Below are 144179 nucleotides of genomic sequence, written 5' to 3'. Positions count from 1 at the left end.
AGCATCAGACTTTCCTAAGTTGTTCCTGTGATGTAATTGCTGAACAGTGACATCATTGTTCTGTGACAGTTCCATCTATACTTTTCAGGTCATGTAGCCTCATTTCACTGGAATATTAATCTGACATGATGTGCCACTGCATGCTCTATACACATGTGGAACGAATTTATGGATTCCACCGTCCCAAAAAAATTCATTGACTCTCATTCTGGCTGAGGTAGAACAGAAATGCCAGGATGACTTTGTTTGAATATTACAAATGAGAGAATCCAAAAGATGCTTAGGTTATATGTATTCCTTTATTTTCCCCAAACATTAAAATGTAAAAAATAAATTGAGGATCTCCTACCATCTTTATTAACATTATAAAAAAATATATAGGACATTTATTTAATCAAAATTTTTATAAACTATGGTTGATTAAGGGCCTATACTTTTTTGTTCTGGACATATGAATGGTACTCTCTTACTCATCAGTCAGCATTCTTCTCATTCTTTTATCACTGATGTACATATACTGTACAGTAGATGTGTGCTCACACACAGAGAGAGATAAAGAGGTGATTTCCATTTTTGTCAGACTTTTCCCCTGACTTTGCTTTTCAATGAGATAGGGTATGTATGGAATGTTTGAGAGAGAGTTATCTTCACTGCCTAGTGGGGGGAAGTTGCAAAAAAAATTATGTGTCACAATGACTCAACATATCTCATTAGTAGTTTTTCTTTCTTTCTTTTTGCTATCCTCCGCTGTTCTATAAAAAGAGTGATAGATGGTGAAATGGCTCATGGTCTGAAAATGCCAAGGAATGCACAAGGTAATGCACACCGCAATACCAGGAACCCCCTTAAAGGGGGCCTCTCTAGCATGTGGGACTTGTAAAAGTTGATTTTGAATAAGTGTGCTTTTCAGAAAGAAAATAACTGTCTGGAAGCCAAAAAAGAAAGAGAAAACAATTTACAGTATAAATGCCAACACTTTACCAAATATGTTCTGTTGTACCCTACATAATGTAACAATGATGTTGTTTATCTAATTGGGAAGCTTGATCTTGGACTACATATAGTAACACTTTCAGACTGTTAGATTTTCTAATTTGTTGCTATACTGCAAAACTATGATGATAAATGTTTATATTCTAAAATGCTTGTCAATGTATTTCTCATTCCTTATGATGATATCATGGTAACCTAAGGACAATAAAGAGGGAAAAAATGCCAGAAGGCCCACTTGCATTGCCTCTGTATGTGGATGTCTCCCTTGCTAAACCCTCTAGCAGATTTCCCACTGGAAAAATCATGCAACAACATTTTAAGTAATGCATTCCTGTCGATACACACAGCATATTAATCCAACATTCCTGTCAATACACATAGCATATTAAAGCAACACTAATCCACTAATCCACCATACCCCCCTTGTGTATATTTTATATTTTATTTATCTTATATTTTTATAATTTTCTTTTTCTATTTCTATGTAAGTAAGTTCTGTTTTTATCAAAAAATCTGTTTTATGTCACTGGACAGTCATAAAAAGTCTACATATCAGTACTACGCATCGTATTGTGTATGGTTGTGTATGTGACCAATAAAATTTTATTTGATGGCCAAAATGAAGGCTGTGATGGCACTGGCTTTTCCGCATTTTGTAATTTATGTTGAGTGAGCTGGGACACTCAAACAGGTAATCACTGACCCAGTAATTGGTCCCAAAAAGCCACATGGAAATGTTGTTCCACACGCCTTAATATAACCCCATGCCTTGGCACCTCGGGGTAGACCAAACACTACACTGGAAATAGCCTGTCTATTATGTTTCGTTATGTTTCTATTAAGTTATGACATGGTAGCTCAGTGGTTAAGATTTTGGACTACTGATTGGAAAATTGTGAGCTCAAATCCCAGCACTGCCAAGCTGCCACTACTGGGCCCTTAATCCTCAACTGCTCAGTTCTATAAATGAATTAAATGTAGGTTGCATAGTTGGGGGTGGCAGTATGAAGCAGGTTGGGGCATGGTTTAGCAGGAGTCTGCAGAAGGAAGGTTCTTTTTCAAGCATTCCTTTTTGTATCTTACTGTGGGATATGTCTCTCTGCGTAGTCCTCAGAAGCCCTTATTGTAATGTGTCAACTCTCATTGACTGACAGCCATGACACTTAAGAGTCCAAGCTCGATCAGCATCATTCAAATACCACTTCTCAATTTACTCAGAATGTTCTACCTTGACATGGCCACAGTGGGGGCCTGGCTAAACAATTCGGTCGAGCTTACAAATTAATTGCCGGGTGCTAAGCTAACTCGGCCATGAAGAACCTTACCTTCACCACAGAATTTTTTTTAAAGAAATACAGAGTTTATCTGCAGCCAAAATGTGGACTCACTCAACATTGAACAATCTCAAGTTAGGGAGCAAGCTAGTGGCCCTTAGCCTCAGTTTCTCATCTCCAAACTAGATACAGAGCAAAGGATTTGCAAACAACCTTTTCGATAAGGATACTTCCCACACCAAGGATACAGAAAAGCCTCCTCCTTCAAGTATGCCCATGCAGCAACAAAAGTTTAGGTGCAGACACTCACACCAGATGCGCTTTGTGTCTCAGGTTGCAATCTGCCCCGTCTGCATTAGCCTTGCCAAACCTTTGTTAGCATTGTGCATGCATCTCCCTGAAGAGCCTCTGATGCAAACTAGCATGCCAAATGATCCATTGCTGGAGACTATGCTAGGTCATTCAGCAATCAGTGCAGAGATTCTGGAGACTACAACCAGATCAGTTTGACGATCAGCTCAACAATTCTGGAGACTACAACCAGATCAGCTTGACAAAGCCAACATGCTAGTGGAAATGTTCAGCAAGGCCCTAGTGGCCATGGCACAAATTCCAGAAGAGGAGGAAGATAAGGCTGCCTTGCTCTGTGAATGGCAGGCAGTATTTTCGGATGAAGATGACTTTGATGAGGCTACTTTTAACATATCTCATCAGGCTGCCCATGCTCCAGCTTTGATAATGACGTCACCCAGCCTCTTAGCATGGATCTGCAGATCTTGCTATGACGGGAAGCACAGTAAGGCAACTTATCTTTTATCTTCCCAGAGTGCAAAGAGGAGATCTCCAGCTCATGTAATAAACTGTTCTCTGCCAAAAACCCGCGAGCCAGTAGTGCCATTTCAACTCCACCCAGGTCTGAAGTCTGTGACTGTGCCTGACCCTTCATTTTCCCCCAAGTTGGATAAATTCCAGTCTTCCATGACAGAAAATGTTACTTTCAGTCGCCATGGCAACAAGACCCCTTAATGTCTTCTACATGCGTAATGCATACCAGGCTGAGCTAAAGGAGGACATGACCTCCATAACCAGACTGCAGTCAGAGGGACGAGATCTGCACTGTGATTACCTTTTCTCTACATCTGCATCATTGTGTCATCCAAGCATTTGGAAGGGCCATGGGCATCACAATGACACAGAATAGAGCACAGTGGCTTAACCTCTCCAGCCTTTCTCAAAAGCAGAAACTTAATCTATTGGATATTCCAGTAGACCCTAAGGGCTTGTTTGGCCTTGCCATATCCTCCATGTAACAGTGCTGTGAGGAAAAGAAACAAGAATGCAAAGGTCTGCAGATATGCCTCCTTAAGAAGGCAATCTGCCCTGCCCATTGGCCCTTACCAGACCTTTGCACAGGCAGCTGTCCTTCAGAATTCAAATGCCCCATGGCAACACAAGCAGGACCCCTGGCACAGCCTAAACCCCTGGAAGCCAGGGTAGCATGGTTGACTCCAATTTTCTGTCACTCCACCTCAGGTCAGGGGAATACTGATTTCAAAGGCTCAGGGCGAATCGCTTTGAGTCTTTGGTGAAGATATATCCTTGCTGTCAGACAAAGGAGTGATAAAAGTAATACCTCCCAAGGAGACTTAGTGTGATTTCTATTTGAAGTATTTTCTAGCTTTAAAACAAACAGCTTATGACTATATACCCTCCCCACAGAACGTTTCTGAGATTTACATTTCAAGACAAAAAAAATGGTTCTCACTTTCGGGCTCTTACTGAGTCCTTGAGTGCCCTGAGGCGGCCAAGGTGCTGCTCAGAAGGAAGGGCATTTGTCTGGCTACTTACATTGACAACTGGTTTTTGGCAGGTCAGTTAGAACAGGAAGCCTTGGAATACACCAGTATGCTCACACAGCATCAGAGTGCTCTAGGCTTTCTGTATAAACATGTCCAAAAGTGTTCTGACTCCCACTCAGGAGATTTCATATATTGTATAGGACTCAGCCTGAATTCATTATTGTTCAAGGAGAGCGAGTCAGTGGAATGTACAGATGTGTTCTGGTTGTGTCTGGACTGTTTTCAATGAGAGAGCAGTATTCCACACTCAAGATAAGCCTCAGACTACAGAGATTAATGGACTCAGTTCTGGTTGTGATTTGGTTCTTGTTTCTGCACATTAAGGTGTTGGCCACCCTTGGATTAAATGGAATAAAGCATCCTCCAGGAAATTCGTTTATGCAGTTAACTAACTTTCAACAGAAATGCCAGATTGAACTATATAATACTAAGGTCACAAAATCGCCCTATGTAGTGCTTACACTTATGATAATAATCTGAGATCAACAAGAAACTACTGAAGTTGCTGGCAGTGTCACACCACGACCTGTCCAGAAGAGGGAGGCAGAGTGCACAAGACCAACCTCCCCCTGACTTCCTGTTCATAGTTCCATTATTAGTTTAGTGAGATCACCTGTGGCAGGTTCACTGAGTTGTCACCTAGGTTCCACAATATCGAGACAGTGTCTGTTCCCTGAGCTAAACAAAAATGTAGAAATTTTCAGAAAGTTTGTTTTAGTAACCTGATTAACATAAAATTAGGTCATACCGAATACACAGCCAACACCTTTGATCTGAAGCTAGGACTGTTAAATATTAGATCTCTTACATCTAAAGCACTTATTGTTAATGAAATTTCTGATCAGGAGTTTAATATAATGTTTGACAGAAATATGCATTAAACCAGATCAGTACATACAGTAGCATTAAATAAAGTCAGTCGTGCTGGATACGTGCTGGATCTAGGTGCCACACCAAAACCCAGTCATAAATTCAACTCTTTTGAAGTTCTTCATGCTAGTATAACACATGTAGCCACAAAAATAAGTCTAGAGTTGATTCAACTAATTATTATTTACAGACCCACAGAGCCATATTTTGAATTCCTTGGTGAATTTGCCTTTTTGATCTCTAACCTGTTTGTTTCTTTAGACAAAACATAAATTTTTAGCGACTTTAATATTCGTTTTGATAACCCGGAAGACCCTGTGAGAACAGTGGTTGTGTCTATTCTAGATTCAGTAGAGGTCAATCAGAATGTAATAGAACCCACTCATAATGGTGGTCACACTCTTGACCTGATACTAACATACAGATTTAATATAGAAAATAGTAAACAATTCCGCAGTCTGAAGCTATCTCAGATCATCTCATCTCATTTAAATTGCGTATTGACCATAATATATACACCTTGCCATGATACCGTGTCAAATGTACATTCATATCAGATACTGCAGAGTTTTATCAATAACCTCATATTGAGATATTGTCATGGGAGGTAATCTTTCCAGCCTAACAAAAAACTTTAGAGACAGGAGGTTTGTAGATGTCAAAAAGTAATTAAACTTTATTGAAACAATAAAGTGAGACAGTCTGCAGAAAGTCTAAATTATGCAAACACAGCCCTTTTTATACCTTTCTCCACAGCGTACTCATCTTAGGCTGGGTTTTGCCTTTTTGTTAAAAACAGATCAATCTTCTTCACCACAATTAATTAGTCATGTCTATATGTTATCTTAAATTTGTGGAGCATGCACAGTTAGTTGTTCTTCTTGAAAAGGTTTTATGAGGACAAGGTTTCTTTATAAAAAAAGGTTTCACTTAGACAGAGTCTTTGTTTTTTGTTTCTCTCTGACCAGCACTACCTTCTTATGTCTCAATGGGCTTCTGTCCATTTCTCTCTGCTGTCCTAGCTGATATCTACCTCCCTAGCTATTGTTCCACGCTCTAGTAATAATAATAATAATAATAATAATAATAATAATAATGATAATCACATTGAAAGTAATTTATTTTTCAGTTGTCCATTTTTTTACAGTTAGCTCTGCGGATTAGGGCAAGACGCTTGGCTGATGTGTGGGCATATCTTCAAGCCACTGTTGGATTACCATCATTCCTGTGTTTAATACGATGCAGTTTATCCAGAATTATTGCAGTATTTCAGCAGGCAGGATGAAGAACATTCTTAATATACTAATTGGTATTCATAATAGTCATTTTGGAGGGGACAGATTTATTCAACAAATAAATGGTCTTAAGGTTAATTTGTAGTAGCTAGCTTTGGATATAATATGAAGAAACAACAAGACAATGTGTTAAAAGTCAGATTTATTAAATTAATTGTCAGTATTTACAATGGAAAAAGGTGATTAAAAAGTGAATACCAATGTTTAAGTGTCTTCCTTTGTATAAAAACTGTTTGTTGCTTGTTTGCAGCATGAGACGTTCATCCGCAGCTTGAAAATATGCCAATACCTGCTCTTCTTCTATGTGATGAGGCCGATGAACAGAGTCTATGACATCAAAATTAATAATTTTGCTCCGTCCACTCCAGCTTCTGTTCATCTAACTTTTTGATCCTTGTATTCCTTTTAATTATTATTATTTTATTTTTTTTACAAATTTGTTTACCACTTGATTGGCATAGGCTAAATCCTAAGGTGGCCATTTCTCCTGCTATCTTCTCATACATGTGCTTTTTTTTTCTAATGCTACTTTTCAATTTGTCTTGAATTTCTCTCGTTGACCAGATGGCAAGGAAAGCATTGGTCTCTTCTGCCGACCATTGTTGATCCAACATGTTTAATCTTGGTTGCTAATGTTCATCAGGGCAGGTTCAGCTCCAGAAATTGGGCACTGGCCCAGGGTTTTGTTTTTTTTTTGTGGAAAAGCAAAGCCTGGTTTGAGATTGTGCTCCGGCTCTAGTCCCGGTGGAAAAGTGCTAATAGTGCTGCTATATCAGTCTATCCACCCTAATTGAAGATAGCAAACATAATCCTAGATTCTTATTCAATACTGTAGCCAAATTAACTAGGACTATAACCATCACAGAAACTTGCACACAATCATTATATAGCAGCAAGGATTTCATGAATTTTTTCATTGGCAAAATTGCCACAAATTCAGACTATTAATTTAAAACCAGATAGTCTTATAACTAACCCTGTAGGTAATAATATAGCAATATCAGATCAATGATTCAAATGGTTACCTCTCTTAGAGAGCCCAAACAAAATGAATTAATATCTTGATCAAAATCATCAACTTGTATACTAGATCCTTTACCTACATGTTTATTTACACAGATTATTCCAGAAGTAAGCAAACCCCTTCTAAAAAAAATAATAAATTTATTCATTTAACAGATGCGTTTATCCAAAGCAGCTTAGCATTGGCTATGTAACCTAAATCATTTAAACTAGCAGTTATCTAACCCTGGTTTACAACTGCACTATTTGACCATGTAGTATTAGCACATTTATAGAAGGGATTTACTTATTTATAATTGCACTATCCGTTGTTAACCAGATGAGGATGGGTTCCCTTTTGAGTCTGGTTCCTCTCAAGGTTTCTTCCTCATATCGTCTCAGGGAGTTTTTCCTTCACCACCATTACCTCTGTCTTGTTCATTGAATTGAAGTAACTGAATGCCCTCTGTCATACACAGTGAATACACCTGTCAGGGCATGTGTGTGTGTGATAGCATAATGGTCCAGTGATGGAATTCTATGTTCTGAGCACAAATGAAATATGTGATTTATATTTGTGCCACATGCAATAACCACAATCCCAGAATCAAATAGGAAGTGTGAACAATGTATAATTTATGTATAATACATGTACAATGAATTCTTCAAATGTAAATATTTTCCTCTCGTCGCACTAGAGGGCAGCAGTAAGTGACTCACATACATGTGCACCAGATTGTAGTACAGTTGAATCATGGACATTCAGACATTATTTTCCAATTATGAATCAGACAGTGGAAAAGTAGTGTGGCATGCCAGTTTCCTGCCAGCTGTAAAAGCGATGCAATGAGGGACTCCAATAGCTACATCAGATAACTAAATAAGTTATTGAAAATTTAGGACAGCAGAGCAGAGAGACATATGAAAAATTATTAGGTATCAGGTCAGGGTATAAGGTTGAAGTCAGCTTGTGACTATGGAGCTAGAGGTATCTTATTCTCCAAAGGGGACAGAGTCTGGAGTAGAGCCTCCAATCATCCTCTCTGTGAGGTGGGTTAGTTTCAAGTTGGCTTTTAATCATCATTAATAGCTTTTAGTCTCTGCTTGGTGAGATGTATTTCCCTTCCATCTCTGCCAGAAAAGGTTGGTTTCTCCTTTGACATTGTCCATTGTTCAACACACCCCTCCATTGATGACTGGTGGTTTTTAAATAGGGGATGCACTGTTAATGAAATATATATCTGATGTGTTCTGTTTAATCTGTTGGTCTGTCCTCATAAGTAAGGGCATGAAACCCCTTTTCCATAATCAGGTTCCATATCATGCTAGAAAGCAAATTAGCTGCTAACAAGCTAACTCAATTTCACTGAAGAAGTTAGTGACAGCTAGCAAGCTTGACCTATAAATAAACAAAAAACTGAATGTAAAAAATCAAGCAAAACTTTATACTTACAATTTATTTACAAGTTTGCATTAAATGAATGAACAGCACAATACTGCAGTGAAATATCTGATTGAATCTGAATGCAAAATATTGAATTTCACCAAGAGTGATTAATAATATAGACAAATTTATACATTTAATATGCGGTATTTCCTTGGTGCATTTTAATGAAATTTTAGTGGAGGCTGTGATCAATGAGGCAGCAGATGTAAATAAGAAAAAAATACATATAATTGCAACATGATGTGTGATGTGGCCCTCTTGCCCTCATACCTGCTATTATGCTTGGTTAAACACTCTACTTATTATTATTAATATTGTTGTTGTTGTTGCTGTTATATTTGAAAATACTGATGAAAATGAGCATGCTCCTCAACGCATAACAGTTTCACAAAAGTTGCTAGGTTCTAAAAAGTGACGGAGTATTGAATGTTGAATATACACTAGTATGTAAGTGTAAGAGGATGTAAGAAAAAGTGTTAGCAAGGTATAGACCCGAATATTCAATTTTGAGTGTCTTAGGCAGGTCATAAATCCAGATACATCCTTGACAAAAATACAGCTATAACACGCATGAACCATTCATCAAACTTTGTAATGTTGGTTTTTATTTAGATACTGAAAAAACGACGACGGGCGCACAGTGTCTTAGAGGTTAGAACATTCACCTCACACCTCCAGGGTTGTGGGTTTGATTTCCACTGTGGCCCTGTGTGTGTGGAGTTTGCATGTTCTCCCTGTGCTGCGGTGGTTCCTCTGGGTAATCTAGTTTTCTCCCCCGGTCCAAAGACATGCATCGTAGGCTGATTGGCATGCCCAAAGTGTCTGTAATGTATGTGATTGTGCCCTGCGATGGATTGGCACCCTGTCCAAGGTGTCCCCCTTGACCTTTTAGGATAAGCAGTACAGAAAATGGATGGATGGATGTAAAAAGTGACTTAAAAACACACCAACAAAACTTACAGGTAAGAACCTAATATCAATATCTGCTTGGATATTATAATATTCTAATCAATATTTGTGAATGCATCTATAAATCACAGTTTGCATCCCTACGTTTTTTTTTTTTTAAAACATAACTGGATATGCATATATGTAATAAATTAAATGCAATCAAAATAAACATGTAGTATAAATGTAGAGCTAGAACAATTTCAGTGCAGAAAAAATGCTATAAGAGTAACATTTCAGACATCAGACTCTCATCAACTGTGCAAACATAATATTTCTGTTGCAAGAGATGAAAGCATTGCCTTCTAACGTTCCAAGAGCACTCACTTCATTTCTACAACACTACTAAAACTACCAGTAAATAGAATTATTCCTATAAATGTGAGAAAGGTTTTTGATCACTTTGAATTTGCTGGAAGTTTGAGCCACCCTGTTGTACATACTGTATTTGTCATGATATGAGTTTTATTTGTGTGATCTAGCAAAACCATGCAAAACGTCCAAGTTCAGCAAAGCTATAGATCTATTGAGAACTATAGATTCCCTAAATATCTTTAAGCTCATTATGGATTAGATGATATCAGAATATTCCTAAGACATTAATTCATGCCAAAATCCATGTAATACCAAATTCACAAAAGCATGTTCCCTTGAGCTCTACAGATAAACTCACACTGGAGATATATAGCAATTATGAATGTGAAGAGTGTTATCAGGTTGGAATATGCATCATGCTGCTATTTGTTTCCAGTTCTGTATTTTGTAAGGGGTGAAAGGGGTGGATGCTTTAAAAAAAAAAAAAATAAAAAAAAATAAAAATCCTTTTCCACCTCAAACATTTTCTTGGAAACAGACACTGAGTAAGGGACTGTCAGTCTCCGGGGAAGTGGAAATTGTATCACGTGAAAGGGAAGAAAACCATGATATGTGAGGGGGAAAAAGATATAATCATTCTTATGCCAGATAATGATAATGAGTCTTTATTGGTCACATATACATTACAGCACAGTGAAATTCTTTTCTTTGCATACCCCAGCATGTTAGGTAGCTGTGGTCAGAGCGCAGGGTCAGCCATGATACGGCGCCCCTGGAGAAGAGAGATTTAAGGGCCTTGCTCAAGGTCCCAACAGTGGCAGCTTGACTTTGCAAGTGTGGCAACTTGAATCCCAACCTTCTGATCAGTAACACAGAGCCTTAACCACTAAGCCACCACTGCCCCTAAGAAAAAGAAAAAAAAAATTAACAAAGCCCCATAACAGGTTTAGATAAGCTGTTTTGAACTGGTTTAATTGCTTGTATAGATATGATCTACCAGTTTTATTCTCACGGTATTGCCATGATGTTTATTGTTATGTTTAGCTATCATTATCTGTACTTGATCAATTGCCCTTCATAAGCTAATTAAAGCAATAAAAATGAGTTGTTCCTGTGGTGTAGGTTTTATGCCAACCTGGAAGTTGGGGAGGTTTGGGGCTCACACTTCACATGGCACCTGACCCATTGTATAAGTTTTACACTGTATATTAACCCTCTAGTGCACACATTTTGATACTGTAAGAACGGGTTCTCAGGTAGATTATAGGGCGCCAATTGCAAGAGGTTTATTAAGGCAGTAATTGGGGTCAGAATGTTCTGAGTCAAAAAACAAATGAGCACAAACAGAGAACATTCCAGAACATTATCCAAAATTGTGGTCAAATGGCTGGGCAGGGTGAATAGTCTAGAAGTCAAATATAGTATAAAATCTAAAAGGGTCAAGCAAAGGTAGAGACAGGACGAGACAAAAGAGGGTGTTAAACTTTCCAGAACATGCGTGAAAGAATGAAAGACAGGGTAAACTGTAAGGCTTCATGAGGAAGTTATGTTCATCTATGAGCAAAGAGGAACAATATTGCAAGCAATGTTAAGATTGGGCCAACAAGATTTGAAAGTAAACAAATACACATCTTGTGTCTTACAAGCTGCTACTGAACAGATGTACTGATCTACTGAACAGATGTAGTCAGATAGCAGAAGCCCTGTCTCACCGCAGTCTTCTGCTAGGGGATGGACCACTTTGCAGTCATACAGAACACTTACAGAAGTGTGGACGTTGATTTGTTTTGCATTCTGTATTCTCAGTTGCATGTATTCAAGCATGTCACACTGTGGCTAAATTGAGCATTCCTGTAAAAATATTGAAGCTGCAATATATTAATAAATCTATCAACCTTTCTGAAGATGACAATGTTCAAAGGCCAGCCCTGTGTACATTGAGCTGTCTCAAATGCTATATGGAAGAGACAGCTACCTGGTGGATTACTGAGCTTGCTTTGGGTAACACTATAAAGAGGCTCCAAGTACATGTTAGCCCATTGGGTAAAGGAAGTGATGAAGGTCAAGAATAACCTTTGTCCATTAAATGGTGTAAAGGTGTGTAATAAGATGGATGCCCTGTGTTTTTCTATTGTTGTAAAACCTTTATAATCAATTAAATATCTCTTAAAATTTGTAAGCCATTAAAAAAATAGGTTTATCAATCTTATGCTACAATCATTGACATATATGTGAGAACATGCAAACTCTGTGCACACAGGGCAGAGGCAGGATTTTTTCCACTTCTACTCTAGGACGCAATTTGAATCTCAATTATTTCATTCATAAAAACATGCAGAATTCAGTGCTAATATGAATAGATTTTCACAAGTTCTGAATTAATCTACATACTGAAATGAAAATAATTTAGTCATTCACTCATTCATATATCTTCAGTAACCACTTTATCCTACACAGGGTCTCTGTGGATCCAATAATAATAATAATAATAATAATAATAATAATAATAATAATAATAATAATAATTAAAGTGCAAGCAGCATTTTAGGGGGCCAAGCACCCAGGCTCAGTGAGCCGCACATTCACAGAGTAGCACTGCCGCTGCAGCTGCCACTATTTCTGTGATCTGTAGTGTTGTCTGTTGCTACTTTGGGTTGTGGTCATGATTGCTACTGCACTGACCTGAATTTTTTTTGTCTTGCAATTGAAAAACATCTAAGGAATAAATTTTTTTATCATCAGTCTGGGCCTTTTTCTACCCACTTTGTGAATGTTTATACAGGACTCAAGATGATGTGAGCCAAATTTGGTGAAGACTGGACAAAATTTGTAGGAGGAGTAGCAAAAATGGCAGTTCACTGTAAGCATTTTGAGCATGTTATTGTAACTTGTGACCAGTAGGTGGCACTGTCACAAAATTTATTGCATAGCTTCAGGTCATGGTCCTGAGATGGCCTACCAATATTTGTGTTAGTGCGCAAAGATACAGCCTCACTTCCAGTTTGGCAGCTTGACTTTCAGATTCATTGGCCCATTACGGGCAAACTGTTTGGAATACTCAAAATTATTTTGATAACTTTTGTGAGGCTTACTCTGAAGATGATGTTTGTGAAATTTGGTTATGATTGGAAAAAAATTGTAGGAGGAATAGCAAAAAAAATCATTAGGGAAAATTTGGAGGAACCTTCTAACAGCAAAAATTAAATTCAGTACATTCTTGACCACAGAGCAAAACTCCACACATTAAGTCACTTAACACGGGAGAATTTGCATCAGGTGCAAGAACAACAATCCTGACTGCATAAAATGGGTACTCAGCTATGGGACTTTTCACAGGGAGATAAGGTGCTTGTATTATTGCCCACATTGAGCTCCAAATTGCCTACCAAGTGGTAAGGGCCCTTCGAGGTAACACGGCAAGTCAGGGATGTCGATTATGAAGTAACGCAAAGGAACAGAGGTGGGGCACTGAAATTCTATCACCTCAATCTCCTTAAACCAAGGCGAGAGGTGGTCATTCCGGAGATGAGGAGCTAGGACCAGAGGTGATTCTAAAAACGGCGCCTCAATCCACCCCTGTCATTTGTGGACCACACCTCTCACCATCCCAAATCACAGAGATTGCAAAGTTGCAGGTGAAATTTTCTGACATTCTCACCCCTACCCAGTCACAATGATCTCATAGAACATGGGTGAAATTGAGGCGTCGCACAGTGACTGGTCTATTCTGGTGGTCTTGGTTACCAAGGCCGACAGGTCAGTCCAGTTCAGTGTGGACTGTGTGTCAATGCAGTGTCTAAATTTGACACTTACAAAATGCATTGACAAACTTTTGATCGGTTAGGTGCGGAGCACTTATATGCAACACTGGATTTGACAAAGGAATATTGGCAGATCCTCTTAACTCCAGTATCCTGTGAGAAAACAGCCTTTTCCACTTCCTTTGGGTTACACCAATTTGTGACCCTTCCTTTTGTGTTGTTTGGAGTCCCAGTGACATCCCAGCGACTCATGGACATAATCCTCTGTCTGCACACTGCGTACTTCCCTGCCTAATTAGATGACTATTATTTATAGTACCGATTGGCAGCAGCATATGCAGCACCTGAGGACTGTCCTGAGATCACTGTTGGGCTGCAAGCTTTGCTTCCACACACAGGAGCAGCAGTAAGTGGGTCAGACCCACGCTTCTATAGTCCACTCAAAAAAACTTGAGGAATGCTTCTGGGTCATCCTGCAGTCCCATCTTTGTGAGGATGATGTGGGCTGGGTCCGCGCTGGCCACTGGGGCTGTTGCTGGAGTTCTCACCTGCCGGTCCTCCACCTGAGCTTCGAGCAGGGCCTGGATGCACTGTTACTGGTCTTGTCGATGCTGGGTGTTGTGGAGGCTGGTGAGGGACCTGATGATCTTGGTCAGTGGTGAGGACTCCATGATGGTGTTCTTACCTCAATCCTAGATTTCGACACTAGTGTAACACTTCCTATGATCAGTTAGGGAATGAGAAAGCTGGAGGCAGGCTTGGAACAACTCAAAAGGTACTTTATTCTTTATCTTCTACTATCAGCGGTTTAGTTCATAAAGACACACACATGCACGCACACACACGACTCTGTGCTGTTTGGCTCTCTCTCTCACTCTCATTGTGGCTTCTCTGGGAGGCAACTAAAAGCACAAAGGGACACAAACAAAACAATAATACTTAATCCTTAATTATATGCAGTTTATAATCATTACACGTTACCTGCCAGTTCGACCTGCCTCCTCTCCATCCACAGTCAATGCTCAGCCATGAACCCCACTGCCACACTATGCAACAAATTTTGTGACAGCGCCACCAACTGGTTAAAGTTACAATAACATGCCAAAAATGCTTCCATCTAACTGTCATTTTTGCTAATCCTCCTCCAATGTTTATCTCAACCAAGTTTGGCTCAGAAATCATGAGACCTGTCTAAACAAAAGTTATCAAAGGAACTCTGATATTCAAAACAGTTCTCCCATAATGGACTGGTAAATGTGTAAAATTACAAGTAATTCTTGAATCTCTTTGCCTTTAGTTATGGTGTTTCCTGTGATTCCATGCTACAAGTGTAGCATGTCTGTGAAGTAGCATGTCTATTATTATTAGTAGTAGTAGTAGCAGTAGTAGTCATAATAGTAGTAGCAGCAGTACATTAATCTTAATGAGAGAAAATACAGATGAAAATGAGTATGATCCTTGACTGCATAACAGTTTCACAAAAGTTAGCTTCTAAGAAAGTAATGAGGTGTTGAATACTGAATACGTACTAGTATGCAATTGGATACTGTGTAGGAGGGAGGAGCTGAAAAGCACATCACTACCCATTTTCCTGTCTTATTTCAGTGAATAGACTGATTGAGGAAAGACAGAAAAGAGAAGAGCATGTAAGAAAAAGTGTAAGAAAGGATTCAACAATGGTATACATTTTTGAGTCTTGAGAAAAAAGGCAGGGTTGTTTTTTTTTTGTTTTTTTTAAAGCTATAACATTCATCATTAAACTTTGTAATGTTAGTTTATGTCTAGATACAGAAACAACACTGACTTAAAAACACACCTACAAAAATTCCAGGTAAGAACCATTTGTCAGATATAATATTCGAATCAGTATTAGTTAATGCATCTATAAATCAAGCTTGTGCCCCTACTTTTGGCATGTGTATATATAAAACAGACCTGGGTGCATATGTATATGTTTAATTTAAAATAATATTATACTTATTATTGTGAGAAACATTTCTGATAACTTTGGAAATAGATAGAACTTTAAGCACCCTGTTGTGGTTGCTGTTGTGGATATTTGTCATGATGCATGTGTTTTAGATAATTGGCTGATAATTTGTATCAGCCCATTGCTGATACAAAATATTAGCCAGTGACAGTAGGCGTCCTTTCCTTTACATAACACTTGGGACGTGGAGTTAAAGTAAAATTAATTGCATTAACAATTTGTGTCAACTAGCAAGAACATTGAACCAATGAGGCTGTGAAACATACAGGTTAGATTCAGCAAACCTGAAATGTACAGCAAGTGCAACCATAGATGCTCTGTCACAATATAGGTCTTAGTCATATATATTAAGATTACAGGTCAAGCTAATTAGAGGTTTAAATATTTGAACTTTATTGTTTATTGTTCTATATTTTGTTTATGTTTTTTTACCTTTACTATGGCTTAGACGGTTTCAGAGCATTCCATGAGATATGAACTTTTATGCAGAAATCCATATAATTCCAAGTATATTGCTACAGATAAACTCTTAGTGGAGATTATTAACTATCATCCACATGATGAAATTTATCAGGTTGGAATACAGTTTTTAGCTGAGGTACAACATAGCTATTTGCATCATGATGCCAAAAGGCCTATTTTTCAAGTTCTGTATTTTGTGATGGTGAAAGGGTTAGGTGCTAAAAAAAATAATAAATGAATGAAAACCTCAAACATTTTCTTAGAAACAGACACTGCGTAAGAGACTGGCAGTCTTTGGGGAAGTGGAAATTGTGTCATGTGAAAGGGGAAAAACATGAAAAGTGTATGTGTGGAGGAGCTTATAATCATTCGTATACTGGATAGGAATGCTTATTATATGGAACTTTAATTACATTAATTTATGTTAAAATTACATACAGTACCTGAGTAGCACTACTTGAATATTTGCTGCCAGGAATTAAACTGAGATGATTTTTAAGGAAATGGGCACAATGAATTTAAGGAACAACAGTTTTTATTGCAGATAATTATAACAGTGATATAGCACACAATGTTCTTTTTTGCAGCAGCAGCAGAATGGCCTTTAACAACACTTTTATCCGCCTTATTGATGCTGAAGTCTCCATCAGAAATGGCAAAACCACAGTGGACATTGATGCTATTATGGAAAACATCACTATTGTCTTTTACACAATCACTATCCTTTTGGGCACCACTGGAAATGCTGTGGTCATCTGGATGTCTGGATTCCATCTAAAAGCCAACGTCACCAATGTGTGGCTGGTCAACTTGGCTGTGGCAGACCTGATTTTTTGCCTCACTCGTGTTACTTCATTGATTAAGAAACTCTTCTATGATTACTGGCCCTTTGGCATCTTCCTCTGCAAGTTCAATGGATTCTTCAAGTACACCAACATGTTCTGCAGTGTATTCATCCTGGCTGTCATTAGTCTGGATCGGGCACTTTGTGTTTGGCGACCAGTGTTCACCAGGCAGCGGCGAACTCTTGGTGTAGCCAGACTCATTAGCGTTGGGGTTTGGACTATGGCAGTGATCTTCAGTGTACCATATTATGTGTACCGGCAGGTATATATAGGAAAGAACAACTTGACCAAGTGCTCCTTGGAGGTAAAAAATAAAAATAAAAAATTTACTGACAAGCAGACAGTATAATCATACGGAAATGCTTGTTTTCAACTATATTTTTTTTTCACTGTTGTACTGTGGGGTATAACAGTTCAATATTAGTCATTAAATTGTCCTCCCATTTGTTGGTTTAAATAAATATGATCTGTTCTTCCTGACCTACCCATTTTACTTAATTCCACAGGTGCCGCAATCAACTGCAGGTGATAATAGAGCTACACTGGCCTTGTACAGCCTTCGATTCTTATGTGGATTTTTGTTACCCTTCCTCATCATCCTAACCTGCTATGTACTAGCTGGTTTAGGGATACGGCGAACACGTATCCTGCACAAATCACGACCCCTTCGAATTCTTGTTTGTTTGATCTGTGCCTTCTTCTTGTGCTGGGGGCCTTACCACTGCCTACTTCTGGCCAAGATGGTGGACAAGAAGAGCCAGGCAGTAAAAGTGGGCCTGCCCATTGCTAAGGGCATAGCCTACTTCAACAGCTGTGTTAACCCACTTTTGTACTTCTGTATGGGTCTGGACACAAGGCTGCGCTTTAACCAAAGCCTATCTCGGGTTTACGCTAAAGCTTTAGCTGAAGACTGGGAGGGGCAGACCTCGCAGTCTAAGGCATGCACAGGTTCAGGAACAGTGGATGACAGTGGACTTGTATATCAAGAGTCAAAGTGACCGGAAATACATGTCTGAGGAAATGGCTAATGTTTGAGAAAAGCTGAAAATGTTGCAACATAATCACGTGATCTCCACTTAAGACCGTAGTGAGCTACTGTTGAGATTAGTCTGTCTTCAGTAATTTAACAGGTTCATTTAAAATACATTTGTAAAGGTTAGGTTGTTAGGAACTAACATTACTGCATTAATTAATATTAACAAATGTTAAACTAATAAACCGTAAGTACTGTTGACAAAGTACACACATTTTGTAAACACATTGGTGTCTTCTAGCAAGAACATTGAACCCATTCGGCTGTGAAACATACAGGTTATGTTCAGCACACCTGAAATAGAGAACAAGTGCAACTGTAGACCTCTAACTGTCACACTATAGCTCTTAGTCATATACACGCAACATCTGTTTTAGGAACACGTGTATACCTGCACATTTATGCAGTTATCCAAACAGCCAATCATGTGGCAGCAGCACAATGCATAAAATCATGCAGATACAGGTCAAGAGCTTCAGTTAATGTTCACATCAAGCACCAGGATTAAGATAAAATGTGATTTCTGTGACTATAACCGTGGCATGGTTGTTGGTAACAGAAGGGTTGGTTTGGCCTGGTCTGAGTAAACTGATGATCTCCTGAGAATTTCACACACAACAGTCTCCAGAGTTTTCACAGTATGGTGCGAAAAGAAAAGAAAAAAACATTGTATGAGTGACAGTTCTGTGGGTAGAAACGCCTTGTTGATGAGAGTTCATAAGAGAACTCTGTAAATTATAAATTATGGAGGCTAAAAAAAGTTCTATTGATTAATATTGAGGTTTAGATAAGCTGTTTTGAAACTGTTTTGAAATGGTGTAATTGCTTGTATAGATATGATCCAAAGATGTGTTGTTGTTGTTGTTGTATAGCTATGACATTCATTAATAAGTTTGTTCATTATCTAACATGATCCATGTCTTCACTAGCACAATAAAGCAGATACAAATGAGTTGTTCCTGTGGTTTTATGTCATCCTGAACGTTGGGGAGATTTGGGCATCACACTGCACATGGCACTTTAGCCATTGGCAATACTGTACAATGGCAGCAGAGGTACACATTGCATTCGGTTTATTTAACCAGGGTTTTTGTTTGTTTGTTTGTTTGCACTGATATGTGCCTACTTTCTTTTAGAATCAATCCTTCCCTTTTAATGAGATATGAAGTGCTGTGAAAAAGTATTCTGATTTCTTCTGTTTTTGTGTATATCTCATGTTAAATAGTTTTAGATCTTCAAACAACATAAAACTTTTTACTGAAGCCAATTCTTTGCAGAACTGCTTTAGTTCAGCCACACTGCGGGGTTTTCAAGCATGAATTGTCACAGCATCTCAACTGGTTCAAGTCAGGTCTTTGACTAGGCCACTCCAAAACTTAAATTTGGCTTTTATTGAGCCATTCAGAGGTGGACTTACTCTTATGCTTTGGATCATTGTCTTGCTGCCTAATCCAGTTGCGCTTGAGTTTCAACTTACAGACTGAAGACCGGAGATTCTCCTTTAGGATTTTCTGGTAGAGAGCAGAATTCATGTTTCCATCAATTATTGCAAGTTGCCCAGGCCCTGAAGCAGTAAAACATCCCCAAACCATCACACTTCCACCACCATGCTTGACCATAGGTATGATGTTCTTTTTGTGGAATTCAGTGTTTGGTTTCCTCGAGATGTAACGGGACACCTGTCAGTTCCACTTTCGTCAACAGAACCCTCTCCCAAAAGGTTTGAGGACCATCAAGATGTGTTTTGGCAAAATTCAGACAAGCCTTAATGGTCTTCTGGGTTAGCAGTGGTTTTCACCTCACCACTCTTCCATGGATGCCATTTTTTGCCCAGTGTCTTTCTAATAGTAGCGTCATGAACAGTGACCTTTATTGATGTAAAAGAGGCCTGTAGTTCCTTTAATGTTGTCCTTGGCTCTTTTGTGATTAACTGGATGAGTAGTTGCTCTTGGAGGAATTTTGGAAGGTCTTCCACTTCTGAGAAGGTTCACTACTGTGCCGAGTTTTTCCATTTTGGAGATAATGGCTCTCACTGTGGTCCTTTGGAGTGCCAGATCCTTTGAAATAGCTTTGTAACCCTTCCCAGACTGATGTATTTCAGTCACCTTCTTCCTCATCATTTCTGGAATTTCTTTCAACTTTGGCATAGTGTGTTACTGGGTAAGACCTTTTAACCAACTTCATGCTGTTGAAAAAGTTCTATTTAAGTGTTGATTTGATTGAACAGGGTTTGCACTAATCAGGTTAAGTTAGTTGCGTCTAGTACAGCTGAACCCCATTATGAATGCAGCTTCATAGATTTAGGAATTAGTAACTACAGGGCAAATACATTTTCACACAGGCCTAGCTGGTATTGGATAACTTTTTTGCTTCAATAAAATAAATAAATAAATTAAAGCTGTATTGTGTGTTTACTCAGGTTGCCTTTGTGTTATGTTGTATTTCGTTTAATGATCTAAAACTATTCAGTATGAGATATACACAAAAACAGAAGAAATCAGGATGGGGACAAATACATATTCACAGCACTGTATTTGAATTACAGGTAGGAATTTACATGCCAGAAACAAGTTCTCTCTCCCATTAGTATGTAATTTATTGTAATTTATTGTTTATCTTCTTATAGCTTTGCAGGTCCTGTACCATTCCAGATAATTACACCAGTTGAATGGGGAGTTGTCCACACCTTAAATATATTTTTTCTTTGTTTGGCATCCCTCGGGAGTTTGTAATAATATAACACCTTCACCTTTGAGTCACCTTTTTAATGACACAAAAAATAAATGCACACACAATACAGCAATCTCTTTCAGTTATGGCACTGTTTGTGTTTGTAGCATGTAGCGGGGGCAAACACTAATCCCACCTAAATTGTGGGATTTTAAGTCTTTGGGGAAGGAATAAGAGGGCTGTTTCCAATTATGATTGATACTGTAAGTGTCAACCAACCAAGATGGAGGAGACTTAACTTGTTAAATTAATAGGTGTGTTTGGCATCAAACAGCCTTGGGCATCATGATTGTCACCTGCCTGGTTAAATTTTTATGGGCAACGTATGCCTGCATCACCAGCACTCCATAATGAAATGCAATGTGATAATCTTCCATGAGTAAGGTGCTGGGTGCTTCAGTTGCTCTCCATCAACTGCACAAGCTTGACCTCAATTTGATGATGACAGAGCTTTGTCTTGATTGGCTAATGAAGGGGCAAAACCTCAAGGCTTCCTCAAGTTGACAGCTTACACTAGCTGTTAAGATTCTGATGCAATCTCATGTACATGCATCAATGTTGAATTCATCAGTAGAATTGCCAAAGACAATATCAACCACTTCCATATGAGTTCCCTTCACACACAATTCTGCAGATTCAATCGCAAGATAAGACCCTTGAAGTGGAAGTCCACAAGTGTGCTGGAATCCACACTCTCCTGCAGAAAACCTAGGCAAGCTGGGCCTGAGCAAGGGTATGTAGTGTGGTTGCCTGACAGCAGCCTGCCAAAACAGCTGCAGTACAGTGAAGTACACCAGAGCAAGCTCACATCTGGAAGGCAGAAGAAGTGGTTCAAAGACTGCCTGAAGGCCACCCTGAAAGACTTTGGCACTGGCACTATCATTTGGGAGGCACTTGCAAAGCAAGGCACAGCAAATTTGCTTTTAGTAACTGGAATATTTGATTTAATAATTTGAATAAAATGAAAACATGTGATTATGGAAATTAGATAGCTTAAAGGGTAGTTTTGATGTAACTACATAGTAAAAAGATGGGAGACCACACACATTTTGAATTAAATCTTTGAAAATATTCCATATTAAGTAAGGGCTAGCCAAAAATTCTCTTAATCAGTTAATCACTTGCTGAGGATCCATTGCTGCTGCTAAGGATGGCCACACATGGACAGCTTAAAGATCACTGTGAAATTACTATGGATGGTACCACATAGAAACCATAAAGATGGCTATGGATGTTCTTCCTTGGATAGCCATAGGACTGCAATTGCAAAGAGCAATTTACACTCAAGTCTCAATCACTGAACAATCAATAACTTCAGTTCGATACAATAGACTTCAAGGTAAAACTATTATGAATTCAAAAATGACTGATACTTATATTCATAAGTTGTTCACAAGCTCATAAGTAAAATGATATATGTAAAAATGTTAAATAACAAAAGTCAGCATTTATTCCAAAACAGAAGAGAAGTTCACAGCAAACATTGCACAGCGCATTTCTTCAGAAAAGTTATAGAGAAGTAGTTGAAAAAGAGAAGGGAAATAAGAGAGACGAAGAGAGGGGGGCACCCTTTACAGTGGAAGTAGAGTAGAGTAGTTGCTTACTGATTATATGTTATTATATAGAACTAAACTGAGTGAAATAAGTGGCTAAGATACATGAACATATTATTAATCAATGAATAATTTTTTATCACATCATTATGAATATTCATAAAATCATCATCGGTCAATTACATGTGAGCAAGATGATGCACAGGATGATGAAGAGCAAATCCATTGGTATCTTTACTTTAAGACAGTAATACTTTACAATACCGTTAAACAATGCATGGGTATGTTTCATATCTCATCTGTATGCTGGCAAAACCTGACTATATGTGTTTCTTCCACAAACTGTTGCCACAAAGTTTGAAGCAATTGTATAGAATGTCTTTGTATGCTGTAGCTTTACAATTTCCTTTCACTAGGAACTAAGAGACCCCAAATCTGTTCCAGCATGACACAAAAGTGCACAAAGTGAGGACTTGGTGTGTTAAGGTTAGAAGAAGGTGGAGGAACTCGAGTGTCCTGCACAGAGCCCTGACCTCAACCCCACTGAACACCTTTGGGATGAACTAGAACTTCTTCGACATTCCAAAATCAGCACCTGACCTCAACCTCACGAATGCGCTTATAGCTGAATTATCACAAATCCCTACAGCCATGCCCCAAAATCTAGTAGAAACTCTTCCCAGAAGAGTGGAGCTTATTATAACAGCAAAGGTGGAACAAATTTGGAAAATTTAAAAAGCACATGTGGGTTGTGATGGTCAGGGGTGCACAAACTTTTGGTTCTCAGTGGGTTTCAAGATTAAACGCACCTAAATCATGCACATACTTAGCTCTCGCTGTGCAGTTCAAACAGATAGCACCGTTTCGTCTCATTTTCACTTGAGTGTTTGGTGTTCGATGTTTACCATACGTGACAGAAAGCACATAATTAAAGAGAATTAGCCAACTTAGTAATCAACCATTCATCAACCAAAATGCGAACGACAACTAAGTGAATTACAGTCTGGAGCGTGTCATCATGCAACCGCATCTTTTAACGACGGGAACATTTGCTCAAAACATTAATATGTTACGGTTTAACTTAGTTACTTTTAAAATAATAATAATAATAATAATAATAATAATAATAATGATAATAATAATAATAATAATAATAATAATAATAATAATAATGTTCAGCTGTTGTTATACAGGAACAGTTACTTTCCAAACAGTTCAGCCATTCTGCATTTGCAACACACATGCTCGCCTCGCTTGCCTGTGCACATTGCGCATGCGTGGATTGTCACTATTACCAGAAAGTTTCTCATTATGGGATATTAGGTCATTATTGCCAGAAAGTTTCTCATGATTACGGCGTACAGAATCATATATTTTTTACTCAGCTGTGGCGGAAGCGGGTTTCCACTTAAACCCAAACAAGTTGACAGCGTGGATTTGTTTTGAACTACTGAGATACATGAACCACGTGACTGCGTCGCGGCGGGATCAAAGCGTGTCGTAACTCTCTTTGTCCACGGCGCTGAATGTCATGTGGTTTGCTTGAAAACCCGGATTGGATCATTGTGGTCACCTGAGAAGAAAAATGGCTCATCAGTGGGGAAAAAAAACCTCCAACATTTATTCACTCTGGTAGAGGTACACCCGCGGATTAGTTCTAATTTACAGTTCACAACAGTACATTTGTGGAGTCTTCCGTATTTACCTCAGGCAGATTTTAATACAATTTTATAACCGTAAAAAGCATTTATCGTCAATTTATCAACCATCCGTTTCAGAATACAACAGCAAAACGAACAGGACACGGGGGGGGAACCAACTTGTCACTCACACATCATTCTCCAGTACATTTTATTATTAATTTTCTCTGAAGTGTAACATTTTGTTCATAAAACAGGACAAAAAACGACACCAAAGCACTCCTCTCCATATCTTATTAACCGCATCGACTCAATATACTTGTTTCACGCTTGCGGATGGATACGTCAACGATTCACGCCACGGAGCTGAACAAGGCGACGTAAAGAATTGTAGAAAGAAACAAAGGCAGGAAAAGCCAAGCTTGCTTCGACAGATAAGAACGTTTTCCAGTAGAAATCAACCCGAGAGAGGAAATTTAAACAACATTTAAAAATCAAGAAGACGGTAGATTTAATAGTCCGTGGTCCTAACAGAGAGGTGTAATTCGGCCGCGGACGAAGAAGACAGGGAAGAAAAAAAACAAGCGCGAGAGAGCTTCGTATCTTTTTCAAGCGGCCTCCATTTTGTCTCCTCGCCCAGGCTGCGCCTCACGTGTCCCGGACTTGTCTCTCTCACATGACCCTCGTGTTTGTCCCCGTGATCAGCGCCGCCGTCTCCGCGTTTCAAGTGTTGCCGAATATCGCGTTTAAAAAAAAAGAGAGAGAATCGCTCACCTTCATGGATATGCTCGAACAGAGCCTGGAAGCTCAGACGAGGTGAGCGCGCGTCATTGCTCCGCGCGCACCGTCCCTGCTCTTAAATGGCTCCCGGGCCCAAGGCAACCATTTTCTAACGTTAGCGTTGTCATTCAACATACAAACTTATTATTTTTTTTATTCTTTCCCCCCACTTTGACTGTGTTGCATGCTTCGGTTACATTAAAATGAAATAATTTTAATCTATCCTAGTGAAATTATGCCTCATTATTATTTTTTATATGATTAAAGTGAGTGTATTTATTTACATTTTTAGCTAGCTGGCTAATTGTATCTATTAGCGTTGGCTAAGCATGAAGTCTCTTAGCTTGTTTGCGTTGGTATTTTAGTAAATTATTTTCGTCAGTGATTAAATTGGCAGTTCTTGCTACTCTGTAGATCATTGATATTTAAACTGATTTGCAAGTACATTTGTTTTAATTTTGTACCAGTTGTATGGTTGCTCTTAATGTTTAGCAGTTTTATGGAAATTAATGCGTTCCTTTAAAGCTCGTAGTTTTATGTGTAGCTAAAATAACGTTTGGATTAATTTAAAACATTTATTATTATTATTATTATTATTATTATTGTTGTTATTATTCCCCTCGACGGGATGCCAGTTTTGTCTAAGGGAGGGGGCGTTCACAATTGATAGTATAAAGTCGGTGCTAAGAAATAAGTTCCGTGATCATTATAAACAATAAAATGGTGCTATGTTAAAATTAAATGTACTTTGTACCTCGGAAGCTGAAGGTGCAAGAACCAGCACATCACACCAAAATTAGAATGTGAAATTCAGTAAAAAAATAAATAAATAATAAGTATAGTGCTGAACACATCATTTCACTTCCATCATGGAGGTCTTCTGTGAAGTCTCCTTCTCTGGCATTGCAGGGGGTGAGATGTGCTGGGAATTTATTTTTATATATAAAATAATAATAATATAATTTATATATATAATATATCATTTATAATTTTTTAGATATATATGTGTGTGTTGAAATTCATTCATAATGGTGCGAATAATTAAGTTCAAAGGGTTCAGCTGATGAACAAGTTAGGAAGCCCCTACCTTGCCTTACTTTATTTATATATTTATTTATTTTCCATTTTCATTTCTAAGTCTTGCCATATCAACGAAAATACTGTCAGGGTGCAAAACTTTGTTTTGAAAAAGGTTTGCGTTATAGTTCATTAAGTTAATATGGCAATATAATACCCATTATAGATATTACTGCATCTAGCCAGACGTAAATCCTAAATATGTCATTATTAACCAATCTAAATGGCTTTATATGTTATTAAATATACCGGATTATCGTTTCGCCATAGTTCTTGGAAGATGTTGAGTTCTCACAACTGCTTTAACTTTTAATACTTTTTGTATATTCGGTATACTTTATATTGTAACAGATATTGTGAGTGTTATGATGTGTAGTAATCCTCCTTACATTCAGCCTTTTTCTAATATTGTTTTATGTGTCTGGCTTGTTTGGTTTCAGTCACGAGAAACAGGAAACTGAGGAGGTTGTTCAGTTGCAGGAAGGTAAGCCTTCTTTAGTCCTGAAGCTGACATGTTGCTCATCACCTCTCTGCACTCATAAAACAGTTTGTACACACTGAACATATTAACAGTCTTCAGGCATGATTAGAGCATAAACTAATGAGCTGTAGAATGCAGTATTCAAATAAACTATTCAATTCCAATGAAAACGTCAGTGTGATGAATATTAATTTATATTTAATTGTCTCTGTTTGCGGTCTCGAAATGTGATTTATTTGTTTGTATATTCATTAAGAGTTTCAGAAATCTCATGCGCTCTTGGAAAGATGAAATAACGTGTGTGTGTGTTTGTCAGGAGAGGGAGTGGGGGCAGAGGAACCAGCGGCGGTTACCATAGCAAGCGCCCAGCAGGCCGCAGTATTTGCTGACAATGTCCAGTACCAGTTCCGCACAGAAAACAGCAGTGGGCAGGTCAGCATGATTTTTCCACTTCTATGGTGGGGGGGGCGTGTTTTACAGGGGTCAGGAAGGGATCGAGGCAAACCATGGACTCCAAATGTATCTATTTTATGTCCCCTGGGTCGATCTTTAATCTTTTGTGAACATTTTCTGGACTATTCTTTTTTTCCCCCTCTTTTGATCTGCTTTGCTTCAAATTAGCTTTAATTGTCCATGTAGGCTGAAATCTTTACAGATTATCAGTTAGAATTTAACTTCCTTGACAGCGCTCTTATCTAATGTTTTTAAGCTTTCCTCATAATACAACTGAAATAGTGACTTTCAAACATCTTAAAATGATTTTTAGAAAATTACATGGTGCCTAAGTAATGATATTATGTGCTAATGGCCCTGTTTGATTTGTTATTACAGAGCACAACACATGACTAAAGCCATTCAATAGAAAAACATAAAAGACAATCTTATGAAGCATAGATTAAAGACACGGTCTTTATCTTTTTTTACTGCATGTTTACACCACAAGGAACCATCATTTACTTTTGTGGGAGTTATTAAATACAGGAGTAAAAAAATACAACAACTTTGATTTGCAGGTTATTTAATCACTTTTTTTTTAGCTTGCCTGTTTGTTTGAGGATCCTAGATCACTTAAGCCTTACTGTGCATGTGATAAGAGTCATTAGCAGGTTGTTAATGAACTTTGAACGGTTTATGGTGTGTCTTATTGACTTGGCTGTTTTTATTTATTTGTATGTGGTCTGCAGGTGACATATCGTGTCGTCCAGGTAACAGAAGACCAGTTGGAATCAGCTGGAGATGGAGGAGCTGCGGTCAGTGTCGTGTCCACTGCCGCCTTTGCTGGAGCCCAGCAGGCAGTTGCACAGGTAGCACGAGGCTTGGGTGGGGTTGGTAGTGGATTTAACCGATAACCGAGTTGGGCAGGACCTGCCGATAATCAACCGATAGTTTTTCAAATGAATACTGAATGAAAACATAGCATTCAAAGTAAAATAATGCTGAACTTTATTATAAAAATAAACAGTACTGACTGTACCATGAAATTGTACTGTACTTTTAAAAAAATGAAATAAATATGTAATATAATAATATATTGATGTATTAACTTTATAAATATTAAAGTAAATAAAACATATACATCCAAACTGAACCAAAAAGTAACACTCCAAATAACAAATAAAAATAAAGACCAATTAATTCCAAAATGAATAAAAAAACACTTCAAATAACACAACAAAATTTGTCACTGATAGTTTTTATTTCACCTCTAGAGGCTGCTCTCATAATTTATAATATCAGCGGACCAGGAAACAGGACCAGGAAATCGGTGTGGATTTTTGCATATAACCCAATAGTTCCAGCAATCAGTTATCAGTACCAAGTATTCGGCAAAACCAATCAATCGGTCGACCTCTAATGGGGCGAAGGAGTCATCCGATTCTTTTATTCTAATTATTCTATCATAAAACACTACTAGCATTTTTTTTGTTTGTGTGTGTATATGTGCACTTTACAGCTTTACACTCCCAGTAACGTTGTCTCTTTTTTTTTCTTTCCCCTTCTGCTTTATGTTTTCAATAAGGCTGTCATCCAGAACCCTTTCAGTAATGGAGGCAGTCCGGCAGGTGAGACAGTTGGGAGTGAGACACGTTTCGCTTACTTCCCGGCTGTCAGCGATGGTACGGCAACCGCGGTTTCAGTGCAGGCAGCCACAGATGCGACTCTTGCACCAGCAGCAGGTTTGTTCACACATCAAAATCCTTTGCTGAGGTTCTCAGGTATGCCAGGACTGAATTCAACTCCCTAATGATAGAATGAAACAGGATTGTAATTACTGGCCAAGCAAAGCTGTCTCCAGTCATTTTGGAAGGTCTTTTGTTTTATTAAACAGCAGTGAGTAATGTTTCTTGACCAAAAAGTGTCAAAGACATTTTTTCGCTCCTCTCTAGTATAATTATTACTGGCTTTTTAATTAATAAATACACAGTTTTATTTTACCTTTGTATATTCTTATACCTTTACCTTACCTTTTATATATTTTTATACTTTATATATAGATCGTACTATGTGGTATAATGCAATCTCTGATGATTTAATATCTATATATCTAAATATATTTGATAATGGTGATCGTTATCCCATGATGTTGTGATAGCTAATATTCTGAACATTCTTCATTCCAAGCATGTTATCTTGATGAACAATATAACAAGCAGTATATGTGATCCCATTGTGGCATGTTTTTCCTTAGAAACACTTTTTTTTTCTTCTTCATATAATAGTTAAATGCAGTCCGTTTGCTGAAGTTTTTTTTCTTGTAATAGTATATTGTATGCAGAATGAGCAAAAAATATATTTCCAAAAATTACTCACTCTCTCTTGTCAGTATTGTAAATTTTAAATGACTCTTTACTGTAACATTAAAGGTTTGAATAAGAATGGCTTCAAATTTTTCCCTTTTTGTCTGCACCCAGGTCAGTTTTACGTGATGATGAGTCCTCCAGATGTGTTACAGGCAGGCACGCCACGGACCATTGCCCCTCGCACACACACTTATTCCACGTGAGTATGAACCATGGCTTAATATCCCCACCCTCTGTCTCACAGGCTGGACAGTTCAGTCTGCTCTTTTTTTATCTTTGAAAGCATATATACTGCAGTTTACACCATTTCATTCACGAAGATGATTTGCTTTCAGCATCCATATATGAAGAAAAGTTTTTGAAAATGTTAAACACTGCACTAATTTATATATATATATATATATATATATATATATATATATATATATATATATATATATATATATATATATATGTATATGTATAATATCTGTGTCATACCACAGCAATTTGCCAAAAATTATAATTTATTAATGAACAACAAATTGTGCCCTTTAACTGTTTAATCTTATCATCCATAAGTCCACAAGACTTGTATCTTCAGGACCAAGGGGTTTTTACTTTTCTGGTTTGTCTGTAACATGAAAAACTGTGTTTGTTTTGTCCTCTTCAAAAGAATGGCAGGAAAAAGATCCTGGCTAGATACTTAGGACTATAACATAACGAATACACGGAACTAACCCTCATAAATGTTAAATAAATGTCTCCTAAGCAACATGTCTTTTAATCCATTTATTATTAGGCTTGGATTATGTGGCGTGTCATCCATACAACTCCCTGTAAATGAGCTGTTACTATAGGAACAGTAGCTTTCAGAACAAGCGCCCTAATCTATCATATAATCATATATTAATCTTTAATATCATTTATGTTGCAGCTGTAAATACTGTTCATATCCACGCTGCTGCAGAAAATTAATCTATACAGACTGATTCGAGAATTCAACCTCACTGTGATATATATATTGTTGTAATGAACACACATTTTTTCTTAAAACAATAATTTCTAGCCTACTGCAAAGGTGGGATTAGAGCTGCAGGTATTGAAGAGGTAATGGAAGGTCGTAAGAGCTTTTTTTTAAATATAAGTATTATTATTCAGAATATAAATATAATATAAATATTGGCACTTCTGAATGCAGTGCAGAATGACATCATATCTAGTCTCTCTTTTGTCTGTAAACATTAGCAACCGAGTTTTTGAATTTTACGTGTGGAGATTTAGTGTTACATCCAACTGCTTCACCTGCTGTAAATTTTCTTCTCTCTCAAAAACAGGAAGATGGATGGCCCGAGAGCACCACGAGACGAGAGGAGGAGAGCGCAGCACAATGAAGGTACGTGTAAAGAAAAAAAGATAAACAACAAATCCATGCTTTAATTCATTTTTTGTGCCTATAACATATACTTCAATTAGGACAGCATAAATATATTTCACCAAAATGAACTAGAAATGTTTTTAGTTATTTCTAATCTTGGCCAAAGCTATGTTACTGCAACTATTTTGATGAAACAAATGTAGTGTTAAAATGTGGTGTTCACTGGTTTAATCAGTGATTATGTCCCCATGATTTAAGAGTAAACAGTGATCTTTGCCATGAAGAGATGGTGACGAGGCTACCGTTTCAATTTCACAACTGACATTTACTTAAGGTGATAAGACTAGAGGCTGATATGGATGATGCTGATGGTTAAACTGATTATACATTTACCATCATAAACTAATGTCAATTTTCCATAAGTAGATTAGGTGGTGAATGCAGATGAGGCCAGGGCTTTTGCTTTCTGTAGCCTGTCGGCTAAGGTCAAATTGAATCAGGTTGAAATAATTCCTAACAAGATGATATAGAGAAACTAGTGTGTGTGTGTGTGTGTGTATTACAGATGCACCGATGTATCCGCCGATAAACAGTATCGGCCGACAAAGGCTATTTTTCCCCCTATCGGCCGATAGTTTAAAAACATCCGATGATCAGGGCCGATTATATCCTGTCAATCAAAAGAGGGCGGGAAAACGCATTGATTTTGTAAAGAAGATGTCTTGTGTGGAATGATGACATAACTGCACTTTGTAAACTCTGTCATTTCTGCACTGTAAAAATTTTACACCGGCAATGAGCCGCAGTGAAGCGGGAATTTCAGCATTGAAATAGAGAGAATAAAGTTTTTATTTGTATTTATTTCAGAATTGTGGAATTAATTATTATGAATGTAAAAGAAGGCATAAAAGGCAGAACTATCGGTATCGGTTATCGGTATCGGCCAATATCACTCTGAATTATCGTATCACTCTATCGTATTGGATGAGAAATTTAGTATCGGTGCATCTCAAATACATACATACATGTATGTATATATGTGTGTATGTATGTATGTATGTATGTATGTGTGTATATATATATATATATATATATATATATATATATATATATATATATATATATATATATATCATTTAATTTTATTAAGTAAACAACCACTAAATGTTATTAGGGACTCTTGAAAGAGTTTGTGATGTAAATATAAGTATTTCTAATAACCTGTAAATGATGTTTGCCCTTTTTATATAAAATAAATTATATTATTAAACATAGATTGGCTACCGGATGGGCTGGACTTCTGAATAACCAGTCAGTCTGTAGGCTCTGAAGAAAGCCTGGTATAAAGAAGGCCATTATTATAAATTGTATGTATTCATTATTACATATTAAATTAAATGCAATCAGTAAATGTAGTATTGGTGTGGTTCAGAATGGATTCTTTACACTTTTCATGTTTGACGTCGTTAATGTTGAATTGTGTATAAAAGGGAAACATATGCTTTTTTCAGAGCTTTACCATGTGAAGGGTTTTCCCAGGCCTTCACATAAATGAGCTCCAAACCCTGGATCTCCATTTATTTACATATAGTTGCAATGTACATTCACTTTCATAAGTCTGTATTGTAGGTGCATGAAGGCAGGTTTTTGTTTTTTTCACGCCATTATTAGATTAATATTTTGAATATAATATCATCCACATGGCATGTATGACAGAGAAAATTAGGCCTTTATACATTGCAGTGTGTGGATATATAATGTAAACTCGCTCCAGCCAGTGGATGCTATTATATACATTTAAGCACAAGACAATAAGTTAACTTATGGCAATGTTTAACTAGCTAAGTTACCTGACTCCATACCATAGTGAAACACAATTCTTCAATGGAAATATAGTGATTTCCCACTTCAGCTTTCATACATTGAAGTAGCTGTAATTAAAGTTTAAATTTTATCCAACCACAGAGACAGACAGCTGTATTAGATACGGTAAGATGTGCTCAGTGAGTGCATCTTGATGGTGCAGCATCAACCATACAGGCAGCTACCCACCTCCTGATAGACAACTAACTCTTGTGATTACTATTAAATAATAGTCAAACACGTAATTTACTATTCCATTACTACTCTTGTGAAAATGAAACATTTGGAAAATATGGACTCATCACTAGTATGTATTTGATTTGAATAGTTTGACTTTGATTTTAACCACTAGTTACCTATTTGCAGTGGAAAGAAGAAGAAGAGACAAAATCAACAACTGGATAGTCACACTGTCAAAAATCATCCCAGACTGCAACATGGACAACACCAAAACTGGCGCAGTATGTACACACATGCAAAGAAGTGTCCTTCTTACAGTCTATGTATGTCTGTGGGCTAAAATTCTCTCTCTCTCTCTCTCTCTCTCTCTCTCTCTCTCTCTCTCTCTCTCTTGCTCTCTCTCTCTCCCCCTCTCTCTCTCCCCCTCTCTCTCTCAGAGCAAAGGAGGGATCCTGTCTAAAGCATGTGATTACATTAGAGAGCTCAGGCAGAGCAACCAGAGGCTGCAAGAGAGTTTCAAAGAGGTGGAGAGAATACAGGTGGATAATGAGCTCTTAAGACAACAGGTAAACTAATCCCTCTTTCAAAGAAGTTAGCAAAGAAGAAAAACCCTACATAAGCTTATAATTAGAACTGTGGTAAAATGTGGTACTAAAATATTATTTCCATTTCACTCTGCTATAGATTGAAGACCTGAAGAATGACAATGCACTGCTCAGAGCCCAACTCCAACAGCATGGCCTTGAAATCAGTGGAGAAACCATTTCGCAATGACGGACAGTCACACGCACGGAATACACACACCTCCACAAAACCACCTCACAGACTTGAGATGTTTGTTAACCTGATAGAATAATAATGGCTATCTGATATTAACAGAAGTGATCAGAGAAACTTTTGAACAATAGTTAAAAAGCACATCTACTGTTCCACCTGTGAGAGCTTGACCTACACGGACGCAGCAACAAACTGAAACGCATCCCAATATGTGACGTAAACGGGCTTGCATTGGACTAACTTGTCATTTTAATTTTTTTTTATTTTTTATTTTTTTTTGAGTTTTTGAATTGTGATGAATTTAAATTCTCAACAATGCTTCATGATCATATTGTTTAAAGCTGGGTTGGTTTTCCTGTTTTGTTTTGTTATGTTTTTCCCTCCCCAATGGAATTTCTTCTGTAATTATTACTACTGTCTCCATTATGTTATGTTTTGCATTATTTATTAGCTCACAGAGAAGAACACAACAGGGATGTGAAACCTTTGTTTTGAAGCTTGAATACCATGAAGCCAGTTGTCTTTCACATTTAAAATGCTTTGCCATTAATTTAGAGCAAATTTTCTTTGGTCCTGGGTCCAGGTAAGGCCTAGTTCTTTAAGCAATTTCTAAGATTATGTTCATCAGATATATCAAAGTTGTGGCTGGGGTATAGATGTATTTGGCAGATATAATTGTAGTATTGGGTTACAATTTAAACAAATGATGTATAAACAGCTCAGGGTTGACGAAGGAATTACTATGGCACAGGATCGATATACAGCAACTGGCTGTGCCATACTCTGAATCCATTTGGCCTATATGTCCACACTAAAATATATTAAAACATCACAGCCAATGTGGCTTGAGCAGATTTGAGAATTCAGACCCCCAGGATAAATGTACTGAACAGAACATAACTGATGGTCGCAAGTAGGAGGAAATGCTAACCTACTTAGAAACGCTTCCCAATAACCACTTGTACCTGCCTTAAAATTTCCAAATTGCTTTGCTGTGGTAACATAGAAATGAATAAATTTAGTGTAAAGTGTAGTTTATATTGCGATGTAACTAATTCATCGTTTTTATTTTGTGGAAATTTTCAAAACTCCAAGCAGTCTGGATGTTTTTGTTTGTTTGTTTTGTTTTGTTTTTTTATTGGGTGTTCAGCACTCTGTTCTGTATTTGTCCCAAGTATCTATTGACTTACATGCCCCATTACGTCACATAAGGTAATGCACTGCTAGGACTTAACCTTTACTCTTTTCAGGTGTAAAATCTGAAGATGTTCTGCTGATGCACTTCCTGTTTTTTTGTTTGTTTGTTTGTTTGTTTTGTTTTGTTTTGTTTTATCTGTTTTATTTGTTTTATGTATGCCCAGAGATTGTCGCTGCTTCTATGTGTTTTTTTTTCTTTTTCTTTTTTTCTTTTTTTTTTTTTTACCTGCCCCCACAATTTTTCAAAGAGCATTTTTTGTTTACAGACAGCAAATAAAGAGAATATTCTCATCGGATCTGCCCAAAATCCCCCATTTGGAAATTGCTATAAAATGTTTATCTATCCTTCTTAGCCATTAGTAATAGTATAGACAAGTAACCATTCGGACTGGAAAAGATTATAGTATTTTGCATGTCTAATAAGTTTGTCCCATTTATTTAGGCACCTACTGAGAAGACTCTTGAGATAGCTCTGGATATAGGAGGCTACAATCTACAACATGTTAAAAAAATTTTATCTAGGCCTTAAAGAGCTGTATACTGAGAGCCTCAGTGTTGGATGTTGCAGGTAATTTTAGCGTATTAGGTGAGTGCATGCAGATGCTAATAATGTAAGGCTTTTGTCAGTCAGGTAAATGTGCAAATTATTGAATGTGTTCTGGTGCCATACAAATGTGGCATGGCAATGTAACCTGCAGCAGATTATGGTTGCTGGTATGCTGGATGTCCAATGTGGAAAACGATATGAGCTTTATAGATAATTGTACTACTTTTGAGGTCATGTCTGGACTTTAAGATCCATCTACTCACAAAGTTGCTGCACTCAAGACTAGTTAATCTGTGACAATACAGAGTCAGGGCCAGGTAACAGACAAAAAGCCAACTCCTAGCTGCCTTCCATATTAAGACTGTGTCTGTTTCCTGAGCTAAACAAAAATTTATAAAATATCCAAGTTTGTCCTAGTAATGTAGCACAAGATTAGATGATATCAAACGCACAGTGATCTGAAGTAAGGACTGCTAAATATTTGATGCCTCACATCTACCCAGATGAATCAAGACATTGTGATCACTCACAGATGAAGCGTATAATGTTGATTATTTCATAACAATGGTGCACAACAAGATGGTATGCAAACAGATGTTTCTTGTAGTCGATGTGTTGGATACGGGAGAAATAAGCAGGTGCAAAGACCTGAGTGACTTTGACAAGGCAGATATCATTGTGGACAGATGACTGGATTGGAGTTGGACTGGATTGATCTCAGAAGCTTCAAGGCTTATGGAGTGATCCTAGTCAGTGTTCCTTGGTTGGCAACAGGTTGCTGGCAACGAAGGCTGTTCTAGCTGGTCCGAACCGACAATACGGGTACTGTGTTACAAGTCACCGAAAATCATAATGATTGTTAAGTACTCGGGGAGTAACGGGATTGTTACGTACTTGGGGAGTAACGGGATACATGTAACAGCGTTATGTAATCAGGATACAAAAAACTGGTAAGTGTAATCCGTTACGGTTACGTTAAAAAACAAAGTAATCAGATTATAGGTAAATTTTTGTAAAAAAAAAAAAAAAAAAAAGGAATACTATCAGCATTACAATTATTTTCATTTAAAACCAAAGACATTAATCTTTTAACATAACATAATATAGACAGCTGCTTAATTATAGTTGTGGTTCTCTCTTGCCAGTCGTGACTCACACAAACTCCTTGTGCATGCATAAATAAATTTTGCACAAGGTGATTTGGTAGAAATTAACAGAAATTGTTCCCTGAAATATTTTGGTAGGGTGACCATGCATCCACTTTTTCCATGGCATGTCCTCTTTTTCATACCTTTAAAAAAGCGTCCGGTCGGGATTTCTCAGTTTGAGAAAATGTCTGGAATTCGGCTTTAGTTTCATTATGATGTGCTTATGGTCTAAGACTATGGTCTGAACTTCAGGGCACTGGAAGAAGGTTGTGTGTTCTGATGAGTCCTGCTTTATTTCATGTGGGTGGCCAGTTCTGTGTGCTCCATTTACCTGGGGAAGTGATTGCAATGTGGGAAGAAGACAAGCCGGTGGTGGGGGTATGATGCTCTGGGCAATGTTCTGCTAGGAAACTACCGGAACATTGTTGAGGACTAGGTACACCCCTCCATGACAATGGCATTCCTCAATGGCAGTGGAATATTTCAGCAGGATAGTGTGACCTGCCACACTGCACACAGTGTTTGGGAATGGTTTGAGGAATATGATAAAAAAAAAATAATAATAACTGCTTCATTCATCTACTATTTTATCATTCTGTAAAGAGAGTAATGCAAATGAATTAAAATGGTAAACTATAGCATATATATATATATATATATATATATATATATATATATATATATATATATATATATATATATATATATATGCATGACCAACTTCATATACAGTGGTGTCAAAAATTCCTTCAGTTTTTGTGTGTATCTCATACAAAATTGTTTCAGAAATTAAAACAAAGACAACCTGAGTAAAGACAAAATACAGTTTTTAAATGATGTTATTTATTGAAGCAAAAATGTTATCCAATACCAGCTGGGCCTGTGTGAAAATGTATTTGCCCCCGTAGTTACTAATTCCCCAAATCTATGAAACTGCATTCACAATGGGGTTCAGCTGGACTAAACACAACCAGACCTGATTACTGCAAACCCTGTTCAATCAAATCAACACTTAAATAGAACTTTTTCAACAGCATGAAGCTGGTTAAAAGGTCTTACCCAGTAACATACTGCTTCCAAAGCTATTTCAAAGGCTCTGGGATTCCAAAGGACCACAGCGAGAGCCATTATCTCCAAATGGAAAAACTCGGCACAGTAGTGAACCTTCCCAGAAGTGGCTGACCTTCCAAAATTCCTCCAAGTGCACAGCAACGACTCATCCAGGAAGTCACAAAAAAGCCAAGGACAACATCAAAGGACCTACAGGCCACTCTTACATCAATAAAGGTCACTGTTCATGACTCCGCTATCAGAAAGACACTGGGCAAAAATGGCCTCCATGGGAGAGTGGTGTGGTGAAAACCACTGCTAACCCAGAAGAACATTAAGTCTCGTCTGAATTTTGCCAAAACACACCTTGATGATCCTCAAACCTTTTGGGAGGATGTTCTGTGGACTGATGAGTCTAAAGTGGAATTGTTTGGAAGACAGGGGTCCCGTTACATCTGTCATAAACCAAACACAGAATTCCACAAAAATAACATCATACCTACAGTCAAGCATGGTGGTGGAAGTGTGATGGTGTGGGGATGTTTTACCGCTTCAGGGCCTGGGCAACTTGCAGTAATCGATGGAAACATGAATTCTGCTCTCTACCAGAAAATATAGCTGCTAAAGGGACAATCAAATTTTAAGTTTAATGGGGCAATTAGTTTTTCACATGGGTGATAGGTGTTGGATCATGTTGGGGGTTTTTTGCTTCAAAAATATACATAATAAAAAATAAAAACTGTATTGTGTTTACTCAGGTTAACTTTGTTTTATATTGTATTTTGTTTGAAGGTCTAAAACTATTTAGTATGAGATATACACAAAAACATAAGAATCAGATACCTTTTTCACAGCACTGTAACGGCAAAGCTAGTGCTCATTTAATGTCATGCTAATGTAAGCTTGACTATTTTACCTGATAGTTGTGAAGAAAGTCTACCACAAAGAATTTATATTATTTATTCATTTTGGAGCCATGTTTTCTGAGGATTCTTACATATTCCTGACACTTGGTGTCAACAACAGTGAGGATAAAGTGAAAACTGTTTTCATGACTAGTGATCAGTGTTTATTAGATTTTTAACAATTACCTACTTGGCTCAGTATCTACTTGGCTCTACCCTTTGTCTACCTGCTACATACTACATTTACAAAAAAAAAAAAAAAACAGTCCAATGGTAGTTGCCACATAGCTGCACTTCTAATTTGCATAAATGTAAACTTTTTTGTTTCATCCTTCACCCCAATATAGTCGCTAGATGGCCCCGTAATGTATAGCAAACAAAAGCAATAGAGCTACATCACAGTAACTCAAGGTGTGAATGACACATTAGCACTTTTAATCTGTTTCTGAAAGTTTACCATATACAACAGAATGCTAAAAATGCTAGAAGTACTTGAGTACATGTACTTGAGTACATGCCTCACTGTAGCAGAACTTTTCTTTAAGTATAATTAAATCACACTACATTTTTGCTTAATTTTTTTAAAAATAAAATATTAAGCTTTGCTACATTTATTTTTGATCACCATTACAGAGTAAATAAACCCATTTCAATAACAGCCTCCATATACGATATATAAGTGAATATACAGTATGTGATGCTGTCCAGGCCGCTGTATGTATGCATTGACAAAACTGGTAAAGTATGCATTTGTATCAGGGTTGCTAGATCATGTTTCAAATTTACAGCTAAGCTAATTTTGATCTAATTGATAAAAAAAAAAATAAATAAATAAAAATAAGGCTGGACTATGATTTATTTTAGTTTAATCTGTGGTTTGATGCTGAGCTTGGGTTACTGTCTGTGTGAAGATTCTGTGCAAATTCTCCCTATGTCTGCTTGAGGTTAGTACGGTTTCTGTGGTTTCAAAACATGCCAGTAGGTGAATTGGCTATGCTAAATTTCCCCAGGTGTGAATGAGTGTGAGAATGTGTGTATGCATAGGCCCTGTGATGAACTGGCATCTGATTCTGGGTGTATCACTGCCTTGTGAACAGTGCTCCCAGTTCGCCATGACCTTGACCAGGATAAAGCAGTTAGATAAAGCTGAAGATGAATGAATGAATGTAGCTGGATTCAACAGTCAATTCAATATGGCAATATTGATTTCTACATCTCTGGTCTCCTAAATAGTCTGACATGAAGAATGGTTTGAATTAGATTTACTTGTCCTTTTTCACCAGGAAGATTGAATAGCCTCTCACCACCCACATCTCGCATACTGTTTAAACATAAAATTAAATAAAGTTTTATTTTCTCTATTGACAAATGAAAATGAAATGGCATACTCATTTATGAAGTTGTTTTGCATGATTGTTTGAAATTATGTTATGAATAGGGCTTGTTTCCCAAAATTCTAACGGAACTTATGGGTTATAAGTCATATTTGGCCACTAGAGTTATACACTATATGGCCAAAAGTATGTGGATACCTGACCTTCACACCCATATGTGGTTCTTCCCCAAACTGTTGCCACAAAGTTGCAAAGCACACTTGTATAGAATGTCTTGGTAAGCTGTAGCATTGCAGTTTCCCTTCACTGGAACTAAGAGGTCCAAATCTGTTCCAGCATGACGCAAAGTGCACAAAGCAAGCTCCCTGAAGACATGGTGTGTTAAGGTTGGAAGAAGGTGGAAGAACTCGAGTGTCCTGCACAGAGCCCTGACCTCAACCCCACTGAACACCTTTGAGATGAACTGAAACTGGAGCCTCCTCACCCAACATCAGTGTTTGAGCTAAACCTCACTAATGCTCTTGTGGCTGAATGATCACAAATCCCCACAGCCACGGCCCAAAATCTAGTGGAAAACCTTCCCAGAAGAGAGGAGCTTATTATAACTACCAAGGGGTACTAAATCTGGAATGGGATGTTCAACAAGCACAAATGGCTGTTATTTGGTCAGGTGTCCACAAACATTTGGTGATACACCAAACTTAACTCCTTCTCTGCATCCACCAACAAAAAGTATGAAAATGGTTTTCCTCTTTTAAGCAGAAAATTGTTTCATGTTTGAAAAGCTGGAAGCATTATGAGTCAAGATATATGAGTCTCTCTGGACCAGAGGATATCACATTTACTTAAAACGTAAAACATAAGTAAAGTTTAAAAGGCCAAGAGACATGGCAATCACATCCTCAGGTAGAAGGTTGCATTTTCTTGGCTCCAATTTAGAGTCACTTCTTCCAGTTCTCTTTGAGTAAACAAAACATAGCAAGTTGATTCAACAGCTCCTGCTATCAAATGGAGTTCATCAGCCTTTGTGTAGGGAAAACCCATCGGAACAAATGTTAAACAACAATGTTGAAGAACAAACCATGACTGAAAACTAGCCAGTTTTTCAGTTGGCAGTCATTGGTAAACAAAATAATGATAAGGCAGTGGAGGGTCAGGAAGCCCCTGAATAGGTGCATATTTTGGAACTTCTCCTTACATTAATCCTTATTAACATCATGCATTAAATAGTACAATAGTAAGGGGTCATGCAGTTAAAAAAGCAATGACTGCTTTTGTAGCTATAGAACACCTTCTAATTCCACTTGTCCTAAGGAATGTTTCTGGTTGTCAGGTGGAGGTGTGTCTCTATATTTCTCAGTCTCAGAGACCAGCATAGGGCAACACTGAGTCTTCCCACACTTCAGTACATGATCTTTCTCCTTCATTCCTTTCACAAAGCCAGTGATTGCACTGCGTACTGCTGCGGATGAGAAGTAGAAGATAATGGGGTCTAGGCAGGCATTTAAAGTACTAGAGATCAAAGCCAGTTCTCGCCAATCCTCACTCTCTTCCCGGACGAACCCAACCACGTGTGAGGCATTATATGGTCCGAAACAAACGCCAAACACCATCAGAGTTCCAAGGGCCAGTCCGATAGCCCTCAGCCTGCGGCGCCGACTGATGTGCGGCAACTGGGAGAGAATTCGAATGAAATTGATGTAACAGAAGCCACAGATAAGGAAGGGAATGCAAAAGAGCACTACAAAGAGCTCCAGACGTACCGGTAGCAGAATACTGAGTTGCTCTTGGGTAAAGTTGTTGTAGCATTTCATTTCTGAGGGTTGTGTGATACTGCAGTTTGGACTGTGACAATCACTGCTGTTATTTGAATGCAAAAATGGCACAATGTAGACAATGCTGAGGTTCAGAGTGCCAACAAGCCAGAAGAACAGGCTGGCAATCACGGCGTAGCGTGGCCGACGGTAAACTGAGTATTGGATTGGAAAAGCAACGCCCAAGTAGCGTTCAATGCTAACTCCTGTCAGAAAAAATGTACTGGTGTAAATAGTAGAGAAGAACATAAAGCTGCTGAGGGGACACAGGTAGTCTGGTAGCTTCCAAATCATGTCATCAATAGCCTCCTTCATCTTGAAGGGTAAGAAGGTGAGGAAGATGAGGTCAGAGATTGTGAGGTTCAGTAGGAGGATGTCAATGGGGGCAGGTTTGCGGTGGACCTTCCGGCAGAAGGTACAGAATGCAAGGATGTTGGCAGGAAGCCCAATCAGGAAGGTAAGGATGTACACAGGCAAGAGTAGCTGGCTAACCAACATGGTGTTGAGTACAGTTTTCACAAAGCATCTGTGAATTTCTGCAAAAAAACAAAACAAAAAAAAAAAAAAAACCAGAACTAATTAGCTTGGATACTTGGAGAAGAATACAATAAATGTGGTTATGGTAGATATTTTGCATAGCAAAGAGTTATACACATAGGTAGCGAGAAGATGGCATACACAATATAATTAAAAATAATATTTCTCAGCTTAAAGCCTTCTGCATCATTAAATGATGTACAGTAAATGTTTGAAAAAGAAAAAAATGCAAATCAGTTATAGGACTCACCATGGACAATCAGCTTTATCGTTTTGCAGCTGTCCTCCTGGTCCTGAGTATGCGAGCAAAGTGTGCTCTGCCTTGTCTCAGCTATTCTGATTACCTTAACAAATCATAGGGTGGATGCAGTGTTTCAACCCATGGAAATTTAATAAGCCCTTGTTACACGCTTCATGCCTTAAGCTCATCAAACAATGTTGCTCAGCAACCCCTCAGGAACACAGGAAGATGTCCTAACCACTGTTAGTGTAACCTGTTATACCACAAGTTGCCCCCGATGGCAAGCTAGCACCTTGCATGGCAGCTCTGCAAGCATCGGTGTGTGAGTGTGTGAATATGTGAATGAGAAAAAGTGTAAAGCGCTTTGAAGATCTGCTAAGGTTAAGAAAAGCGCTGTATAAGTGCAGACCAAGAATAAACCTTACCACCAGTGTGCATGACATAAGGACGATATGGCGTGACTTTATGGTTCTAGGAAGGACTGCTGCATTTTTGGACTAAATGGAACTTGTTTATGCATCTACTGAAATATCCAGACAGCAAGACCCACCAAGAGGTAATAAAAGCTTGAACTCATTTCTGCATCAAGTAACGATATTATGCAGTATTTCCTAGCTTAGCAATGGTTCTGAAATGAAAACGGCTATCCTAGTAATGTGATTTACATGAGCTTCAAATGAGAGACTGGAGTCAGTAATCACACGAACAGTCTTTCAGTCTTATACATGATGCAACTGAAAGGAATGATCGATTTACTACATAATCAGAAAGTTTGCTTCTAGCAGTGCCTTGCTCAAGCTCTGTCCAATTAGATAGAGACTGTTGGACTTGCCACAGACGATCAAACTGAGGTCTGGGCTTTGACTGGGCCCTGCTAGCACAATCACATTCTTGGAACAACTTTATAGCTTTGCCACTATGCTTAGGGTAGTTGTCCTGTTGGAACCTAAAACTCTGACCCAGTCTCAAATGTTTTTTTCCTCCATAATAATGGATATAATGGTTCAATGTTTGGGATACGATTTTTACAACCAAACCCTTGATTTTCCCCAGTTTCCAGAACCTGTTTTGATAGCTCCTTGGTTTTTCATGATGCCAGGTGTATTGTTAGGTATATTCTCTAACAAACTCTGGGGGCATACAGGAACAGGTGTATTTATATTGAGATCGCATGACACTTTAATTGCACACAGATTCAAGATTCAAGAGTTTATTGTCATATATACAGGAAACACAGTGTTACACAGTACAATGAAATTCTTTGTCTGTGAATCGAATCCTCCCAACAGCCTCTGACATACAGAACATGGAGAACACAATAACATAAATTACAAATAGTGCATATAAAAGGACTTCTGATATGATTTGAGGGGTTTCACAGTAACAAGGTTGAATACTTAAATCACACTTAACTTTATTCTTTGTAAATAATTAAATAATTTTGTAGAACATTGATCCCCCACCGCCACTTAAATATTATGGGTTATTTTGTGGAAATTCATTACATAGTATCCCATTTAAGTCTATGAAATGGCGGGGGGGGGGGGGGGGGGGGGGGGCATGCGAAAATCCTACACTGAAAAATACAACCTTTATTGTGTTTCCTTTATTCCTTTATTGCTTGATGTCTTTAATGAAATACTGTTGAATTGACTTTAACATCATATCAGAAGTAAACGAATATTCCCTTTACAATTACATACAGTTACATCTGTGCATTGTATTTGTGCCACATTGAAATGCAATCACAGTCCTAATCCATATTAAATACTTACAGCTCACAGCAGAACCTAAGAGTTATCAAATTTCTTAGACTTACTTTCAGGTACATTATATCTTCATCAATATGGTAAATGGTCTGCACTTATATAGCACTTTTTTCCAAAGCACTTTACACTGTCTCATTCACCCATTCACACACACACACACACACACACACACACTCACACACCAGTGGTAGCAGAGCTGCCATGCAAGGTGCTAATTTGCCATCGGGGGCAACTTGGGGTTCAGTGTCTTGCCCAAGGACACTTCGGTATGTGGAGTCACGTGGGCCAGGAATCAAACCGCCAAACCCTACGATTAGTGGACAACCCGCTCTACCACCTGAGACACAACCACCCAGTATGAGGCATTTGCTTACATGTACTGCTTAACTAGGTATGATTTTTTCCTCATTGTTCCTTATTATACCGCCATAGGTAAGTAACACAGAGTAGTATCTCCATCTCCTAGATATTTCAGGTAATTATGTCATTCATGTTCAAGACACTACAAGCAAAGAGGTGGATCATCACTTCTCTATGAAATTTCAGTTGTGTTTTAGGACAGCATCACTCCTTTATAGTACATGCACTTGCTTTTGCAGCAAAATGTGATCAGCTGAAAATGTAAAATGCTCACAGTGTTAGTGCAATAGGCTCCAGCTATGAATGAATATATGTGTCTGTCATACTGTTGGTGTTTGTGCTTGGGTGGATGTCTTATTTCTAATTAACTTTGCTACTATAAATAAGAATCTATAGCTAAGAAGGCTCTCATTGTATGCAGTTTGGAAGACTATAAGTTTACTTTAACATGATTTATGTTCTAACTTCCAAGCGGTCCATGTGAATATGATCACTATACCATGGTGCTATAGCTTTTCCCCCAAACATGGTGAGGGAGATTTTCAATAAATCAAGGTATAGTATGCAAAGTGTTTCTATGCAAAATCACTGACAGTCTTGTCAGGTGATTACACAAAGTGAAACGTCCCCTAGATTTGATGTGCATTGGGATGATCATTTTAACCTCATGTTGCTGACTCACCCGTAACACGTCCACAGCAGTGATTAGTAAGATGAATGTGAAATACAGTCTCGGGTTTAATAAAAATGAAACAAGATGGCGTATTTAATCCATTGTCCTTTTTCTCTAAAATGGCTTTGGAGGAGAAACTAAAAGTAAACAGACTAAGCACACATTGTCCAATCAAAGTACAAATTTTCTTGGCTTGTTCTGTTTATGTTTGATATTCGGAGGAAACAGAATACCAAAGGAGGAAACCTGTCCTAGAGTATCATTGTAAATAGTACCTAGATGATCTGTGTATAAATGTAACCTTATTTAAAGCTATGTTTTCAGTTGGACTAATACAAATATCTGTTTTAAAATAAAAAAATAATCAAACATTAAATCTCTGATCAATTATAATTTCATTCCCAATAAGCATAGTAAATGTGTTACTTTCTAATAACCAGTGTTGGTTTATCAGAATAACCAAAGGTTTGCCTTTCACAGCCATTGTGATAAAGGCATCTGGCAGATATTAGTTATAATGAGATACAATAATCCCTTTTACAAAGTTAATATGTTTTCTATGTTTTCATGTTTTCAAAAGAGAATTCAAATTAGTGTACCATTCATAACAAAGGTTTTTGCCTATATATATATATATATATATATAATATAAAATATATATATATAATATAAATATATACCATTCATAACAAAGGTTTTTGCCTATATATATATATATATATATATATATAATATAATATATATATATATATATATATATATATATATATATATATATATATATATTTTGTCTCTTATTCAAAATAACTGTATATTCAAAATAATGTAATTTGGTAACAGCAACAAAAGAAATAGCAATGATGTGGCAAATTGCTGATAGGAAATGTTTAAGATTAAATATCATAATATTCTGTAGCCTGTTTATCTTACATTTGATTTTTATGCAATAAAAATGTACATAAGCGACTTTTAAATAAATAAATAAAATAATGCAAGAGAGAGAGAGAACGAGAGAGAGAGAGAGAGAGAGAGAGAACGAGAGAAAGAGAGAGAGAGAGAGAGAGAGAGAGAGAGAGAGAGAGAGAGAGAAAGGTATCCAATTCATTAACATTCACAAGTCTGCATTTACAAAAATAGATTTTAATGGAATATTACTATAACTCTTTACATCAATAATAACACTTTTAAACAACAGAACCATTTAATATATGACACATATAATGAAGAAATAACAAAGGAAAGTTTGATATGCTTTATGTTTCCTTGTCCAAATACTGAAGATGTTCATTAACGTGCTTTTACAATTGAAATGAGTCATTAAATTCACAGAGACTATAGATTTGCACATTAATGTCATAAACATCCTAAATGTTCTGATATAACAATATTGTTATGATTATGATGATGATGATGATGATTATTGTTATCTTATGTTGAACATCTCTTGCTTATGTTTAGGATCTAATCAGCATAATTACCACCTCAGTGGAGACAATAAATATCAACAGATAATGTATAATCATTATCTATATACAATAAATGACTTTTTAAAAAGAAAAGATTTTAAACTCTCCCATTGTGCCTTCAAGGAGAATTGTGCAATAAGTTGCTCACATTTAATGCTGGGAGTTTTGTGGATTCATTTAGGAGATTTCAGTCGTAGGATTTCTTGTTCCTTCAATTTCTTGAATGGTAGCCACAGACCTCATTTCTTTTATTTTTAGCAGTGGGTGTGGTGAATTGTGCTCACCCAGCACTTTTTCTCAATTCAATTCAATTCAGTTCCATTCAGTTTTAGGTATATAGCACTTTTAACAGTGTACATTTTCACAAAGCAGGTTTTCCAGAAATGTACTTTTAAATTGATCTCTAATGAGAAAGCCAGAGATAACAGTGGCAAGGAAAAAAGTCCTTGAGATGACATAAGGAAGAAACCTTGAAAGGAACTCAAAAGGGAGCCCATCCTCATCTGCGTGACACCAGATAGTGCGATTATAAATCATTTATTTTCTATAACTGTATACTATAAAGTCAAGCAGTGCTGAGTGTGTTAAAGGGAACTTGAGTTCTCCTTGCACTGCCGTCATTCCTTTCAGGATCTCTTACATCCAAACTGCTCAGGATATGACCTCCTTTCATTGGTAATTTCCACTGAAAATAATGTGCGTTAATAAAAGAAGCATAGACATTCCATTTATGATTCATGGCAGCAAATTCAGTAATACAGATCCCAGTATACACGTCTTGTGTACATTATATCAAGTGCAGGCTATCAAATAGGCCTAACAAAATCTTTGCTGATATTAAGAGCACCTTTCATAAATACTTAGACTCTTTCTAAAAGAATAATAACCTAATAATGTTTTGTCCATCTGTAATAAATTTTGTGTTAAATGATGTCACACGTACAAGCATGCTACTTAATTTTTCCATTGCTTCTACACCTCAAAGACATCCATAGACATAAATGTTTTTCTGCATGTCTACCGAGTACACATCTATCCATCTGAAATCTTTGATGTAGTTAGAACGACTAACTCGGTTACCTTTTAAAAGCTCGACTGTAATACGTCTTCCTGTAAAAAGTGTTCCTTTATTATTAAGTCGCTTTCACAGATTCAGAAGCTAACTGTCGTTTGATTGACATTGTCCCTCTTTGCATGGTTGCCAGAGAGTCCTTCGCCTGCACAATGCCTTCGTGATGCTGCTTGGGGGTCCGTTTCATGCACAGTCTGCAGAGCACGTCCTTTGGCCTTGAGGGCGACAGCATCAGCATCACCACAGGCTCGAGGAAGACATTACAGCAGCTAGAGACAATGGCCTCACGTCTCCAGTGAGTGTTGTTGTCCTTGATGAAACCAACCACGTGAGATACGTTGTATGGTGTGTAACATACCACAAAGACCACGAGCGCTGAGAGTTCCATGGCCAGGATGCGACGCTTGCTGCCAGCCGAAAGGCATGATTGTTTCACCAACGCTAGACAGCGCAGTGTGCAGAACACAGAGAGCAGAAGCGGCATGGCAAACAGCATTATCGCCATCTCTAGGCGCAGCGGCACCAAGATATCCAGCTGCTCACGAGTAAAGTTCTCATAGCACGTTGATGTGTTGGGCTTAAATGGAGACACAAAGTAGGCCCCTTTCTCTGCCACTAAAGCTAAGCTGAGATGCATAAATACTACAGCCCACAACAGAGCACTAATCATGCAGGATGTGCGAGCACGGCGATAAATTTTATAGCTGATTGGGAAGGCAATACTCAAATAACGTCCAACAGCCACAGCTGTCAGCAGGAGCCCACTGCCATAAAGCGAGGCCACAACAAAGAAGTTGTAAATCGGACAGAGCAACTCTGGTAGGATCCATATATCAAGAACCGTGTAGGCGGACTTTACAGGCATCCAGGCAACCAAGATAAGGTTGGAGAAGCACAAGTTGATAGTATAAACCACATTAGGAGTAGCGCCATGTTTTTGAGCTTTACGCACATACACAAAGAAGACCAGAAGGTTGGCAGGGAGGCCAAGCAGGAAGGTGAAGGAATACACGGTCAAGGAGATGCAGTCAAACACTGAAATGGGCATCATCCTTGCTTGCACTAGAAATATTCCCGGTTGCTGGTCATCCATTCAAGACCCATATGTAGAGGTGCTTCTTTTAGGAGATGACTGATGCCGAGTGTAATCCAAGGTGATTTAATTCAAAATTTAATGTGAGAGAGAGAGAGACAAATATGTGAAGGCAAAAACAACTATGATGTCAAGCCAGTGGAAAGATGGGTGTGTACAGTAAGTCTGCGTTTAAAGGAGGCTGGTAGGTGTGTCGAGAGGCTTGGCTTGATTTGACGTTGAAGCAGACTAAGTGGCCGCTCAGGCTGCAGTAATGGAACAGGATGGCATTTGTGCATCCCAGTCCTGCCTTAATTGCCTTCAATGCAAACGACAACGGGAAGACCGCGTCAGCCCCTTTAGTGAAATGATTCAGAATAATTGAGCTTTTCAGGATGCTGTGTCCATTCAGATATAGCTTTGTCTCTCTAAATAAAATGAAGCTTAAGTCATAAAGCCATAAAACTAACTGGTAGATGGTAGTACCAGGGAGGTGGGAGCAAGACTCAAAATGCAGATGATGGGATGATGGTGGTTATTGCACAATAAGAAAAACTTTATGTCTTTATAGGAGAAGGAAAAAAGCACATCAATTGGTAGGATTAAGTTTTTTTTAGAAGTGAATGTGTGTAAATATGTGTGTGTGTGTGTGTGTGTGTGTGTGTGTGTGTGTGTGTGTGTGTATGTGTGTGTGTGTGTGTGTGTGTGTGTGTGTGTGTGTGTGTGTGTGTGTGTGTGTGTGTGTACATGTCTGAGTGTTGTGCGTAGTATTGTGTAAACACAGGAAAATCTTCATCACTGATGTTTATACAGTTTTTAGCCAAATCTGATTTTGTAGGCTGAATAGATGTGAGATGTTATTCTTTAATGTAGGTTAACATGAAAATCATATGCTGATTATGTCAGAAAGATTGCTGACTTTGACTATGAAACATAGATAGTATGATTTTACCCCATGCTTCAGTCATGGCTTTTTGTTGTAACAATTTTCCATATTCTAGCATCATTGCATCAGTTCCAGGGTTTGTTTCAAATTTATTTTAATGTGTTTTAACACACACACAAGCATTTAGTAAATCAGTGTCACAATCTGGCTCTTGTCCATACTCCTACTCCTAGCTTGGCCCCATCTTCAGTTAAGTGCCCTACTTAGTAATATCTACCTTTCTGAAATGTTTTCCAGCTTCTATTAACCCTCCCTCCAAATTTTTATGGTTCCCTAAGTCCTCTTTCAACCCTTTAATAAAAGTAACTCTTAACACTTTAATATGCATGGGTTAGAGATTTCTAAGGATCTCAGAAAAAGAGTTGTTGAAGCTCATCAGGCTGGAAAAAGCTACAGAACCAAGTCTAAAGAATTTGGACTCCACCAGTCCATAGTCAGACAGACTGTGTACAAATGGAGGAAATTCAAGACCATTGTTACCCTCTCCAGGAGAGGTTGAAAAGCGATCACATCAAGACAAAGACATGTAATAGTCCACAAGGTCAGGAAGGAATTGAGGGTAACTTCTAAGTAACTAAAGGCCTCTCTCACATTGGCTAATGTTAATGTTCATGAGTCCACCATCAGGAGAACACTGAACAACAATGGTGTGCATGTCAGGGTTGCAAGGAGAAAACTGCTGCTCTCCAAAAAGAACATTGCTGCCCTTTTGCAGTTTGCTAAAAATCACATGGACAAGCCAGAAGGCTATTGGACAAATGTATGTGGACAGATGAGCCCCAAATTACATTTTTGGTTTAAATGAGAAGCATTATGTTCGGAAAAAGGAAAACACTGCATTCCAGCATAAGAACCTTATCCCATCTGTGAAACATGGTGGTGGTAGTATCATGGATTTGGTCTGTTTCTCTGCATCTGGGCCAGGACGACTTGCCATCATTGATGGAACAATGAATTCTGAATTACACCAACGAATTGTAAAGGAAAATGTCAGGACATCTGTCTGTGATCTGAATCTGAAGAGAAAGTGGGTCATGCGGCAGGACAACGACATTAAGCACACAAGTTACTCTACAAAAGAATAGTTAAAGAATAATAAAGTTAATGTTTTGGAATGGCCAAGTCAAAGTCCTGACCTTAATCCAATAGAAACCTTGTGGATTCTACTGGATTAAGCTGCTCTGTACTGAGGAATGGGCTAAAATACCTCCAAGCCGATGTGCAGAACTGATCAACAGTTACCACAAACGTTTAACGTTAGAAGGTTGCAGTTATTGCTACACAAGCGGGTCAAACCAGATACTGAAAGCAAAGGCTCACATACTTTTGCCTCTCACAGATACGTAATATTGGATCATTTTCCTCAAGAAATAAATGACCAAGAATAATATTTTTGCCTCATTTGTTTAATTGGGTTTGTTTAATCTACTTTTATGATTTGTGTTAAAATATGATGATGTTCTAGGTCATATTTAGCAGAATTGTTTAAAATTCTAATGGGTTTGGAAAATTTCAAGCACTACTGTAAATTAAATCATGTAAATATGTGGCTAAAACCCTATTGTATATTTTACTTACTTTACTGACCTAAATTTAATATGATTTTGCAAGAGCTCACGAAATTAGAAAACATACTTGAACCCAGTACACACTAAAGTGGGGCCAGGGTTTTTTTAAATTCCATGTGCACAACTGTTCACAGAATTTTAAACTGCTTTAATTCTGAGCATTGTGGATGGGTTGTTTTCAATAGTCCTTGTTTTGCGTTATTGTATTATGAAATATTTTAATAAAGTTTGGATAAAGTTTTCTTGGATCACCCTCTTTGTGTTTCTCAGTCAACCAGTTCAACCTTCCTGAGTTCCTCGTTTCAACCGAAATTCAATTTCTATGTAACAAAATGGAAGAAATATTTATCTTCAGCATGACATTTTTTTATTTTCAATATTGGTTAATATAACAACGGAAATGCCCAAGTTCAGACTGAACACCAAGTACAGGCTGGAAAAAGAGATTCATTTATTTCATTCTAACAAGCTGAGAAGTCAGTTTGCTGCTAATGACGCAACATCAGTCTGGAATAGGGAGGTATACATCCCGAATACTTTTACATTATTCAGAAGGAACAGATAATGTGTTCTAAACCGATACAAATGCAATATGAATAGGAGGCACACTATTGCATCTAGTTGAGTCTAGAGATGTGCAATAACGGACTAGGAATGGAACAAAAAGCGGGTTTTACTTTAGATAAGAAGTTCATGGAATAAAGAAAAACTTACTAATGTTGTTTAATGTGAATGTGAGTTGCTGTGCACAGCATTTGGTTAATTCATTTAGCCTTAGTATCTGCCTGGTCATGGTCATGGTGCTTAAATTAGGATGTTTGTATTTTGCGAAATATAACCAAATGAATTCATACAAACAACAGGTACAAACAAAAATAATAATTTCAATTATTCAATTCAAATATAAAATTCAATTTATTCAAAAAATAATCCAGTGCACATCTCTACCATGACCAAGTATGAACTTTCCAGTATAAACACTGCTTGGAAAATTGGATGGACTTGACTAGATTGGACTGGATTGGAAAACACTACTGTGGTACTATACTGTGAAAACTATACTGTGGAATAAGCGGAATAACAGAAAATTTGTAAATTGTCCAGTGTTGTCAGTTTGATATTACATGTGCACTCTCCAAATCAAATTCCTTGTATGTGTAACATAAAACTTATTCTCATTCCCATAGCATACTTGATGTCTTAATTCTTCTGCATAACCTTTCAAACAAAGCAGTGGGGGAAAAATCATGACAGCTATCACACAAACTGCAATCAAAGGAAAAATGAACAGATAAATTCACTCTACACAAGGCACAGTCGGGTAAAGATCCTATTGACCAAATATCTGATGAGGCAGGGGACGGCGCTCTCAAGCTGAGTCTGTGTATTTCAGCTGGAGCTTGTGCATGCCACTGGAGTTGGTAAGAGGCGACACGGCTGAGGGTTCCGATTCCTTTTGAGCCGAGTTCAGGCGCTGACGTGTTTGCATGCTCCGTTGCTCGAGAGATAGAGCTTCTTGTTTACGCACAAGATCCTCAAGCATCCGAGCTTCATGTAGCTGCAAAGCCTGCAATGAGTCCCTGGTAAACAGAGGAGAGAGAGAGATAGAGAGAGAGAGAGAGAGAGATAGATAGAGAGAGAGAGAGAGAGAGAGAGAGAGAGAGAGAGAGAGAGAGAGAGAGAGAGAGAGAGAGAGAAGATACTTGATTTCTAAATTAAATCTAGGTTTTCTAAGATTTTTAGATGCCTAATAACTGAAATGCTTTTCTGTTAGATGTAGATTTAGGTAGATTTAGGGTGTTCAAAAAGTCAGAAACCAATAGGAGTTAAAGTGGATAATTATATATACAGTGTCCTCCACTAATATTGGCACCCTTGGTAAATATGAGCAAAGAAAGCTGTGCAAAATTGTCTTCATTGTTTAACCTTTTGATCTTTTGTTTAAAAAAAATCACAAAAATACTCTGCTCTCATGGATATCAAACAATTGTAAACCCAGAACAGGTTTATCAAAATCAAATGTTAAATATAGGTGTGCAACAATTATTGTCTCCCTTTTAGTCAATACTTTGTGCTACCTCCCTTAGATAACATAAATGTTGGCACCCATGAAAGAAAGGGTTCCCTCACCTTCTAAATCCAAATTTAGCTGATAAGTAGTACAATGATCTTTTTTTTTTCCACATGACGTGTTTGACATTCAACAACTGAAATCAGACTCATGAAAAACAGAACACATAGTAGATTTAGACAAGAGAGACTCACTGAGCCTGTGCCAACTTCTGTTTCAAAACCAAAATAGAAGAAGCAAGCTGTCTGGTCTCCTCCACTAGCCCATGCTGCACCTGGGAAGCGTGCATTAGAATGAATCAGAGCACTGCAAAGATTAGACAAAAGGATGGAAAAAGAGACCACCTGATTACTGACATGAACGTTTACCTCGTCTCTGCATAGGTCCGTACCAGGCCTCCTGGTTCTGTACTCCAAGCGAGTGTGCACCAGTTTTAGAGGAGCCATCTTAGATTGCATGTCCCTCTCCAGTCTAAGGATGTCTTCTTTCAGCTCATTAATCTCATCCTGAGTCTGCCGGACAGGACAAATAGAACCAGACCTACTTGAATTAAAACTATCAGTAAGACAAGGGTGAGATGGACACTGATAAAGACAGTTTACAGTTTTTATCTGCCACTGGAGTTCTTGGTGAGCCTGCTCCAGCTGATGAGTGCGCTTCCGGAAGGCGAATCGCGTGGCTATGCGCTGAGACTCTAATTCATTTTGCACCTGTGGAAAAGCAGATGTGGGGTTTAGACTTCTAGCTTGCTTTTTCTGTTTCATTCTGTTAAGAAATTAGAAAAGGCTGGTAGATTTTGGACCTCACAAGTAGTAAGGTTATCAGTCTCAAAGGTATATGGGACTATATACAGCACATCATTCTATACGTTTCAGCTACATACCTCTGCTATAGTGATATTGATGTTCTCTCTCAGATGCAGAGAAGCCTGCATTTCCTCCTTGGCTTGGGTTATATTGTTCTGGCTAAACTGCACCCACTGCTGAGGGGTTGTGGAACTGCAACCATAAATTTAGAGGAAACAAGCTTGTTACTAGATGAAACAAGAAGAGTTTGTTCAAATGTTCCATCCCAAATAAATAAATGAATAAACAAACAAAAATCATAACAACTATTACATGAGAACTATTTCTTTTTTATAGAAAGTAAATACTAATTATCGCCCTTGAAAGTTATTATTATTATTATTATTATTATTATTACTACTACTACTACTTTAAATTGTTCAGTGGCTACTTTGTTGTTTCCTTTGACAATTTTGACTTTCTTTGGGGTACAAATATAATTTTTAGATAATATTTATAATATCCAGTTGTCAACCAAAGAGCTCTGCAAATACAGTTCAAATTGTGTTGCAGTCAGATGAAGAAAAAAATCAAACTTTCTGGCCATGAACATTATTTGTGCACTGCAAACTGCTAAAGATAAAACACCCATACTCACTGTAAAAGCTAGTGGTGGATCACTGGCATTTGATCATCTTTGGCATTAATTAACATGCACACATTAGAAAATGAGAAATCAGAAGAAAATCAGCATCACCGATACATTCCTGGAGGATGTTTTAGTTTGGTAGTGGACTACAAAAACATTTACATACAAGTTTACTGAATGACTGATAAATGTTTGAAACGACCATCTTACCTAAGAACCTAAGAACACGATAGATTGTGAAATATACTGCATGGAGGCTTTCACAAAACTGAGAAAAGGATGAAAAATATATTTCCTTTGTATATGCAGTTATTTGTGGAGCTTTACCCATTTGATACTTGGTGACCTATAACCTTAATGAGTTTCATAACGTCTTTGGTCTTGGTCATACACTGGGATTTTGAATGTCCCGCTGCTCAGTCAATTTTATCAAGTGTCTTTAAGATTGTAACACAAATCTATTGCTAATAGACAATACTGTATAGTATTAAAATATATCATTATTGAGATTCTGCAATATGTCAAATGTTCTGTGTTAATTGGGAAGTGGGGGAATAAAAAGAGTAAGGAGGTACTCACCCAGGAGGTACTCTAGTGGGATTGGGCTTCAGGGAGATCTCAGACGACGTCACAGAGAGCGACAGGCATGATATGTCTACATCCAAAGCCTGCATTTTGTGCTGGAGGTCAAGAGTCAGTTGATGCCGGGCTTCCTGAAGCAGACTGCACACACAATTAGGGACTTTTAGGGACTGAACTTTTCTGTGTGTGTGTGTGTGTGTGTGTGTGTGTGTGTGTGCATTTTTAAAATATATTTCTCATTTTGTTCTGTTTATCTTCTCCATTTCTCACCAAAGGTGTCTAAAGGCTTGGTCGATACATTGCTGCAGGACTTCTTGTGCTTTATCAATCACCTCCACCTCCTTCTTTAGCTCTGCCTCCACTGGGTCACTAAGCAGCTCATTTCCCCGACGACCCTCCCTCAAGGTCAAACACTCATTAGTGACCTCTAGGGGCAACACTGTGGCTGCTAGAGCACGCTCTACTGCTTCCTTTGTCTATAAACACAGACATAGGACAACTTTCATAGAAAACATTTAAGCAGGTAAAAGTAATTTTGAGTAATTCAAGGTGGCCAAACGTATGGTATTATCACGAAGCTGATTCACTTATACGAGTGGAAATATAAATGACACTCCTCATTGAAGTGCCAAAATAAGTCAATATACAGACTATGAGACTTTCTTGTCAATATTACGTCAGGTGATTCTCATATGTTTTTCTTTAAATGTAAAAGCATCAAACCAGGCACGAATGTTGATAAGTGAAGCTTTACTGTTTTAATTTTACACAATAATTAATGCAGTTATGGATGTTGATGTCATACAAATATATTTACTTATTTTACAGTATAATTAAGATAAGATAAGATGAGATAAGACAAGACAAGACAAGACAAGACAAGACAAGACAGTCCTGGAATATTATTGCCCTCAGTCAACAGATTATTTATTGGGCCCTGAGACCCCCACCCTTTGTTTTAGCTCAACACATGTCAGTGAACTATTCAATAACCTGCAACATATGGTATTATGTAACACTTGGGGGAGGGGCTTCTTTTCAGGAAGTGGAATTGCTGTTAGGATAGGTAAATTATCTATCATAATATTAACCAATACAACAGGGGGGAAATGTAAAAACAAAAATATGTAACTTGTGCATGAATATTTCCAGAAAGATATGTGACAGGTTTTAATAAAATGTTGTAATGTTTGTAATTGTTGCCCTGGGGCAATGTTATGCAGTTATGGTCTCTCTTTATGAGCAGTTAGATGAGCTGTGGCAGTCTTCATGCGTAATGATTTACCCAGGTTTAATTCTTCTCAGCAACAAGTTATATTCAATAACTATTCACAGGAGATGGACACAGGTACTTTTTATGCTTCATTTTTTATGCTTTTTATGCTTTAAGTGTAATAAATCTACTCACTAGTGTGAGAGCATCCATTTCTGTATCCACTTCCTCGGCACAGGCTTCCAAGCTCTTCTTCCATAGTTTGACCTCACTGATTCTGTCACTCAGTCGACGATTGTTGTCATATTCACCCCATATTGTCTGAGAGACACAGAAGGAACTCATAAACTTGCACTATTATTTAACAGTCTTTGGATTTAACATCCCCCCACCCTCATTTAAAATAGACCACCTTATTGGTGGTGTCATTGCACAGAGCCCTGCCCTCCTGCCGTATCTCGTGCGATAGGTGTCTCCTTTGCTCAGCAGTGACTGAGATCTCATTATTGGTGTTCATCCAGTCAGACACAGTGCAGCGGAGGCCTGGTTTAATGCTCAGGGTGGCCATGTCTACTGACACAACAGAAATAACAGGAGAGCTATTCAAAATCAGGAGTAAATGATCATTTAAAAAAATATGGATTATGAATGATCGAAAGAGTGTCATTTAATCTGAATGTTTTTGGACAATCTTTTATCTAACCAGTTTCATAGACATGTGTGGAATAATATTGTACTGTTTTTAAGAAAATTATGCATACAGTACTGTACAAAAGCCTTTGGAGTTTTTGGATTATTTATATGCAAACATTACTTTTTCAACAACAAAGATAAATGTTACAGAAAATTGTTTGCATGTCGGTAAAGTAACATGTTACATAACAGACCACTTTTCAGACAAAAAAAAAAAAAAAGAAAGCTGTCAGGTTTCACCTCCAAATACAGAAGGAGGCAGGACAGTCCGAGTCTTCAGAAGAACTGTGGCAGGATCTCCAAGAAGCTCAGAAAAACATCTTCATTATGAAACTGCACTTCATTAGGTCATTTGTAGGTGCTTTTTTTTCCCACCAAACATTGACTTCGTTTAGTGTATTACTGTTCACTGTTCTTTACAGTAGATTATTTTAATGCAGGAATGTTTAATTATTTTTAAAAGCATCTTTGCTTTACAGCATTTCTTTAAACATGCCTAAGACCTATATACAGCACAGTATCCTATATACAGCACAGTACTGTATATAAATAACATTGCAATTTCTGAAAGGATAACAGGCAATGATATATTTATTAACATAGAACAGAGTTTCGCTCATGTCTGCATAACAATGCACTAAATAATTTTTTTATTATTTTGAAAGTTATGAAAATAATTAAAAGCATTAAAGTACCTTTAATATGTCTCCTATACTTTGGGATTTGCATATGGCATAGCTTTAATTAGTTTAATTAGAGTACAGCTACGTACAGTACATCAATGGTTCTTAAGGTCCACTTATGTAGCTTAACTTATTTTTAAAGGTGATGACCTGTAAAAAATAAGTAGCTTTGATGCTGCCACTAAAGAGACAAAGGAAAGTACAGTTTGGTATCTTCTGAGTACCTCTAAGAGTGTTAGTTTTATGCTTAAATCTATCTATATCCAACTTTTCCAAAAAAATAAAAAATTTATTTCATTCTTACTTACCTGAATGTTCTGGAAATCACACGTGCCTTTCTCTGGGTGTTTTTAATGCTAAACACACACACACACACACACACACACACACACACACACAAAGAAAACAAGACTGAAACGCGTCCTGTCTCCAAGTAACTAAGGGACACATGCAACTTAATACTCAAAGCACCATGGCAACACTGCGCAGTCTGATGTTACAGCTCTGAATTACATAGTGTTTATTGAGAATCTCTATAATGTGTTCTGTTTACACACATCACGTGTTGTTGGAAAAAAAAAAAAACAATAAAAACCCTCATAGAATTAATGGTTTTAATGGTTATAATAGGAATTTTATTGGCTTTAATGGAAACTGTAATGGTCCCTGTGGGTCTCTACTGGTAATTTGTTGTCTTCTATTGGTGGTATGTAATGTCTAATAGATACCATTAAGGACCAATAATAGTAAAGGTTTTAATGATTATCTGATGGTTTATAATGGTATTTATGGTGGAAAACCTTGGAATTTCTGTGATGTTTTCTATTGGGATTTTTCCAGCAGGGATATCAAATTCATTGTACACATCATATGTTGATTTTATTATTAGCCTGTATTTACTCTTGCTCTCCTGAAAAAATTTCTGTCTAAGCTATACAAAGCCTTAAATGTAGCTTCATTATACTGTAGTATGGGTAGAATAGGGTAATAAATTTCATGCATGACATAACTAACTGCCCTCTGCTTATAGGCTATAATTATATAATACATGTATTGCAGGTATAAGGTATTAAATCAATATCAATTTATCATTTTAACACATGGATAAACACTCATTACATATACATTATATGGCCAAAACGTTTTCTGGACACCTGACCATCACACCCATATGTGCTTCAGTTGCCACAAAGTGTTAAGCATGCATTTGTATAGTATGTCTTTGTACGCTGTAACATTACAATTTCCCTTCACTGGAACTAAGAGGCCCCAAACCTGTTCCAGCATCACACAAAGTGTACAAAGCGAGCTCAATGAAGACATGGTGTGTTAAGGTTGGAAGAAGGTGGAAGAACTCGAGTGTCCTGCACAGAGCCCTGACCTCAACCCCACTGAACACCTTTGAGATGAACTGGAACTGGAGCCTCCTCTACAGTGAAGGGGTCTGTGGCTATGGCCTTTACGGTAAGATCTATCCAATTCTGCTGTCTAGCAATAGACAAGGATTTATTCTAAATCAATACTGTATATTTTTTATAATGTTTCACAGACTTGGAAATAATAGGAAGTTTTAAACACTATTTGAGTTTCCCATTGGAAAAGTGTGGAAGATGAAGATGAGGTTGTGTGAAGTCATATAATAATAAAAATAAAAATAATAACAACAACAACAACAACAACAACAACAACAACAATAATAATAATAATAATAATAATAATAATAATAATAATAGATAGATAGATAGATAGATAGATAGATAGATAATAAAATGTAAACATAGTAACATTTTATTTTTAAATGCATTTTTATTTATTTAAATTTATTCATGTATTACTATCATCAAATATGACATTAGATAGTAGTTATGTCCTTGTGTGAGGATTTTACCTAACTACTTATTTCTGTGTTGGAGTTGCCTCACTTTTATTTAAATCTGGATGTCATCCAAAATGAATAAATGTTCATTTCTACTTTCAGTATCCAATTAATCATATTAATATACAAGCAACAAACCTAACGCATTTAACCTCTTATGGGTCTTTTTGGCTAATTAAATGTGTAGTGTTTGACTAAACACAGTGTACACATGACACAGATGATTACCTACAGAATTTTTTTTTTCCATTACAGAAAGAAAATTGTGTCAGACGGAAAACAAATTAATAGCACAAGTAACACCTTTAAATCTAGGACCAATTTCCCTCAGTGACATTCTCAACTTAGTCATTACCAAAATGTAATTTAGCAAAAGATCATTTGAAAATTAGTGAACAAATACATCTAAAATTATCTTAACTATAAGAATATCATTTATTGACATTAATAGAAGAATTAATGCTCGTACAGAAATATAAGAATGTCAGTGATAATGCTTTCCTTTCTGTTTAAACTCTGTTGTGTAAAGAGTTCCACTGCCACAGGAGCAGTGATTATATCCAAACGTATTCTACAAGTAGTCCATCTCAGCTGTCTCTAGATGTTTTGTCATATAGTCCAGTATGACTTTCTCATTTGCAGCATTTTTTAGGTAGAAGTGTGATCCAGGCAGCATCTGTACATTGAAATCTCCACTGGTCATGGCTCTGAATGCTGTAACGCAGGACATATGAACACGTGTTAAACATTTTGATATGGCTGATAACATACTACCTGTTCAAATACGGGCTGAAATGAAATCTTCATTCATCCTTAGGCTCTAACTCTTAACTGGTGGCATTTTTAATGCCGAGCTTCATTTGACATGCAGTTTCCTTCACCGGCCTTTAAGAAGAACTGAAAGCTCAGTTCTGCTTCACTCCTTTTAACCACCAGGGGTGGTGAATATCATCTGGATATCCTCCTGCGTACATGTGCATGTGTGCTGAGACCTTCCAACAAAGTCACAAAGCGACTGCAATAATCTAATTATTCTTACATATTCTGAGACACTACCATGTGCTGGTCCATTCAGATATCATTGTGACCACTCACATTTAGCCTCAGTGAGAGCAGGGCAGCATGTGTACTTCCAAAATTAGATTCCTTTGCACCTAGTGGTCAAAAAATGGGAACCGCATCAAGCACCTAATGGTCAGGTGTCCACAAAATTTTCTTCCTGGAAGCACATACACTGTCATCTCAGTTCCCTGCAGTTTGTTAGTCTGTGTATAGTGTGTCCATGTGTGTTCCCTCTGCTGAGATCTTACTTTCCCTTTTTGCTCATGGTTATATGTATTACTTGGGGCATTATTGCAGGTTAGTCATCTTCAACATGTGAGACTATCCTGTATATATCATAGTTTGACTGACTTCCTGACTTACCAATACCCTAGTGCTAAATATCTATTCTCCCTACAAATGTCTCAAACTGTCATTGTCAGCTCATTTAACAGTTCTATGTGTGAGATCTCCGCCGACGCCGGTCCCAAGCCCGGGTGAAAAAGGAGGAGGGTTGGGCATCAGGCTAGCACCCTGATCCCGTAAAATCTATCTTGCTACGGAAACAACAAGCAAAAACCAGCGGTCTAAACAGTACCGGCGCGATGACCCTGTTTCTCCCTTGATGACGGTGCCGGAGCAAAGCCGAAAGGTCGTCCAGCGCCCGATGCAAAATGGGATACTCGACGCCAATACGATCACACGAATTGGAACCTGGAACGTGCGAACGTTGTACCAGTGTGGGAGACTGGAGCAGCTTCTGCACGAATTCGACAATTACCGGCTTGACATTCTTGGTGTCAGCGAAATGAGGTGGACGGGTAATGGAAAAATGATAAGCGACGCGAAGATCGTCCTGTATTCGGGAGCCAAAGAACATCACGTGCACGGCGTCGGGATGGTCCTGAGCAAAACCGCGGCACAGGCACTCGTTGGATGGAAACCAATCAGTGATCGCATAATTACCGCCCGTTTTAAGTCTCGCCATGCTAAAATTACTGTTATTCAAGTCTACGCACCGACAAATGAGGCAGATGATGAAGAGAAGGACGCCTTCTACGACCAGCTGCAAGACACAATCGCGGTTATCCCCAACCATGACATAAAGATCCTCCTTGGCGACGTGAACGCGCAACTCAGTAGCGACCGGCAGGGCTGGGAAAACGTGATCGGACCTTATGGATCGGCAGCAGTAACGAGCAATAATGGAGAGCGTCTCCTATCCCTATGCAATCTTAACAACCTTTGCGTCGGGAATACATATTTCATTCACAAACGGATTCACAAAAAGACGTGGCGGTCACCAGATGGGGCCACTCACAATGAAATCGACTATGTATGCATCCATCGACGGTGGCGCTCGGCTTTACGTGACGTACGGGTTTTTCGCGGCGCCGACGTCGGATCTGATCACCACTTGCTTGTGACTTCAATCCGACTAAAATTGAAAAGAGTGGCCGGACGCAACACCGTTCGGTCATTTGCCTCCGAGAAATTGAAGGACCGCGTGAACGCCGAGCACTTCCACATTGAACTCGCTAATCGATTCGAGATTCTTGACAACTCGGCCAGCATCGAAGAACAATGGGCACAGATCAAGGATGCTGCCATAGAGACGGCAGAGAGAACGATTGGTCGACGGCGTGGAACGCAGGGAGAACGGTGGATTCAGGACCGGACATGGTCGTTGCTCGATGAAAGACGGGTCAAGAAACGTCAGCGCGATCAAGCAAAGACCGAAGAGGAGCGAAATGAAGCATCGCAGGCGTACCGAGAACTCGACCGCAGGGTCAAGAGGAGTTGCCGAGCAGACAAGAAGGACTGGCTGGACCGGAAGGGCACTGAAGCACAACTGGCTGCGGACCAGGGTGACAGCAGGACTCTTTTTCGTGTGGTCAGAGATCTCACTCGGGCCCGAAGCGGTTCCACTGGGCCGATAAGGGATACAACCGGCAGGATGCTAGTTAGCAAAGAAGAGCAGGACGCGCGTTGGGTGGAACATTTCAAAGACACCCTAAACCAGCCGGCTCCCGTAGCCACGCACGACTTTACAGTCTTTCCTCCTCCCTGTGAGCTGGAAGTGGACATGAGCGACATCATGGATGCTGAGGTCGCTGCAGCGATTCGTCATCTGAAAAACAACAAAGCACCTGGTCTTGACCAAATCTCGGCAGAAATGCTGAAAGCGGGTGGTGATGAAGTTGTAAGGGTGCTCACTACGCTGCTCAATGACTGCTGGCACATGGAACGTGTCCCAAATGACTGGAGACAGGGTGTCATCGTCAAATTACCTAAGAAAGGTAATCTCGCAGACTGTAACAATTGGAGAGGCATCACCCTTCTGTCTGTTCCAGGCAAGGTATTTTGTCTCGTCCTCCTCAAACGGATACTGCGAGCAGTCGATCAGGCTCTACGGGACGAACAGGCCGGGTTTAGAAGCGGTCGGTCGTGCACTGAACAAATCTTTGCTCTTCGAAACATCATTGAACAAAGCTCCGAATATCAGAAACCGCTCTTGGTCAACTTTATAGACTTTAAGAAAGCGTTTGACAGCGTCCACCGGAAATCGCTTTGGAACATCGCACGGCTATATGGCATTCCACAGCGGTTTATCACCATTTTCCAGAACTTATATCAGGATTCTAGCTGTTGCATCCGGACGGACACAGGTCATACTGCCTTTTTCACCATCGAGACTGGAGTCAGACAGGGCTGCATTCTTTCACCATTCTTTTTCCTCATGATGATGGACTTCGTCATGCGACGAGCACTAACACAGCCAGCGTCTGGAATTCCGTGGACAGGCCAGGGACGCCTGACCGACCTGGAATTCGCCGACGATATTGTGCTATTGGCGCAGAATGGGAAAGTCTTACAGGAGATGACCACTAGCCTGGAGCACGAAGCAGCCAAAGTTGGGTTACGGATCAGCACTGACAAGACCAACGTCATGGCCGTCGGCCGGATGACACCGGTGCGGATCACGGTGAGCAACCAGCTGATCAAAGAAGTCAAACAGTTCACCTACCTTGGCAGCATTGTGGCTGCGGATGGTGGGACTAACGTGGATGTCAATCGCAGAATCGGCAGAGCATTTGCAGTCTTCCAACAGCTACAACCGATTTGGGCTAGGCGAACTATCCACACCAACAGCAAACTTCGCCTGTTTAATAGCATCATCATCCCAACCGCCATCTATGCATCTGAAACTTGGAAGAGCTCGAGGGCAGTCATCCACAAGCTGAATGTGTTTCAACAACGATGCCTGAGAAGAATACTCGGTGTATCATACCGTGATCGTATTTCAAACGAAGAAATTCTAAGAAGAACAAACTCCCGCAGCCTGGCAGAAATGGTCGTAGAGCGAAGAATGCGCTTTGCAGGACACATTCTACGGATGTCTGACCACTGCCACACAAAGATCGCGCTGCGCTGGACGCCGCCACGGGGGAAGAGAAGAGTAGGGCGGCTTGGCGACGAACATTCATGGAAGATCTACGAGCGCTCGATGTCAAGTGGGAAGATGTGGAAATCGACGCTTCCGACCGAGCCCGCTGCCGAATGCTTGTTGCCCGATGCGCCCCGCTGCGTGGACGGAACTAACTAACTAACTATGTGTGAAATCAGAGGGGGCTTGGTGGCTTAGTGGTTACTCCACTCCAGGGTTGGGGGTTTGAAGCCTGCCTCTGCCTTGTGTGCACAGAGTTTGCATGTTCTCATGATCTCATGTTTGCATGTGCTTAGGGGGTTTCCTCCAGGTAATCTGATTTCCTCTCCGAGTCCAGAAACATGCATTGTTGGCTGACTGGCATTTCCAAAGAGTCCTTAGTGTGTGAATGTGTGTGCGATTGTGCATGGCAATGGGTTGGCACCCCGTCCAGGGTGTCCCCTGCCTTGTGCCCCGAGTCCCCTGGGATTTGTGACAACCTATAGCTGATAGACTTAATTACAGTATATTAAAAGTTTGTTTTAGTACATTACTCAGAATAAATTGGCCACATATTTTCTTTGCATTTATAATGCTGACACAATGCACTGACTCCACTTCAGGATTCACAGAGTAATAATGCTGGAACATATTCAGAAATCCTGCATGGCTCAACCTCTGACCTTGTAAGTCATGCGGCAAATCCTCCTTGCCGTCAAAGCATGACACTGGACATGACAGGAAAGGGGCTGTTGGCCTGCTACACCTGCAACTCAGTCACACATATAAACACACACACACATTAACTTTAACGTTAATTTAATTTAAGTGTTCCACCCTCATTGTTTGGCAGTTTTTAAAATAGCACTCAATCCAGCACATCCTATTATTGCTCACCCAATCGGGCCATTTTCCACTGACCTCTCTTATCAACAAGGTGTTTCCACCCACAGAACTGTCACTCACTCAGTGTTTTTTTGTTTTTCGCACCATTCTGTGTAAACTCTAGAGACTGTTGTATGTAAAAATCCCAGGAGATCAAACCAGCCCATCTGGTAATAACAGACATGCCAGTTGGCTGATTGGATAACTACAAGAATGTGCAAGTGTACAGGTGTTCTTAATAAAATAAATGCTAAGTGTGAATGGTGAGCATATATTTCTATAGACTTCAAGGGGGTTAGGAGCCATGTCATGCCTTACGATTTTTTTTATAAATAGGGCCATTGATTTCTTCTAATAAGTAAACTACGGTGGTTTGTACACCAAGCAAACACTGACATTTTCTTCAAACCACCTACCTGTAGTTCTCTACTACATTTAGGTCTGCTCTCAAGGCTGGCAGGAACAACTTTAGCGCCTCAGGATTGGCCAGGATTTCAGGAGGCGTTCCTCCAAGAGAGATCATCCACTGGAGGAATTCTTCATCAGACAGGTGGCTCCTACGTGGTGCCTGCAGTCTAGTTTCAGACTGCAAAAGAGGATTGTTGACTATCAGCTTATGCATTTTCGCCACATGAAGGAGAACAATCCTAGTGCTTAGCGTAAGTGAAAATGTACATCACATTGTTGACAATAAGACAAGACATCTTGGTGCTTCTTTCATTCTTTTCAATTAAATGTAATGATCAAAAATATTAAAACAACTCAACCAAACATTAGCCAGGCTACTGCTGCTGTATTGTATTATTTCTTAAAGGTGGTGTCTCTTGACTGGTAGGTCACAAATGCTTACACTCAGCAAGCATCTTACCTTGAACTCTGTATAGTATGAATTTGAGCCGCTAATTAACCCTTTACACTGCATCCCCCTCTCAGAGCTGTGTAAGATTTTCTCACGTTTATCAGTCAGAAGTTTATTAACTTCCACAAAGAAAACGTCCTACATGAACATTGTGGGATAAACCCGAGCTTATGAGCATTTCACTCAAGTTAACGAACTTCTCTTTTAACTAATAACAGTTGCACAATTATCATTTTTTCCTATCCATTGTATCTAGGAAGGATCGGGTAGATTAAATTACCAAGTTCGCTAATCAACCCTATATTCCACATATATTAATGAACAAAGCACCATAATGTACACTTCACACTTACATAAGGTGCCGAGGCGCCGGAGAGGAACACATGTACAGGCTCAAGATTGTAAACGTTCTTCACATATTCAGTGAAAGCATAGCTCGTCATGGCACCAAAACTGGTTAAATAATAGGCCACAGGAGAGAAGACAAATCAACATTTGAATATGTTGCATCTTTTTACAATGAATACACACATACAGAGCATTAAAAATGTGGGTTACAGCAGTAAACAAAACTGAATTAAACACACAATACAGATAATGACTGGGGCTGGACATGATCTTATAGATTTTTGTACAGTATATTAATGATTTGGCCTTCATTACTTTGACCAAACTTACTCACTGTACATATTTGGTATCATATGAATGTTTAACACCTCATTAAATAAAATTTTTGTTACTCATCATGTAGTTCATAATATACTGAGGCTCTCCTCAATTGCAACACACTCTATTAGTATAACCAACAAACAATACAGTATATAATGCATATCAAAATCTCATGCATCTGCTTAACTTCACCTACCTGTGTCCAAAGACAGCAAATGGTTTCTCTTTGAGCTCTGGCAAAAGCACGCCAAGGACCTCATCAAGGATCTGCTGCATGTTCTGGAAGAAGGGTTCTTTTCCTCGGCCTTCCCTTCCAGGCAATCTGACTGCATACACTGCAGAGAATTTTTACACAGGTATTTTACACAGGCAATAAATTCCTCCACAAACTTCCTCCAAAATTATTCAGGTTTGTAGACACCTGATCATCACACCTATATGTGCTTGTTGAACATCCCATTCCAGATTTATTCCTCCTTTGCTGTTATAATAAGCTCCACTTTTTCTTCTGGGAAGGCTTTCCACTAGATTTTGGGGCGTGGCTGTGGGGATTTGTGTTCATTCATCTACAAGGGCATTAGTGAGGTTGAGGTCAGCCACCTCTTCCACCCTTAACCTTGGGAAACACTGCTTGGAAAATGGACTGGTTTTACTAGACTGGATTGGATTGGGAAACGGACTGGATTCTACTAGACTGGATTGGATTGGGGCGCACGATGGCTAAGTGGTTAGCATGGTCACCTCATACCTCCAGAGTGTGGGGTTCGATTCCGTGCACGGGTTCTCCGGTTTCCTCCGGGTACTCCGGTTTCCTCCCCCAGTCCAAAGACATGCATGGTAGGCTGATTGGCGTGTCTAAAGTGTTTGTAGTGTATGAATGGATGTGTGAGTGTGTATGTGATTGTGCCCTGCGATGGACTGGCACCCTGTCCAGAGTGTACCCCGCCTTGTGCCCCATGCTCCCTGGGATAGGCTCCAGGTTCCCCCGTGACCCTGAAGAAGGAGTAAGCGGTAGAAGATGGATGGATTGGATTGGGACATGGACTGAACTTTACTAGACTGGATTGGATTGGGAAACAGACTGGATTTTACAAGACTGGATTGGATTGGGAAATGGACTGAACTTTGCTAGACTGGATTGGATTGGGAAACAGACTGGATTTTACTAGACTGGATTGGATTGGGAAACACTGCTTGGAATGACGTGTGTTGTGCACATACTACTGTGTTAAATGTGCAGTATTGTTCTGTATATGTCTGGTGCACCATCCAACTTCACAAAGTATACCAGCAAATATAATAGACAAACTTCTCAAATACCTTCAATGGAGTGGTTAAGGAGTCTTCCCCAGCGGGCATAGTGGATGGAGCCTCCACCTGCCCAGGGAAAACAGATCAGCCTTGCTACAGCCTCAGGCCTTTTATTGAAACAGTTTATGACCTTATCCATCCCACTAGAGGAAGCAAATAGGACAATTAGTTGTTAGGTAGCTTTAAGAAATTACATTAAACTAAACAACTGGACAGCAGATGTTAGAGCTGAAAACTCAAGTTTTTCAAGAGCAGCATATTAAAGTAGATGACATCAGGTCTCAACAGACTACATGTTATCTAAATGGAAGTAATTTGTAGTTTTGTGCATTATCAGACAGTTGTTATGAATCATAGAACATTAATTTAGTTAATGAATTATAGTTTATTGATTTATATAATTAGATTTGACCATAAAGATCATAATAGCTGTCACTATGATTGGGATAATGTGTGCAGTTTCACACAGTTTCACACAACTAAACCTAAGCTTAGGACAGCTGGCAATTATGTCTCCCTGATATTAAAATGACATTAATCTCATATAACCTAATATTGTCAACTGCCTACACAACAAAATCCTAATCTTTTTCTTTTTTTGTCTAATCATTTTGTACCCTTTTAACTGTATGTATATAATTAATATATGCTTGGCTCTTTTGGTAATAAAAGTAGTACTAGTCAGTGTAATCTGTACTATTATCTTTTTGTACTTTTAATAGACTTGTACAAGATTATTATACACATAAGTGCACAAAGCCTAATAGGTATAAAATAATAAATAAATAAATAAATAAAATAAAATACAATAAAGTGCAAGTGTAATCAGACCAGACTGAAAAGGTAGACAATATTACTGATTACTAATGTAAATGAATTTGTAGTCAATACCCACATTTCCTCAAACTACCCAACACTGTTTATTAACTCCAGAACACAAAGACTAAATAGCAAACTAATCATATATCTGCCTTTGAAAACTGCTAGTTGTTTCCAGGTTTATTATGGATCCATTGCTGACAAACAACACAGAAACAAACCAACCTTTTGAAATTCATTGGTTTCCTCATGTGCCTTCAAATCTGATTTTAAGATCAGATCCCATCAGCTAGAATCCTGAAGTATTTGATCTCATAAAACAGTAACCATACTAAGAAGTTTACTGTTTAGTATGACATGGTGCCTGTTGTACTGAGAGGTAAACAGCTGAAACACACAAACACAAACTTCAGTCTCGTCTGTTTCTCTTCTTCCTCTTCTTCTGCGGGAACAAACTTGAATCAGCAATGCAACATCGCCATCTCCAGCCCACTGTTCATCATGAAGCATTAGCAAATGTCCATTTCTCGGTTTTATTTTCCTAAATAAAAGACTGAAAGATTTTAATAACTTTTTTTTTTAATAATCTCAGCCTCATTTAACCCTACAAAAACAAAAAACAACAAACAAACAAATAAAAAGACACAAGCTCACTGAATCAACAATAAAGTAATTAGGGCACAACCTGGAACATTTCATCATATTGCTTCAATAATAAGCTTTTTATTAAACACCATTCTCAATGAGCAAATAAGAAACTCACCCTATATAAAGTAATTATTTTGCTTGCTTGTTGGATTTTGTCTTGAATTACAAGCTCTAACATAAAAAAGTCAAGTAAAGGGAGCAGTGCAAATTACATGGGTAATAAAGTACATATGTAAGTAATTAAAAAATTAACCTAAAATTATACATGAGTGACAGGGGCACCGTATTCGAGGGTTGGGGGTATTAGGACAATTCTAAGGGCCCTGGTCAGACAGGGGGCCCAGCACCAGAAGACAGCTAGTCACCCAGTTAAAAAAATTAATTAAAAAAATAAGGTGGTTTATGTTCCCTGTTTTGTGGTATGATTCTGCAGCTAGCCCGTATTAAGCGGTTAAAATTAACATCAAACAGAAAAAGGACGTTTGAAAAAGGACGGAAAAGCACCAAGCGACAGTAAAACTACTCCAGTGTTATATATGTTCAAGCTTTCCGAAGGCCTACAGCAGCTTTCTGTGAGGAATCGATCGAAATTTAATGTAATCATATAAATCTGCTTTAATTGTCCCGAGTGAGTTTATGAGAGAAGTGTTGTGATGATGTCCGATTTGTGAGTGAATCGTTTGTTTGAGTCAGTTCATTTCAATGAAGTGGAGATTCCTGTTGATAAAACCAGTCTGAGTGATTCATTCACGAATAGAACCGATTTGATTCTCGAGTTCAACTCACTGATTCAATGATCATGTCACTGTTTTAGTTAATTTCCACATTTCTTTCTGGAGCTGCTGGTGTGTGAAACGTACTATTCACTTAATGAATAATAATAATAATAATAATAATAATAATAATAATAATAATAATTGTTTTTACACGTGGCAATAAGAAAAGATAATTGGGGGGTGGGGGCTTGGGGCCGGGAGTACAAATTAGCCAGGGGGCCCAGAAACCCTTGATCAGTGCTGATAAATGATAAACATTAATAAATAATAAATAAATGGATAAACAAACAAACAAATATAAAGATGAGCTCGCTGAATCAACAATAAAAAAATTAGTGTACATCATAGAACATTTTATCATAATAATATAATAATGAGCTATGTTATTATTATTATTGACAAATTTTTATATTATTTTTATTAACAGAATTTTTTTTTACAGATATTTGAAAATACAATAAAAGACATCATAGATGTAACAAACATTATTATTGAATAACTCTCGAGGAGCAAATGAGAAAATCAGCGTAAAACTGCCGTAGACCTGACAACTGAATGACGCGTTCCCGGAAATGACGTGACTTCCTGAGGTTGGTATTTCCGTTTGGGTCCAACTGTCCGTAGTGAGATGGTAAACCGGTAACAGGACTTAAGGGACTCGGAGTGAGAACCCGGTCGGTAGAAAAAAAATTTTGGTCCAATAATTTGAAGTTTTTAGACATAGACACATATTTATTATTTTAGCTGTCGGAAACGACCGGTGCATTTCACCGCAGCGGTGGTGCTGGTAGCTAGTAGCAGAAAAAAGGAAAGAAACCGACACTGGGGAGAGTTTTAGGAGGATTCGTCTGACTTGTCATCTGGGAGCAATTAGTTCCAGCGCCGAGAAAAACCCGAAAGGTTAGTGTGGATCGACTGGCAGGAGGACACAGTGCTGCTGAACCGCATGAACCCGAGGCCAAGCTGACCCTCAACCAGAGAGCGAGCGAGCGAGAGAGAGAGAGAGAGAGAGAGAGAGAGAGAGAGAGAGAGAGAGAGAGAGAGAGAGAGAGAGAGAGAGAGAGAAGGAAGAAGAAGAAGAAGAAGAAGAAGTTAACCTGGCCTAAATCTGGAAGAACAAACCTAACCGCAGTCCCCTAAACCTCCAGAAGCCGGTAGAAACCGGGCACAGACCTCATGAATGGAAATCGGCACTACAGGTACGCGGTTCTTCTCATTCCCGAAGTCATCCACTTAAAGGTGCAATAGTTATATTTTTTTATGTCTTACTTGCACAAATAATCAGGAAAATATGTAGAATTGATATTTAAAAATAATGGTTTAAGCAATGGTTTCAACCTAAATGTATCAAGTGGCGAGAAAACCCGTTTGGAAAACCTGCCTCCGGTCCGGAAGGCTTGTTTATGTTCGGATCGTCATCCTGTCAGTCATTTTACATTTACAAGATCTATTGTAGGCCAAAGTAAGCTCTTCTGGTTCTAGTAGCATACTCCCCTGATGTCATCTAGTCGCTGAGGTCACGCTTGCTAGTGTTGCGCGTGCAGGTGGTCAAGTGCGGCCACTCCAGAAGGAAGCAGACCTGGGCTGTGTCCCAAATCGCCTACTGTGACAGAAAGTACTGCATTCAATGCAGTACGTATTAATCAGTATGTGTGTGTAGTATGAATACAATCCCGGACATACTACATCCACCATGTTTCATTGTCATGTGACCTTCAATGCCATCATAAACACAAATTTTAAAGGGACAACCAGATTAAAGCAACTGCTCTAAGGGCAAAATGCACATCAAGAAAGTTAACTGATCATTAGTAATTTAATTAAAAATGTGAAGTGGGCGGGGTTAACAATCTGAGGTAAATTCATTGCTGTTAGTTTGGCCGGCTAAGGCATGATGGAGATCACAAAAAGATTTCAAACGCTGTGATGACCATTTTCTTGTTTAAACCTTCAACAAGGTAACAATTTATTTGGGTATTGTTAAACAAGTTCTATTTGATACTTAAAAACAGCCAACACGCTGTCTTCTGCCAATTTTTTTTCCTGAGCTCGCCCGCACCAGTCCCGTTGCATTATGGGAATTTGAAGTGTTTTATTCCTCTTATACCACAGCGACTTGTCAAGTATTAGCTGCAATTTTTTAATGCATCACATGTTGTGCTTTTTAACCGTTTGTAGTTACATTTAATGTTTACATCATCAGCATCTTTTTTTTTTTCTTAATCTCCCTCTTGTTATTGTTTTTAAACTGTTTAAAATGTCTCCTATTTGTGTGTGTTGTTTATTTACTCATTTACTTACCGTTCCAAAGCACTAACACTGGAGACTCCTTCTGTAAATGTTAAATAAATATCTCCTTACAGAAAACTTCACCATATCAATGATTTAAAGTTTGTTTTTTAATTTTTTTGCTAAATAACATGTTTGTTATTAGTCTTGGATCACATGGAGCATCTATCGTGCACGTCTCTGTGAACAAGCTGTTGCTATAGAAACGATATTGTGTTATGTTAGAACGAGCGCATTAATATACACCTGTGATCTGAATCACAGTCTTATTAATTGTACACAAACATTACATTCATCAGGCCTCATTTGTCAATCTTTTAGTGAGGTATTAAAGTGCAATGTGCATTCCTGACGCAGCTCATTTGCAGTTAGTGACGCCCAGAAAAGTCCATAAAAGGTGAAGTGGACAGACAGCTGGGAGCATGAAACGAACAATGAGGGTATTAATTGTCCATCAAAATAATAATAATAATAATAATAATAATAATAATAATAATAATAATAATAATAATAATAAGCAAGTGCTGAATCTTCTGTTAGCTCAGGCACAAACTCAAAAGAAATACAGAAAGATCATTAGACACGATCAGAACCATGCGTCTCAAAAGTTTGAAATATTGCTCATTATTCATGCAGGGTAGCAATCATTTTGGGATGAAATATGTGGTATGTGCAGGCAAATGATTGAACGCTGGGCTGAGCTGTGTTCTGATGGTGTACTGTGGGAATGATATGGTGTCTTGTCCATGCAGGTGTACTCGTGACTATATATTGAAGCACCTGTTTTGCTGTTATGGCTTGTTGGTATAGACTCCGTTGCCATGGAGAGGAGGGGGTGGGTGGGAGGGGTGCCACATGGGTTTGGTTGGTATGGCAACATCTCCCTGGGAACTGGAGTTCCTTTCAGTTGCCTTCCACCATCAACACATTTTCTGCATATCTCCCGTACACCACCCTCACTGAGAGATTACACTCACGGCATGTGCTGGATTTATTCTGATCCTTCACCATTCCTCAAGTCAGAGGTTTCAACTCATGGAAGGATATAGATCATGGGACTGGTGTGATTAAAAAATGTCATTTTATATATAATTCATCTCTCTTTCTCTGTGTGTGTGTATGTATGTATGTATGTATGTATGTATGTGTGTGTGTGTGTGTGTGTATAAATTACACACATACATGTAGCATACAATATAGTGTTTTTGTGTTTAGTTTGCTGTCCTTTGTTGGGCAGAACTTCTTGACAACATGTGGGCATGGAATCAACTAGTTTCTGTAACAGTTGTAGTGGACGTTTCCTCCATGTTTCAACCAACAAAATGTTCAGTTCATCCACTTTAGAACATCGACAATCAACAATTTCTCCTCCACTGCGTCCCACTGATGCTCTGTAGGGCTTAGTTCAGGGTTCTGGACGTATTCTTTTAAAAGATGGCCGGTATTCTTCAGATCATTATCCTGCTGTAAAATCGCTTGAATACTTTCTTCATAGATTTCTGCAAGTTTGCATTGAAAATGCTGTCAATTCACACAAGCTCACCAACACTACTGTAGGAAAAACAGCCCCATTTCCCTGTGTGCTTTATAGTACTCTTAGTGTAGTTTGGTCTGAATTTTTCTCCTGGCTTTCTCCACATAAACACTGTACCATCAGATCCATCCAAGTCCCATTTTGATTCACCAGGAAATAAGACGGTTCTCCATAAGCTGCTGTCTTTCTCCTTGTGTTCTTTTGAAAAATTCACCCGTGCTTTCATATTATTGATGCTGATGAATGGTTTCCTCAGCAATACTCTTTCTATACCCATGCTCTGTTTTGAATACTTTTACACCAATGCTATCTGGTCATTCATATCAAACTTTTTTGCAGCATTTTTGCAATTACCAGATTTAACCAACTTTTAACCAAGCTTAGGCAGAGACATATAAGGGATTAACATGTGATTATCTTACTGTGTTGCGCAAACACCCTGACAAATCCCCTTTCAGTTTTAAACATCTACGTAGGCCTCATGACCTCAGTCTCACAGCTCATAAGCACTTCATTTGCATGGTCACGTGGAATGCAAATGCTGGTGCATGAAGAATTTAAAGAGCAGAGCTGGGCTTGGTTCGGAAAAACGAAACTGTTCGCACACATAATGAAACCAATATCATAGATGTGGAGTAATGATCTGGTTAAACATGAATAAATTTATCGGTGTAATTCACGCGCTTCTAATCAAAGCAGAAGCAGGGGTGGACAAATCACAACAAGCATATTTTGTGTCCAGGCTATTTGTTTTTTACTCATAGTTACTCAGCGGACAAGTAGGTGTCAATTTGGTTAATGGTAGAAAAGTTTCTACTAGGCAGATTAATTAGCGCGAACAAGCAGGTATGTGGAAACACTGGGGGGGAAACTCCCTGTAAAATAAAGTCCAGCACAAAGCTGACGTATACTGTAATAGGGCTGCAACAACTAATCGATAATTAAAATAATCGACAACGAATTTAATTATTTATTAGTCGGGTCTGTGATGTAACTGTGGATAACCCCTGTCAGTGACGTCACTTCACAATGGTGAAAAGCGCATTTCTATGAAAAAACACATCTGGAAAACAGCGGAGGTCACAGTGTGAGCTGTTGTGGGAAATGTGCATGATCCAGGTCGTCCAAAACACGAGTGTCTTCTATTAAGTGCTTTAAACAAACTGGTAAGTGTATTAACGTGGCTTGTCGTATCAGATGCTGCGACGGATGCGTGTGCTGTTTAATGTGTTCCAGACATGTTTTCTTCAGTGCAGAAATTACATTTATATCCTTATCTGTAAATGTTAGAAATTCACACCAGTATTTGTTTTACATAAAGTCTCGTCCTGACAGCGAGCGAGTCTCCATTACACTTCACTGAACGAGCGCGAGTCCACGCATATGCGCCAATCAAACATCATGCAGTAGAAAGGAAGTGCAATGACTGGCTGAAATATTCATTTTGATCAAATATGTTGTTTGATGCTAGATTTAGAAACTAAAGTAATTGTGTTTTTGAGAGCAGTAACTGTGATGGGGTCATAACATGTAATTGTTTATCAATGTAAGAAGTGTCATACATTTACAGAATAAAGTAACATGTTACTGTGTTCAGATGAGTGAATGTGTGCGTTACTGAAGAATATTCAGCCTCTTACCAGTTAACACTTAGTTTGTGCTTTTGTTTTTCTTTTTTTTTTTAAACATTTTTAATATAGTATTTTTAACTTCTGCTTTAAAGCTTGTGCACAATCAGTTTGGGTTTTTTTGGGGGGGTTCCAAAATATAATGTTAATATTTTTAAAAATCCTTTGCACAATGTATAGCATAACCCACATCGATACATTTAATACCTTTTTCATAGCCTTCAATTTGCACAATGTTTGTAAAATAAAAATTGGCATTTGAACCCAACTAATCGAAGAAATAATCAACAGCTTAATCGATTAATAAAATATTTGTTAGTTGCAGCTCCTGATTACTACAGGCAATTAAACAGTCTTTTAGTAAAATTGTGTGTAAATGTTTGCGTAAGCCAAACCGCTCAAAAGTTTTGTCAGATTTACAAAAGTTTCAGAAAGGCTGATTTTCCTCATCCACGTGTTCATGTTTAACAGCCATAAAGTGCAGCTGTAAAGTGTGTTCCCAACACAGCTCATTTACATATGGTGACACCCACAAAAAGCCATAAAAGGTAAAGCACACAGACAGCTGTGAGCATGAGATGAACTATGAGAGTAAAAGAAGAAATGGTGGTAATTCTGACTCGGTTCTATGGCAATACAAATATGTAATAATACATAATATTAATAATAAGTGAGTGCTAAAGCTTCTGTCTGGTGAGGCAGTAGTTTATGGTTTATGGCTCTGCACAGACAGATATATATATATATAATATATAATATATATATAAAAATGATATATATATATATATATAATATATAATATATATATAAAAATGTGCAGATGATTTGATCTGAAGTCTTCTTATGTGTGAACGTACGCACGCTCAGGAGCACAAGTAGGATACGAATGTTTTTTGTTTGTTTGTTTTTTTTTTCTTGAATTTACAGAATATTTCTGAATATCAAATGGTTTGTGTAAAGGCTCCTACAAATGATTTATGAATAAATCCATTCATATACAGTTTGATAAATGAGGCCCGTTAAGAGAAAAAACAGGACGGCTTCAAATAGTATCTTTTACATCTGACATGAGGATGAAATACCAAATTCAATTCAATTTTATTTGTACACAATAGACATTGTCTCCAAAGCAGCTTTACAGAAACATAAACACAGGATACAGATTTTAAGTGCGTCAATGCATCCCTATTGGGCAAGCCGGTGGCGAGGTAGAAAACTCCCTAAGATGAAATGAGGAAGAAACCTTGAGAGGAACCAGACTCAGAAGGGAACCCATCCTCATCTGGGTAGCAACGGATAGTGTGAAAGTATTAAAGAAAGTTCATTATGGTATTAACATGAAATCTGTTTGTTAAACTAGTCCACTGTTCACTAAAAGAGACGCGAGTGCAAAACTGCATGTGGTAATTGCAGTCTCAAGGCCACCATAGTCCCAGCAACCACAGCAAGAAAGTCCATGTGGAATTGAGGTCCAAAACCATTTCCCTGGTACATCAAGTGGTACCATCCTCAGCACCATCTCCAGGCTGTAGGCCCCAGTTGATGAGAGTTCCATCCAGAGGTAGGGCAACAGGATGGATCAGGCAGGTCCGGAGTGCAGAAAGGGTCAGGTTCAGTGGAATCTCCATAAAGTCATGTGTGGCTCAACAGAAGGGGAGAGGGAGGTAAAGAGGGGGAGAGATTATTAGGTATGCTTACTATCCCGTGATTGATAAGACTGTGTACTTTACGTAAAATAAATTCTATTCATGGTAAGCTTGAGTAAACAAATTTGTTTTCAGCCTGGACTTAAACACCGAGACTGTGTCTGAGTCCCGAACACTAATTGGAAGGCTATTCCATAACTGTGGGAAAGGTGATTTTATTTATTTATTTATTTATTTTTCAGGTTCCAAACATGATGGAACTTTGTTAGACGAGGATAATGATCATAAACTTGTTTGTTTCAGCGCCTCAGAAGCCATTTATAGAAATGGAGTTATATCTCAGGCTCGATGTTCACCTATTAATAAGGGAAGTCAAATTGCAGAACAGAACAGTAATGGAAACAATACCCTGTTAGCGCTGAACATCATGGCAAGATGCATGACAATTGAGACGCACAAATGAAACCCACATGTTGACTTATTGGTCTAAAACCATGCACAAGATGTGACTAAGTTTCATTTAAACAGCAGTGCAACTGGCATCAGACACTTGACAGTTAGTACCATGGGATTTTATAATGCTGTGGCCGGGATACTTCAGATTCTAGAGAGCATCTGATTAGACAGAAAATCTGATGAGAAACCAAAGTGCATCAGAATTGTTGTATTGATCTGTATTGGTGGTAGAGAGAGATGGTAAATTCTGACTGCACATATCTATATACTGTATATAAATGTGAGTTTTGTCATTGTTTTAAAGCACACTAGCTTATAGGTAACCTTAAGGCTAACATATTCATACTAAAACCCACAAAACCTCCATTTTGATTTCATAGGGACTTTAAAGTTGGGCAAAGCATCCTTACACCATGACTTGTTTTCATAATGAACACAACACGTTTATTGGTAAAACAAGAGCAAATTCTTAAGTCATTTCACATTCATATCTGTCTTTAAGTACCAGATAACAGAATGATACCTAATAACACACTGACTTTAACCCAATATGCTAAGGTTTTGGAGGGATATTTTAATAAGGCTCATTATAGTTTCCAGAAACAAACACGTTTGGATTGTTTAGCTCTTAACTGTGGTGTAAGTGTAAGTGTCTGTGTGTGCACAGGAGCCGTTGGGGCTGCGCCCCTGTTCTCCGTACCGCGCAGACCTGGCTATGGCACCATGGGCAAGCCCATCAAGCTGCTGGCCAACTGTTTTCAGGTGGACATCCCAAAGATGGATGTCTACCTGTATGACGTGGACATCAAGCCAGAGAGATGTCCACGCCGTGTCAACAGGTGAGTGTAAATCATCCTGTAACGGAACACCACTCATATCGGTGTACTGACTTTTTGCCAAAGTGTGCATACTCTCACTTCTCATATCTTTGAAAACTGACACATGAAAGGAGCTCTAAAGAGTAGATCGTTTGATTTAGGGCTGCGTCACAGTTCAAAATTGATTATAAAGACATGCGCTAGATAGTTTTCCAAACAGACCCTGTTCTTAGCCCTAATGCCTAAAGTGACCATGAGCAATGTTTATTTTGTCTCTTTTGATGACCTCTAGGGAGGTTGTGGACTCCATGGTGCAGCATTTTAAAGTGACCATCTTTGGAGATAGAAAGCCGGTCTATGACGGCAAGAAGAGCCTGTACACAGCACAGCCGCTACCAGTTGCCACAGGAGGAGTAAGACACACACACACACACACACACATGCATGCAAAACCTGACACATTAACATATTAATGCAATGGGGTGTAAAATTCTGAGACTCATTTTACACGTGGTATTTTCGAAGAACTGTAAATTCACCCAATACACATGCATAACAGATATAAATCTGATCGCGGAGGTCTGCTCCTGGAAGTGTAAATGCATCCGTCTCTCTGAGCCACATTTGACAAACAAAAAAACAAAAACAAACGATGTACATGCTCTGTGCATTTCAAATGAGATTAAAAATGACATCACTATTATTTGATGCTGTTACCATCCTAATCGTACAACAACTAAAAACAAGGAATCGCACTGGAAGTTCGTGTGTAATGAGCTGATTTGCATAGTCACACATTACAGCTACCGGATTTCAGCTTGGCCAACCAGAGGTACATTTCCAGTGTAAATGCATGTGGTTAGAATCTTATCAAGATACAAACCAGACGCAAGATCCTCGGAAATGACAGTCATAATGACTAAGTAATAATTCACCCTTCTAGTACAATGTGTACAATAATACACAGTGTATTATTCATTATCGGAATTCAAAATCTACTCTCATCAGCACTTTAATTTTTCGGTTTGTGCAGGTAGACCTAGATGTGACCTTGCCTGGAGAAGGAGGTAAGGATCGGCCCTTTAAAGTCTCGATCAAGTTTGTGTCGCTGGTCAGCTGGCACATGCTGCATGAGGTGCTGACTGGGCGGAGTATTCCCGAGCCTCTGGAGTTGGACAAGCCAATCAGCACCAACCCTGTGCACGCTGTAGACGTGGTGCTGCGCCACCTGCCCTCCATGAGGTAAACCTCGTGTCTTGGGCAGCTCAAATTATGGAAGATTTACTTCTAAAAACGAAATGCTTATATCCTACTGCTCTTTTGTTTTAAAGTAAACTGGATTTGTATAAATTCTGGCTTGAATTTGTATAAAGGCTACTAGTAAATGTGTGCCCAAATTTGTGTGTGTGTTTTTGTTTTGTTTTTTCCTTTAGGTACACACCAGTAGGCCGGTCCTTCTTCTCTTCTCCTGAAGGTTATGATCATCCACTGGGTGGGGGCAGGGAGGTGTGGTTTGGCTTCCACCAATCAGTGAGGCCGGCTATGTGGAAGATGATGCTGAACATAGACGGTTGGTGCAGCATTCCTAAAGAATTTGGGTTCATGTATACGCAAATGCTAAATCCAACCTAAGTATATCGCATATGTGTGCAATGTGACGAGAATGAAACTGACTGCCATATTTCATTGTTATGATATTAGAGCGTGTGCCATGTTGAAGTGGAACTCATTCGTTTGTTTATCCTGGCTATAGTGTCTGCTACGGCGTTCTACAAAGCCCAGCCGGTGATCCAGTTTATGTGTGAGGTTCTGGACATCCATAACATTGATGAGCAGCCACGCCCTTTGACAGACTCGCACAGGGTAAAATTCACCAAAGAAATCAAAGGTGTGTGTCTTGGTCTACTGATTTCATGCACTGTTATGACTAGGCTGAGGTTTTGAATGTGAAAATTTGACTGCTAGAAATAAAGAAAAAAACATGCGATCAGCTACGCTGGTTAGATATCTCTTCCCATATGAACCTTCAGGTTCACGCTCCTGCTTGTTTGTCTGAGAATCTCCATGCTCGAACCCTTAGGTCCCTGGCCAGTACTCTATCTGCAGGTTTTCTGCCTAATTTCTCAGCAATCTGCTCATCTCTTACATCTTTCACTTCTCCAGTGAAGACATTCCTCTTCACACAACACATTTGCTTCTTTCTGTCTCACAATGTAGCACTATAAAGGTGAAGAATTTGTTACATTCCTCCTCTGATTATATGTGCAGTGCCCTCCACTAATATTGGCACCCTTGGTAAATATGAGCAAAGAAGTATGTGATAGATTGTCTTTATTGTTTAACCTTTTGATCTTTTGTTTAAAAAAAAATCACAAAAATATTCTGCTCTCATGGATATCAAACAATTGGTGTGTAAAAATTATTGGCACCCTTTTAGTGAATACTTCCCTTTGACAAGATAACAGCTCTGAGTATTCTCCTATAATTCCTGATGAGGTTGGAGAATACATGACAAGGGATCTCAGACCATAAGTGTCTTTGCTCATATTTACCAAGGGTGCCAATATTAGTGGAGGGCACTGTACCTGGTGTTCTGAGTACATTGTCTTTTTGGACTCTTTTAAAAACATTTGTAAACTCTAGTTGGTGGAAACACATTGATTTGTATTTTATTTGGTACTTTTGCCATTCGTAAGACATTACTTACTTGGCACCTGTCTCTGTGTGATGCCACATATATTGAAAAGTGTATATTGAAGTTCAAAAGTGAGCCTTATATTTTAGACCTGTATTATACTGAATTTTGGCCATATATGTTTTCAAAGTAGTTGTTATGAGTGTTCTGAGAAATCTTATTTTGTTGCCGTGTGGTAAGCCCAAGTGGTTCCTTCTTTTTAGGGTCCAAGCACCAAAGGTGTGTAGGCACCCTACTGTTATTCTACTTGTTCTTCAGGGTTGGATGTCTGTAGCAGCCCATATAAACAACCGTCTGGTAAAAAGTTGTGAAATCGATTACTACACTGATTGGGGAGGGTCTAAGGATCATTCTGACCAAATTTAGGCCAAGTGCTGCCAATGCTTTAGTGCCACTATAGGATCTAATTTGGGCTTTATTTGGAAATACGATTATGGTCATAACTTTTGAACCGTATGTCTAAAATTTAAAAGCTAGACTATGCTTAGATTCCTCAACACACCTTTCTCCTCCTACAAATTTTGTGAATGGCTCACTTTTTGTCCACTCATCACCAAATTTGGCACGTCATCTTCAGAGTAATCCTCACAAAATTTATCAAAAGAATTTTGAATACTCCAGTTTGCACGTAATGGACCAATGAATCTGACAGTGAAGCCATCACACAGGAAGTGAGGTATATCTCAGCAACGACTTTGTGCAAGGACACAAAACTTGGTACACACCTTCAGAACCATGACCTGAGGCTATCCAACAAATTTTGTGATTTTCAAAATTTTGCTATTCTTCCTCCAAATTTTGTCCAATCATCACCAAATTTGACTTGCATCTCGAGACCTATCTGAAAAAAGTTATCAAAGAAATATTAATATTCAAGACTGTTCTCCTGTTACTCGCTTGCAAAAAAACAGGAGGTGAGTGTGTATCTCAGCAATGCATCTAAGCAGCATCATGAAACTTGATATGAATCTTCAGGACCATATTTGAGTGTACCCTAGATCAGGGGTTCCCAAACTTTTCCAGGGCAAGGCCCCCCAAATGGCCTTAGCATTTGACCGAGGCCCCGCTTTTGATGATGTCTTTAAAACACATTAAAAATAAAGACTTCTGAATATATCCCCCTTTTTATTAATAATTACATCTTACATCTTTACATTACATTACATTAGGAATTTATTGTGTGTGTGTGTGGTTGTCTGAGAGTGATTTTTTTTTTTTTCACACCAAATTGTTGAGGCCCCCGGGCGCCCCATGGCGGCCCCCACTTTGAAAACCACTGCCCTAGATGTTTCGTGACTGCTCCTCCTTGTGGTTAAGAACTGGAACAACTTTTTTTTATTTTTTTTATATATCATTTGAAGAATTTGTGCTAAATTCACAGTTCTTTTTTCCTGTAACTTCCTGGGGCATAAAGTGCCAACAAACCTGATGGCGAAGCCACCATACAGGAAGTTTACAAATCATTCTTGAATCTATTTACCTATAGTTATGACTCTGCTTTCCTGATTGCTTATGCAAAAATTGTAGTGCATCTGTGAATGTGTGGCTCACCGAGTCTGGGTGCTTGGCTCCCGAAAATGCTGCTTTCAGCTTTAATTTTTTAAAATTGAAATTGCTCTGTTAGATTTAGATACTTTTGTTTATTAAGGACTTTTAGATAAATGAGCACAAATCATTTCAATTTAAAATACCTTTTTCCACAACACACCACACTTTATAGACTCTATAATTAAGATATGAAAATAAGAAGTCTATGTGGCTACCTCGGTGGCTACCTAAGTTAATTCAACAGCTACTCATTTTTCAGTTCGTGTTTCCTTGTGTGCATGCAGTTCCATCAACTACCCAAAAAAGCATGTCAAATCTGAAGCTCTGAAGATGCTGTAGTTTTGGATTGTGCAGGATATCAGATCTTAATTTGAATCTGTACTCCTTTTGCTCAGGTCTGAAGGTGGAGGTAACACACTGCGGCACCATGAGGCGAAAGTACAGGGTGTGTAATGTCACCCGCCGGCCTGCCAGCCACCAAACGTGAGTAAATGGAGCCCTGAGGAGTGGCAGCTTTAAATGCGCTCAACTACGGTTAGCCATTTTACAGCGTTTTTTGTTTTGTTTGTTTATTTGCAGCTTTTTTCAGCATGTTAAAAATCAGAATAACTTTAAATCAATTAGGGCTCCAAAATAAGTTCTTACCAATTCCAAGTTATTACCCTTATAACGTCTAAGGTATTTGTTTCCGTCAGGTTTCCGCTGCAACTGGAGAACGGACAGACTGTGGAGAGAACAGTGGCGCAGTACTTCCGTGAGAAATACAACCTGCAGCTCAAATATCCCCACTTGCCCTGCCTGCAGGTGGGCCAGGAGCAGAAACACACATATCTGCCCCTAGAGGTGAGCACCACTCTCCTTTCACTGTTTAATACTTTAATAGTTAATGTGGATCACACTGCAGTTGGAGACTGTTGTACCGAGTCGAACATCCTCATGAGATAGATGTACATGTTTCTTTTGCTTGAGCCTTCACATCATGATCATTGTGTTATCGTGTTGAAGGAATGAGTTGGACAAATCAGCCATGTGCTCTTTATAGACTCCATAATTAATTAGAAAAGTTTTTTTAAAGTTTTTTTAATTATTATTATTATTTATTATTACATTTTTTTGCAGAAGTGCATGCAAGTGGTCTTTTTGCAAATGTTTTAAAGACAGAAGATAGCATGTGTGATTGCGTGTGCAGCTTCATGGTAGGGATAAGTCTTCCTTAATGGTCTTGGGGCAATATTATCACACTATTGAACACTATTATGTTGGCTGCATAGAGCCAACATACTGTTCTCCATAATCCTCTTCTTCTTCTTGTTCTATTTATTACTCTGTCAAGAAATTTGTAGCATTTCTTCTGACATAGCAACACACAATTCAGCACAAGCACAGATCCTGTACGGGAATGGGGTGCTTATGCTATTGGGAAAGAAAGGAATTACGGTTACTGCGATGCAACGAATTGAAGAGGGTCATTTCTCCATAGGGAAGCATTTGGGGTGCATTTATTTTTAGTCAGAAGGTGTGCAGACCAAACCATAGGAGCTACAGACATCAAACATGATCATTATTTAGTAGATGGAGAATCAAGCAAACCCTAGCAACCACTTGGAATATCATAGCAACCACCTCGCAACACCCAAGCAACTAATCGGAATATCCTAGCAACACCCCAGGCAGCCACTTGTAATACCATAGCAGCTACATCGCAACACCCTAGCCAACAACTAGAATAGCATAGCTACCACCTTGCAACCAAGTAGGATGGCACAGCAGCCACCCAGCAACACCCTTTCAACCAACTGGGATAGAATAGCAACCATCTAGCTACACCCTACCAACCAACTTGGATAGCATAGCAACCAACTATCGACACCCTTGCAACCAAGTAGGATAGCATAGCAGCCACTTAGCAACCAGCTGGGTTAGCACAGCAACCACCAGCAATATCATAGCAACATGTACACACTCTGTAATATATAAATAAATATTAGAGTTTACATCTAGTCTATAAAGTTGGGGAGAATTACCTAATTTATCTGTTGTAACTAATTCACAAGCACTCTAAACAGCACCATAATATTGTTCTGCTCATCAGATGCCTTTGATCCTGTACATGTTTAACATTCTTGTGTTTTTAGTCTCCTAATGTTCTTCTCATCATATCAGAGTGATGATAAACTTTAACCAGCTGTTTTAATCCAGGTGTGTAATATCGTAGCTGGGCAGCGCTGCATTAAGAAACTGACAGATAACCAAACTTCCACCATGATTAAAGCCACAGCTCGATCAGCACCGGACAGGCAGGAGGAGATCAGCCGACTGGTGAGTAGCACATCACACGCTAGTGATCTAGCACTATGCTCAAACGCTCTCCCTTCTGTGTCTTTTTATGTTTTATTTTTTAAATACACACATTAAAAAAAACATGAAATTGAACTAGGTCATCCAGAGCACAAAGACTTGTTGCTTATCACTCTCTCTCTCTCTCTCTCTCTCTCTCTCTCTCTATCACAGGTGCGCAGTGCAAACTATGAGGCTGACCCATTTGTTCAGGAGTTCCAGTTCCGCGTGAGGGATGAGATGGCCGAGGTGACCGGCCGCGTATTGCCTGCCCCCATGCTGCAGTACGGCGGCAGGGTGAGCTCTGAACACTTCCTGGTATCTCCTCTCCTTTCAATCATGCAGTTTGTATGTGTGTGTGTGTGTGTGTGTGTGTCAGTGTGGGGGTTTTAAGTGGGTTGCTCTTTTGGATTACACTGGATTTAGTTGCAGTTTGTCCAGCTTTGTGTAGGGTAGTTGTAGAGTGATAAAATGAAAACTTATGTCTACTTTATTACTGACTTGATTACTGTCTGTTTTTTTTTTTTCTGCAAATGCATAATTTCTCTATTTCTCCTGTAAGCTGCATGATTTTAGTGCGGAATACAATTGACAAAAATCAAATAAATGTTTAAACATGAATAATCGACATCTATAAATCAACAATCCTGGTCATAAAACTTGCATTTTAATTATAATTTGTGTACTCAGTATATCAATATTTCATGTGCCGTACCTCCTATTTTCTCATTATGCCAGTCAGTACCTGTATATCTGCCTGCATGCAGCTTTATGTTGAACACTAATAAGCATATTATGAAATCTTATGCAGTGAATCCTTAATAAAACTCTCGAGCATCTGTCGTGATAGTGAGTGTTTGCTCAGGAGGTGATCCGTGTGTGTGTGTGTGTGTGTGTGTGTCTGTGTGTTTGTTTAGAATCGCACTGTGGCCACTCCAAGCCATGGTGTATGGGATATGAGAGGGAAGCAGTTCCACACTGGTGTAGAAATTAAAATCTGGGCCATCGCCTGCTTTGCCACCCAGAGACAGTGCCGAGAGGAAATCCTCAAGTATGGCTTCTCTCCTCCATCTCGTTTTCTCTTTGTACTGCCTTTCCTTCATCTCTTTGCTCAATTATACTTTCTGTTTTTATGATAGGTTGATGATTGATGGCTGCCTTTAATTTATTTATTTATTTATTTTTGTCTCCCTGTTTCTGGTTCAGAAGCTTTACCGATCAGCTGCGTAAGATTTCAAAAGATGCCGGGATGCCTATTCAGGGCCAGCCGTGCTTCTGCAAGTACGCTCAGGGAGCAGACAGTGTAGAGCCTATGTTCAGACACTTAAAAAACACTTATGCTGGCCTGCAGCTCATCATCGTTATCCTGCCTGGAAAAACGCCTGTTTATGGTAAAGACCTGCTATAAACTCCTGCTGTCTTCCCCTTTATCACAGATTACACCATTATCCGAATGATGTAGTAAAAAAACTGGTGCTTGTTAAAGATAAATTAACTTGTTGTAAATAACTGCACATGTAATTGAGAAATGAGATTTCATGACCAGTTGTGTAAGGAGCAATATATACAGTACCTTCCAATAATATTGGCACCCTTGCTAAATATGAGCAAAGAAGGCTGTGAAAAATTGTCTTTATTGTTTACCTTTTTGATCTGTCTGCTCTCAGATATCAAAGAATTGCAAACACAACACAGGTTTATCAAAAAAAATCTTAAATGTAGTTATGCAACAATCATTGGCACCCCTATGAATTGATATGAGAAAAATATATTCCCGTTGATGTTTTACAAAATTTTTAGCACACCTGGGTGAGTTGGAACAGGAAATTATTCGACCAACTATGAGGTAACACATTCCCTCAGTCATTCCCTTAGTCATTCATAACAATGGGTTAGACCAATGAATATAGCTGTGATGTGCGGCAAAAGGTTGTTGAGCTTCACAAAATGGGAAGCATTGATAATACCCATTTCCACCATCAGGGTAATAATTAAGAAGTTCCAGTCAACTGGAAATGTTATGAATCAACCTGGAATTGGACGTGTGTCTATATTGTCTCAACACACTGTGAAGATGATGGTTCGAGTAGCCAAAAAATCTCCTAGGATCACAGCTGGAGAAGTGCAGAAGTTAGTTAAGTTTTGGGGTCAGAAAGTTTCCAAAACTACAATCTGAAGTCACCTACATCACCACAAGTTGTTTGGAAGAAAAAAGTTGTTTGAAGAAAAAAGCCTTTACTCTCATCCAAAAACAAACTCAAGCATCTTCAGTTTGCCAGACACTACTGGAATTTCAAATGGGATCGGGTTCTATGGTCAGCTGAAACCAAAATAGAACCAAAAATATTTGGTAATAAGACCAGATGTGGTTTTGGCACACACAGAGAGGTAGCCATACGGAATAGTCCCTCATGCCCACAGTTAAATATGGTGTTGGCTCTTTAATGTTATGGGGCTGTTTTTCTGCCAGAGGACCTGGACATTTTGTTAGGATACATGGCATCATGGACTTTATCAAATATCAACAGAAATTAAATGAAAACATGACTGCCTCTGCCAGAAAGCTTAAAATGGGACATGGTTGGATCTTCCAGCAGGACAATGACCCAAAACATCATCAAAATCAACACAAAAATGGTTTACTGACCACAAAATCAAGGTCCTGCCATGACCATCCCAGTCTCCTAACTTGAACCCCATAGAAAACCTGTGGGGTGAACTGAAGAGGAGAGTCCATCAGCGTGGACCTCGAAATGTGAAGGATCTGGAGAGATTCTGTATGGAGGAATGGTCTCAGATCCCTCGCCATGTATTATTCAGCCTCATCAGGCATTAATAGGAGAAGACTCAGAGCTGTTATCTTGGCAAAGGGTAGCGGTAGCACAAAGTATTGACTAAAAGGGTGACAATAATTGGTGCACACATATAAACCTGTGGTGTGTTTGCAACTGTTTGATATCCATGAGAGCAGAGTATTTTTGTGAATTTTTAATAAAAGATCAAAAGGTTCATCAATAAAGACAATTTTTCACAGCCTTCTTTGCTCATATTTACCAAGGGTGCTATTATTAGTGGAGGCATGTACGCATGTGTGCGTGCGTGTGACTTACTGCCTCCTTTCTACCATAATAGACTAAATCCTAGGCAAAACTGCTATTTAATATAAACACTTTAATAATATTAGGTGTCAAGAGTGCAGTGTGTCCTCCCATATAAGGAGACCATCCATATTATGATTCTGTTAATCACATTCCATGCAAGTTCTCAGTAAGATGGCATGTGCAGCCATGACTCACTCACCCCATACACTGATTTCATAGATTTAGTCGTTATTTGTTTCGTAATTAGGAATTTTATGTTTAGTACACTCATACAGTTATTTATATCTGTTTACTGTCATTTAGTAAACAAATTATGTTTATAAAACGTACCACATGACCATCCACCATGTGCCAGCATGTTTATCAGTGTGTGTGTGTGTGTGTGTGTGTGTGTGTGTGTGTGTGTGTGTTTTCTGCAGCGGAGGTGAAGCGTGTTGGAGACACTCTTCTTGGAATGGCCACTCAGTGTGTGCAGGTGAAGAACGTGGTGAAGACGTCACCACAGACGCTCTCCAACCTCTGCCTCAAGATCAACGTCAAGCTAGGTGGCATCAACAACATCCTGGTTCCTCATCAACGGTCTGTAACACCATTTACATCGTTGTAACATGTACTCCAGTGTACAGTGGTTTGGACGACTCGACTCATTTTCTTTTTCTGTTTTAGTCCGTCCGTCTTCCAGCAGCCAGTCATTTTCCTAGGTGCTGATGTCACTCATCCACCTGCAGGAGATGGCAAGAAGCCCTCCATCGCTGCTGTGAGAAAACATCTTCCCTTTTCTCTTTTCTCTCTCTCTCGCACACATACAATATATATACACACACACACTTCTGATTTATCTTCAGATGTAGCCATGGAAACAGTGGAATGTAGACCTGTCAGGTCACTGTTTCAAAGCGTTTTTAATCAGACTTTTTATATTTCCTTTTCTACTTCCTGTTCATGTTTCTTATTGGACATTTCAAGTTATAAAACAACATGGAAGATGCAAACTTGTATACTCAATGTATACTCGGTGTAAATAAATAACTGTGTGTGTGTGTGTGTGTGTGTGTGTGTGTGTGTAGGTGGTGGGCAGCATGGACGCCCACCCGAGCCGCTACTGTGCCACGGTGCGTGTGCAGAGGCCCAGGCAGGAGGTCATCCAGGACCTGGCCTCCATGGTCCGAGAGCTGCTCATCCAGTTCTACAAATCCACACGCTACAAACCCACACGTCTCATCTTTTACAGAGACGGAGTGTCCGAGGGACAGTTCCGACAGGTCAGACGTCCGATTGTGCGCCCGTTGTTTTAGCCAGGAATTTAATTGTCTTCAAAAGGTGCCATTAAAATAAATAAATAATCAGTACAACAATGCTAACATGTCTCACTTCAATAATAATGCATAATGCTAAATGGACTCTGTTATTTAGGTGCTGTATTATGAGCTGCTGGCCATTCGGGAAGCCTGTATAAGTCTGGAGAGAGAGTACCAACCAGGCATCACGTATATCGTTGTGCAAAAGCGCCACCACACACGCCTTTTCTGCGCTGACCGTAACGAGAGGGTGAGGAAAAGCTTTGTCCAGAATATTGTTGGGCTTATATCTCATGTTTCCAGGTATATTACTGGCAGTTTTGTCATTCTTTCTTCATTCGTTTTACTTTACCCTGTACCCTGCTTTCTCAGGTCGGACGGAGTGGGAACATTCCTGCCGGCACCACAGTCGACACAGACATCACCCACCCCTACGAGTTTGACTTTTACCTCTGCAGTCATGCTGGAATACAGGTACATGCACACACACAAAATCAAAGTTCTTCATAAAGTGCCAGGACACCATTAGTCACTAAAATAGTTTTTGAATAGGAAAAGATATTAAAGATATATTGTCATCCTGCAAGACACCATTCTCAACAGCATACAAGGGTTTCATTAGACGATAAAGAATTGTTTGTACTGATTTTGCAGTAACCCGTTTCTCTGTGGACCAAAACCATACCATAAATCAGAAACACAGAGAAGTTTCAGCACTAGTTTTGTGAAACAAATCCTATTGTCATAATGAGTAGCAAGCAGTCTTTTGGATCACACCCTTAACTCCAAGCTGCTGTTTTGTTCTCCGCGTCTCAAGGGTACGAGCCGGCCCTCACACTACCATGTGCTGTGGGATGATAACTGCTTCACAGCCGACGAGTTCCAGCTGCTCACCTACCAGCTGTGTCACACGTATGTACGCTGCACACGCTCCGTCTCCATCCCAGCGCCTGCCTACTATGCCCACCTAGTGGCCTTCCGTGCTCGTTACCACCTGGTCGACAAGGAGCATGACAGGTAAGGGGCGTTTATCATTTAGGATGTAAACTTTTATTCATGAAGCACAGAGTGTAAGACAGCAGCTAAAGCGGTTTCTCAAACTATGATCTCAAACTTTCTGCAAATTTGAAAAATACACTGTAGGGAACTGGGGGTTTTTATGTGTTATGATTCTGCCGCATGATTGGATAATTGCATGAATAGACAGGGGTTCCTAATAAAGTGGCCAGCGAGTGTATATGTCCTGAAAGAACAAAACACATCTCTGAAAAATGGTATTTATTCATTTATTTATCTTCAGTACCCGTTAAACCCTGTTATAAATAAAGCTGGTAGCCAGTGATGTGATTCTATAACGTATAATATGCTCACTGTTGATATTTTTAATGAACATTATTGTTGATATCTATCTCTCCCTCTCTCTCTGTGTGTGTGTGTGTGTGTGTGTGTGTGTGTGTGTGTGTGTGTGTGTGTGTGTGTGTGTCTCTCAGTGCGGAGGGCAGTCATGTGTCAGGACAGAGTAATGGTCGTGACCCCCAAGCTTTGGCCAAAGCTGTGCAGATTCACCACGACACTCTGAGGACCATGTACTTTGCCTAGCCCTCCTCCTCCTCATCCGCACTCACCTGTCACTCATATGACATCATGCACTGAAACCTACTCCCCAGTCCCGGGCCGCTCTGCTGCTAAAACGAACCAAACGCAACTACAACAAAGGGGAGGGGTGGGAATTAACACTGTTATGCAATAGAGTAGAAACAAACAAAAAAACAGCCAGGCTTTTCTAAGAGCCTACTTCTTTAATTTTCTTGTGTAGATCTGTGAGTCCCGACAAAGGTATGGCATACACTTGTACACTTATTTATTAGCATCGAGTTTTTCTCTCTCTGTCTGTCTGTCTTTTTAACCACATGAAGTTCTTTTTCATTTTTGATTGAAAATCAAAGCTGAAATTAGTGAAATTGATATTAGATCTAAAGGTCAAACAATTTCACTGTCATAAACGGAAGAGTGCAACACCTTCATAGGGCGGTGTGATATTAAAGAACTGATTGGTCCGTGCAACTGATCATGCAATAACGTTACCATGCTATAATTAAGCAATATCGCACCGAATATCATACTGATATTCAGTACAGCAGCACGATTGCATGCGAGTGTGATATTGCTTTTACAAGAAAACTTTATTATCGAGTAACTGACATTTCAGTCACAATATGGCCAAACATTTTGGGGCTGTGGGGGTTTGTGGTGGTGTTTTCTTTTGTTCCCCTCCATCAACAAAAATAGTTCCCAATGAAGCCACAGCTGGATAAACAGTCCATAGCATATGAGTGAAATATCCCAGTGCTGTTATACTAAATATCAGCATGCCGCTTGTCCAATCAAATTAGTGGACCGGAACTAACTGTTGTATAAATTTGGATGAAGATGGGTAAAGTGATGCTAGGTCATTGCCAGTGGACGCTGTGCTCTATTCTAACTAACGAAACCAGTAAGAATGTTCTGATTTTATATTGGCGCATATTCATCAAAGTATCCTGTTTTGCTCAACAACTTGTAAAGAAGTTATCGCAACAGAACGCAGCTTAATAATTCTCTTACTCTGAAATACTTGATACAGGATATTTTTGTCTCAGTCTCCATTTCCACCATTTGTGCACTTTTGTGTGTGTGTGTGTGTGTGTGTGTGTGTGTGTGTGTGTGTCTTAAGCAAGGTTCAGAAGTAACTTTAATGAGTTACCCTATGTCATCAGTCCTTATACTTGGACATGTGCGTCATTGTGCTGCCTGGAAAACATCTCAGCCTTGTATCCATTCATGATTGTCCCTTGGTTTTTTTTCTCTCTCTCTCTTCCTCCCCTATGTAAGCAAAGTGATACATTAGCCAAGAACTGCAGTTTTACCTAAAGTACAACCGTAGACATCTGTTAAACCTGACCCAAGAGTAGAAAATTTCTTGTGTGTGTGTGTGTGTGTGTGTGTGTGTGTGTGTGTGTGTGGTCGTCTTTACCAGGTACTGAATGAGTATGTTGCTTAATACAGCATTTTCCCAATGAACTTCAGATGCTTTGTAGAGAAGCTAGTGGTTTTATTCACATGGTTGCGAGTATCTATATAGCTTATAGTGTTGTTACTTTATACACATTACGGAGGGGTTAAACATGTTGTGTGTTGTGGCTAAAGGGATAATTGTGTATTCAAAGGGATTCGAGACAAAGTGCCTGGAAACACTTTAATGAGCATCCGAAGGTTTTCATGCTGTTAAACCCTCATACTGCCGTTGTTTAAAAGCAGTGTTTTAGAAATGACTTTATTTTTGAAAACACATGAACAAAGGAACTAAGATTGGGATGAGTAACCAGATGAGACTACCCTGCTCTCCGAACATTTTGGAGTCTTGAAACAAATGATGTTTCTTTCTTGCTTTCTCTCCTCCCGAAAGCACATACTGCCACGCTGATCTGTGCACAAAGGTTTTTCCAAAAGCGATTCAGCTACAGGCCCTTCTGATCTACTTTTTAAGATTTTTTTTTGGAGGGGCCAAAATTCTGACAGCGCCAATCAAAGCTGGTAGGCACCAGATCGCATTATGCAGCTCATTGCATGCTGTTCCCTGAAAAGTTGGAAGCATGGAATTGTCTAGAACGTCTCTGTATGCTTTAGCATTGCAATTTCCCTGTGAACTAAGAAGCCCCAAAGCTGTTCCCGCATGACAGTGCACAAAGCGAGCTCCATGAAGACATGCTGTGTTAAAGTTGGAAGAAGGTGGAAGAACTCGAGTGTCCTGCACAGAGTCCTGACCTCAACCCCACTGAACACCTTTGGGATGAACAGGAACTGGAGCCTCCTCCACATACCAACATCAGCACCTGACCTCAACCTCACTAATGCTCTTGTTCATTTGTGAATGAACACAAATCGCCACAGCCACGCCCCAAAATCTAGTGGAAAGCCTTCCCAGATGAGAGATGGTCTCACGTCCACTCCATGTAGTGTATCTGGTGTCTACTGGCTGTCATACGGTTTTTGATGAACATGCATAAATCGGCCGAATGTCCTTGCGGATGTAAATAAGCACTTTGGTTCTGTAGTATGACACAACCAACACATTAATCTTGGCAGTTTTTTATTTCTTTAATTTAATGTTGAGCTTTGGAAGATGGTAAGCTTTTGCCTTTTTTAAGTAGCATTTGCCACTTTTGAACAAGGTCTGAATCTGCAGGTCTTACAGATCTAAGCAGTGTGCCTCAGTAGATCATGATCGCCATCTGCATGTTATTTTTTTGTTTGTTTGTTTTTGTTGTTCTCTGGACCCTTTACAGGTTGAGGGCTGTTTACTACTTGACCTCTTTTGTCCTTAAGCATTGGCTTTGTCCACTGCGTCTTTATCCTCAAAGCCACATACAGATGCAAACCAGTGTAGCTGCTAAACCCTTGTTATACTACACACAGATCTGTGTCGGTACAAAGAGTGTGCGAGGAATGATGACAATATTACTGCACTTAATTGTTTGAAATGACTCCATATTCTCAACTGGGGCTCTTCGCCCAGGTGCTAAGAAGTGCGGTGCTGTAATTTGGGGAATTGGAAAGCCTTGTCCACCATTCCCTGTTATTATTACACAGCTTGCCATGTTCTTTTCACTTTCACCATACATAGAGTGTTTTGAAAGTCGCACGCTCAGTCTTAGATGCAGGTTCGTCGCTTGAAAGCCTTATAGAGGTTGGGATATTGCATCGAGAACAGTTTTAGCAAGTTACTTTAGTTGGTAAATGCTTGCTGAATGGTCAACAAAACAAATTGCATCCAAGAGCCAGATGTTCAAAACCCTTTAGTTCACATCTGAAGAACAGATTGGATGAGTCCACAATCAATCGAAAAAGTTTACATCACAATTATCCAACCATGTATAGAATGGGTTACCTAAAGCTGTTTGATTATTGGTTGCATTCTGGTACAAGTGTTGGTTTTATTATTGTTTATTGGGAATATAATTCATAAACATGAAGTATTTTACTGTAAAATTTAATCATCAGTTTTCTTGTAACGGATAGTTTAACAAGAAGTTAATCTTCCATTGTTTTCTTAGTTAAGGACTTAAATAAAAACCATCTCAGTCAGAGCTCAGAGGAATTGTAGTTTTAATGTTTAAACGTGTTAAAATGTCTCCAAGTTCCAAAAACCGATGAGATGGGCTTTGAACAGCTGACTGCTCAGTATAAATTCAGTTTTAAGTTTGCAAATCCCTTGAAACCTGTAGGTTCATGAGGTAACTGTGACATTTGTGAAATGTGACAAGACCGTAACACCATTAAGAGCTTATTCAGCCAATCTTGCCTTAATATGGAAGCACATCGTGTATTTGGCTGATTTCGATGACTTCAGTGCGTGGCACTGTGAAATCTCCCCTCCGTTTGAACGTACTGGTACTTCTCTGGCACTACCAGCATTTGATTTGATTTTACTTGAAAAATGAGTTTGATGAATATGGCATGTAATGAATCCTGTGCATGTTGGGGTACATCATTCTGTAGTACACACGTTTTATCTTCTCAAGTTGCCACGGATATAGTTGCTAGGGTAAACGAGGCATTTCATGTGAGGGTGGAGAGGTTGGGTACAAACTGTGATGTAATAAGCCCCACCCCTCCTCTCCTCTCCGTGCTGGACTATAGATATAGATGCCTTGGCTCAAAAGCATTTTTAATTCAGAGCAGAGGTATATTTGTATATTTAAAGAATGAATCTGTGTAATGCACACCACTTATTTTTGCTAACAAAAGTCTATGAGAGATACAAGAATATAAAATAACATCAATATTAAACGATGAGTGTCTAACAATAATCAGTTAAAATGCAATAGACTGTTGACCTCCAGGTTTATTTACTCCTTTAAAATGCTGTTGTTCTTGTTGTTTTTTGTCATGTCATTCTATGGTATTGGTGTAGTTTTAAGTGGCTATTGACATTCTTTCTTTTATATAACTTCTCTTTTTTTTTTCTTCTTTTTTTTTTTTCTTTTCAACTTAACTATGAACAGACTTATAAACCTACCCTTTAAAGGTCCATCCTAACAAAATGGAGATTAAAGCAGATTTGTGGAATTTATGTAATGTTTTATCCACTATAATGAATGATTTGAACTAAACTCTAACATTATTATTATTATTATTATTATTATTATTATTATTATTATTATTTTCCACATAGAGGTAAAGAGTCGCTATAAAAGGAGACTTGTCTGTGGAATGTGCCTTTCTTGATGGTGCTGATCTTAAACTAGTAAACAAAGGACAAAAAAAAAAAGAGTAGTTTTGAAATGCTCAAAGGGCACAAGCATTTGTCGACGTTGAAGCCGAGTATATACTGATTCATGATATACTGTATAATGTGTGTATTTGTTTTTAAAGAAATGTATGTGTAACTGTCATTTTATTTGCCAAGAACACATCCATATCTGAGATCATGTCAGGACCAAACTTTCCACAAGGGTGTTTTTTGGTGATTGGGGCACATGGCATGGCATAAACAACTGCTTGCACTAGCCAGGCTGCGACTGAAGACCTCCAAGATCTAGCTCTTTTTCTTTTCTTTTCTTTTCTTTTCTTTTCTTTTCAAACAGCAATTATATAAGGAGGTTTTGAATGATGTTTAATTGACTTCAGTCTCTAATCCAAACTATCTTGCTCAGTCTTCATTTGGAGCTGCTGACAATTCCTGTATCAGCGATCTATAAATTTAGCATCTATTCTGTATATTTTTCAGCAGATAAACTAGAGTCGCTAAAACTTTGGTCAGTGCTCAAGCTCTGTAATGCCATGTCAGTTCCTTCCTTATGATGAAGGGATTCCATGGAAAAAATAAAAGAAAAAAATCATTGATTTGTGCTTTGGTTACAGTACATAATGCATTATGCTTTCGCTTGTCTGATAATGGATCTGTCTGGTTTTCGAAATACACTTTCGGAGGGTCTTACCGTCTGATTCTGGGCTTTCATTGAGCCTTTTTGTTTAGTTTAGTTGTTTTATTGTCCTATTTAATTGTTAATATTTTAATTAAATATATATATATGTGCGTGTGCGCGCAGAATTTGTCTCTTTCTTAAATTCATGCAAAGAGAGGAAAAAACCCAAGACTGGAAAAAATCACATTTTATTATTTTTGGAAGATTTAAGTAGAGTAATATTTAGGCATAGTACACTAAAGGACTTAAGAAATAAATAAACAACTAGCATTGAGAGAGTGTTTCAGCATTAGTGAGGATTTCAGGCTTGTTGATATATGCACTGAACAAATAACATCGAAGCTCAGAAGCTGAATCGGTACATAAGTAGAACAAGATCGTAGAGTTTTGTAGGGAAATTGTTCACCTATTGGTGAAGAAAAGAAAGATCAAGTGCTTTTACACAAAGTATACAGTATGCTGAAGTTAATCCATTCAATATTACTATTAAAGTATTGTACGGTTTCCCCTCCCTATATGCTGTAGGGAGTAAACCACATATCTGGACCAGATGCTATGAATATTACCTTCAAAATGACATCTCAAACATAAATGATCGACTGCAGGACTGTGTTAGGATAGCTGAGTGTTCCTGTAACTTTCCACGGTCCAAAAAATAGCACACTCAAGTAAAAAGTAACCATCATCGGAATGTTTCTCGGGCAAGATATTTGCATGCTATTGCGAATGTCTTCATGGAGATGAGCAAGAACAAATGATTAAAAATGACAGAAAGACTAACCTCTAAAGTGTATGCTGATCTTACTCGTATTCAAACGCATATCAGGGAAATGCTGATCCAACGATGTGGCAAGCTAATGTTAAATACTAATATGAAGGCTAGAGATGGGAGTCATCCCTTTTAGGTGGTTCCTCAAATGGATCTTCGAGTGATTCCTCTGTGGGTGGAGCGTCTGCCATCAGAAAGGAGTCTGTTGATTGGTTACTGATCCTCAAAGGTGCCAGGCGACGCAGGTTGTTGGGACTCCATGGTAGTTGGCGCTGTGCCCTTTGAGAAGGTGCTACGCTCGTGTCGTTCTCAGCCTCTGTTAACCACGGAGGAGGAGGAACCTCCATCTCTGGCATGAATGCTGGATTTTCTATACCTGGTACCCAAAAAGAGGGAGTATAACATTTGGGGGGAAAAATTAAGTGTCTACAGTGAAAAGATGTCCGAATCAGTTCAGAATGAATGCTGTTTCTCACCTCCTTTTGCGAATCTCGAGGGGGAATTGCCACCTGCAGCCCTTCCATCAGCGCTGGATGTACTGTCTACTTCTGAGAACTCAAAATCTAAACAATATATACATAATACACCAGGGTATATGGGTGGAAAAAAACATTACTGTAATGCATACTTGATTCAAATTTTTAGATCCAAATAATCCTAAAACACTAATAAAATTTGTTACCTTCATCTCCATATGGATGGGCTGCATTGTCTAGAGCCCTCAAATTAGACATCTGGAAACACGCACAAGATTATTATAGTACATTTACTGTCTGTATGGCCAAAAGTTTGTGGACACCTGACCATCACACCCATATGTGATTGTTGAACGTCTTATTCCAGATTTATTCCCACTTTTGCTGTTATAATAATAATCTCTACTCTTCTGGTAAGACTTTCCACTAGATTTTGGAGCGTGGCTGTGGGGATTTGTGTTCATTCAGCTACAAGAGCATTAGTGAGGTTGAGGTCAGGTGCTGATGTTGGGATGTCGAGGAGACTCCAGTTCCAGTTCATCCTAAAGTTGTTCAGTGGGGATGAGGTCAGGACTCCTGAGTTCTTCCGCTTTCTTCCAACCTTAACACACCATGTCTTCATGGAGCTCACTTTGTGCTTAGGGAACAGGTTTGGGGCCTCTTAGATCCCGTGAAGGGAAATTGTAATGCTACAGCATACAAACACATTCTATACAACTGTGTGCTTCCAATTTTGTGGCAACAGTTTGGGGAAGAACCGCATATGGGGGTTTGAAGGTAAAGCGTCCACAAACCTCTGGCCATAAAGTGTATATTGTATTGCAGACTAAGTTAAGCAGATTTCGGTCTATGGTTTTACAATCAGTTGTTCTGAAAGAGTTCTCACTTTCTGGTTTGTCTCTTTCTTGGGATGCTTTGTGATTTTCTTGGCTGGAGAGACCCCCATCTTGGCAGATTTGAATGATTCAAGGCGATTTCTCATGGTTCTCTGGAAGATCTCCTGTACCTCATCTTCACTCTGGTTGATGGTGAAGTCACTACGGCTATACCTGTGGCGGTGCTGTAGAAAGAAATGCAGACATACTAGTGTATAGATTTGAGATTTCTGGGTAGGGGTGTGTGTATGATCCAATTTTGCATGATAGACATACATTTTTCCTGCTTCTGTACAGATGTTGCTGCAGTAAGTGGTGGGCATTGATGTCCTCGTTGACGGCTTTCATATCTTGCTCATGAATATTCAGAGACACAGAGGGAATGGTGTCCCGTCTGGGTGGAAATATACACCAAATGTATACATATTGTGTGTCATTAATGATGACTTTTTCCCCAAGGTTATAAGAGACAGTTTAACCTCTGTAGGGCAATAATGAACTTATAGTGGTGTGTCTTTCATAAACAGTCCTATGTTTACTTTTATTTTTCACTCTCATTACTGGAGCTGCAGTGCATGCAGGTGACTATTTACACTCTCAGCTCTGAGGACGTGACCTTCAGAGCAATGGAAGAGAAGCTGTACTTTTCTCATGTCATATTACAGTACATTAATAAAAGAAATGAACATACACTCTAAAAATAGCTAGGCTAAAAACAAACCACATTTTGGTTCATTTGGGAAACCAGCACGAGTTGTTTTAACCCACAGGTGCTGACCCAACATGTGGGGTTAAATTTATTTATTTATTTATTTATTTTAAATCATGGCTAAGAATGACTACATTGATGGGATATAGACACTCAAGTTGTTAGTTACATATCCTACTAGCATAAAAGAAGGTTCAGCAAGGCCTTTTTCTCTACAAAAAAAGCACTCAACGTAACTAAACCATGACAACTCAGTATTACATCTTTGTATGAATATCAAACAAAGGACTAGAATTAGCTTGACTCCAGTGCTAGCCGATTATCTGAGAAATGTTCCAGAGGAAATGTGAGGAAAATGATAACTAGCTAGAAGTAGCATTAATAGTTTTGTATTATAGCAATTGCTAATGCAAGTGTAAATATGCTTATGTAATTTAATTAAACCTTTAAAATTTCCTTTTTTTGAAAGTATGATACCGTTTTTTCCCCTGAAATATCATTAACTAGTGTATTTGTATTTATACTAGTGACAGTATGCTAATGCTGGCTCTCAAGACCACAGACTATATATTAGTAAAAAAAAAAAAAGTTCATGCCTACATTAATGTCTAGTTGATACAGAAGTTTGAACAATAATTACAAATGGTTCAACTAAACTATAATTTAAGTTAAATGTGGACAAAAAGCTTATTTGTTATAGATTTCTACAAGTGCCTTTCGGATCCTCAACCCAACACCCTATGTCACCCATTATCAACCCAATTTGGGTCACATTATCCAAACAATCTTAACAGCACCTTTTTTTAGTGTATTTATTTATACTATATAGGAGAAAAGTGCTTCTCTGAGTTTACATCTGCCATACATAGTTGATAAGATCCAGTACACTTACATGATGGAGGTCATTGGCACGTTGTCACTGCCATAGTCTAACTCAGATGTGATGTCAGGCATCACTCCAGAAAACTCCAAACCAAATTTTTTCTCGAAATTAACATTAGTGCCTTCACTGTTGCGCAGGAAAGCCAGAGATCCTCGTTTTTCTCCCTGCGATAAGACAATATTCAAGTAAGACTTTTATACTTCCCCGGTGAAACTTTGCCTGTTCAATCAGCCTGTTTACAGATAGTAATATTATATCTGGGATCAAATAAACAGGTCATTTGTAATCCCAGTTCACACCTCAGTAACATAATTAACAGCATCCTCCAGGTTAAGTTTGTGGAAGATGCTGAAAAGGTAGTCTTGGTTTTTCCTGGCTTCTGGCTTCATCAAAAACCAGGTGACATACGTCCCCTCGAACCGCTTCCATCTGTAAAAACATTTATGCCAGCATATAAGACATAAACTAGTAGAGTTGTTTTTGTTTTGTTTGTTTGTTTGTTGTTGGTTTTTTTAGAAAAATGCTGCAGTGTCATGATATCAAGATCTTCATGTTCCAGCACCAACCCTCTGGTCCACCAGTTATCTCCTATGCGTCCAGTAATGTCCTCCATTGCTGCCAGAATATGTTCACATGCCTGTGGCACAAATACATGTAATTAAATTCAGTCAAGCTGGTACATGTAGAGTTTCTGAAATAGATTCTGTGCGTTTTTTGTTCTCTGAGTACAATAGGTTAAGTTACCCTGTTGTTCACTTTCTCAATAAGCTTCAGTTCAGATGGAATCACCCTCTTAACTTTTAGCCATTGGACAAAAGGCTTCATAGTGAGACCCTGAGAAATCAGAAGATTATGGTGTAACAGATGCAGAAATGCCAGAAGTATGTTGGATGCCTGATCATGACCTTCATATGGGGTTCTTCCCAAAAATGTTATACATTTACATTTACATTTATTCATTTAGCAGACATTTTTATCCAAACCTTACAAATGAGGAAATACAAGCAAAGCGATATATCAAGCGGAGAACAATACAAGTAGTGCTACCATACAAGACTTTCAATTGAGTTCTAGAAAAGCAAAGTGCTCAGAGTAGAGGTGTAAAAGAAAGAGTAATTTTTTAGTTTTGTTTTATATTAAAGGATAATGTGGGGTTTGTTTTTAGGGGTTAGTTGTGTGCTCAGAGAAGAGGTGGGTCTTTAGCTGTTTTTTGAAGATAGTGACAGATTTTGCAGTTCGGATTGCGGTTTGAAGTTCATTCCACCACTGAGGGACGGTTAGTGTGAAGGTTTGGAAAGGGACCTTGAGCCACACTGAGTAGGCACTACTAAGTGTTGGTCATTGATTGATCGCAGATTGCGTGAGGGAACGTAAACCTCAAGGAGAGAGTTGAGGTAGGAGGGTGTTGTTCCAGACAAGGTTTTGTATGTGAGCATCAAGGCCTAGAATTTGATATGGGCGGCTACAGGAAGCCAGTGGAGGGAGATGAAGAGGGGTGTAACATGGGTTCTCTTGGGCTGGTTGAAGACGAGGCGTGCTGCTGCATTCTGAATCATCTGGAGGGGTTTGATGGAGTTGTTTGGGAGGCCTGAGAGTAGTGAGTTGCAGTAGTCCAGTTTTGATATGACAGAGCCTGGACCAATAGCTGTGTAGCCTGTTCGGTGAGATAGAGTTTGATTCTATTGATGTTATACAGAATGAACCTACAGGACCATGCAGTTGTAACATGAAGCACATGATTGTCTATAATGCCTTTATATACTGTAACATTACAACTTCCATACCTGTTCCAGCACTGCATTAGGGAGTGTTGGCAATACCATTATTGGCATGCATTTGTAATGGGATGTTGAACAAGCAAATATGGGTGTAATGCTCAGGTGTCCATATAATTTTAGCCATATAGGGTACTTTGTCTACTGATGATTATACGAATGTAGAACTTGTGTAATGAAGTGACAGTTGTACCTGAAGTATGACAGTAAAGTACACGACAATGAGTGTTGTGCTGATCATCAGGTTCTTCTCTTTAATCCTGGTCTCATCCAGTGAAGCTGCCAATCCATATGCCACGGCCCCACGCAGACCACCATAACTCATCACTATCTGATCAATGATTTCCATGGGAACCAGTCTATACCGGTTTAAACACCAAGTCAAGCTAAAGACGCCTGGAGATTCAACACATAACAGAAACCACTCGGATTCAGACATTGGTGAGAAGGGTATTAAATAAAAGGTGACGATATCATGTATAATTTGATCGGAGTTATAGACCAAGATTACTTGTTCTTTCAGATGAACCCAACATTAAATGTAACACAATAAACTCACCTATAAATCTGTAGATTATAGCAAAGAGCAGTGTAAGGAAAATGAAGCCAGTATTCCACACCCAGATGACATTATCGATGGCGGAGATACCCAAGAAGACAAAGATCATGGTCTCTGAGCCAACTGCGAATACTTTCATGGCATACCGCACTGTAGTTACAGACTTTTCATCCATGTTAGCATTCACGTATTTCTGGCAACAAACACCGAAGAAAGTGATTCTGTAAAAGGAACAAGGGAAACCTTGTCAAAGACATGAAAAACAAGTCAAATAAGTCAAAGTGATATGCAAGAACAGCCAATATTGGCTGAAATTATGCAAAGATTGTACCGTCTCATGACTAAGTCCTATTATAATTGTATGAGATACTATATTGTGACATTTGATGAAAAAAGAACATGTTGATTCTATCAAAAAGATGGTGAAGCATATCTTCTTACGAAAGGATGGAAGAGAGTGAAAGCATCTCGGCTGTGAGGTAAGACAGATAGCCAAGCACAAAGATGAAACCAGCCTCAATGATCTGAACTTTCCCAGTATACTTGGTCAACAGTGAGATGATGATGGCATACGCAACACCAACCAATGAACCTCCAAATGCCACTATGAAAAATGAGACTGAAGAGAGACAAAAAAAGGTGAAATGGGTGTAGAAAGCAAATATGATTAACTGTAGTTACATCTCCATAGCACAAGAATGTTCACATTTTAAGGTTTATGCCCACACCTATGCCTTTGATGATTTCAACAGCATTAATCTTTGGCCCTCCCAGAGACACAAAGGCATCAAAAACGTTGTACAGTACCTGTTGAGTGACAATGAGACTAAATTAAAATCTGCAACAAAGGCGTCACGCATTAAGCCGTTATAACTTGAATCCATGGACTGACCACTGTGACGCCGTCATTGAGCAGCGACTCTCCAAACACCCAGATGAAAAGCACTTCATTCACATGCACTTCCTCGAACACAGCAATCACAGCCACTGGATCAACAGCAGCAAGCAAGCTTCCGAATAGCAGAAACTGTAACAATCCGATCTGGAGGTCACCTGATGAGCAGATATAAGTGATCAAATCATCCTTACACAGTTTACTGTATGTTACTAAATTAGTTATGGCAGATAGTGTGAGGGTTTTAAGAAAACACTCCGATATACCCATAGCTCCTCCTAGATAGCAGCCCCAGAGAGAGACCCCCACTGCAGCTGCGTTCCAGACTGTCCCAATAACGGCATGCACCAGGATGGCACCCAGGTTGCTGAAGAAAAGCTTGTTGGGCATGAAGTAACCCGTGTCCAAGATGATTTGTGGCAGTAAGAAGAAGAAAAAGTTTCTTGGGGTGAGTGAAAACGTCTGTACCTTGTCTGCACCCCAGATGATACCACCCAGAATAAAACCACAGATGATCAGGAGTCCACTCTCGGGGAAAAAGCTTTTAAGCCAGGTATTCATCTGTATCACTGCAAAGAGATTGCAAAACTGATTAATTTGTAGAAATCAGTGAAGATAATTTGTACAGATTATATCACCCTTTATAAGTATCTCTTTATATTTCCAATATTAAGATTCCCTATACAAGAGAATCACATCACTTGCCAAGTAATGCACACTACCTTATTGTAGATAGGGCTGCTATGATTCTGAGCATTATGCAGAAATTTATTTATTTATTTATTTTTTTTTTTAAAGGGCATGGTTTTCCATAACTGGAAGTCAAGAAATAACATCCGTTCAATCCAAGAGGGTAGAGAAATAGTCAAATACTACAAAATGTACAGTACAATACAACATAAAACAAAGGCAACCCGAGTAAACACACAATACCGTTTTTATTAAAAAATTTTATTGAAGCAAAAAAAGTTAGCCAACACCTATCACCCATGTGAAAAACTAATTGCCCTCTTAAACTTAAAATCTGGTTATGCAACCTTTAGCAGCATTAACTTCAATCAAACGCCTCAGATAACCGCAGATCAGTCTTTCACTTACTCCTATGCTTTGGCTCATTGTCTTGCTGCATAATCCAGTTGAACTTGAGTTTCAACTTACAGACTGACGACCAGACATTCTTCTTTAGGATTTTCTGGTAGAGAGCAGAATTCATGTTTCCCTCAATTGCAAGTCACCCAGACCCTGAAGCAGCAAAGCATCCCCACACCATCACACTTCCACCACCATGCTTGACCATATGTATGATGGTCTTTTTGTGGAATTCTGTGTTGGGTTTACTCCAGATGTAATGGGACACCTGTCTTTCAAACTCATCAGTCCACAAAACATTCTTCCAAAAGGTTTGAGGATCATCAAGGTGTGTTTTGCAAAGTTCAGACGAGCCTTAATGTTCTTCTGAGTTAGCAGTGGTTTTAACCTCACCAATCTTCCATGGATGCCATGTCTTCCTGATAGTAGTGTCATGAACATGACCCTTATTGATGAAAGAGAGGCCTGTATTGATGTTTGATGTTGTCTTTGAACATTTGATGTTGTCTTTGGCTCTTTTGTGACTTGCTGGATGAGTTGTTTCTGTGCTCTTGGAGGAATTTTGGAAGGTCGGCCAATTCTGGGAATGTCCACTACTGCGCTGAGTTTTTCCATTTGGAGATTTTATATATATATATATATATATATATATATATATATATATATATATATATATATATATATATATATATAAAATTTTCTCTTTCACAAAGTTGTTAAACATAAATTAACCCAAGATCCTTGGTCCCCAAAAATGGAAGCGTGATTCAGTCTGGGGAGAGGTCTGAAAGAATGGAGATACAAAGTGGAACTATCCATTCCAGGACATAGGAGAGGGAGATGATAATTCACTCTTTATTATCTTCAGAGCTCTGGAATCAAGTAGACCATATTCCAGATTTTGGTTCTGTCTACATTTTTAACCTTTAACCATTATACAGAAACCTTTCAGCCTTTTAATGTTTTCACACTTAACTTTTCAACTTTTTAACATTTTAAAATCAGTGAAAGAAAAACATTGTAATATCTTTTAACTCTGTTAGCAGGTTTAGCAACGCCTGTCAAGTCAACATGAAAGTTCATCCATGAACTTTAACTTTCTGGTTGATCATTGATACCTTTTTTTTAACTAACAACAAAAGACATTGTGGGACTTTATTTGAGTTTGCTTCAATTTGTAGTGAGGACACATAGCGTTCGTGAACAGCCATGTTGACCTCCTCAATGAGGAACGGCAGGCTGTATGGCCTCGTGGGCATGCAAATGTGTATCAGGATACTGCAAGTGCGTCATGTAGGACAGGGCATAAATTTTTTTGCTTGTTTGTGGTCTCAAAATTGGATTGTGATACTAATAATTACATCATATTTTTCCTACACACCCAAACAAAAGTGTGACTGTGTAATTTCAGTGGATTTCTATAGAGATCACATTTCACTGAAATGGGCTTGAGGGGGGAAAAAGGTGCATTTACGTAGAAGATGTATAAATAAACTGGTTTTTAAAACAGAATTGTAACCGTCTCTGGCCAAGTCTCATGAGAAACGAAACAAAAAAAAATCTTTAAATACATATCTGGTGTCAAATGGTCTGAATGAAGCTGTCCCTGCAAAAAATTAAATAAAATAAAAATAAAAAATAATAGAAACGCTCATAGAATTTTTTATGCTTTTAATGGTTTTAATTGGAATTGTATTGGTTTTAATGGAAACTGTAGTGGTCCCTGTGGGTCTCTAGTGGTAATTTGTTGCCTTTTATTGGTGGCATGTTATGTCTAGTGAATACCATTAAGGATCTATGTGTTTAATGTGTAATGGAAACCATTTGATAATGGTTGTAATGATTAACAGCTGATGATTGTAATGGTATTGTAGTGAAAAACTTTAGAATTTCTGTGATAGTTTTCAGTAGGGATAACAGCCCATAGACATCTCAGAGATGGGCACTGGTGGTAGGTTCAGTGCAGAGTTTCAGAATTACTTAATTATTTAATGAAAACATACACTTTATGCGATATATATACACTTATTTGTATGGTATTTCTACATACCAGAAATCTTTGCCACTCCAGCAACAAGAATCCACAGTACTACCAGGTAAGGAGTCTCCACATGGCCCCATCTTACTGCCACTACATTGAGATTTGTTAAGTTTGTCTCTCTGTGGTTATGCATCGCCTCACCAGACTGTCCTCCAGCCACTGGCTTAGTTGCACATATCAGAAATGCAACCCCCAGAAAATAGAGACGGGTCAAGCGAAGCATTGAGTCGGGTCACAGGTTCTTTCTGCCTTTTCCACACTTGCAGCACGGTTATTCAGTAGCTATGTCTAGTCCAGAGGTGCCCATGAAAGTAGCCTCATCTCTCTCTCTCTCTCTCTCTCTCACACACACACACACACACACACACACACACTCACGCACACTCACACACACAGACTCTTCTAAACTTCTTTTGGCCCTGGTCAGCACTGGTGCAATAGCCTAAGGGTAGAGTTCTTGAGAAATCCACTCACACCCTTTTAAACTGACCTTGATGGACTGTAGAGAGCTAAAAAAAAAAAAAAAAAAAAAAACTCTCCTCATTGGACACAGAGCTATGTGTGACGTTTATGAAACATATTAAATATTCAAGTACCGTAAAAAAACATTTTTTAAAAAGCAGGGGTTCGCAAACTTCTCAAACTGTTTAAAAACAACAACAACAATAAAACAACAGAACAAACAAAACAAAGAAAACAAAAAAAAATCCATATAGATTTATTTTATGAACATAATCTAACTATTATGCATATTAGCTGAATGTGGACAATAATACAGTATTTATGGCTATTTATTAAGGATTTTAAAAAAATATTTCTATTAATATATTAAATTGATATTTTCATGAGATTCAAGTTGACATTATTTAAAGGACTGCCTGTTTCTCAGTTCTTCAGGTATGGATTAAGACCTGTTCAATTAAAAACGTGACCTCTAATATCAGTGATTCATAACTATAAGAACTCATTAATACATATTATAACTTTCATAGTGGTGAGTTGTGATTTGCAGCACCGGAACAAATATCACACACACACACAAACACACAAACACACACGCACACCCTGGCTATCTTAAATAGGATCGTTGCCATTTTATTGCTTTTGAACATTTTTATTTTATATCATTAACACATTAAGGAACACGTTGTGTGTGAATGTTCGAGCTTGTTTATCATTCACTATGTCCTACTGTAGGCAGTGAGCTTATGCCATTTTTTGTTGGTAATATAGATATCAGAATGTGTAATATTTAGTAATGCAAATCAACCATTTGAAATGTTATAGCAACATAATCAGCTAAATATTCAATATGACAAAAATGTCATTCCTTTATTTAATATTATATGATAACAAATATTTATCGAAAAGTCTCACAGTTCAGCTACTACTTAAACTATAATATGAGTTACATGACAGGATGTTAATGATTTATGGCTGATTTGATTTTTCTCCTGAAATGTGTACACAGTCCTAGCTACATGTTGGACGGACTGTACTAAATGACTGTCACACTGAAGATGGTATGTTTGGTATTTGGTATTGGTAAAAAATAAAAACTCCAAACATACCAATTTCGATACAAAATATGTTCGTTTTTTGAACCACATATTCCGAGTGGATATTTTGCCTTAACAAATGCACAACTGAGAACAGTAAGCGTCATTATCCTTTTCTCTGCGAGCAGTTGGTGATTTATTTCATTTTATTTTATTCGGCATGCATGTCGCATATCCCACCTGCAAACTGCACAAAGGGAACGACCTTGAAGTCGACAGTTTTGTTACTAATCTCGAATGATTCAACAAGCTTTCCTTAACACTCATGTCCTCTGCAGGAACTTCATTGTAATGATTGACACGAGTCTTTCCAAACGTCTGTTAGTGAGCCTTCCGGTGTGAAGAGTGACAGAGTTTAGTATGATTATAGTGTTTCCTTTCAGTTAGAAACAGATTTAAGGTTGTTCATACACTGAAATGGATTTGTGCTGTATATTAGACTGTATATTTAATGCTGAGACAGCACAGGCTTCCCCTGTGTTATAAAAATACAGCACTGGAATGGTATTAATGGTATCAAAAGCAGACATTATTATTTATGACTCGTGTCAATCATTACAAACAAAGTTTATACAACAGAAGTCAAATATTTCTTTCTTGTCGAGTATTGCCAAGTTCTACAAGTGTTATATTCAGGGATTTGTTTGTGTCTGACTTTTTTACTCTCTCTAACCAAAAGTACACTGATTTAAATACAGCAGGAGCTGCTGAAGCCAACGTCACATACCGTAGCATCTCACAGCTTCAAGGACACACAATTACACAAGTGAGCCATTAGTTATTTAAAGCATCCATTATTAACCCAGACTCTATCCACACACCGGTAGTGAGAGTGGCACTAAGAAGAAGAAGAAAAAAATCACTGCAGACAAGTGATATTTCCCGAAATGCTTTGCACTGGGTTATTAAACATACAAACGGCCTGCAGGGCATGGTTAAAAGAAATAAACACACACACACACACATACACACACACACACACACACAACAGAGTGCTTAACTCTGTTCAATTGGTGTTAAATTTGCAGTGACTTTCCAAAGGGAGAGTTGTCAATGAGTACAAATTTACCTAGTGATACCTTATTTAGTGATTTAGTCCCCTAGTCCTAACACAACACCCATGTCTATGTTAAACCTGCAGAATGCATCCAAACTAAGAACGTTATGAAAAGAAAGTATGAAAAGATCTCCCTCTGTGGAGGCAATGCCATCATATTTCTCTCAATAATGTAAACCTCACATCACTCCTATCATTAGCCGAAGCAGGATGTCATTGTTGGCCTACCGAGTTTGCAAAGCCAGCAGACAAAGATCCATAGGGCCACCAGGTACGGGGTTTCCACATGGTGCCATTTCCATGTGACGACCGGCAGTGTCATGATGGTCGTAGTAGAAGCGTTGGCGGTAGTTTCTGACCCTGTGCTACTGCTGGATGAGCTGCTGCTGCTGCTACTGCTGCTCCTTAACAGGTCAGCCCAGCATGAAGAACTGAATATTAATAGTATGACGACGAAAAAGCTTAGCCTGGGTAAAAGTGCCATATTGGACAGGTTTCACTTTTTTAGTCCTGCGTTTTTTTTTCACCTGCTTGTCCTCTCTGACCTTGGAAGTCTTTTCTCCTGTAAACGTTGAGACTATTCTTACATATTTCTTCTTACTTAGCCCTAGACTCAGTCTCTTTCTATATTTCTCTAACACACTTTCGTCAGTCTGCAGCATGTATATATCACCTGCGTCTATCCCTTCCTTAGGCATTGCTCCTCCTCTGGCTCAATAGTGATCCAGTAATGGTTAGGATCCAGCCACACCCTCTTGACTCACCTGTATTAATAAGAACCAGTAGCCACCATGAAACTGGATCCAGTTCCAAAACGATTGCTGTCCAACTCCAGTGCTTATCAGTTGAGACAAGTCATTTTTCTTCACTAATATTACTGTAGCAGACTACTGTTTTCTCTCAAACATCTTCCCGAAAATGTGTATAGGAAGAAATGTGCAAACCAACACACAGTCAGGGAACCGTACGGTTTTAAGGTGTCAACAATGTAAATGTATAATCAAAGCATCAATAGTGGACCATAAGAGCCAATTTAAGCTTATGTATCCTAATGATGTCCTTCTACATCTGTGCTACTCTCTAGATCTAAACAAAATCATTGCAGAATCCATAATGATGGGTTCTGTTCAGACAGTTTGTCGTGATGATGAAGGATTGTATTCTAATTAAATTCTAGGGATTATGCTAAAAGTCAGTTTGGGAAATCAACTTACCATAAATGTTACAATCTTATATCAAACATACAGTCAACCAACCAAATCTCAATTTTACAAGGCAAAGCTGAAGTTTACAAGGTGGTTACCTGGTTAAAACACTAACCAGTAGATACACAGTGTAGGTCATGTGCCCTTAGACTATTTACACAGAAGATTACATTCATGGATAATTAAACATTATTTTATTTGAACAAATAGCTGAATGTGCACGCCTTAGAACAACTAAGGAAGTTCTCTGAATCAGTGGTAAAATCAAACACACTTTTCTTGTCTTTTCTTTTCTTTGTTTGATTATCTAGTAACAAGGTGATTCATTTTAATTGTTCTGCTTCTGATAGAAATTCTGTGTGGAGAATAAACACAGGTAGAATTGGACAGAGGAAGACAAAATGCTGAGAAGGAGTAACTGATCAAATCTGGATTGACCGTGCAGTAAAATGGACAAAGAAGTCTTTTATCTTTGGGGGTTTTCTTTTTTTATTGTGTCCAAATGAATTTGTTTATTTTAAAAAAGAGGATATCTTTAAGAACATGAATAATGTACACTTATAAGATATGTAAATAATGTTTTTGTATGGAAGATGGACAAGAAATGTACAGGATGGCTTAAATATCAAAATCAGGTAGCTTTGATTTCAAGATGAGACTAGATCATCTGGAATAGAGCTCACATTTCTTGCCTTTTATTTCCCCTCTGTAATTAGCATCCCCTCTGTGTTTGGTTTGTGACCTCTAGTTTGTCTAATTAGTTTCTGCCTTTGTTTTCTCTTAGTAATTCTGTACATTTTGCTCATTTGTTTGTTGAATCTGTCTCATGTGTTATGCTCTATTGTAATACAGATAAAGCCCTGGGTTTTAATCAGCCTCTGAAGCCATCCCATCGTGTGTTATAGCCACCTCACGCCCATCTCGTGTTTAACCCAATAATGAAGCCATCTTCATCTTGTTTACAGTGCACCTTCTCATATCCCGGCTTGCCTCTTCATTTATTCTTTTATTCCAGTTACCTGATATCTCATGCCGTACTGAGACAACTCTGAGGTCTAATGTTGTCAATAACTAGGTATTATACATTATGTCCTATGGAATCAGTGAGGATATTCCAAATGCAACAGAGTAGTGTGATGATGCAGGATTTCTCTTTATAAAACACACTGTTTGAGTATAGACCGCAATTTAGGACTAAGGCTCCTTAGCTCCTTAGGCAAGTAGTTAGAAATGACCTTGTATTTCACAGTAAATTGCATTAGTGACCATCTTGATCCTATTATTATTATTGTTATTTTTATTACTATTATTTTCATTGTGCCTAATGAGGTACAATTGCATGAGCAAAATCCATCTCATGTACACAGTTTCAGGCAGTGCATCATTACAGATTTATTACTCGTACTTGCAGACCTTATCTTGACATAAGTTGGCAAATTGGCAAAATATCAATACTTTAATCACACCTGATTTTCTCTGGAAATTTTCTCAAGATGAGTAATTCCAAAATAGTGGCCACATCCCAGGATACAACATTTCATAAATCTGTTGAAACAACAGGTTTGGAAGAACCTGACTGCTCACAACAGATAGCTAAAAAATCTTCATGTATTTCCATTTTGCAAGAATGAAACAGGTTTAAAATTTTAAACTAAACCCAGTTTCTTTAAACTATTGCAACAGCAAATAATTTAGGAACTGTTGCTTCTAAGGTTGTTATAACATTAGTTAAATCATTCTTGTACTAAATATTAGAGATGAATATCAGGCAAAAAATTTATACCAGTATAATCAGATTTGGAAAAGGAATTGATTTTTTTAATTGGAAATGTTTGCATATAAAGAGACTTCGCTTTTAGGATTGATTTGATTATATTTGTACTTTGTTATATTTATTATACAGGGTGTCCCAAAAGTCTCCATACATAGGGGACTATGTTTGCCAGCACCATCTCGGTTGTGCCTTCGTCAGTGGATGTTCGTGTCCTGGATGTCCACTTCTTCACGGTCAGTCCACAACACTTCCTGTCTTTTTGAATTTGTTTATAAGTTTGGTGACAGTGTCATGTGTGTGATATGCTTGCCATGTTTCCTGTTAAAGTCCTTCACAACCTTGTGACATCCTAATGATCCAGCCATGAGAAATATTTCAATACGTTCTTCTTGTGTCAAAGGCATTTTTAAAGGCTGTCTAAACAATATATATATATATATATATATATATATATATATATATATATATATATATATATATATATATATATATATATATAATTTTTTATTTATTTATTTATTTATTTTAAAGTATTAAACATTTTGGAAGACATTTTGCTAATTCATTTCTCGAATTGTAGTAAAATGTTTGGTGTTGATATACAATAATTCTACCTGCGTTTCATTAAGTATCACTTGGGAGTTGAGAATTCTTCATGGGGGTCCAAGATTTAGCATAAACTATTATTGGAAAAAGGGATTATTTCCTTAAGTAAGTGGCCTGAGTGAAGACTGAGGCTGACACCAAGAACAACTGTCTATGTAAAAGCCCTGATCAAGCGTCTTAGTAATTAACCTATAAACAAGACCACAAGATTTCGAAACAGACCTGTAAGTATGACTCGTGATTTCCCAAGTCCAGTATGAAACTCTCTTCCTGATACCATGACCTTCTGTCATTTTATCCAAGTTTGGAAGTTGGACTTACTGTGAATTTACTGTTTTGCCTTCACTGCAACCTGGTGAGCCGTGCTAACCACTTGAAGATCAGTTCAACGAATGGGTATTTACAGTAACGCTAGTGGAAAAAGAATGGCTTTTTACATCTAAGTAGAAAACTCAGTCTCTGAGTGTGTATGCAACTTTATTTTAAAAAATGTATATATATGTAGGGAATGACAAATCCTAACAGTGAATTACGCACATGCATGCAAATACGCACCATCATCATCTCAAGGCTGTCCATGATATTGTTTATTTTGAGGTAACCACTAATGATACATGTAGTATGCTGCTTAACTGTTTACACAACAGTGTATGTTGTGTCAATGTTCTTGTTGCAGGTGTGGGTGGAACATAATATTCATCTGTAACATGAGGCCTATAATCTCTTTCCTCAATCAATCAATTTTCACTCCCTTGATTTCATTGTTCTGTAGTCAAAGGTGGATAGAGTATTATATGAAACTGAGATGTATTTATATAAATACAAATACACCTAGATGAGCCCAAGAGAAACTGCCCACGCAAATGAGAATAATGACTTCCTGAAACAACTGTTTTATGTTTCATATATATGCACTGCCCCACAACATTAATTTTATACTTCAAGGGAACCTAGAGGTCACTAAGTCATTATATTTTTCATTATTGTCATTCAGAAAGATTGGCTCATTGTTACTGTGGAGTGTTTTCACAAGGAAGATTGAACAAACTATTATCTGATTTGTTAGACCTATTGAACTGACTCCCATTGATGGCTGAACTAACAGTGAAAAAATAAATCACGTATGTGAAGTAGAATTAGGGACATGGGAAAGTTCAGACATTTGCTAATTAACTTCCTACGGCCAGCTGAGTATGCTAAGCTCTACTGACATTTTAACTTGTGTTTTTCTGTGGATCTCTAGGTGGATTTGTTGTCTCTAGAAGAAAGGATTCACTATGCTTAATATACCACCAAGGCAAATAGCAACACATCCTCCTACTACAACAATAATACAAGTATAATACTTGTGTTTGGACTAGATAATCCTGGATGACACAATCAACAATCAGTCTGTCTAAGAATTCTGAGTTTTGCAAGACTGTGATTTGTCAAACATGATTTTTTTAAATCACTTCCTTTGATTGAACACACTACTGTATAAAGCAAAAGCCTTCTGCACTCGATTTTGAAACACTTTGTCTCATACATTTTATTTAGGGTTTCTACTTTTCTATTTATTGAACAGTTAATAATTTCAGTTTGATACAATAGACTCTGATGCTCATACTCATGTTCCTGTTAACACTATTAGCACTTTTTGACTCTATAGTATGCAGTTATAGGAGAGAAATCACACTATCCAGATGAGGATGGGTTCCCTTTTGAGTTCTCCCCCGTTTTCTTCCTTATGTCTTGACCCTAAAAATGGAACTGTGAGCAATTTTGAGCATTACATTTGGACTTATGTTCTAAGTCTGAGAACCATGAATTTGCAAAATGTTTATATATATATACATGTACCTTGTAATGTGCTCTAGATATAAATTTTTGGTCCAAGGAGCTAGGACCATCCTGACCCGAGATATCGAGGTTTCTGTAAACAGCTGTATAACCAAACTTTGTTGTGTGCCAAAGACAGAAAGATAGCCGTCATAGTTAAATCAAGTAAAATAAAAAAAATAAAATAAAAATGGTGGTTTGGCAATGTTAATACATAGTGGTAATCACCCAAAAAACATTACTGATCCATTTATAAATTTCAAATTTATATCCGGATTCCTGTGAAGCTGCTGTCCATTGTTAAAAGTGCTATACAACAAAATTTAATTGAATTGAAATTGACTTGAATGCTTAAATGTTAGAATGAAATAAGAGGTTTGAGATTTGTTATGTTCATTTTCCAGAACTGCTCTATTCTGGTCAGGGCCATGGTGGATCCAGAGCCTATCCCAGGAACACTGGGTGCGAGGCAGGGAGACACACCCTGAACAGGAGACCAGTCCACCATTCAGACAGACATTCACACACTCATTCACTAAAGGGCAATTTAGTGTAGTCAGTGTACCCACTTGTATATTTTTGGAAGGTGGGAGGAAACTTACATGGACACAGGAATAAATATATACTATAGTATATACTATACTGCATCACAAATTCACAAACATCCAGTATATAGTATGAACTGTAGAATTATATTTCAGGCCTTACTTTGGTTTGTCCTGGGCTAACGCAATGCAATAAGTCAAAAGCAGTTTTTAAGCCATTTGGTTAACTTACAGTAGATCTACATTCAGCACAATTGTCTGTAGTAAACACACCCCAGATCAGGTGTGCCCAAATATTTAAGACCAAACTGTAATCTGAGTGTTGAGTCAGGTAGTCTCATTTTCCTAGACAGTCCTCCCATGTTTAAAATGGGATTACTTTCCACTGGGCTACATCCTCCTTTTACGTGAATTTACTAATCCTTTTTACTTCTCAAAACATGTCAGTGATACTTTAGAAAGAAAGAAAGTTCTTCAGTTTAATATCTATCTACAGAAACCACGAGGTATCACCTTTACCATAACCTTAAGTCCTCTTGAGTCCTTGTGTTGCAATAAGCATCATTGTTTATTATTTTCATTATTATTAGTCTTCTTACTCCAACACATTTGATTCAACTCATATAATGAACAAACACTGCATAGATCACATATTGTGAAAATGCCCCTGCAATGTCTGTGAGGAATAACACAGCAACTTCTGATCTTGTTTACTGATGCAAGAGAGGCTAATGCATCTTTAATTGTTCATTGAGTGGCAGAAATGTAGCCCGAAGTCTCTCTGGAGGTTCCGTTATCCCTGTTTGAGTTATCTCCTGAACACAGCATTTGATTACCATTTGGTATGTGACTGACAGATGACATTAACGCTGGCAATTGGGTTCAAGCTGGGGTGTCTATTTGGTGCTCCACCAATTGGAATTGTTATGGCCAACATCATTCAGTGAGGCTAGAAATATAGTCTGATGTTTAAACAGGGACTGCTTCCTCTGCCCCTTTTCCATGTCTTTGCAGCTTGCCTTCCATACCAACTGAACAACCAGTTTACCAAAAGTCAGGGATGGCAGCCTTGTTTCCTGGTTCATCACTGAAGTGGTTACTGGAGCCAGACAGCTGGCTAGGGATATGTCTGAGGTGAAAAAGGCACATAAGATACAGCTGGTCCCAGATAATGTGACTCTAACACTTGATGATCACTATCATAGGAAATGGGCAGAGTGTGTGTAGTAGCCAAAGCCCACCATATTGGATTTTACCACATTAATTCCTAAGAGACAGCTTATTGGTATATCAGCTATCCAGACAGTGTTCTTGAATAATTGCTCCTCCAGTTCTATCTCTTTCATAATGCTCCAACATACAATGTCCCAAGAAACAGAAGTAGGAATGAGGATTTGTTTAATTTGTAAGTAAAGTAATGTAGTGTTAAAAGAAAACAATCCCAGTTGGCCTTTTTCTACTAAGTATTTTTAGCTGTTATGCTGAAAACACCAGCTACTGACAAATCATATGGACAAACAAATCAGCAGAAATCATGAAAATAAATAGGCTGTTAAGTGATATAGTCTAGAGCCAAAGCCATGCACGCGAAGAGGAGTCGGAATCTTCTGTCGGGTCCGTACTTGGCACAAAGCCTGTTGCATGGCATGGAATAAGTGCAGCATGGATTTACCAGGCAGTAGTGATTTAGGCACATCACGATGTTATGCTTGCATAGATGTCTATCTTCATACTTGGATGTAAGGTGAGTGCATATACTAGTGGACATGATCATATATACCAGGAAAGGCAAAGCAAAAAAGAATCTTAGAGCCAAAAACGAAGGAGAATTCCATGTTTCACAAACATGAAACACAGGAAAAAGAAAAGGTTTATAGACATTCAGGTTGGAAAATGTGATAAGGAGAAATGTTATTGTTTACACCCGAGATGTATTTAGTGCTATATTACTCTGAACCCCGTTAGAAAAAGCCATAAGGGACGCAATGTCTAGTGACAGCATTTCACACACACCCCCGCTTCAAACAGTCAGCTTTCAGATAAAGGCTGGTTGACGCACATCACCGTAGATATGAATGACATGCTTTTAACTTTTTGGAGGACAGCACACCTGTCCGTCTGGGCATCTTTATACAACCCTCTTACCCAGAAACCACCTCTCTGCTTTGTGATGTAAATACAGTTCATACAGAAGTATAAACATGTCCAGTGTGAATTCAAGATTTGCAGTACACTGTCACCTCAGCTTCTTTCACTTTTAGTCTTGTTCATCACAAAAGTCACAGGACACGGGTTATAAAAATCAAGGGCCATGGGCTAAACACTGTGTTGTTTCATCCAGCTTATGTGAAGTTGCAAAAAAATAATGTTAAAACGAACCGTAGCACCCATTACTCAACATTTGTACAGCAGTTTCATGTAGTATAGTGACTGCCTGGGCTCACATGTCTTACACTGGTTAAAAGGACGATGATGATGATGATGATGATCTGCTGTGTGTGATGCAAGTCAGGCACATATCTGAAAAGGATTCAAAAAAGAACCAGACTAGTCCTCTTTTCTGTAGTTAAAACAAAATCTTATAAACTTCATATGAAGCAATATCAAAGTGAATCACTTCAGTGAAACCTATTAAATTAAAGCAAAAGAAAACAAAAAACAACTTTTCCCAGGTAACTGTAGAATAGGCTATGAAATGTTAAATTTAGACTGCTTTTAGACATCCCCACAGTGCTAAGTAGTGAATGTACATGATGAGGCCAAAAGTATGTGGACACTTGACCATCACACCCATACAGTATGAGGTTCTTCCCCGATCTGTTGCCACAAAGTCGGACACACACATGTATAGAATGTTTTTGTACGCTGTAGCATTATGATTTCCCTTAACTGGAACTAAGAGGTCCAAACATGTTCCAGCATGACGCAAAGTGCACAAAGCGAGCTACATGAAGACATGGTGTGTTAAGATTAGGGGAAGGTGGAAGAACTTGTGTGTCCTACACAAAAAAAGCTGTTGACACACCTGGTCGGGGGGGGTTGCGTATTCTGCCAGAGTAAAGAGGTAGGCTCTTTCCTACTCTTCTTCTGTATGTGAGAATTTTAAAAAAATACTTTATAGAAACTAGCTCCTTATGAATTCAAACCATTTTAGTTTTAAAATAATATTATATTTAATTGTCAATAGTGCCAAAACAGGCAATAAAAAGGCAATGCAAGAAGTTATAGAAATATAGAAAATATATACAACAGGATCAAATGAAATTAAACAAAATAACAAAACAAAATAAAATACAATAAAATAAAACTAGTTACTGAATCAAAGCAAATATTCATAGATTTTTGCACAGATGGTCTAGGTCAGGGGTGTTCAAAGACCAGCCCCAGTTAGCTCAAATTTAAAATCCTTTTTTTTTGTCTCTGAGTACACCTGCAAATTAATTTACTGAATGGTCTTTAGTCATAAAGCTACAGACAATGAGCATAATGTTCATTCAAAAGGTGATTTCAAAAGAGCTGGAAAGTGCTAAGCATGGAAAACCTTTCATGAATTCTTAATAGAGTAACTAAAGTGGATTTGCAACCAATTCAATTAATGATAGTGTTAGCATGTCCGATTACTTTTGGTCCCTGAAATATGGAGACCACATATAACCATCACTCCTCATGCACCACTGCAGGAGTTGTTTATTGTCTTTCCTGTAAGAAATGTAATCACCTGGACATTAAAGAAACCAAGAGGAGACTGGCTTATTGTTTGGGGAGGCATCGATGCTCACTATTATTCCCTTACTGGAAGTGATGTCATGTTTTCTGAAACCTTTCAGCTCGAAACAAAATGGCAGACGAACTCTCAGCTAACCTCGTCTATGAATGTAAGCAGTGTGTTAACGTTGTTGTAGCTCTCAAATGATTACTTTTGACTTTTTTTACTTTATTTTTTACTTTATTTGACGTTCTATAGCCTATGGCTACAGTTTGTTTGAGTCTTTAACGACTTTAATGATTTTTTTAAAATCCAGTAGCTAGCCTACGATCCTGCTTGAAGTACTAAGAAACAGAAATCAATGATCAATGATCAAGCTAACAAATGTAGATCAAGAATTACATCAGAAAGATATCAGTCGTGTCTGTTGTTAATAAATGCCAGTGGTGACGTTTTACAATGTGACTCGTGTTGCCGGAAATTGAGTCTTCAGTTTCCGAATGTGTAGTGAGCCAGGGTCCTTACCAGTGCCTGACCTGGTATACATGATATACTTGGGAGCTGATTGAGACGCACCCCTTGTTGATGAGAGAGAGACAAGAGAGAGATGACAGAATGACCAGACTGGTTTAAGCTGACAGGAAGTCTAGAGGAACTCCAATATTTGATTGAATTTAATAAGTTTAGTGCTATAATAGATGGCCTATTTAGTTGTGGTGTTACTGTTTTCTCTCTCCTTTTTTTTTTTTTTTTTGAATGTTTCGGTGTCTTTAAAAGCCCCTGAGAAACTTCAACCCTGTCAATAAGACACTAGTCTCACATGACTCGAACTCCCAGGGTGCTGCGCGGTAAACTTCTGACAGCACCGCCGGGTTGTTTTCCTTTAAATCAGCCTTTTCATGTTTCAGGTCACTGTGGAATCTACCTCGGTATATCGCGATAATAGTGTGATTCATTCCTTCACAGCGGTCAAAGTTCCAGCCCGGGTTTCATGTCAACAGCTTACACAGCCGTAGAACTTCTGTGTTATTGAGTGTGTGTGTGTGTGAGAGAGAGAGAGAGAGCGAGTGAGATAGACAGAGAGAGAGACACAACGACAACAGGTAAGCGGAGGAGACTCGAGGAGGTTCATATGTCTCCCTGTTGGAAATATCGTGCACTACACGGCGCGAGCTCTACTTTTTCACGGAAGTGTCGAAGCATTTGAGCTCCGTATATCCGCCTTCCGTCTGTAGTGCTGGTTTTGTTTTTTGTTTTGGTTCTGACGCGAGTCTGTTGGACATTGTAACATTTTGAAAGCGTAAGTTTTGCGGAAGTTCTCGGCAGCTGCAGTGGTGTTGGTGTTGGGAGATGATGTGAAAGTTACACGTCAGGACTCGGCTTACCCGAGAAAGTCTTCACCTGGTCACACGGTGAGAATCACCTTCCCCAACCATACCCTCTGTAGGTATGTCAAAGTGTGTGTGTGTGTGTATATGTGTATATATATATATATATATATATATATATATATATATATATATATATATATATATATATATATATATATATATATATATAAAACTGTGCTGTGTAACACTCATACTAATCATATGGCACTAATCCCACCATGTAAGGAGACTCTCTGCTGAGTTACTTTAATTCCAGTCAAAAAACAAAACTGCATTTTGATAGACACCCTTATCCAGAGAAACTTACATTTATCTCATTTATACAACTGAACTGTTGTGGGTTAAGGGCCTTGCTCAAGGACCCAGCAGTGGCAGTGCAGCAGTGCTTGGATTTGAACTCATGACCTTCCAACCAGTAGTCCAATGTTTCAACCACTGAGATACCACTACCATATAATATCAATATTATATCGATATATTGCCCAGTCCTATAAGGGTGTAATTATACATTCGGGTCACAAAATGATTCACATTCGTTCTTAGAATATTTTTAACAAAACTTGAATGAAGAAAAATGATGTCTGAAAAGACTCCTTTTCTCTGAATCATAAACAGTGCAAAACAATGTACATTTTTGTCTATAAACCCAATCATAGATAATTATTGATTGTGAACATAACGAGCAACAAAGCAACGCCTGAAGTGTCATTTTAACCTGATAGAGCTCCAAAGGCAGCTAAAATGCCTAGCTTCTGTGGCCTCATTTTCAGGCACTGAGCTCTTTTTAAGGTGGTTGTGTAACCATATAACATGTAATGCATGTCTGATGTTGTGATCCGGAGCTATCGTTCACTTCACAGGTGCAGATTCCCAGTAATGGTGCAGGCTTTCCACCAAAGAATGTGATTATGTGACCAGCACATTCTCTCTATATTTGAACTCTATGGCTTGTGCAGATTGTGGTCTGTTGGTGTTCAAACAGTGTAAATGCATGAGATGCATTCATTAATAGATCGCTGATTACCACAATGTGAATATTTATGATCAGAATATCTTCAAAACATTTCAGTGCTTATTTAAAGATGTTTTCCCATTAGAACATGGCCTAAATATGGCAAGAATTAAGTCTGTGTCAGCAGTTGTAGCCTGCTTATGAGCAAGTTCAAAAATTGCCTCCATATTACGATGCTTTAGCTCATTTATCTGAACACTTGAGTACTTTCTCACATGCCTGTAACGACCAACAAACATTCAAAGCACATTTTACTTGAAAACTCCATATAGTGATGCATATATGCCAGAATTAATAGGTTGAGAACTAAAATATAAGACTCAGATTGGTGGTCACAATAGTGAGTTTAAATATAAATCACAATAGACTTTTACACTAAGAGTGTAACACTGTTGCCATCATATTGCGGTTTTAACAGGGCTGAACAAGTTCATTAATTGCAAATCATAATGGAATTCACAAATAAACCCTTTCGACAGCAACAAATCTTAGAAATTCATTTGTGGAATTGCCATGGCAATTAAAAAAAATGTAAGCTGTTTCTTGTTCCTGCTGATGGGTCACAGTAATATTTATTACACACAGTGAGAGAAATCAGCAGTGAACTGCATTTCACAAGGCCTTTCAACACACCGAGAGTGCATGTTGCTGAGACAGGTCACTAGTGTAAGTGATATACAATGTGAGAGTTTAGTACTGAGTAGGTCATCAAGGTCATGACAGGTGGAGAAGTCCTTCTTTGTATTTGGCACACAAGCAATATCAGAAAGAATAATAAGAGAAATCACTCCCACGGTAATGATTATACAGTTGGTGATTGTACTGGTTGACTAGAGAGACCTCTGACAGTTTGAACAGAAATGTTTACGTAGTTTTCACTTTTCACATTGAAAATGCTTTCTCTCTCTCTCTCAATCTCTCTCTCTCTCTGTCACCTAAGCATGGATCATCACCATGTATTCAACACCCTGGAAACAGTGTGTGAGGAAGCCATCTATGCCATCTCTATGCATTCAAGTTTGCTACAGAATGATGCCACCAGTCAGTTGCTGGCAACAATGAGACGCATTCATGAACATGGGCAAGCTCTCAAGGCCCTGGTCAGTGGCTTTGCCGCAGTGTATCACCATTTTGATTTTGACACGGTCACCCCAGCAAATGGCTACCGCACCTTAATCAAGGTATGGTTAAACTCTATCTCTCTTTCTATCTAATTATTTTAGAGGCACATTTCAGGAAAAGTAGAAAGTTTCCAGTATTTATGGAAGTAACTGTAACCCAGACGTGTGACCTGTCTGGCTGAATGTCTGTCTCTCAAACATGTTTGGGCTGATTTAAGTTGCACCATGTTAATTACTTTAAAATAACAATTGTTAAATTTGTCCTTGTAAATGTTTGTTTTAGTCCTGCTCTGTGTTTTGTCTACAGGTGGTCCTGTCCTGTGTACTCCACATAATCCAGAAGGGCCGCTACATTACCTCCAACTGCGGGGGGATGTTTTTTCGTGTGGAGCACAATGCTGGTGAGATGGATGCGTACTGTATGGCACTTTGTCAGCTGCGTGCTCTTCTCTACCTGGCACAGCATTTACTCAACAACAACGAACATGGGCAGCTCCACTCGCTGGAAGACGAAGGTCTGAGCAGGAGGTTCGTCAGAGAGTACACATCTATGCACAAGGCCTGTTTCTATGGGCGTTGCCTGGGCTTTCAGGTAAGTAGCTTAGGGCCTGTGTGTGCATGTTCTGAGCGTTTATGCTTGTTCATTAATGCTTTTTTGTAATGACATACTTTGCATGTCATCACATTGCAGTACAGTGTGTACTAAGCTCTAGTTTGTATGAACAACGGGCCTGAGTATTTTAGGTGTTTTTATAACATTAGTAGTGTTAAAGCACACACATATTAGTGATTCAATGAATTCCATGAAATTTTCGTCTCTCTGTCTGCTAGTTCTCTCCTTCTCTCAGGCCTTTCCTACAGACAGTGGTCATCAGTATGGTTTCATTTGGAGAGAACTACAAGAAACAACAGACTAGATTAGGTGAGTGTAACACAGGCCGGTTCATGAACGTGGCACTAAATTGAACTGTTTTAATGGCTATATATAATTTAATATCAATCATTGAATTAAGGGTGTAATGATTTACTCCGGTCACGATTCCATTCGATTCACAATACTGATGTCACAATTTGATTCGATTTGATTCTCAGAATATTTTGAACAAATTTGAATTTGTCAATTTGAAAAACCTTCTGTGACCTCTGTTATGAAATTGTTGTGTAACTGTCAAGCCTATAATGAGTCTGCCATTGTGATCCGGAGCTCTCAGGACCGATGTGTTCACTATAAACACTTATTCAGCACTTTATTAGGAACAGCTATACACATTTATGCAGTTATCTAATCAGCCAGTCATGTGGCAGCAATGCAGTGCATAAAATCATGCATATACAGGCCAACAGCTTCGGATAATGTTCACATCAACCATGAGAAGGGGGAAAGATATGACCTTAGTGATTTTAACCATGGCATGGTTGTTGACAATAGATGGGCTGGTTTGAGCATTCATAAAAAATTCTATGTCACAAAACAAAAGTCATCTCAAACTGGTTTCATGAACATGACAATGAGTTCTGTGTTCTTCAGTACCCTTCCCAGTCACAGGATCTGAATCCAGTAAAACACCTTTAGAATGTGGCACAATGGCAGATTTGCAGCATGAAAGTGCACCTAAAAAATCTGCAAGAATTGCGTGATGCAGTCGTGTCAACAAGGAATGTTTCCAACATCTTGTTTAATCCATGCTATGAAGAACTGAGGCTGTTTTAGAGCAAAGAGAGGCCCTAGCCAGTATTAGTATAGTTTTCGTAATAAAGTGCTCAGTGAGTGTATGGATTTTTAACTCTGTGGATTGCACCGATTAGGACCTCTGGTGTCCAAACGGTATAGTTGCATTAGATGCATAATTAATAGAATGCTGATACACACTATGTGACTCGCACATTTCATTGATGCACATTCAGTTGTTTGCATCGTGATGCTTGGTGTCACATTGCATCGTTACACCCCTACCATCAGTGAATAGTCTCAGGCATGGAAGTGCGCCATATGTGGTGTATCCATTCTTTGATCTGTGTGTCTGGATGCATGTGCACACTTATTGCATTTACAGTGGGTTGTGAAAGTATTTAGACCCCTTGCGTTTTTGCACTCTTTTTTGTGTTATAGATTCAGTTTAAAATGGATTAAATTGACTTTTTTGGCCATTGAGCTACACACAGTAATCCATAATGAAAAACCAAAAACATGTTTAGAAATCTTTGTAAACTTTTCAAAAACTGAAGTCTCTCAGTTAGATACACATTCATACCCTTTATTCAGCACCTTTGACAGCCTTTATAGCTTCGCGGTTTCTTAGATACGCCTCTGCAGCCTTTGCTCACCTGGATCTGGGCAGTGTCTCCCGTTCTTCATCGTAGATCCTCTCGGGTTCAATCAGATTGGATGGGGAGCATCTGTGAACTGCCATCTTTGGGTTTCTCCACAGATGTTCTATGGGGTTCAAGTCTGGGCTTTGACCGAGCCACTTGAGCACATCCAGAGACTTGTTCTGAAGCCACTCCAGCATTGTCTTGGCTGTATGATTTGGGTTTTTGTCGTGTTGAAAGGTAAACTTTCACCCCAGTCTGAGGTATTGTGCACTCTAAACCAATAGCATGATGCTGCCACCATCATGCTTCACCGTAGGGATGGTATTACCAGTTGATGAGCAGTGCCTAGATTTTGCAAGAAGTAACGCTTGGAGTTCAGCCCAAGAGGTTAGATTTTTGTCTCACGAGTCCAGAGAATCTTTGTCCTCATGCTTTCAGAATCCTTTACATGCCTGCCAAATGCCTTTTACTCAGGAGTGGCTTGTGTCTAGCTATGCCTGATTAAACCGTCAAATATACCTGATTGATTGAGTATTTCTGAGATGGTTGTCCTTCCAGCAGGTTCTGCCATCTCTCTAGTGAAGCTCTAGTGACCATGGGATTCTTAGTCACCTCCCTGATCAAGGCCCGTCTAGCCCATTTTGTGGATTACAGAGCGTTCCTTGGACTTCATAGCTTGGTTTTTGGTCTGACATGCACTGTGAATTGTGGGACCTTATACACACAGTCGCCTTCTAAATCTTGGACTCCAGTCAAGTTCTAGAGACTATTTAGAGCTTATCTACAAACATTTATAAAACCATATTATTGCTTTGTTATTCCTGATTATTCTGTGCAGATCTAATGATCAAAAAACTGAATTAAACTATTTCATTTTCAATTGAATCTGTAATACAAAAATTGTGCAAAAAGTGAAGGGGTCTGAATATTTTCCAAGCTCACTGTATACACTTCTTTTAGTTTTGAAAGAAAGGTGCTGAGGATGTGTTAGAATCATGCAATTTGCATAGTGTTAGGGAACTGTTGAAGTCGTTTCCTATGATTCAGTAAAAAAAATAATTTATTTGTAGGAAGGGCAGCACTTTCTGTCATTACTTCTGGGAAGTACGTGGTGGATCCTGAGCTGAGGGGGGCGGAGTTTGAACGCATCACTCAGAACCTGGATATGTATTTCTGGAAAGCCTTTTGGAACATCACTGAAACAGAGCTGATATCAGTTAGTTGGATTTTTTGTGGCTCCTTTTATTGCATTTTGGAAACAACAGTCATTCAATCACACCAGTGTTTCTCAATCGTTTTATTAACTTCCTGAAACCAAGTCTCACAGTCTAAATAAATTAATTGCTCACTACATTATCTGTGTGCATAAGTCCTACATTAACATATAGTACTAATATTGCTTAATATAATTCAGTACTCCTATCACTTGAGGACTCAATTCCATAAGTAATAGATAAAATCTATTTAGCCTGACTTTAAGCATGTGACTGCATAACAAATTTAAGATTCCTAGTCTAATGTCTTGATGTGGCACAGTGCATTCACATAATACACTATATGGCTAAGAGTTTGTGGACACCTGACCATCACACTCATGTGTGCTTGTTGAACATCCATTCCAGATTTGTTCCCCCTTTGCTGTTACAATAAGCTCCACTCTTCTGGGAAGGGTTTCCACTAGATTTTGGGGCGTGGCTGTGAGGATTTGTGTTCATTCAGCTACAAGAGCATTAGTGAGGTTGAGGTCAGGTACTGATGTTGGGATGTCGAGGGCTCCAGTTTCAGTTCATCCCAAAGGTGTTCAGTGGGGTTGAGGTCAGGGCTCTGTGCAGGACACTCGAGTTCCTCCACCTTCTTCCAACCTTAACACACCATGTCTTCATGGAGCTCGCTTTGTGCACTTGGTGTCATGCTGGAACAGGTTTGGACCTCTTAGTTCCAGTGAAGGGAAATTGTAATGTTACAGCATTCAAGCACATTCTATACAATTGTGTGCTTCTGACTTTGTGGCAACAGTTTTGGAAGGCTCCTATATGGGTCTGATGGTCAGGTGTCCACAAATCTAATTATCAGAAAATCTACTCAGTGGTTGAACATGACAAGAACTTTTTTAGTTGCTTGGTTAATTCAGCTGAATATAAATTATTTGATTTAAAAAAAAAAAACTGAGGGTTGCACTTCCAGGTGTCACTAGTTGAAAGTGAGTCCCCCCCCTCCCCCCCCCCCCCTTATTGTGTGACCATACTGAGTCTCAAAATAAGGAATGTACTTGAGGAGCAGAAGTTACTGTATATTATTTCAATGTATATACAAAGTGGTCGTGCCATAAGGCCAGTAGTGATTGTTATCTCTGTTTTTAATCTCACTGTCCCTCCAGAGTTTAGCGAGCATCAGGTCACATGCTGTGCAGGTGAATTGTACTCTAACAATTCCAGGTGAGCCACTGAGTTTACCTCTAGCCTCAGACACAAGTCTCTCAGTCACAGTGACGCCTCCCATTGCCCACTGGGGGCCGGGACCCGTTCAAGTACGCCTCATCTCTCACATACTCCGCCAAGGACAGGTTCGTCGTGACACTCTGTGGTTGTGGTTGTTTATGTGTATATTAATACAGGTCAGATCATTTTGATTCACCAGGTGACCAAATTCCACTGACGCACTACCTCTTTCTCTGCAGGATAGTGCTGAGTTGCTCTCGTTCACTCAGTCTGAGGGATCTCAACTCTCTCTTCCTGTAGGCCTCAGGCCTCAAAGTGGCCCCCTCTCTCCATGGCTCCTCATCCACTTTCATGGGGGTGGATTTGTGGCTCAGACCTCTAAATCACATGAAGTATGCTAAATCTGTTTGTCTATAGAGAGAGATTTTATTTGAGTGAATTATTCTCTTTGAAGGAAAGTCTCTGTATGTAAACTGTTCAGTCTTGGTATGATGTCCACTTTCAGTACTCAAAATATCTCGAAAGCTAAACGTTGGCTTCCTGTACCTATTATTTATATCAGTCTTTAATTTCTCTGATTTCTAGAGTTACCTAAAGAGCTGGTCAAAGGATTTGAATGTGCCCATTCTATCTGTGGATTACTCACTGGCTCCTGAAGCCCCCTTTCCTCGGGCTCTGGAAGAATGTTTCTATGCTTACTGCTGGGCTCTAAAGAACTGTCAATTACTGGGTACAGAAATGCATGCAAAAGATAAAAACATAAATGAAACACAATTTTCATAGTGTTGAGAGATTCATAAACTTGACCTCCAATATTTTCTCTCAGGCTCGACAGCAGAACGTGTGTGTCTAGCAGGAGACAGTGCTGGTGGGAACCTATGCATCACTGTCTCTCTGAAAGCCATGTCTCACGGGGTAAGAATCCCTGATGGCATCATGGCTGCCTACCCAGCGACACTCCTGACAACTGATGCCTCACCATCACGGTTTCTCACGCTCATCGACCCAGTGCTACCTCTTAGTGTGCTTTACAAGTGTATCAATGCATACACTGGTAAGACCATCACTAACTGCATATCTGGATCCTTAACTTAGAACCATGACCCGATATTAACCTTTGTGTTCATGACTTGTAAGCATATCTCTTCCTTATCAGGTATGGATAGCGTGTCCGTGCAGCCCAGGCAGCAGCTGGACAGTGTGAGCGCTCTGGGACGGGACACTGCGCTTTTTCTTGAGAACATCACACAAGGAGCTTCCAGCTGGCTGCAGTCGCTGCTTGACCGCACGTCTACCTCACCTGCTAGATTATCCGATGGGTCTCAAAATGCCGTGCCTCATTCTGCTGACATGCTGCACGGCCTGATGGAATTCCCAGAAGGCTTTGAACCTCTGCGCTCTGGGTGTCTGGCAGAGATTCATATCCCCTGCACTCCTATCATGAAGAACCCATTTGTATCTCCTCTACTTGCACCTGACAGTCTCCTCAGAGGACTACCACCTGTACATCTAGTGGTAAGGACCAGAATGAAGGTAGTGTGAATGTACTGAGAGTATAGAGTAGGGTCCAAACATCTGAGACCAAGAATAGTTTTTGCTCCTTGTATAAAGGTTAAAGATTATTTAATAATTTAGAGTCTTGCACTTTATGATACAAGTTGTTGCCCCAACCCCTGAACGTCACTGTATGTTTGTATTGTATTCAGCTTCTACAGTGGATATAAAAAGTCAACACACCGCTGTTAAAATTGCAGGTTTTGGTGATATAAAAACCAAGATAATTCATACAGTAACCGGGTTCTACAAGTGTATGCACTTCTTCCAGTCTTCCTTGCAAAAATGTTCCAGATCTATCAAATTGCAAGGGGTTCTCCTGCGCACAGCCCTCTTCAAGTCATACCACAGTGTTTTGGGAAGATTTATATCTGATTTCTGATTGGGCCATTCCAAAACTTCAGTCTTCTTCTTCTGATGTCTTTCCTCTGTTGACTTGGATTTTGGTTATGGGAGGTGACATTTTTCATCTTCAGCTGTCTAACAGAGGCCTGCAGGTTTTATGCAAAAATTGATTGGTATTTGGAACTATATCTTGATAAGAGCTCCAGTCTCAGCTGCAGAGAAGCGTGATGCTGCCACCATCATGCTTCACTGTGGGAATGGTGTTCTTTGGGTGATGAGCTGACTTGTTTTTGAGCCAAACATATCTTTCAGAATTATGCCCAAAAACTTCTCCCTTGGTCTCATAAGTCCACATGGTTTGGGGTGATTTAGGCAGGCTTAGATTTGTTTTTCATGAGAAAGGGCATCCGTTAGACCACCTACCTCCACAGCCCAGTCATGTGACGAATGCGAGAGATTTTTGTCCCATGTAGGGGGTGACCAGTACTTGTGAGATGTTCCTGCAGCTCCTTTAATTTTGTACCCCTATCCTGATGGATACCTTTCGACAATAAACTCTTTGCGAACCATGGCTGCAGCAGTCAGATGAATCCAAGATGATGTCAAGAAAATCCTACAGAAACAGCTGATCTTTTAATTTATGACAGCTGTATGATAATTACTTTTGAACACGAGTTTGAATGTACTTGGTTAATTCTGAGCACAATCACATGCCACAATGTAAAAAAAAAAAAAAAAAGTGCACACTTATGCAACTAGGTTATTGTACGTTTCTTTCTTTTTTTGAATTTTGTTGGAGTCTGTATCACATTAAATGTGGAAATGTATCTGACCTGATTTATTGCAGTTTTACTGTTTTACACACAGTTTTAATAAGAATCTTTGGGGGTTTTATATCCACGGTAAGCTGCTTTGGGGGAAATAAATCTGTCAGAGGAATATATCCAAATCCAGCAGCATATTCTTATTAGAGCATTCAAATACATGAATATGAAGAGTGGGGCAAATGGCTTACAAATTTAGTTCACATAATCGAATGATTCCAATAATCAGAAGCATAACCATGACAAAATATAAGTAGAGACTGCAGGAAGAAAGAAATTAACTGTTGATCACTGACCATCTTCTATAGGCTTCAGCGTTGGATGCTCTGCTGGATGATTCTGTGATGTTTGCCAAAAAGCTGAAGAGCATTGACCAACCGGTGACCTTGACTGTAGTGGAGGACATCCCACATGGCTTCCTCAGCCTATCACAACTCTGCAAAGAGACTAAGGCTGCATCGGACATTTGCGTAGCACGAATCAGAGAAGTGTTTGAGCAAGACATACCACAATAAAACTCTCTTAACAAATAAACCTAATGATCATAGTACTAATAAGCTGACAAAGCAACGTTGTGAGAAGGAAAGAGGTTGATGAGGAAAAAATGTAAAGAACTGTGGGGGGTGGGAGGAATTAGACTTTTAAACATACCTCAAAATGGCACACCTTCATGTTGTAACTTGAAGTACTGAGGTTAGGAGCCTCAGCACTGTGAAAGTACTGCAAAAGAGAGACTGTTTTTACTGTGCGAATTTCAGAACAAGCTAACATGTTTTACGTCTATTTATTTCTTAATGTTCTACAAATTCACATGTGCCTCTTTGGTCATTTCAAACATTTCTGAACTTTGTGTTTTGCCATCCCTCCTACCCAGAAAGCATGGCCAATTTTACTCCCTTGAGACCCAGTCATGCATGGCTCAGGTGGATGATTTTGTGTAATTGAATGTCATTCACACCCTGAAATACTTGAACGAAAGATTCCACCCCTCTCGTATGGCCTTGCGAGCTACAATATTTGCAAACAGCTCATCTTGAGTGTAAAAAAAAAAATGTTACGTGGGCCTCATGTATCAAGCTGGATACGAACAGATTTATTTGTAAATATTTCATACAAGCATTTACACAAGAAATTTGGTCTTCATGAAAATCCTTTAAATTCAGAAAAATGTTCCTGCTCCTGAGTGTGTGTAAATTTATACATACAGTGCTGTGAAAAAGTATTTATTGATTTCTTCTGTTTTTGGTATATCTCATACTAATTTTTCTCAGTAATTAAAATCTAAGATAAAATGGGAGGAACGGTGGTTTAGTGGTTAGCGCATTCGACTCACCCCTCCAGGGTTGATGGCTCAATTCTCACCGCAGCCCTCTATGTAGCGGAGCTTGCATGCTCTACCCGTGCCTCTGGAGCTTCCTCCGGGCATTCCGGCTTCCTCCCTCAGTCCAAAGAATTGCAATGCAGGCTGATTGGAATGTCCAAAAGTGTCCATAGTGCATGAATGGGTGTGTGAAAGTGTGTGTGATTGTGCCCTGCGATGGATAAGCTGTACAGAAAATGGATGGATGGATCTAAAAGAAAACAAAGGCAACCTGAGTAAACACAAAATACAGTTTTTTAAATGATATTATTTATTGAATCAAAAAAAGTAATCCAATACCAACTAGGCCTGTGTGAAAATGTATTTGCCCCCGTAGTTACTAATTTCCCAAATCTATGAAGCTGCATTCATTCAGCTGGACTAGACACAACCAGGCCTGATTACTGAAAACCCTGTTCAAGCAAATCAACACTTAAGTAGAACTTTTTCAATAGCATGAAGTTGGTTATAAGGTTTTACCCAGTAACACACAATGCCAAAGTTGAAAGAAATCCAAGAAATGATGAGGAAGAAGGTGACTGAAATACATCAGTCTGGGAAGGGTTACAAAGCTATTTCAAAGGATCTGGCACTCCAAAGGACCAACGTGAGAGCCATTATCTCCAAAATGGAAAAACTCGGCACAGTAGTGAACCTTCTCAGAAGTGGACGACCTTCCAAAATTCCTCCATGAGCAACTACTCATCCAGCAAGGCACAAAAGAGCCGACAATATCAAAGGACCTACAGGCCTCTGTTTTGCATCAATAAAGGTCACTGTTCATGACTCCACTATCAGAAAGACACTGGGAAAAAATGGCATCCATGGAAGAGTGGCAATGTGAAAACCACTGCTAACCCAGAAGAACATTAAGACTCGTCTGAATTTTACTGAAACACACCTTGATGATCCTCAAACCCATTACATCTGGCATAAATCAAACACAGAATTCCACAAAAAGAACATCATACCTACGGTCAAGCATGGTGGTGGAAGTGTGATGGTGTGGGGATGTTTTGCTGCTTCAGGGTCTGCGCAACTTGCAGTAATTGAGGGAAACATGAATTCTGCTCTCTACCAGAAAATTCTAAAGGAGATTGTCCGGTCTACAGTCCATAAATTGAAACTCAAGCGCAACTGGATTATGCAGCAAGACAGTGATCCAAAGTATAGGAGTAAATCCTAGTCCTAGAAGTAACTGAAAGATTAATCTCCAAGATATCAGAAGCGTTTGGTTGCAGTTATTGCTGCTAAAGGTGCCACAACCAGATTTGAAGTTGAAAGGGGCAATTAGTTTTTCACATTGGTGGTAGGTGTTGGATAACTTTTTTTTTTGCTTCAATAAAAAATTAAAAACTGTATTGTGTTTACTCAGGTTAACTTTGTTTTATGTTGTGGGTTTTTTTTTTTTTTTTTTTTTTTTTTTTTTTTTTTTTTTGAAGCTCTGAAACTATTTAGTATGAGATGTACACAAACAAAAGAAATCACAGCATTGTAAGAAGAGTGACTAATGTAAACCGTTTAGATCTGGAGTATACTGTCGAGGTTAAATTGCTTTTAATGTTTACAGCGTTTAGCAGATGTCCTTATCCAGAATGACTTAAAGAGCTTTGGGGTCTCGATCAAAAATACATCCTCATGCTAGTTCCTTAGGTCATGGACAGAAAATATGTTCGAGAATTTTATTTTATTATTGGTATTAATCAAAGAATATTAAATAGAGAAGGAAAGCCAACACAAGCCGCTAAATTTAGACAAATAAAACGAACCCATTCAATTATGAGAAACGAAAATGGCACAGTATAAACAAATGCCTCAGTTGACAGAAGACTTGGCACTCACTTATTATAACTAATATTATTAAATAATTATTTTAGCATAGAAGTGAGTCAAAATAACCTCTACTACTTTCAGCCTTTACTCTGATTGTTCATTTCGTGCTCCCAGTTGTCTGTGCAGTTGAGCTTTTATGGAGTTTTGTGGGCGTCACTACATGCATCTTAGCTGTGTAGGAAACACGTTTTGAACTTTACAGGTGATCAGCAAACGCACGCAAGTGTGAAGAATATCAGGCTTTCTGAAACTTACATTTATGGAAATGTTTTTTTTTCGGTTTGGCTTACCGAAACATTTACACACAATTTTACTAAATGATAAATGAGGCCCAATGTTTTGTTTGTTTTTTTGTTTGGTTTTTAATAGCATTTTGCTAATGTTCCCTGTTCGTAAAGTTAATATAGAATAAGTGGTGATAAAAGATGAATTTAACTCCATGTCTTTCGAGGCTAAACTGATTTAAGACATTGAAGTGTAATGTGCAATATGTAAATCTGATATTAACACTTTAACCTGGAGTGTATCAGCTAAAAATGGACAAGGATTTGTAGAGTTAATCTCTTTACATGGATTTTCACAAATGAACAGATGTCTGAATTAGATATAACAGACCAAATTTGAATGCATGCACTTGATGTTTTTAATTGTTTAACATGTGCAAAAAATAAATCTGCATACCCAAAGAGATTAGGGTGCACCTGCTTTGGTATGGCATTAATAATGAATTTGCTGTATTGAACTACCTCTTAACAGGATTATAACAGCCACTTATTTTTAATCAGCTGGCAATAGGTCTCTGGTAATATAAAGAGTGTTTATATTTCTTCACATTTTTAAGGATTGAGGACAACTTCAGTGTGTTTCATGGTTTCAGGAATGTTTCTTCCTGTCTCTCATCTAATAAATATCTTTTCAGACATGCTTTGAACACTGTCTTTGTCATTTTTGCTTGTTTTTTTTTTTTGTTTTGGTTTTTTTGTCAAACATAACAGAAGATTCCCAAATAATTATTGATATATTTTAATGATCTGCAGTGGAGGAGGCTACATGATGCTTAACACTTACAATGACACATTTTATTCCAAACAATCTGCAAATTTGTGTTGATCTTGGGGGAATTTTTTTATATATAAATTTATTTATTTATAATAAATTTGTTATTTAAGAAGAAGAAGGTGGTATTAAATAAAACGTGAAATTAAGTAAGTTGACTGAGAAATAATTCTTTTTTTTTGTTTGTTCTCTTAAAATTTCAGTAACAGTAACCGGTATTTCTGACCATTTCTGTCGCACATAAGACTCAGGAGAAGTTTGAGGTTTATTCACATCAGCAAAAATCCACAATCCAAAATCACCATCATAAATCAGGCAAAAGTTCAAAGCACAAACATTCAGAGTAAACCCATGAGAGTAGTCAGAATACTAGGTAAGGGTCAAGATATACAAGAGACAATAATCAGAATTAAAACTGAGAACTTAAAATGGAAGCAAGACTTTGCAAAGTGTTTCATAAAAATAGGCAGCAGGCAGGGAAGTTGTGAAATTGGTTCAGTACTCGGAGGAGGAGGACCTCTGCTGGTGTGGAGGAGAAATATCCTGAACTGGTGTGAAGGTTACACATACAGTAAAGGCTAATTATACATATTCCAGTTACATAAGTGACATTACCGCATTTGGCAGACACCCTTATCCAGAGCGACATACAATTATCTCAATTATACAGCTGAGCAGTTGAGGGTTAAGGGCCTTGCACAAGGGCCCAACAGTGGCAGCTTGGCAGATTCAGTGGTGTTTTCAAATAATGTATCATTGCCTTATGTATTGAAATCATATTATAGCAGATTCTGTGAAGATTCAAATAGCAAAGCATCATCTTAAGAATCAAAATCGTATCGTATTGTATCGTAGTAGATGCAGTGGTAATGACAAACATTAATTCGTTGCACTAAAGGGTTAGTTCACCCAAAAATTGTAAATCTGTCATCAGTTACTCACCCTCACGTCGTTCCAAACCCGTAAGACTTTCGTTCATCTTCGTAATACAAATGAAGACGTTTTTAATGAAACCTGGGAGATTTCTGCCTCTCTGTTTACAGTCCAAGTAACCAAAACTTTCAAGCTCCAAAAAGTTCATAAAGGCATCGTAGAAGTAATGCACGTGACTCCAGCGGTTTAATCCCAATATAATGAAGCGATACGAATACTTCGTGTGTGCAGTTTGTGTACAGCGTCCCTCTTCCTCTGCTCTAACAATTCCGCACTCGTGAGAATGTCCGCTGTCGTGACACAACGGGACCCAGAAGCGCCGCGCTGTTTACAGCAGAGGAACAGGGACGCTGCACGCAAACTGAGTCACATACAGTAGAACCAGCTCTGTAACAAAGATGTCTGCAGATTTCCAGTTGTATTTTTATGTTCGCTCTTGCGTCAACACCACATGCATGCATTCTGGTTTGAAGAGCTATGTGGAAGTGAACATGTTTTGTGAATAAAGACTTATTTTGAGTCTTTTTGTGCGTGCACAATGCATTTGTATTGCGTCATTAAATTGGGATCAAAACCACTGGAGTCACGTGGATTACTTTTACGATGCCTTTATGAACTTTTTGGAGCTTGAACGTTTTGGTTACTTGGACTGTAAACAGAGGGATAGAAATCTCCCAGGTTTCATTAAAAATGTCGTCATTCGTGTTTCGAACATAAACGAAAATCTTACGGGTTTGGAACGACATGAGTGGGAGTAAGTGATGACAGAATTTTCATTTAACTACCCCGTTAAGAATCGAAATCATGTAGTATCCGATAGTAAGAATTGAAACTTTATTGTTTTTTTACTGAAGCACATTCAGTGGTATTGCGATATATTGTTGCCTTATGTATCGAACTCGTATGGTATTGTATCGTAGCGGATTCTGTGTGAATCGTATGAATTGCATGGTATCGTGTGAAAGTCTGAGGGATTTACATGCCTGTTTGTTAGAGGAAAAGAGATCTTCCAGCCTGTAGATGGCAGTGTAGTTCATTTCTCTTGTAAAGAGTAGCGACTAAGAGGTCGACCGTGTTGTTAAGAAGCACAACAAAAGACGAGTGGATATAAGTGAATTCAGTCAGATTTGAAAACGTTATCATTATTGGCGTGGTTGAACTGATTTATACAGAAGAACTAATCAGCAGGTTGAGTGAAGTACAGGGTAAGTGTGTGCAGCTGATATTCTCGAGAGTTGTAAAGTCTTGTTGTCCTGGACAGACCTTAGCATTAGCTTTGCTACATCCTCATAGCTTGAATACGTCACGCTAAGTATGTTGACAGAATGGCGATATAGTTAGCAGATTAGCTCTCCAGTAACAGATTTCTCCGGGTTTTCCGCTCGCTTACATCTATTTTATTCCTCTCTCTCCAGAGACAGTGTTTAGTCAAGTAGTTTATTATTATAAAATTAAGTTCTTAAACCTTTTTAGTTAGCTATCATTCACGCAGTGGAGCAGCAAATGGCTTCCAGCTACCTCACTAAATAATACTTCAATCTAGATTTGGTTTGCAGGGACAGTATAACTTTTATTAACGGATCTTTTGTCCACTTCGAGGGTTAAAATTAATTATTGTCGGTTTCAGAGATTCATATTTAAGCGTTAATACAGTCCTTCAGTGAACAGGTGCACAGCTGCTGTCTGTAATGCTGTATAATATGAAATGAATATAATTGGTTCGTTGAGTTACTTTGGCTTTAATACATTAATACGTTTATATTTCATAATTGGTCCCTCAGAGCGTTTTGTACCTGTACGTTAATATAACAGTGTATTTATTGGGGGGGTGCATGGCTCTGAAGAATTTCTTACTTTGTACTATTCCAGGAAAATGATTAAAACGTTTTTGATGACTCATCCTGTACTACGCATGTGTCCGTCCAATTAAATATTCCCTACAAGGTAGACGCCCCGCCCCCAGGAAGGGCCTTATGCGCCATTGCTCTACAGTAGCAGCTCGTTAGCAGCGAACATGGTTTGTCGGGTCGAAAAATTGGTTCAGTTATTTCATGGGAATTTTAAATGACTGGATTGTGACTGACAGCATGCCTTTTGTGTATCTTAATTCACCTAAGTAATAATATTTCACTATAATGTTAATTGTGCAACCCCCACCCACCCCACCCACCCGCCCCTCCTCTCCCTGATTGTAGGTCTGCTTGGAAGACCACACTGAAGAGAGGAGAAGAAATAAAAAAGCAGGAGGAGCTGGACGCTGGAGTGCTGAACTTAAACCATCAAGTCGGCTTTCAGTTTTGGACGTCTTTCTCCGGAGGAGCTTGGCTTTCTGCTTTAAGGATTTTGAATGACCAGAGAGGCTATTTTCCAACAAACAAACAACTAAGTTTCAAAACTGGATGTTGTATTGAATCACCTACACCAAGGATTAACTTTTGCTTGTTCTTGTGGATGAAAATAGTGACAAAGGTCACCTGATCCAGTATATATAAATTCAAGACAATACAAAAACGAAAAATAAGTGCGATATCGAACTTCCTGATTCGAAGAGAAACATTCGCCGTTCTGACGCAGGACTCGTACTTCCTTCAACCTGCAGGCGTATAATTTTCTATACTCTGAGCAGGTTTATTATATTTATGCATATAAATGGTTATTTCTCTTCATTTGGAAGAGTGTTTGGTGTTAAACCTATTCCTGTGACGTCAGTGACTCTCCTTTGAAGAGGTTGCACTGTACCTGTACATAGATGTGTATGTTTGTAAATGTTAAAACGACTTAATTGCGATTATATGATACCATTGTAAATGTTTTATTAGAACTTTTATAGACCAGTTGTAAAAAGCAAAAAAAAAAAAAAAGAGAAAGATAACTGGTGAACTTTTGATAAATTAAACAAAGAAGAAGACATTAGAGTAGACTTGATGGCTACTGCAAAGATGGAGAGCGTAGGTGCTGTTGCAATGGGGATCAGCAAGCAGAACGGACAGCTCCGAGGGCTGAGCTCTCAATCAGGACCCAGTGTTCAGAGCAATCCGTTTGCAAGAGTTTCTACTGGGGGCCAAAAACCCGCTGCAGACTCGCAGGAAGGACCTGGAATCCGGTGAGTCATATATCGTCCATTGAAAGTTTTAAGTGCCTCTGTGCATCTGTATAAGTAAAAACTAATTATAGACCTATCTGTATTTGTCTTCCTGAACTGTTCATGCTGTCCCAGGTTTGGTGAAGACTGGAAAAAGAGCCTGCAGCTTCCACCCAAAGACAATAGAATGAAAACTTCAGTAAGTCCTACACAAGCTGCAGTATTCTAATTATGCAGTGATGCTTGAAAGTTTAGACTTTTCACACAAGTCCTGAAAGTAGATAAAGGGAACCCTATTAAACAAATGAGACAAAAATATTACACTTGATCATTTATTTATTGAGGAAAATGATCCAATATTACATATCTGTGAGTGGCAAAAGTATGTGAACCTTTAATTTCAGTATCTGGTGTGACCCCCTTGTGCAGCAATAACCGCAACTAAACGTTTATGGTAACTGTTGATCAGTCCTGCACATCGGCTTGGGTATTTTAGCCCATTCCTCAGTACAGAACAGCTTCAACTCTGGGATGTTGGTGGGTTTGATTACTTCAGGTGTTTCCACAACATGTCTATTAGGGTCAGGACTTTGACTTGACCATTCCTAAACATTAACTTTATTCTTCTTTAACCAATCTTTGATAGAGTGACTTGTGTGCTTAGGGTCGTTGTCCTGCTGCATGTCCCACTTTCTTTTGAGATTCAGTTCATGGACAGATATCCTGACACATGTCCTAAACATTTTTCCAGTAACCTTCTGGCTTGTCCACGTGATCTTTAGCAAACTGCGGACAGGCAGCAGTGGTGTTCTGGAGAGCAGTGGTTTTCTCCTTGCAACCCTGCCATGCACACCATTGTTGTTCAGTGTTCTCCTGATGGTGGACTCATGAACATTAACATTAGCCAATGTTCTAAGCCTTTAGTTGCTAAGAAGTTACCCTGGGTTCCTTTGTGACCTTGCAGACTATTAAACGTCTTGTTCTTGGAGTGATCTTTGTTGGTCTCCACTCCTGGAGAGGGTAACAATGGTCTTGAATTTCCGTCATCTTTACACAATCTGTCCGACTGTGGATTGGTGGAGTCTGAACACCTTAGAGATGGTTTTGTAACCTTTTCCAGTCTGATGAGCATCAACAACTCTTTCTGAGGTACTCAGAAATCTCCTTTAGTCATGCCATGATGCGCTTCCACAAACATGTTATAAAGCTCAGACTTTGATAGATCCCTGTTCTTTAAATAAAACAGGGTGCTCACTCACACTTGATTGTCATCCCATTGATTGAAAACACCTGACTCTAATTTCACCTTCAAATTAACTGCTAATCCTAGAGGTTCACATGCTTTTGCCACTTACAGATATGAAATATTGGATCATTTTCCTCAATAAATAAATGACAGAGTATAACATTTTTGTCTCCTTTGTTTAATTGAGTTCTCATTATCTACTTTTAGGACTCGTGTGAAAATGTGATTATGTTTTAGGTCATTTTTATGCAGAAATATGGAAAATTCACAACCTTTCAAGCACCACTGTATATAAAAATGAGTCTGACTAGCGTCTTTATTTTCTCTCAGCATGTTTAACTGCAGTTAATTACTCTTTATATCTCTTAAGGATGTGACGGCCACAAAGGGAAATGAGTTTGAAGACTACTGCTTAAAGAGGGAGTTACTCATGGGGATCTTTGAAATGGGGTGGGAGAAACCTTCCCCAGTACAGGTGAATATATTCATATTCTTTATTTACTGAAGTGTCTGAAACAGGGGTTTATTTAACGGTTTGTTCTTTTTCATGCTTTCAGGAGGAGAGCATCCCCATTGCCCTGTCTGGTCGTGACATCCTGGCTCGTGCCAAAAACGGAACAGGAAAGAGTGGAGCATACTTGATTCCCATGCTGGAGAGGATAGACCTGAAGAAAGATTATATCCAGGGTAAACTCCTGCACTTCTGAACCAGCTCCAGTATACCTAGAGTAGGAGTGGAAGTAATGGTTGGTTTTTTTTTTTGGGGGGGGGGGGGGGGGGGTTGAGAGGTGTCTGTATGTCCTGTGACTGGGCTTATGAGATATATATATATATATATATATATATATATATATATATATATAAAATTATATAAAATATTTTTCCCTGATTGTGATTTTCCATATTAAAAGATCATGATAATGTAATCGTTCTGAACCAATGGCCTGAAAAAAGAAAAGAAAAAATTTCAAGGAGTATTTTCACAGTTTTAGGTTTTAGGAGAGTATGGGACCATGTGGATTTTTAGGCAATACTGCAGTAATAAACAAAGTAAACAAAAATCTAACAGTATGTAAAATTTTTCAATATGGTAAATGCTCTGCACTTAGATAGCACTTTTTTTTTAACCTTAGTGGTTCCAAAGCGCTTTACACTGTCTCATTCACACACACACACACACACACCAATGGTAGCAGAGCTGCCATGCAAGGTGCTAACTTGCCATCGGGAGCAACTTGGGGTTCAGTGTCTTGCCCAAGGACACTTCGGTATGTGGGGTCACGTGGGCCGGGAATCAAACCGCCAACCCTACGATTAGTGGACAACCCGCTCTACCACCTGAACCACAGCTGACACGATATCCATTTGATAATCCGTTTTAAATCGGTGGTATAATGTCCACATTGCTGACATTTACTGTTCTGCTGTTCAAAGTGTTTGGACGCATCTGCACACATGGGAACACCAGTTAAAAAAAAAAAACCTGTATTTGATCACTTTCTAATTGTCTTCACTATTAATATGATCTGTAATGTCTTAGATTTGTCACATCACTGTAGGCCTTTTAAATATTTATGTTGAAAACCAAAAGTGAGGTGTTTGGATTTTTTTTAGGGCCCTGGGCACTTTCAGTGCTTGGGCCCTATTGTTTTCCTAAGAATTTATTAATTTATCTTATTAATTTATTTATTCGGCACACACATCAGTCATCGCCCATTACGGGTCGCACGTGGACGTGGAGTGAGGGCTCTGTAGCGCCCCCTTCTTCACGGTACAAAACCTTGGGGCATAAATCATACATACTTGTACGTATATGTATGAAACTCTGTACACACTGTTCTCCTCGATCCGAACCATTTTCACGCTGACGATCATTAGCTCCACCCAACAGGAAGTTGGTCATTTTAGATTTTTTGAGAAGAGCATGCGGTGAACTTTTAAATACTCCTCCTGGGGGATTCATGTGATTGTCACCAAACTTGCTCAACATTATGCCAAGACATTGAAAATGCTGAATTATGAAGAGATTTTTGAAATCTCAAACGGTTTCACCATGGCAATTTAATTATGGCGCTAAAAAGGGAAATATTAAGTGTCTCGTATCTTTTTAGTGCATTAAGTGATTTCGATGAAACTTCATCTGTATGTTTGGTACTGTGGGCTGAGCCCATGGATATGGCTACTGTGAGTCACAGTCATAGTGCCACCAACTGGCAGCAGGAAGCATGTGACTTACAGCAGACTTTGCAGTAATCCTCTTATCTTTACCCGAATCGCCTCAAACTTGGTCAGGATAATGTCGAGACGCAGTAAAATTGCGAAAGGTGTCTTGATATTTTAAATAGTGTTGCTGTGGTAATGCATCAAACTGTAATACTTTTTCTTTGTATATTTAGGTGTTTATACATATGTGTTTGTTTTTGCTTTGGTTTTTATCAATTTTTTTTAAGGTTTTGTTTTTGTTTTTTTGATTCGAAAGTTAAACTGATAGCTGCGTTCAAAATTGCGTACTGTGGCCTACTGCATTCGATTCAGTACCTACTGCTCGGCTATGGTACAGTACATACTGATCAGTATAAGCATTTAGTATGACTACAATCTGGACATCCTACATCCGCCATGATGTCATTGTCATTTGACCTACAATTAAAAAGAAACGACATGCTGCCTTGTGCCATTTGTGATTCTGACACCAGTCCCTTTGCCTCATGGGATAGTGAAGTGTGTGTTGGTTCCATACTGCAGAATCTCTGCCGAAGCAGTAGGTCATCTGGGAATTTTTAGTGTACTTTTTTATTTAGGATTGTTTGCTCAAATTATTATTATTATTATTATTATTATTATTTAATTTTTTTTATCATTCTACATATTTTTCCACATTATTTATACTAGTAAGAAATAAAAATATTGACTACTGCACCGTTAACTGATGTTAAATATCTAAAGTTAGCTAAGTGAAAGATACATTCGTAGATTTTATAGTAGATTCATATGAATGAGCTCGACTTATTCTCCGTTTGCGTTGACAGAATGCGAGATTGCTCTTTTGGTGCATGTAATATAACTGGAGTAAACTGCCTAATTATTATTCAGATCATTATTTTCATATTTACTAATAGCAGTATACACGTTTATTGTTAAATCCTTAATGCAGAGCTCCTCAGTGAACATTTTTCTTAACTGGTTTATTTCTGATTTGGTCTCTCTCTCTCTCTCTCTCTCTCTCTCTCTCTCTCTCTCTCTCTCTCTCTCTCTCTCTCTCTCTCTCTAGCCTTAGTAATGGTACCCACTCGTGAGCTTGCACTACAGGTCAGCCAGATCAGCATTCAGCTCAGTAAGCATCTCGGTGGAGTCAAAGTCATGGCCACCACTGGCGGAACAAACCTTCGAGACGACATCATGCGTCTGGATGAGATCGGTAATTATAGTTTATAGTGAATTAGTCACATGTGAACCAAGCTGTGTTTAAAAATATTGTTGTTTTTCTTGCTTGTACAAACAATATGGAAAATTATATAGAACGTGATAAAAAAAAATGTATGTTTAAAGCAATGACTACTGAACAAGTAGGTTGTTTTTGGATGGGCCTCCCATTAATCAGTTTTCTAGACACTACATAGTCACTGAAGATCCTGAGGGGTAGAGTTTCATGCATATACCCAGAATTGGGGTGGGATGAACTCGAGGATTAAAAAACTAATAATAATTCAAATGTCAACCCAACCTTCTTAATGTTTAGAGAACTACTCTTGAAAAAACGTGACTAATTTTCTGTAATGCACCTTTTAATCTACACAACAAAAATCGCTCAGGTTTATGAGTAGTTCTCTATAAAAACATATTCAGGTAACACCAAGCTGGTTATGGTTAAAGGGTCGTGAGAACAGATAATTTAGGATACCAGACTAGGTAGTCTGACTAAAACAGAAATATGTAACAACTTCCTTTAGTTTAAAGGTGCTTTAAACCAAATGTTCTTCTTTCTTTTTTAAATAATATATATATAATATATATATATAATATATATGTATATGTGTGTGTGTGTGTGTGTGTGTGTGTGTGTGTGTGTGTGTGTATGTATGTGTGTATTACATTAAATAAATAAAAAAATAATAATCCTTGGGAGATTCCGCCCCCACCCCATTCCCGTTCCTGCACCATTCTCAAAGCTCTGCCCCTAGGATCTACAGTGGCCCGTAGAGTGTCTATAAAATGACTGACAGGAGGCGCATCCAAACAAAAACAAGCATTCTGACCCAGAAAGCCAGTTCTCCTGTCAGGGTGTCTTGATCTTAGATTGTGTCTTAAACCATTATTTTGTTCTACATGTTTTCCATGTTATTTGTATAAGTAAGAAATAAAAAAATGTATTCTTGCACCTTTTAATTTATTTAGTGATTAGCAAAGCAAAACTGTTTGAACAAGAGTAAGTATTTACTCTGTAAAGCTAATTTGTCTGTAAAACCTGTTTATCCCACATTAAACCCAGATCTGTGTACATCCAGTCTGTAAAGATGAGCACAGTGTAACAGTGTGCTTGTCGTTGTGCTTTTTGTGTGTTCTTGTAGTGCATGTTGTCATAGCTACACCAGGAAGGATACTGGACTTGATCAAGAAGGGTGTAGCGAAAGTGGATAAAGTTCAGATTATGGTAATGGATGAGGTGAGTCATCATGATGCGCACTTTGGGTCATAATAATATAACTGGTTCGTTATTTAACTTTTAATAGTCCTAGTAGTTGTCTTAGTACAAATGTCTGGTGGCCTGGGAAAACCCACCATGTTCTTTTGTTCATTAAAATGTCTAGTTTCTTCTCCTGGGGTAAATGGGAGTTAGGGTACTTGAACACAAGCCTTACCCTTAACTTTATCCACAATTCTCTACATGATTGTTTTCAAAGAAATGGCACACATTTCTCCCATTTTTGGCAAGTGTGTGTGTGTGATGTGCTCATCACGTTTAGTATTAAAGTCCACCGCAAGCTTGCGA

General features: G+C 38.6%; 10 protein-coding genes across 19 annotated transcripts in view; 5 read left to right on the top strand and 5 right to left on the bottom strand.

Annotated features, from left to right (window-relative positions):
- The first annotated feature begins 15359 nt into the window (after nucleotides 1-15359).
- LOC108272362 (C3a anaphylatoxin chemotactic receptor) lies at nucleotides 15360-19046 on the top strand. 2 transcript variants are annotated; one of them, XM_017480734.3, is made up of 3 exons: nucleotides 15360-15595; nucleotides 16807-17365; nucleotides 17568-19046. In XM_017480734.3, exons 2-3 carry the CDS (start codon nucleotides 16814-16816, stop codon nucleotides 18057-18059), a joined length of 1044 nt encoding a protein of 347 aa, XP_017336223.1. In that variant the 5' UTR covers nucleotides 15360-15595; nucleotides 16807-16813; the 3' UTR covers nucleotides 18060-19046. The 2 variants fall into 2 exon arrangements, with proteins under 2 accessions (XP_017336223.1, XP_017336222.1); XM_017480733.3 differs by having other exon boundaries at nucleotides 16804-17365.
- Nucleotides 19047-24353: 5307 nt separating this feature from the next.
- Nucleotides 24354-34826, top strand: usf2 (upstream transcription factor 2, c-fos interacting). The gene is made up of 10 exons (XM_017482457.3): nucleotides 24354-24833; nucleotides 26315-26358; nucleotides 26672-26787; nucleotides 27540-27659; nucleotides 28376-28532; nucleotides 29268-29355; nucleotides 30473-30531; nucleotides 32743-32837; nucleotides 32994-33122; nucleotides 33241-34826. The coding sequence occupies exons 1-10, from the start codon at nucleotides 24694-24696 to the stop codon at nucleotides 33328-33330; spliced, it is 1038 nt and encodes a 345-aa protein (XP_017337946.1). The 5' UTR covers nucleotides 24354-24693; the 3' UTR covers nucleotides 33331-34826.
- A 5839-nt stretch (nucleotides 34827-40665) lies between these two features.
- On the bottom strand, nucleotides 40666-41832 carry LOC108272457 (free fatty acid receptor 2-like). Its single transcript, XM_047158961.2, has one exon. It carries the CDS (start codon nucleotides 41824-41826, stop codon nucleotides 40795-40797), a length of 1032 nt encoding a protein of 343 aa, XP_047014917.1. The 5' UTR covers nucleotides 41827-41832; the 3' UTR covers nucleotides 40666-40794.
- Nucleotides 41833-46455: 4623 nt separating this feature from the next.
- On the bottom strand, nucleotides 46456-48600 carry si:dkey-211g8.9 (free fatty acid receptor 2). Its single transcript, XM_017481075.3, has one exon. The coding sequence runs from the start codon at nucleotides 48537-48539 to the stop codon at nucleotides 47508-47510; it is 1032 nt and encodes a 343-aa protein (XP_017336564.1). The 5' UTR covers nucleotides 48540-48600; the 3' UTR covers nucleotides 46456-47507.
- A 2791-nt stretch (nucleotides 48601-51391) lies between these two features.
- tekt2 (tektin 2 (testicular)) lies at nucleotides 51392-58149 on the bottom strand. 3 transcript variants are annotated; one of them, XM_017480823.3, is made up of 10 exons: nucleotides 58017-58147; nucleotides 56745-56902; nucleotides 56528-56653; nucleotides 55390-55595; nucleotides 55117-55260; nucleotides 53987-54101; nucleotides 53706-53813; nucleotides 53472-53615; nucleotides 53298-53377; nucleotides 51392-52612 (listed from the first exon to the last, which is right to left on the bottom strand). In XM_017480823.3, the coding sequence occupies exons 2-10, from the start codon at nucleotides 56898-56900 to the stop codon at nucleotides 52402-52404; spliced, it is 1290 nt and encodes a 429-aa protein (XP_017336312.1). In that variant the 5' UTR covers nucleotides 56901-56902; nucleotides 58017-58147; the 3' UTR covers nucleotides 51392-52401. The 3 variants fall into 3 exon arrangements, with proteins under 3 accessions (XP_017336312.1, XP_017336311.1, XP_017336310.1); XM_017480822.3 differs by having other exon boundaries at nucleotides 53472-53813; nucleotides 56745-56905; nucleotides 58017-58149; XM_017480821.3 differs by having other exon boundaries at nucleotides 53472-53813; nucleotides 58017-58148.
- A 1331-nt stretch (nucleotides 58150-59480) lies between these two features.
- On the bottom strand, nucleotides 59481-69055 carry olah (oleoyl-ACP hydrolase). 2 transcript variants are annotated; one of them, NM_001201134.1, is given in 7 exon segments: nucleotides 60001-60298; nucleotides 64736-64818; nucleotides 65354-65523; nucleotides 66150-66249; nucleotides 66662-66800; nucleotides 67786-67919; nucleotides 68821-69026. In NM_001201134.1, coding segments are annotated over 7 exon segments (783 nt in total). In that variant the 5' UTR covers nucleotides 68835-69026; the 3' UTR covers nucleotides 60001-60155.
- A 1565-nt stretch (nucleotides 69056-70620) lies between these two features.
- ago3b (argonaute RISC catalytic component 3b) lies at nucleotides 70621-96451 on the top strand. 2 transcript variants are annotated; one of them, XM_017481477.3, is made up of 19 exons: nucleotides 70621-71218; nucleotides 78240-78411; nucleotides 78683-78803; nucleotides 79424-79632; nucleotides 79824-79960; nucleotides 80144-80278; nucleotides 83029-83116; nucleotides 83329-83476; nucleotides 84833-84952; nucleotides 85145-85267; nucleotides 85888-86021; nucleotides 86177-86361; nucleotides 88491-88650; nucleotides 88738-88828; nucleotides 89139-89333; nucleotides 89485-89619; nucleotides 89742-89843; nucleotides 90187-90386; nucleotides 90860-96451. In XM_017481477.3, the coding sequence occupies exons 1-19, from the start codon at nucleotides 71200-71202 to the stop codon at nucleotides 90966-90968; spliced, it is 2583 nt and encodes an 860-aa protein (XP_017336966.1). In that variant the 5' UTR covers nucleotides 70621-71199; the 3' UTR covers nucleotides 90969-96451. The 2 variants fall into 2 exon arrangements, with proteins under 2 accessions (XP_017336966.1, XP_017336965.1); XM_017481476.3 differs by having other exon boundaries at nucleotides 85145-85288.
- Nucleotides 96452-96509: 58 nt separating this feature from the next.
- slc9a3.1 (solute carrier family 9 member A3, tandem duplicate 1) lies at nucleotides 96510-109676 on the bottom strand. 3 transcript variants are annotated; one of them, XM_017481474.3, is made up of 16 exons: nucleotides 109253-109676; nucleotides 103545-103847; nucleotides 103276-103436; nucleotides 103112-103190; nucleotides 102825-103002; nucleotides 102384-102604; nucleotides 102018-102220; nucleotides 100794-100883; nucleotides 100616-100686; nucleotides 100349-100478; nucleotides 100059-100213; nucleotides 98734-98851; nucleotides 98469-98642; nucleotides 97789-97840; nucleotides 97583-97669; nucleotides 96510-97482 (listed from the first exon to the last, which is right to left on the bottom strand). In XM_017481474.3, exons 1-16 carry the CDS (start codon nucleotides 109506-109508, stop codon nucleotides 97217-97219), a joined length of 2544 nt encoding a protein of 847 aa, XP_017336963.1. In that variant the 5' UTR covers nucleotides 109509-109676; the 3' UTR covers nucleotides 96510-97216. The 3 variants fall into 3 exon arrangements, with proteins under 3 accessions (XP_017336963.1, XP_017336964.1, XP_047015091.1); XM_017481475.3 differs by lacking the exon at nucleotides 109253-109676 and adding an exon at nucleotides 106418-106861; XM_047159135.2 differs by lacking the exon at nucleotides 100794-100883.
- A 9819-nt stretch (nucleotides 109677-119495) lies between these two features.
- lipea (lipase, hormone-sensitive a) lies at nucleotides 119496-133803 on the top strand. 3 transcript variants are annotated; one of them, XM_017481220.3, is made up of 11 exons: nucleotides 119496-120124; nucleotides 122025-122265; nucleotides 122513-122797; nucleotides 123037-123127; nucleotides 125589-125734; nucleotides 126896-127081; nucleotides 127196-127348; nucleotides 127542-127686; nucleotides 127783-128010; nucleotides 128113-128471; nucleotides 129988-133803. In XM_017481220.3, exons 2-11 carry the CDS (start codon nucleotides 122026-122028, stop codon nucleotides 130192-130194), a joined length of 2040 nt encoding a protein of 679 aa, XP_017336709.1. In that variant the 5' UTR covers nucleotides 119496-120124; nucleotide 122025; the 3' UTR covers nucleotides 130195-133803. The 3 variants fall into 3 exon arrangements, with proteins under 3 accessions (XP_017336709.1, XP_017336710.1, XP_017336708.1); XM_017481221.3 differs by having other exon boundaries at nucleotides 119497-120093; XM_017481219.3 differs by having other exon boundaries at nucleotides 119497-120128.
- Nucleotides 133804-135894: 2091 nt separating this feature from the next.
- LOC108272660 (probable ATP-dependent RNA helicase ddx6) overlaps nucleotides 135895-144179 on the top strand; it is a 13853-nt gene continuing 5568 nt past the window's right edge. The window contains exons 1-7 of the mRNA XM_017481223.3: nucleotides 135895-136066; nucleotides 137057-137964; nucleotides 138079-138142; nucleotides 139560-139664; nucleotides 139747-139876; nucleotides 142461-142607; nucleotides 143758-143852. Of these exons, the coding sequence (XP_017336712.1) occupies nucleotides 137786-137964; nucleotides 138079-138142; nucleotides 139560-139664; nucleotides 139747-139876; nucleotides 142461-142607; nucleotides 143758-143852 (720 nt within the window). The 5' untranslated portion in view covers nucleotides 135895-136066; nucleotides 137057-137785. The remainder of the gene's footprint in view (nucleotides 136067-137056; nucleotides 137965-138078; nucleotides 138143-139559; nucleotides 139665-139746; nucleotides 139877-142460; nucleotides 142608-143757; nucleotides 143853-144179) is intronic.

Source organism: Ictalurus punctatus, chromosome 12, assembly GCF_001660625.3.
Source record: "Ictalurus punctatus breed USDA103 chromosome 12, Coco_2.0, whole genome shotgun sequence".
NCBI lineage: Eukaryota > Metazoa > Chordata > Actinopteri > Siluriformes > Ictaluridae > Ictalurus > Ictalurus punctatus.
This window is presented reverse-complemented; position numbering and strand designations above follow the sequence as displayed.

Bases quoted from the DNA above. Each gene is read 5' to 3' on its own strand.
- LOC108272362 (XM_017480734.3), top strand. From the start codon at position 16,814: ATGGCCTTTAACAACACTTTTATCCGCCTTATTGATGCTGAAGTCTCC. The intron at 17,366-17,567 runs GTAAAAAATAAA...TTAATTCCACAG, and splicing joins TGACCAAGTGCTCCTTGGAG to GTGCCGCAATCAACTGCAGG.
- usf2 (XM_017482457.3), top strand. From the start codon at position 24,694: ATGACCCTCGTGTTTGTCCCCGTGATCAGCGCCGCCGTCTCCGCGTTT. The intron at 26,359-26,671 runs GTAAGCCTTCTT...TGTGTTTGTCAG, and splicing joins GGTTGTTCAGTTGCAGGAAG to GAGAGGGAGTGGGGGCAGAG. The intron at 26,788-27,539 runs GTCAGCATGATT...TGTGGTCTGCAG, and splicing joins CAGAAAACAGCAGTGGGCAG to GTGACATATCGTGTCGTCCA.
- LOC108272457 (XM_047158961.2), bottom strand. From the start codon at position 41,826: ATGTTGGTTAGCCAGCTACTCTTGCCTGTGTACATCCTTACCTTCCTG.
- si:dkey-211g8.9 (XM_017481075.3), bottom strand. From the start codon at position 48,539: ATGGATGACCAGCAACCGGGAATATTTCTAGTGCAAGCAAGGATGATG.
- tekt2 (XM_017480822.3), bottom strand. From the start codon at position 56,900: ATGGCCACCCTGAGCATTAAACCAGGCCTCCGCTGCACTGTGTCTGAC. The intron at 55,261-55,389 runs GTGAGAAATGGA...TTGTGTGTGCAG, and splicing joins CAAGCCTTTAGACACCTTTG to TCTGCTTCAGGAAGCCCGGC. The intron at 53,378-53,471 runs GTAAACGTTCAT...CACGCTTCCCAG, and splicing joins CGGACCTATGCAGAGACGAG to GTGCAGCATGGGCTAGTGGA.
- olah (XM_047158772.2), bottom strand. From the start codon at position 68,846: ATGAGGAAACCAATGAATTTCAAAAG. The intron at 67,920-68,820 runs GTTGGTTTGTTT...TGCTTCCTCTAG, and splicing joins AAACCAATGAATTTCAAAAG to TGGGATGGATAAGGTCATAA. The intron at 60,299-65,353 runs GTAGGTGGTTTG...CCTGCGTTACAG, and splicing joins AATGTAGTAGAGAACTACAG to CATTCAGAGCCATGACCAGT.
- ago3b (XM_017481476.3), top strand. The intron at 85,289-85,887 runs GTATCTCCTCTC...GTGTTTGTTTAG, and splicing joins TGAGCTCTGAACACTTCCTG to AATCGCACTGTGGCCACTCC. The intron at 89,334-89,484 runs GTCAGACGTCCG...TCTGTTATTTAG, and splicing joins CCGAGGGACAGTTCCGACAG to GTGCTGTATTATGAGCTGCT.
- slc9a3.1 (XM_017481474.3), bottom strand. From the start codon at position 109,508: ATGGCACTTTTACCCAGGCTAAGCTTTTTCGTCGTCATACTATTAATA. The intron at 103,003-103,111 runs GTGTGGGCATAA...GTCTCTCTTCAG, and splicing joins TGAAATCATCAAAGGCATAG to TCTCATTTTTCATAGTGGCA. The intron at 97,841-98,468 runs GTGAGAACTCTT...GCGTGTTTCCAG, and splicing joins AGAAAGAGACAAACCAGAAA to ATGTCTAATTTGAGGGCTCT.
- lipea (XM_017481220.3), top strand. From the start codon at position 122,026: ATGGATCATCACCATGTATTCAACACCCTGGAAACAGTGTGTGAGGAA. The intron at 122,266-122,512 runs GTATGGTTAAAC...TTTTGTCTACAG, and splicing joins GCTACCGCACCTTAATCAAG to GTGGTCCTGTCCTGTGTACT. The intron at 128,472-129,987 runs GTAAGGACCAGA...CATCTTCTATAG, and splicing joins TACCACCTGTACATCTAGTG to GCTTCAGCGTTGGATGCTCT.